General features: G+C 37.8%; 1 protein-coding gene across 1 annotated transcript; it reads left to right on the forward strand.

Annotated features, from left to right (window-relative positions):
- Positions 1-10451: 10451 nt before the first annotated feature.
- Positions 10452-104902, forward strand: KCTD8 (potassium channel tetramerization domain containing 8; the record flags this gene model as incomplete). Its single annotated transcript, XM_082315291.1, has 2 exons — positions 10452-11295; positions 104442-104902. 2 exons carry the CDS (start codon positions 10452-10454, stop codon positions 104900-104902), a joined length of 1305 nt encoding a protein of 434 aa, XP_082171417.1.
- Between the last annotated feature and the right edge of the window lie 39277 nt (positions 104903-144179).

Below are 144179 nucleotides of genomic sequence, written 5' to 3' on the forward strand. Positions count from 1 at the left end.
GCATAGAGTTGCCACAGCTGTTGCTGCAGTACCTTTTGTTACCCAAGTGATGCAAACATCCCAAAATAGAACTGAGGGCCTTACTTGATAATTTTACGTTAGGAAGGGCTCTGAGATGATAGAAGTAGGCCACTCACACCTGTTGCGAGGAAGATAGATCTTATATTCAGCTGAGGTGGTGGTTTCAACTTTTTTTGATTAGCATCCCCTGCAAGGGAGTATGACCTACTATGTAGTAAATTCTAACTTCATAGCATTAATTCTGCTTACCTTAGTTGCCTTTTGGTGACCTCAAGAGTTGACAGAGCACAGGCTGCCAACCACAAGTCTAATATGCATTTGCAACATACACAAAGAATAAAAAAATGAAGTATAAAAACAAAGTCAGTTTGAAGATTTGAATGTTATGTGGGTTTTAGGAATATAATCCTTCAATTCTCAATTTCCAGCAGATGGAAAAATGAGCAACACCTGTAATGTTTCCTTATTTAAAATGCAAAGTGCACTTCATAAAACTGAAACCAATGTTAAGACAAGGTTTATTAGTCAAATCCAAAATTAGTTGGCCATGTTCTTAATTCTGTGTTAATATGTTATTAGTACTTTATGTATAGGTATTTATATTACATTTATTACCTGCTTGAAGCACTAAGTACCTGAAGTATGTTCAATAATTGTACTGAAATCTCTTTGTATTCCCTAGTATCTCAGCCCATTGGATTTTAATTACTAGTTCCTGAAACATGTTGGTTTGATGTTTAATAGGACACACCTCTGTTTCACCTCTATTTTTTCTTTTAATCTCAGGTTTATGCTTGACATCCTCCATACTTACTTCTCCATATTTGTGGGTTTTGTCATTCTCAGCAGTATTTGTGCTAAAAGTATTTTGAAACTTATTATGTAGAAAATAGCAGCTGTGTTTTATCTCTACATATATACTACCAGCTTCATTTCTTCCACTTGATTCTCTCAAATCTATGACCAGGTTAAGGAAATCTCCCATTGCTCCTAGAGCTCTCTTGACCTTTCCATATGCCTTTTCATTTACTCAGTCATTTCACACTTGAGCTGCTGTTTCTGGAGAAGGCGGAGTAAAGCATATTCCTGTAACTAGTTTATTCTCTAAGACTGATTCAAATTCAACCCTGAATGACATTGCAGCCTTAGGAATGACCAGGTCACCACTGTTCTTCGCTCAAGGAAGGAGCAGATCGATGCCCGTACGAACACCTGCCATGGGAAAGCACGCAGATGGGAACCTTTTGACTCTCCTCTGCCTTTTCTCATAGTGAACCACCTGGAAGGAAAACCCAAACATCTCTCCATATTGGATTTGCTGTCTGATTTAAGCTGATATTACAACATTTTTTACCTTTCTCCAGGTTCTCTGCCCCAAAGTAAAAGGCGATGAAGTAATCTCATTCCTAACGGCTGTTGCTCATAAGGAAGGCACAGGCTTCCCATTTCATGGACTTCCCATTTCACATTTCTGCTGGTTTCATCTAATCTATATCTTTTATTGTTAATAGCCCAGTTAATGTAATCTTCGAGGCAGATTTAAGTTAGGCCCCTAATATCCTACTTCTCTTCATATGACTAGCTCTCTCATACTCCTACCTACTTTGTTAGACTTCTTTCCATTTTTATATAGGCACTGTAGCACGCTTTTATTATTGAGCTTACATTACTGTATATTAATGTCTATAAATTCCCCATTAATCTCTTATATAGCACATTTCCACCACAAAAAATACATTTTCCTGTTAGTATTTACTCTATCTTTTTGTTTTCAGCTTTTCTATGTACATATTAGTTAGAGAGGCCACATTCAGGAAAGATTTGGATCTACTTAAATAGGTTCAGCTGACTATAAGATACTACTTTATTGGTCATAAGATGTTCTTCTAACAGTCTGAATCTGAATTCTCTCAGTGCCAGGAGGCACACAAGGCACGAACATCATTCTTCCACTTCGATCGGTCTTCAGCTGCGTGCCGTGCCGCTCTCAACCTCCACCATCCGACGCCAGGTCGTTTTTGGACGACCCCGCTTTCTTCTTCCCTCTGGAGTCCACCCAAGGGCCACAGCGCAGTCTTCTGTTGGTTTTTTCAGGACATGACCGATCCAGTTCCATCTCCTCCTCACTTCGTTACTGATTTTCTCCATCCCCGCCATTTCTGATGCTCGTCGTTTCTGCAACTTTTTATTTTTTTTTTCTGGGAGGAGGTAGTTGGCCTCCTGCCCAACCCCCATGACTTGGAGGGCCAGTGGTTTTTCTGTCAGGGTGGCCTTCCCTTAGGCTGCGTTGGTTCGCGGCACCTTCTTCAATTTTATCCGGTGCACCCTCCAGAGAGGGATCCCCTATCCACCACCCAGGGGACGCGCCTTCTAGCCGTGCAGCCCCAGCCGAAGGTCTTCTAACAGTAGAATACAAAAAAACCCCTGAGTTACTGGTGCACTCCGATAATTTCTAGAAGTCTTTCCTCCCTCATTCAATATATTAAATCAGAAAGGGTCAGCAGGAATTGAAGGAGCAATTCACAGTAGACAGGGCAGCTGGGTGACTTTTAATCTCTTAAATATATATATATATAATATAATTGCCTATTTTGATATAAAAACCTTGGAACAGTGAAGTAGTTATTTACAGGTCATTAACAGTATTTTACATCACATACTTCAATATTAAAAAATATATATTTATATATGTGCTTGTTAATACCTTTGCTCCTTACAAAAAAAAAAAAAGTCTGTCAGTCACAACATAGAACAATCAACATGACAGCAAGGAAAAAAACATGGTACAGCGTTTCAAGTGAAATATGCTTTTTACAGTGTTATCGCCCCCTTATACGTGTGTGTTCATGTGTCTGTTTTTGTCTCTTTTCCCTAACAGCTGTGAAAATCCTGACTTTTTTTTTTTTATTGTCTTCTCAGGCGTGGGAGGCAGCCATTTCTAAATCCTTTTGGGCAGTCCACCACTACAAATTTTACTTTATTCTTTTTCCTTTATGGCTTTTATTAATACTGTTTTGATAGTGACAACAATTTGGTTGGCTGCAAAATCAAATGCACATTGTTATTAGTACTTAATACTGACTTTTGCATTCACACGTGTTAATTTACTGTGCTATTCTTTGGAGCCTTGTCACTTTCATAATTTTTCTTTTAAAGCTATCATTAATTTATCATTATAACACCTTCTGCAGCTTTCTTTTGTGAATGCAGCCCCCTGCATGACAAAGAAATTCTATCTTTACATTCTGATTTAGTTCTTCAGTGGAACATCAGGAAGAAAATATCAAGTACACAAAGAAAGAAGAAAAAATATGTGCAAGTTACAAACAAATATTCATATTTCACTATGCTATTTTGTCTCTTGCAGAATGAAATGGGTAGACAGTAAGCTCTAAAGCATTATGAATTATTATTTTATGCTCTGTATAAATATTGTTTCATACTAATGAAACATCTGTATAACTGACACAGAAGCAAAGACTTCGTATAATCTCTGATCCTGCATTGCATGTGACTACTTTTACATTGATCAGTACTCTCATCATAGCCAATGGGGCTCTTCAAAGATTGCAAAAGTGTTTATGTGTCCAGTGCCAAAATGGTATTGAAGCACTTACCTCCTGTTTAGGCACTTCACTCATATTAATTTCAGTGAATCAGGATAGGTTCTTGTATATCCTATTATAGATCTGGCCTTAAGTGTTTTTCAGAATCAGAGCCATGCCCGACATTTCCTCTTCCTTTTTCACTTAGCCAACAGAAATGTTGACGTACAATATAGCAAGTTAGGATATTACCAGAAACATGACATTGTGCATTTAAAGACTCAAGAATAATCTTGTACTGCAAAAATATTGTGTATTATATTTTCTTTGATATTTTCCCCTTTAATGAAGAAGGAAAAGATCATTATGACTGTCCATTCCATATTAGATAACCTACAGCAAACAGGAAAAATCTATACTGATTTTAGTGGAGCCATAATTTGTACTACTGTAGGGAGTTCCTGAAATAAACACTGCTGCATTAATTTCTATGTGCTAGACTGTAGATATATACCCACTCAGACATTAAGTGCCTACTTATCAGAACTCCTGAATACCACAAACACAAGCTGAAGCCAAAGGGAGCTGTGATTATGTAGACTCTCTCAAAATACAGGAAAATCAAAATCTCATATTGACAAAACTGTTAGAGTCAGTCTGTAGCTGCTCCAGCACAAGTGTGTACCACTACACGGATGTGCTAGCAGTACCTGATATTTCTGGATTTGATTCAGCTTAGGTTCATAAAGAATATGAGATTCTCTGTTCCGATGACAGCAAAAAGAAGCATAGCTGCATAAAATCTGTTGCTATAGCAAGTGACCATATTATATGCTTAACATTCAGGAGCCAGGTGTTAATGAAATATAATCTAACTTCACTATAATGAACAATATGGTACCAGATATATATGTTTGTTCTGTCAGGCTGCTGATTTTAGCAGGCTCTGGGAAATTGCTGCTTGAGAATAAGAAAGAAATGAGCAGCTGAGCAGAACATCAATACACAGTACTTCTATGGAGATCACTTCACATTGATCAAGATTTAAAAGATGTCTTTTAAAAAGATAAATGAATGAAGAAGGAAAAAATAGTACATTCAAATGCTAAATACAGCCTACACTGAGAAAAGTGAGAAAAATGTCATTGTCATACTCGGGATACACTTGCGTTAACTGTTCAGGCTATTCGGCCTAATTAACAGCAAGCTAACAGATTCTTGCTAAGGGGGTGTTTATATGTGGAATACGCTAAATGTAGAGTTTGCTACACCGAAGTTAGAATTTAGTTAGATTTAGATTAGTGTAAATTCACATAGAAGACACTTTTCTGCTCTGAAAAGGATCTATGAGCCTAACTACTTTGGGAGTGCTAATTGTTAATCTTAACGATGAAAAAGAAATTGTGCATTCTTCATGGAACAAATCCAATAACATAAAATATCAAATTGTTCTCATGTATGTTTGGATAAAATAATATAATTGCAATATTTTAATGAAGCTAGAATGGATTGTAATTCCTGGGGTTGTTCTTTCTTTTGGTTTTGCTTTGGTATTGTAGCATAGTGTAGGGAATACTCCAAACAGCTACAGGATGAAAGAACAGGCTTTATTTTAACTTTCATAAATGACTCTGGACCCAAAGAACTTATCAGGCAAAGCTAATGCAGCTGTTGCTGTGAATAATTCAAACAAATCACTTCAGCCGCAGTGTGACGGAGCTGACTTCACAGTGGTAACCTCTGTAAATACTGTCAGAAAACAGATACGTTAGCTCTTAGTGACTGAAACATCCAGTCCTTGGGAAGCAAAACTTGCTAAATTATTTCTTGATTAACCTGAGTGACAAAACTTCTCACTAAACCTTTTTTTCCCCAAAATGCATCATCTTTGAAACCTTCATAACTACTTGCTATGTTTCAAATGCAACTTAAATTAGAGCAATGGATAACTATGGACTGTAAAGAAGAAAGTTCCCACATTCTCAGAATCAAGGGTGCAGACTAATTTCTTCTGATTTCAGTCCCAGCAGTGCAACTAAATAATCTATAATGCTAATCTAAATGTATGCAATATTGTTTAGGTCCTGAATGTAGAAATTCCCACAGCACTAACTTTACACGTAGGAGTGCTTCCGTTTAACTCTGAGAATTAATTACATAAATAAAAACATTTCTAAATTCTTGTAGGACAGTGTCCCAATCATTTTGAAATAATGCAATGTTACACATAAATACCTTTAAGGTTGAAAAAAGATGAATCTTGGGACGAGGAGGAAAATGTGGTATGGAGAAAAGCTCATCATCAGGAACAAATGAAACATATACATTGAAATGACCACTGTTAGGTGGATGGAAAATGGACAAGCTCAGAGTCTTTAGAAAAGCCATTTCTTGAGAATGATGCTTTGTTGCCAACAGAGAATAAGATGTAAAGGAACAAGTAAGATCTAAGAATTCTTAACAGGAAAATATTAATAACTGGGAAAATGACAGAAATGACAACCAAAAGAAAGAGAGAATTATGAAAGTGGCCAAGACTTTTAGGGCTTACTGAGCCGGAGTACAGCAGTGTTAGAAATATGATTCTGCTGGCAGTTTGTCACACTCATGTCTACAATTTTAATGTCATTTTTTGGGCTGATGGCTTTTTGAAAGACAACATAATCATCTTAAATGCTTATTAGGTGATTTCTGTAATTATTGCAGACCCGCTCATAGTAATCATCTGGAACTTTTTCTGCATGATGAACTACTCTTCCTGCCTGATCCTGCAATTCAGGACAAAGGAACAATTCCCTTTGACTTCATTGGGAGTCTGCCAGAAGAATCTTCTCTGTACTAAAAAAGTTCACCTAATTTATTCCCTTGCCGGGTTTACAGAATTTTCATCATTCTCTCTCTAAGAACCTACAATTAAATGTCCAATTTCAGTGTTTGTTCTTCTCCTACACATTATTCTCTAATTTGTTGTTCATTTTCAGTAGGGAAATAAGATGTATTTTACAATTTAATTTGAAAAGTGGTTATGCATCCTTCATTTCATGTTATTCAATGACATTAAAAAATAAGACTGTAATGGCAGGAATCACCTTGGATTATATTAGTGAACACTTTTTTTTTTTTAAAGCAATGCTGAATTATGTCTTTAAAACAAGTCTCTTGTGAAGGAAACTCTGACTTCCATCTCTCTCCTTCTCAGAAACCCTAAATGTTTTATTTAACAGTTTTTACCAAGTACAGTTTCACAAGAGATTACTGAAACATTTTTAAAATGTAAAAAAGTTGTCTTTTGCCAGGTGTGTCAGTTCAAAACCTGACTGAGCAATAAGCCAAGTAAAGGTATTAATTCCTGGTATCCTAATTTCCATTTCAGAACTGGACAGTCTGAGCAGCAGTAAATGCGTACTTTTATCTACATGAATTTTTCATAAGGATGACCTACTTGATCTACATGATGTGGTCTGGATGATCTTCCTGACACTCCTTTCTGTTGTTTCCCCCTCTCTCAGCATGATCTTCTCAGATAAATCTAGATTTATCATGTAGCCTGGTCAGACCAGCATACTGAATGACTCCAGGGCAGGAAGGACTACAGTGAAAAGAAGTTTTTTTGCTGAGGAACATGTCCTGCCTGTGCCCCTCCAGGCTGCTTTCCAAGAGGGTGGTGGTGTTCACTGCTGCTTGTACCAGTATGCCTACCTAAGGGAATCTCCAAAAGAAATTCTCCCTTACATGAAGTCTTCAGCCCTATCTCAAAACACTCCCACAGGTAAGGAAACAGATCATGGCAGATTTTCACCTGCACTTTTTTCCTCTGCTTTAAGCATCAGAAACCCTCACATATCTGAAGCTTAAGGATATTTACTTATGTACTTGCAGATTTATTTGTTTCCATTGTACTGACCTTAGACTTCACTGAAATGGCAGTGCAGGATGCTGTTGCACTGCACATAATATAAGTGTGTAAGAAGATGCTGCTTACCCCACAGAGCACAAATATATTCTCTCTGCCTGTTCTCATGAAAAATTACCTTTGGAGTTTAAGAGTTTTTTTCATCAACTCAAACAAAGACATTGTTGGGCCTAGTATATACTTATTCACAGAGGAAACCATGAGCTGACCAAGTAATAGGCAGCATACAGGAGCTTAATACAGAAGTGACTGCAAGCATTTGGTATAAGGATTTTTCAAGTGCTTCAGGCAATGGCTGTTGAGCCTAGAAAGAATGAAGCACTGTTTCTCCCTTCTTTCCCTGATAATCCTTAGAAGAAATTTCTTCTTTCCCTGAGTAATATGTTAACATTTATTTTATGCATGACTTCAACGCAACCTGCCAAACTTGGGCAATCCTATGTGGTAAATGATCTCACTCTAACATTTGTCAAGCTACAAATTCTTAGATTACATATCCTTACAAACACAAGTCACTAGAGAGAAGGTTTAAGATAGAGTTCTGCTGTAGCCATGGGCTTCTGGAGAAGAGAAAGAAATGCAGTTGTCCCCTTGCTAATGGTGCTGCACTGGCTATGGCAGTAGCTCAGTGCTGTTCATCGGTGCGATGCTGCAGTGTCACAGCCATGCAGTGCTCTGGCACGAGTTGTCCTAGACACAGGAAAACTATTATTCCGTATTACACAGAAGAGGGTGGATGTGATATCTGTCCTCTTGGAAATCAGCAGAAATATTTCAGCTGAATCCTCCAGAGAAACAATATCCCCTGCAGGCAAGAACACAACAATGAATACTGTCTCCTCTCGCGCCTTAAGGATCTGAGCCTAAAGAAACATATGACAAAATGGTCAATAAACAACGATGGCCTGCTTTCTTGGTGCCCACCAGTTCGAATGATTTTTCTGACCTTTAAGAGCATTTCAAACGAAATAACCAAGGAAAGAGAGAGAATTTTACTTCATTTCTTACAGTCATCCCCATTTTCAAAACTATTAATTGGTTTCAGTAAGTGGTCAAGAAGGGGCACTGCAGAAATATTTCCTGCACATTTGTTCTCTGTTACAAGCCCTTTCACATAATTCTTATGTTTGAAGCACAGCATTATCTCGTTTTCTAGGAGTCTTTACTCAGTCTTTCCAACACTCCCAACCGATAGGTGGGTGGTAGATGTGCCTCCCCTAGCATTAGCCATGTAAGAGCTAGGAGTTCTCTCTAAACACAGATTTAGGGTTTGTCTGTAGCAAATGGAGGGAAGAAGGTAGCACCATAGACTGATTTATCCCACCTTGAAAGAGGTATCTAAGACAGGTGGGATGTAGTGCTGTAGAGACATCTATGTTACTGCTTTAAAAGTGAGAAGTCTACACAAGTAGTTTAAAGAACAGACTAAGCTTTGGATGACTGGTCATCTTGATCACCACGCACTAGTGAGGAGGTAACAGACTGCAACTGTATCCACCTGCAAACTTTTACCCCAGGCCTGAACTGACCCTTCTTTAAATGAAGAACAAGTTGGGCTCCTGCCTCTATGTGGACCAATTAAGGGCTGAAACCTTAACTTTTAAAGGATTATAAAAACTAAAACTGAAGTGTTCCCATGCATGAACCACTCAGTACCACAGAGTCACACTTAGATCCAGTACTGGTAGTCAGAGAAATGCAGTCAGGTTTAGGCCTCAGTTTTTACTGGCAAAAGCAATCGTACATCTCTCATCCAACACATGGGCACAGGTCTGTGCTCCAGTACATTCCAGCAGCACAGTGTGAAAGTACATGCATCAGAAATCTGGATGCAGGTGAGTTGTGGCTCTGGCTAAAAACTAATAAATAAAAATTTAAAAATCTACTGCTTAAATGGAGTACAAATTTAGTTGCTTCACAGCCAAGAATCCAGACGCTAATGTGTTCAAAATCAAAATCTGCATCTGGCACCTGGATACTAATGGCAGCTGACTTTCTTTTCTGCTCTGAATCACCCCAATTCCATTGTCAAGCTAGAAAGCACGTTAAGCTTCTCTGAAAATCAAGATCCCAGTGTGCTGTGCCCCAGCGAAGCAGCAGGATATCAAATACAGCATTTGTGTCCCACCAAGGCCTGTTAGATTTGTACCACTAGCACAGCTGAGCACTGGTTTCTTTTGCGCCCTCAATTAAATCCCCCCCTTCCCTCATGGTAAAGGCATGCTGATATAGGGAAGATGGTGAAAATGCTGTCACATGCATCCTGCTGGATGCTACTTTTGGAAGGACAACCATCATTCCGACATTCTGCAAGTGCTGACCGGAGTGACAGTATAAGGGAGGCAGAGGGATTTGGGGGTGGCTGGGAGGTTGGTTGTTTTGTTTTTTTTTTTTTTTTTTTTGGAGGGGGGGGGGATCAAAAATCCAAAGCGAACCAAAAAAGCCACCCAGCCGAGGGGAGGAGCCGGGGTAGGGGCTTGGCTCTTCCCTGGGCCGAGCCTGGCAGCGCGGCAGCGCTGTGCCAAGTGGCAGCCGGCTCTGGCGGCCGCTCGGCCTCGAGGCCAGCGCGGCCGCGGGCCCCCGCGCCCCACGCCGCCGCCGGCGGGCGGAGCGCACGGCCGGGCGAGGCGGGGCAGGGGCAGCGGTCGGGTCGGGTCGCTGCGGGCCGGGCCAGCCCAGCCCAGCCCAGCCCAGAGCCCGTCCCGTCCCGCCGCCGGGGCAGCGAGGGGGCGCCGCGGGGCAGGTGAGGGCCGGCGCCGCGCCCCGGGGCCGTGCCGCCCGCCGCCGTGCCGGAGGGCGGCGGGAGCAGCGGCTCCGTCCAGGCGCTTCCGGGCGCGCCGGGCGGCGGGGGAAGGAGGAGGAGGAGGAGGAGGAGAAGGAGAAGGAGGGGTGGGGTGGGTGGAGGGGAGGGAGGGAGGGAGGCCGCCTTTTTTAGGAGGGAGACCCTCCTTCGCGGCCGCCCGCTCGCAGCCATGGCTTTGAAGGAGGCGGGCGGCAGCATCCTGCCCATCAGCGACATGGTGTCGGGGCCGTCGGGCTCGCCGTTCCCCGAGGTGGTGGAGCTGAACGTGGGGGGCCAGGTGTACGTGACGAGGCACTCCACGCTGCTCAGCGTCCCGGACAGCACGCTGGCCACCATGTTCTCCCCCTGCCGGGGCGGCCCGGCGGCGGCCCGCCAGCTGCCCAGGGACAGCCGGGCGCGCTTCTTCATCGACCGCGACGGCTTCCTCTTCAGGTACGTGCTGGATTACCTGCGGGACAAGCAGCTGGCGCTGCCCGAGCACTTCCCCGAGAAGGAGCGGCTCCTGCGGGAGGCCGAGTACTTCCAGCTGGGCGACCTGGTGAAGCTGCTCTCGCCCAAGGTCACCAAGCAGAGCTCGCTCAACGACGAGGGCTGCCAGAGCGACCTGGAGGACAGCAACTCGCAGGGCAGCAGCGACCGGCTGCAGCGGGCGGCGCTGGACAAGCGCTCGGGCTTCCTCACCGTGGGCTACCGCGGCTCCTACACCACGGTGCGGGACAACCAGGCGGACGCCAAGTTCCGCCGCGTCGCCCGCATCATGGTGTGCGGCAGGATCGCCCTGGCCAAGGAGGTCTTCGGCGAGACCCTCAACGAGAGCCGCGACCCCGACCGCCCCCCCGAGAAGTACACCTCCCGCTTCTACCTCAAATTCACCTACCTGGAGCAAGCCTTCGACCGGCTCTCCGAGGCGGGCTTCCACATGGTGGCTTGCAACTCCACCGGCACCGCCGCCTTCATCAACCAGTACAGGGACGACAAGATCTGGAGCAGCTACACCGAGTACATCTTCTTCAGTAAGTGCTGCCCGCGCCCCTGCCGCCCCCCCGGCCCCGGGGGGTGCATGGCGGTGTGCACTTAAAAGTACATCTGCACCCCCGCACTCCAATCCTCGCTGTCCCAAAGCAACATGTAGCTCGAGAGAAATTGGGGCTGCCCCCTTCCCCCTTTCATTCGGCGCTGTCACCGCCACAGTTCACATTTTATTCTGTGCATTGGGGGGGCGGGACGGGGCTGCCTAGTGCCCCGTCCGGAGCGCGGCGAGGGAGCAGCTCCCCCCTCTCCTTGGAGCAATCGGGGCTGCTCCCACCTTTTCGTGCCGAGCGTGTCGCGGGGATAACCAGCCCACCCGCACCGTCTGCCCCGTGTCGGGGTCTCCCGGGGGGCGTCGCGCCGGTGCCGGAGCGGGGGGCTGCGGCGGCGGGGGGGTCCCAGCCCCGCTGGCCGGGCGGGGGGTGCGGGCGCGGTGCGGGCGCAGCGCTGGCTCCGGCGCGGAGGGTTGCGGCGCTCCCTCCCAGCGAGGCGGTGCAGGGATTGCAACGGCGGAGCCCCGAGCAAGGAAGGGTTTTAATATTTTATCGCTGCGTTTCCTTCCCAAGTGAGCGCACTGCGCCTGGGCACGGTCTCCCTGAGGGAAGGGGCAGCGAAGGCACAGCCAACTTCCCGAGGAGCAAGAAAGAGTCTGGCTTCAAGGGAAAAAAAAAATGGAAAAAAAGAAAATAAACCACTCTGTAGCCAGTACAGAGCTCCTAAGCAGCTCCACTAGCTGTCTGTGGGTAGCCTTAAAGGTTTCAGGTCACTTGCAAATAGGAAAATTGAGAGATGAAGGATGAGTTTCAGTCTGGCAAAGTATGTAGTGCTATGTAGGGCGCTGGCTGGGCAGTCGTTTTGGGTAATGAAACCGCAGCTGGATGGAGAAAACCAGCCCCTGGCAGAGATTTGTCTTTGAAAGGCAGAGGCAGCCTTAAACCTTACTGATGGGTTTCAGAGTTGAGTAAGGGTGTGGAAGAGAGGTGTTCTCCATTCACTTCTCTCTTCTCCTGCCTCTGCATGGTCTCACACTCCCTGAGTACAAGAGGGATGCTTTGGTAGAGCATCTGCCTGCCTTTGTGGTGAGGTGGGAGATGCAGCCTCCAACTAACTTCACCAGCAGGGCAGCTAAACAGAAGCAACCTGTTCTGTGTGCAAAACTGGACCTAGGCACAGTATTTAATAGAGGAGGGAAATGTGAATGGTTTTCTACTCAGAGGAGAAATTCATTAAATAGTTTACATTGCTGGATATTATATAGGTGGTGACCACCCTTTGCTGAGCAGACTTAAGTACTTCAAATCAATCTTCAAAACTATATTAAAACAGTTTTTGAAGATTCATTGCATAACCTATCGCTGGTCATATTTCATTTTAGGATATGTAAAAACTAAGCTGTAGAGGAGGTTTACATTCTTCTGTGTGGACTTTGTCAAGTATTTTACATGATTATTAAATCTCCTTTCAGAGAAAAATGGATGTACTGAATTTCAAAATAGTAGAAATTCCTTATTGTTATTACCAAGACTATGAAATAGCTTGTTCTGCTCAGAAACAGATTTTTAGGTGCATAATTATTTGTGTGCATTTGTGATGCTCGTAATGTTTTGGATATTTTTTGTGTGTGTGTTATGATGAGGTTGCTGTATAGAACAGTGCTCTAATTCAGATCAGTGTTCCAAATTAATCCCTGGTGTAATACCACTGATTTACGTGGAATGATGCCAGGGAAGAATTGGATGTTGTACATCATTTTTGTTTTGATTTTTGGTCTTCTAGCTTACAATGTTATGAAAAGTAAAACAGTTAGTTAATTACTTAAATTGATACAGTTAACTGAAAATTTATGGTTTTCCCTAATGTTTTTGTGTGTGTGTTTGGTTTTTTACTTCTGAGTGAAAAAAAATGGCTGAGAGAAAAGTACGCTGAAAAGATGAGCAGATTTTCATTTTGGTTGCTTGTTATGCATTTAGCAACCTTTTTGTTTAACGATTTTATACATTTTTGTATGATTAGACAGATTTTTCTGAAATATAGCAACATGGAGACAAAACTTTTAAAATCACCAAAATGGGAAGAGAAACAAGCAAAACACAATGCCTGAAGTAATTCTTTAGGTTTGTGCGTTTTGTTTTTTGTTTTTTTTGGGGGGTGTGTGTGTTTTTTTTTTTTTTAAACTGACTAAATGTCCGATTGGTGGAGACTGTTGATAAAACAATACTTTATTATTATTAAATGCCCTGGATGGATTGGATGCTTGCTGTTGCTTTGCTGGACTGCTGCACAAGAATCCATGAAAGGGAGAGGAAACCTTGGAAGCCTTAGAGCTCTGCACCAGGGGTGAGAAGAGCGGTCAGGGTTACTGGCTGTAGGATCTCCAACAGCATTTGCCAGGACCATATTCCTTCCTCACTCACAAACAGAGCTTAATACACGAAGAGAAGAGCAGTCATTCTTCAATTTATTCCTTGCCGCATGTCCCCATGGACCCCAGAAAGGAGGCACTTTTGGTTGTGAGGTTGCTGATTTCAAGAGCTCTCTTGGACAATGTCCAACCGTGGGCTGTGCCTTACAGACAAAAATATAAAGGCAAAAAAGTTTGGGGAGCCTATTCTGGTTTTAGCCAGTGTCTGAGACTTAATTTGGTTCTAGTAGAGAAGAAACCTATTTTTATGTTCCACTGGAAAAAGCCCTACCTGCATTTGTACTTGCTATTGACAGCATGAGCATCTGCAACCAGCAACTGTATTAGTTGTTGGTCTGTAACTCTATAGCAGCCACAAAAACTTCTCTTTCACCATTTCTCCTGAGGACTTGTGGACAAATCTGTTTTCTAGTAATGGTAGATAGCAAAGCAATTGGAAAAATATATAAGGATATATACATTCTGCCCTTTTCCTTAGGTCATGAGTAGCTGAATGAGTTTCTCACTGAGAGCTACTAAGGAATGTTTGAAAGCCAAAGGTGGCCTTTCATCTATGGTTTGTGGAACAGATTTCAGGTCTGTTTCTAGTATCTCAAACTTCAGTAGGTATTTTGAGTTGAAATGACCACCTGTCACCTTTTTAAAAAGTGAAAATTATATTTTCTTAAACATTACTGCAGATTAAATTCACCTTGGATACTACACATACATTTACTTAATTTATGGATTTCTTAATATTTAGGGATGGATTAGTTGTTGCAGACTAATTCTGATTGAAGAACCAGAGGTCGTTTGAAACTGCTTACCAGGAAATAATGCTTCAGCCTTTGGCAACATGTCCTGACAAGTACAGAGACTTAGTATGCATAATTTCTATTAAAAAAATGAGGTTCTTTGCTCCCAGTGGTGTGCAAGCTATCATGTATGTAATGACAGCTTCATTTGTCTACGCAATTATAACATGGCCAGAATTTAACTTGCACCTTGCATTGGCGGCTTAGTTCTGACAAGTGCTCACAGATCTGTTCCATGTGTCTATTACAAATCCTATCTCTTAATGGTCAGTAAAAAGAGTAACTTTTTATGTGGTATTGAAAAGGCTCTACCAGAGTGTACCACAAACTTTTCCCTTTTTATTCCTGGTAGCTTGTCTCCGTGCCTGAAGGCTAACAGGGATCTCTAAGCTATTGAAGCTCTCACCTTAGTACGTGTGAGGGTGACTTGGGTCAGTTACTGTGACATGAAATGCATATGCAGTTTAGGAAAGAGGCTAAAACTCTTTTGCTGCTTAGTTTCAAGATGCTATAGGGGACCACTGATTAATTACCTGTTGGTGTGCAATAGGTGATGGCCTTCTGAAGTTGCTTCTAGTTGGTGACAAGATACTAGAAGTAAGGAGGCCTTGCTTCATGCAGCTGTAGGTAACACAACAGACTTTCTGTTAGCTGGTCTCTTTGTGAGGAAAGGGTGTGATTTACATTTTTAAGCTTTTGTCTTTTTTTTTTGTGGTTCACTGTATCTCTCAGTACTGTTGTGTAATGCAGAATTGCCTGTTCATGCTATTACTGTTTTTTTCTTCTGTAGAATGTAATTGGTCTTAATGGATTTTACAGTTAACATCTGCTATGCAATCTGACTTACGAGTGTTGAGAGCATCCTGCTCAGCTGGAAACTTTCTGTGCTGAACTGACATGTTTATTGTAAGAAGAATGCAGTAATATTTCATGAAAAAAAACTTTGATGTGTATTCTGTTTTGACACTCCTGTTTCACATGTGACATTTTGTTTCCTTGTGTCCTGTTTTTGTTTGTAACAGGTGACATTTCCATGAATTTATGGTGCTTATTTTCCACTTGAATTCATAGCGCTCTGAGATTACATTGGTTGCTGTGGAAATTGCCATAAACAAGTAATAATAATTTCATAATCAGTGGGGAATAAGCAGTTGGAAGCAATGAACTTTTAGGAAACAATATGGTATTTTGAAAAAAAACCTACAAACAACAACAAAACCGAACCCAACCCCCCAACAGCAACAAAAAACCCCAACCAGCATTGCTTGTGTCTTTGCAATAAAAAGGAGAAAACAGAAGGTGACACTTGAAACATGGGGAACAAACATATACATAAAATACTTTGAGATGTTAATTGCTCTGTGAACACCAAATCCAGTTCAATGTGCCACCGGGATGGCAAGGGGATGGTGGGTTGGCAGATAACCCTGTACTGCTCTTCTGAGGGCAAAGTGGTATGAGAGCCATCCTGCAGGTGGTTTCTGTGGTCATGCCAAGCTGCTCTCCATCCATCGCTGCTTCTGTGGTGGAGTTTTTGCTACGTGGAGTGTGTCTGTGCTATTTTATATGGAACAAATACATCTGAAACTTGCTAGGCTGAGAAAAGAAAGGAGATCAAGACAAAAGTAAAATAAAGATTTTGCTGCTTTGTGGAATGTTAAGGTGAAGTTGGACAGTTTAGTTTGAGCCTGAACCAGAGCCTCAAAGATTAGAGTACAAATTTTTGGTGGTACAGGAAGACATGAAGGATTAAATCAGTATCACAAGCACAATGCAGAAAAGCTTCAGATTTCTGACAGTATCAAGATCTAGGAATGTTGTTTCTGGTAGGACTATTGAGCAAAGCCCTTTAAAGAGAGATTCTGTAGGTAGTCCTGTGACTTTGGAAAACTGACGTAAAACTTCAGGATATTCTGCCTTATGATTCAAGCTCAACTCTAATACAGTTTAAAAATAAATAAATAATAGACTACTCTTTATCTTGTCATTCTTCCAAAATATATATCCCTGAATGTAAAAGGATGAATCAAAGTGTGCAGTCATAAATTACTAATATGAGAATATCTTTCTTATGCCACCACTTGACATAATGTGTGATAATCTAGACTACTGAAACTGGTATTCTGATTTTAGTCATCATTTCAACCAAGAGACTCTATTTGAGAATGATTTGAAAACGTGAGATTAAAAAGAAGTTTGAACAAATAAATAATGAAAAGAACCCACGTTCCTCTACAGCTGGCGTAAAGACACGGCTGCAGTAAAAAACTATGCCAGGAACCTTTTGATTTTTCTTATCAGAGTTTAATCATTATATGCAGTTTCTGCTCTTATTACAATAAAATTATATTTTTAAGTACTGTAGAGCCAGTTTAATATTTGGAGCTGAGGATTGGAACTGCTGTGCAGTATTTTAAAGGTAAAATTAGAGATTAACTGAGAAAATCAACTCTCCTGGATATTATATACCAGGATCAATACTAGATAAGCAATAAGTACCTTGATGCAAGCAGCTCTTATTTCTGATGTTGGGAAATGGAAACACACTGGGTTTGATATTATCCCAGACTTGTACCTCTTGTGGACTACTTGGGAACAAAGTAACAGGGTTGGAGAAGCTGACTTTGCTGGATCTGTAATATTTTGCAGGAAAACTGCTTCTTTGTGTCAGATCACATCATACATTTTCAAGGTTTTATGACAGTAGTTGCAGGGAAATATTTACTTTTCTACAGTAGGATAAGCAAATAATATTTTATTTTTTCTTTATTGTCAATATGAACTTCCAGTTATCTACCCTTCAAACACAGAATTTATGTGTACAAAAGGTTTCCATATAATATTGTTCCAGGTACATGATTTAAAATTAAAACATTACTGCTAATAAAATATATTTTGCAATATATTTGCTTTCTCAGTATGATATGGCTGGTATTTCTCTGCTGGTTTTCTCCTTTGCAGCAAATACCAAATTTGTTACACTGTGATGAGAATTTGAGGTGCGAACAAAAATTCACTAAGCATTGCACCAAGAGGGAGTTCATCGATTCTCCCGTTATCCTCTTTCTGCCACAGTTCCACCTTTGAACGTAGATCTCCAGAAATGAAAAACTGCTCAGGCAGCTCTCATAAATGTCAAAAGTAATATGCTATGGGAATGAGGAGAGAAGTGGCAGAAAGAAAGGCCCTCTTCTTTGTCCAGCTGAACATCAGCATGGCCTGAACAAAGCGACTAGAAGTAATCGGTCATGTTTTGGTGTGTTATCAGTTTAAGGGCAAGATCTTTGGTGAGCCAGATACCTCGACGGGCAAAGAAGAAAAGTGTGTAAGGTGGTGTGCTCCCATCTTATGCCTCTGGGGTCCTGGCAGCTCACAGCCAGCTTAGCGTTGCCCTGTGTTGTCTCAGCGAGTAGGCAGATCCTGGGTGTCACTGCAGGAGAAGTGAATATCATGGCCATGCTTTGGACTTCCCTTCTGATTTTCTATCTCCGGTTTTGGATTACTTTACTGCCAGAGTCATCTAAGAAGTCTGTTACAGAGTTAAGTTGACCAAGGTCATGTCTGCAAAGCTTTTCTGCACCACAGACTGATTATTTGGTTGGTGGTTATTTGACTTGGTATAATTGTTGAAAAAAGCTGGAGTCATGGTACCAGCTAATGATGTCCTAACCTGGCAAGCAGATGTTATTTTTATATCCAAGGATGATTTTATCACAAGATCTTTATTTTTTAAAGCAGGTGGAGTTCTAATGGCACTCTCAAATCATGGTGCTCTTATAAACTGAGCCACTGGAAGTCCAGTGGAAAATCCTTAAAAAAAATTAACAGGCAAATTTCATTTTGCTTTAGGAAATCAAATGCTTCACGCTGGATTTCCTGGGGAGGTTGTTCACTCCAGCTTGATAAAACGGCATGTTCTTTTTGAGAAGAGGTAATTTATACTCTGCTTAAAATTCATATATTGACTAAATGTTAGGAGAAAAAAGTGCTATGTCTAAAATTAAATTATCATTCTCAATAGAGTTTAAGTACTTTTCTTTAAATGTTTCCTATGATTTTTATTTTTTATTTTTAAACCAGCAATGGGCATTGCACATTTAGCTTTTGCCTCATATAAATTCAGGATTATTCAGTGAATTTATTCTTTTTGTTTTTTTCTTTGACCTCAATGGGATTAATCATATAAATAGGGACTAACAGTGTGTGCAACTCACACTCAAGTCCCATTCACAGCTGCAAGACAGACCTTCACTGGGACTGAAGCAGCAAATAGTCTTGGGCTAGTCTTTCACATAAAAGTGGAATTCAAACTACATGGATGACTATTTGGTGTCAGAAGTGTTTCTAGTACACATAATCCTGGTGGGAGGTAAGCAGTGATGTTTTGTAGTTTTCATGGCACTTGTAGAAACTAATGGCATTCCATTTTGGTTGCATTTTATCAGATTGTGGTAACAAAACTTGTCATGTTTGTTACATTTTGACAGTTTAGCTTCAGAAGACATGTTTAAATTAAAGAGTGCATCTTGCTGCAAGGTGTCACTCCATTTATATCACCGCATCTCTAAATATTTTCAGGACTTCACCACACATATGCAAAAATCACGATGTTAATGAGAGTTTCATGTGTCTAGCAACAAGATGAATACAAGCTTTAAAAACATTCATGCAAATATTGTTTCTTCTTTATGGAATGATTTCTATCTTGATACCGTCTTTCCCAAAGTTGCTCAAAACAGGATTCAAAGATAGGGAGCAGTGTATTTACCCATTCTTTGCCCTGTGGGGCCTGTGTGGCCGTAAGCAGCATCAGGATTGCTCTCAGTTACAGCTGGTGCAATGATTCCTTCATCGACATTTTGCAGCTGAGAGTAGCTGGGCCAAAATTTAGTCATTGCTCCTCAGATGTCTGAACCCTATGGCAGGGGCTCTGAGCAAAGATGGTACAGAGATAGGGGCCTGACTCTGGGGGACTGCCACTGCCTCCGGGTGGCTGCCACCACCTCTGGGCTGTGTGCATGTCAGGTTTCCTTTGTACTGCTCGAGTCACGTACCCTGTGCCTGACCTGTTTTCTGTTCCAATGACATGCACTTAGTGAATAAAGAAAACTGGAGTGGCTTATAGAATAAAAAATAATAGTGCTTCCTTCTGAAGGGAATACTACAACACTTCTAAAAAAATACTGTGAATAACTCAATCCAGAGACAACAACTCAATCACAAGTGCAAGTACACACGGCAACAATAACTAATGCATTGAAGTAGATATGCTGCACATCTCTTTGGGGGGAGAAGGAATGGGCTGAGAAACTTGAGAGAAATCAACACCATCGTTAACTTTTATTAATGAAATTAAATATTTCAGGTCTTCACTTAGCATATGTTCAGTTGCATTATACTTAATACGCACAGAGATGTTCTCTTTGCATTAGCAGAAAGATATGATTCAGAAATGAAATCAGTCAGTATATATTTTTTTTTTATATGAGCAAACAACAATAACCTTCAGATGCATTTTTATCTTTTCTCTCTCATCCTTACTGGGTTTTTCCCTTTAGTAGTATTAACAAATATTCCCAGAGAGAGACGAGTTGGTGCTCAGGGACTCTAGTCACATTTTGTTGTAAACAGTCTCCTGCAACTTACGTTAATAATGAAATTGTTTTATATTTTATTGAATGTGGATGCTTGGAGGTTCATGTAAGGATTACAATTATGTCAGTGTATTCCAGGGATGTTATTAAAAGTGTACTATCATTCCAAAGGCTTTTTATCAGTGAATATTTTATATATGTCTGAGCTATCTGTGAAGCTCTTTATATTTGTTTAATAATAGGAGGGAAAAAGGCCCAGAATTGCATATGTACATGATTATATAAATAAATTGTGCGCAAAACAGTTACTTTGATAACCTCTTACTAACAGTTTAATTAAACCAGATTTTTTTTTTTTCTGTCTGTTACTCAAATCCCCATTAAAACCACCATACTTGCAAAACTTTGAGAGTTACAACAAATGTCTATTTTGTGGATACAGAAATATTCTCTAATGCTTCTGGTTCTTAATCCAAGGTTCTTTCATTCTCTTTGAAACTCATGAATGCAAAATAATATGAAAATCAACTACAAAAGGGTTAGAAGGCAGATAAAATAAGTCAGTAAAATAGAGTGCCAACAATTTAATCAGTGTAATGTGTAGATAATACAGTGGGGAAAGACTAAAACCAAACAAAACTTTTTGCTATTTTTCCTTAATGAACACATTTTCTTTCCCTTTCTTCTCACAGTCACCCATTTATAGCCAGTCACTTCTCAGTATTGTTCTCTTCAGACAGCTGTTACTATTTCTGTTGTTAATGCTTACTGTGGCTTTTGAGCTGATCTGAAACAAAGCGGAGGCATGGCTACTCTTGCCTTTCCACCTATTTTTGTCTGTTTCCAGTGTTTGGGAATAAAAATACCACTCATTCCATCATTCTAAAAGTACCAATATACAGCCTTATAAAAGTGAGATCAATATTGCTGAAGCTACATGGACTTTGGGGAAAAAAAGAACAAAATAATTCAGCTATTTATGATGCAAGATAGAATTGGACCATTGTTCAAGTAAGGTTGTGTCTGTCCTCCTTTACCTCCAGAATTTTGGCATCAAATCTCACACCTGCCTTTCTGAGTGATTTACCCATTCAAAGTACCCCTTCTTCAGAGCAAGAACTGTCAGCATTTGTATGTGTAGATAAGCCTTATCATATTAAAAAGAGTAAACCAAAATTACATAAGGAATATAACTAAGACCACTGTAATTTGCAATCCTGCTTGGAGTTTTTACTTTCCCAGCACTCATAGACTTTAATTTTCTCTGTTAACGATCCCTCAGAAAGCTGTGCATATTAACCTGTTTTAGCATTGTCATAGCTCGCAAACATAAATTTCTGATCTTCACACTCTTGGTTTGTCTCTGGGGATGTAATAAATGAATATAACATTTCTAAATGTTATAGACAGAGATAGACAAAGGTCTACGTGGTTTTGCTCCCCAAAAAGCATCTGGAGTAACAGATAGCAATGTCCTTTGGCTTCAAAATAACCCTGTTGTTCTTTAGGATAGAAGGAGCAAACTCTTCAGAAGTATTTCAGTTATTCAGTATGTGATATTTTGAGAACTACTGAAATTTTTGAAGTTTTACCTCGTAACCTGCTAAGTTTATATCTTCCTATGACTTTTATCTGCCTAGTAGTCCAGCCTCCAGTCATAACAACACTCACATTTTTATTCCTGTGTTTACTTTTTCCACCTGCAGCTGAAGTAGTTTGGTGTCTAAATTGGTGGAATTATGCCCCTAAATAATTGCATCTGTGATCACATTTAATTACAGGAAGAAGAATGCGCTCGTGGTAGAGGAGATTAGGTTAAACGCTGTCTGTCTAATCAGCTCCCTGGTGACTGACTTCTGGCAGTGCTTTCTTCCTAAATCCCGTTGCTGTGGATGTGATGAATAAAAGCTGTGCGGCCTGTGCAAGTCCGTATCTTCAGAAGACGGTTTTGCTTTTCTGATTTGAGGGGTATGACATGGACTTAGGAGCAAGGCTGAACATAGCTCATCCCTGCCAAAAACGCGTGCGCCTCATGGTGCCTTTGGGTCAGCCTGGCTTGGCGGGGCCCGTGGCCGGGCAGGGCTATGGGGAACTGGAGACTGGCCCTGCTGGCCCCAGGGGGCTGAAATGGCACCCTGGCAGGGTGTGGGGAGCCCTGGGGGGGTGGGATCAGGGCCAGTACAGCCTGGCGGTGCCCCCTCAGGGGCCTGGCACTGTGGTGGCCACATCTGCTTTCTGTGAACACCAGCAAATAAGCCAGGAGCTGCATCCTCCAGGGACTTCTGGCCACGCACCATAGTCACAGGTCTGTGTCAGGGCCTCAATACCAGGACAATGATTCCAGGTGAGGTCTTTCACAATTTCATGAACTTTTTATAACATAAAATACATGAGAAATAACTCCCTCAGTTATTTTTATATAGGAAAAGCAAGGCATTCTTGGTTAAAGACACCAGTAAGGCAAGAGTTGCATCTAACTAATATTTATTTAGTGGCATGGCATACTGTGTTTCTGTGACCATGCTGCTGAAGGGGAGTAAATTTAATAGTAATCTTCAATTTAGTAAAGTTAATCTAAATATTCTTTACATTTGGCTGCAAAATATGGAGGGAAAAGAGCGCCTGTTCTAAGCAACTAGTAACCTGGAAAAAAACACATAGGAAAAAAAATATTTGTTTTTTATACTACATAAAAATGTTTTATTTATAATTAATATTAATGATGTGACTGTATGCAAACCTTTCTATATTGTCACGCTTATGATGCATAAAAGGTGTGAAGGAGCTTGGAGGGTTGCTTAGCTGCACTTTCTGAAAACAGTAAAAATATTCTGAAGTTTGAGAAGATGTACTCACTGGTTTTGTTGGTTTTTTTTTTTTTTAATCTTTTTAATACATGTTTTTGGAATCAGGGTTGTCTTCTATCATCAAAAGTGAGGCTACTAGCAAAAATAGTTATCCTTTTTAATGAACTATATAACGAATCACATTTGAGAATAATATGAGTCTAAAATTGACCTCCAAATCAATGCTTGTGATCTTGAATGTATTTTCAGAAAATCCAGCCAAGTTCAGTAAGAATTTCCATCTGCACTTTGAGCACTGGGCAAGCAGTAGGGATAGTCGAATTTAAATTTAGGCTGCTGGTTTGGAAAATTTAGTTCTTATCGTCTCCGTGACTGGCAATAAACTGCACTTGTTTCGCTTCTTCCTTATCCTATGGTTATATTAGAAGTTTAGCAATACAGAAATGGACATTTTACCAAAGTTCATCTTGATTCCTAGCAGTGGTTAGGTCTCAGTCATTAATTTGCTCAATTAAATCAGTTTATAACAGTGAAAGCAATAGTGGTAAAAGCAATTTACTGTATTATCAAGCAATCATATAGCAAGACTATTGCAAGTTACTGGATAATTACTGCTGGTTCAGAGTGGGTTGCCATAATTTCTATTCAAGAAGGTATGTGGTGTTAGACTGTGGATCAGTAAATTAAGACTATTAAATGTTACATGTGGTAGCCGTATAACACACTCAGCTTTCAAGCTTCTTAATAGATTTACAAGTTCCTTGATAAAAGGAAAAACATTTCCCTCATTAAGGCAGTCAGGCATTGGAACAGGCTGTGCAGTGATGCTGTGCAAGTTGTGCATCCTTGGAGGTTTTCAAGACTCATCTGGATCAAGCCCTGATAACCTGTTCTGACCTCATAGCTGACCGTGCTTTTGAGCAAGAGGTTGGACTAGAGACCTCCTGAATTATCCTGTGATTCCCTTCTCTGATGTGATTTAACTTGTCATTGGCTGTTTGAAATCACTTCTCAGGAAAGGAGGAGTAAACTGCTGCAGGTAAATGAAGTAGATGCTAGAGAGCTATAAATTCTGATTGTTCTGAAAATCACAAGCTTCAAAGCCTTACCTTTATGTTACCTTTTTACTTACATTTGTTTGTCCTACTTGTAGTAAGAATTGAAAAAAAAATGCATCAGGAGGAAGTTTCTTACAGGACTTTCTGGAGCAAGTTCAAAACCATGGGATGTTAAATAGGCCACAAATAAGAAACTATCTGAAAAAATGTTCAAAATTAATTTTGGATAGCACTGTGGTTGTTGATCACATGTTGCCTAAAGAAAGAAATCTCAAAAATTTAGCAAATCACTATTATTTGAACCCCTAACCATTTTTATTCTGATTCTTTAGATAGATTCTGTAGGTGCTATCTGTCACAAAGGTGTCAGACTGCCTTGGATTTCTTTGGGGTTTTCCCCATTTTTATATTTTCCATCAGTGTTGAGTTTCTTTAATGTGACATATTTTTTTGCTTGAGCTTTTCAGGCTCTGTATTTTTCCCCGAGCATAGCTTGAATCAATTTACGTAGCAACTGCAAAAATGCTGAACTGGATTTTTTTTTTGTAGCCTGGAAAACTTAAAAAATAAAAGCAAACATGAGCAAGGCTGAATGAATGCATAACATAATAGCAGGATAGTTAATTATTAGGATATTTCAACAATTTGTGTTTTTTTTCTTCTTGAAATTTTAATGTAAGAATGGAATATAAGGCACTAGTAACTAGGATTATACAAAAAATGTTGAATGTTCCTCTTACTTCTCCCACATTACTGAAAATGTTGCCGAAGGGATGTGTCTGGGACTCTTTTTGCTCTTAAAAATTCTCTTATGACAACAAACAAAACTGGAAGTATTGCTTGCATTGATTGACACCTAATAGATAAACATACATATATAGTCATAGAGAAGCAGCATAATAAAAAGATCTTGAGACAGGTCTTATGTCAGCTGTAGGTTGTCAAAACACTTTTGATGTCAATGAAATTATGTCAGTTATGCCTGGTAATATGTTTTCTTCTCTAAAGTTGTTCTGGGCAGTGTATGTGTTGTTAAGGTACAGTGTATTTCCACTGCCATTCATGATGATGGAGGGATCAGGCAGGTTGGTACTGATATCCTTGTTATGAGCTCACCTACATCTACTTAGAGAAGATTTGGATGTCTTGATGGTGTTAACTAGTCTGTTCCTTTATGTCCACATTAAATACGATACAGAACTTCTGTGACACTGTATTCAAAACTCTGTGGCTTGGCTGTGTTTTGCTTCTGGGAGAGTGGTGGAGATGGGTTCCCTAGAGAGAGGAGGAAGGGATCCTGAGGAACAGCAGCCACAGGGTTTCAGCACATCCCTTCTCCTCTTAAGCTGGTGTGGTGACCTAGAAGCAGTGGATCGTGGAGCTTAGCCCCTCAGTGATTTGCATGGGCAGCCTCATCACTTCAGGACTTCTTTCAGGCTCTTCTCCAGACTTTAATTGGTCTCATAACTATGCTTATGTCTATGTCATGAGCCACAAGCTTTTCTTCATGACCTTGAGGGCCAGATAATTGCTTTATATTTTTAAAGTTAAAGCCTGAAATTCATCATTGTGAATTGGGAGACTAGTATCTACTGTGCTGTGTTTTCACTATCTTTTCAGTGCCCTCTTTCCACCCTTATTTGTAGACTACCATTGGAACTACATTAGTAATTTATCAACACAGTATTCCCAAATATTTCTTAAATTTAATGTATCATAATCTTAAATCTGTGCATCATATATAATGTATATATATTTATCTATCTATATTTAGCAATCTAAATATTTAAAGAAAAGGCATTAGCTAGATTGTGATATCCTGGCTCAGTAATGTAACTGAGTCATATTATGGTGGCTTGGGAGGCACATAAATAAAGTTCCTTATGAAAAGTATTTTTCCTCATAATGTTATTGATGGGCTTTGAATACATGGCAAGATACTTTATTTCTTTTTTATAACATAATAGATGTTTGTACCAAAATACATCATCTTTTGTACAACCAATAGATGGTTGTACCAAAATAATTCTGAAGGGTATTGGCATATTGTATATAATTGTCATTATTTTGTACATTTTAAAAAAGTTAAACAAATCCTTCAGTGATCCATGGCAATTATTCGAAAGTTCAGAATGTTGAAATTGTTTATTTTACAGCAAGACTTGCAATTCAAAAGAATTTATAAATTATTTTACACAAACTAAGAACTGTTTGTTTCATTTTGATTCAAAGCTTCTTGAAGTCTTTGCATTCAGTTCAGTGATTTAATACGTATATGTAAAGATCCAGGGTATATACAGCTACCAAAATATAAATATTGCTTTAGTAATCATTTTATGTAGCGCTAAATCCTACATCAAATACATAAGAATTATGTTATCAAGTATAGAAGATTATACTAAAGTAACTCTGCTTTTTGTATATTCTTCTTTCTGAATTCTACATTTTAAATAGGATTTTCCCTCCACATATTTCTCTCTTAAGATTGTGATGTTCCAATCCTTATTGGATAGGAAAGCAGTCTCACTGCCGCATAAAGCTATTTTCTCTTTACTGTATTGTTCTCCAGATTAGCAGTGTTTCTCCAGCATCATTGGAGACAAAAATGACCATATTTTTGTCAGGATACAGAATCTTGCTATATGGACTTTCAGAGTCATTGTTACAGCTTGTGTTCTAAACAGGGTTTTGTTGTGATGAGGATGATACAGAATATCTGTGCCAGCCATATAGTATGTAACACTGTCTTGCTACAGTTCTGGAAAGAAGTAGACTGCAGTGTTACTTGAGTACTACTAAAAAGCCTTGATTAGCACAGTGGTAATATAGAGATTACAACAAGTTGTAGAAATAATAAATAATATGAAGGTGTTTATAATTATTGATCTTTATGACAGCTCTGCAAGTTTTGTAAAGTTATCATATCTACGCTCCATTGGCTCATGTCATGTGTGCTTAACTTCATCTGTACAAAGCTGGTCCAAGCGAAACAGGTCAGATCCTTTGCATGGTCATTGAACAATTGTAGGTAATTGCACAGGACACAAAACAATGGGAACTTGGGGCTGTATGGCTGGGAATGTTCTTGGAAGACTAGAGAAAATCTTCAGCTAGTACAGATGCGGAGGCAAAACTCAAAAGTTCCTGACTTTCTGGTCCTGCAGACTGTCTGTTATGTTGCAATGCTTTCCATATAATGTGAATTAGAGAATAAAGTCTTGAAATTGTAAATTTGCAGTAAAATATGTGGTAATTAAAAATAGCTATTTTCTACCAAGAGATTCTTGCCATTGAATACCGTAGAATTTTTAGTTTCACAGAGTTACTCCAAATGAGGCTACCAGGACTAAGGGCTCTGCTGAGCCTGTCTGACATGACACAGTACAATTTAATGGAAGCCATGGCAGTCTATCAAGTCAGGGATTTTCCTATAAAAGGGAGGGCTTATGTGTGTTTTCATAAAGCAGAATGACTAATGTTATGAACATGATGTGTAGGTGTTCAAAACATTTGATGGAAGCCGACAGAATTTCATCTGCCATGTTGCAAATACTCTCCTTTTTTTTTTTTTTTCTTTTTTTCCTCTTTCTTTGTTATATTGATTTTCCACACTAGATGGCAGTGCCTTAGCACTAGTGCGTGATAGGGGAATTGATTTGATTTGTCCAGGGGGGAAGAAATCCTTCTGTTTCATGTTTCCTTTTACACACATAGCTCAAAGAATTGCAGATAGGAGACCGGATTATGATTAGCCACATATGGATGGGTAAAGGAAGATGTAAATTATTTCCCTTCTTCCTTAGTACAAATGAAAATCCATTCAAGCTGATTGAACCAGGCTTGCAATGGCCGTAGGGTGAGATGAACTGGCGCTATGTCTCTGTGCTGCCCGCAAAGAACTGCGTGCCTAGAAACTTCACATGAAACTCTGTATTGAGTTAGAGCTGAGAGTGCATCCAGACTCTGAGCAGATTGCCTCACAGTTTTGAGCCATATGTTGTCTATACTGAGAAGTCAGTGAGAGAAATACACAGCTTCCTTCTCTTTCCAAGAAAACCAGGTGCTGGAAAGGTGGAGATGGAGAGCTGAGAGATGATGGGGTGCACCTAGATATTGCTGTGTTAGCCCTAGAAGACAGCCAGGGCACGTATGCAAACCTTTGAGCTGGGATCCTCTCCTGGATTGAGTGTTAGGTGAAAGACTAGAAGTTTACTAACTTGAAGTATTTTAACTAACTGAAAAGTCTGTGAAACTCTGATGGTGAGGACTGAGGGGAGATCATGATTAGTCAAATGGGCTCTGGACGTGTAAATGTGTCAGTAACAGGTGAAAGCTAAAAGCTGGAAGCTTGGAGTTGAAATTCAAGTTGAAATTGTGATACAATGTTTGAAATTTATGGATGAGGTCCTTAAAAACACAGGGTTATTAAAAGAAAAAAACAAAAACCCCTTTGCCATTAGTTTTTTGAGTCTCTAATGTTCATTCTTTCAATCTGGTGTTCATAACCTTGAAAGAAAACCTCCACCTCATCCTGTGAAAGTAGGAGACAGGATAGCAAATAACTATAGACTCCACAGTTAAAATAAAAAAATAAAAAAGAGTCACATAACATTATCAGGAGAAATTAAATACCTTAAAAGACAAGTAGCAGTAGAAAAAAAATAAAGAAAAAAGAGGCCTGACGTAGGAATGACTGATTGCATGAGAAACAGCTGAAAGAAAGAAGGTATAAAAGAGCCTGGAAAAAGAATGTCAAGAAGTCAAGAGCTGCCAAAGAAATAACTTTCTCTTTGTAAAATTCCTGAAGAGTCTCTTCATGGTGGGGTTTGCTCAAAAATAAGATCATTGTTTCAAGTTTCAGTCCAATTTATGCTAAACAGGAGGTAAATTTGATGCAACACCTTTATCTTGCTCACTGGAGTTAAACATTTTAAAGTCAGGAAAGCTCTTGCCCGAGGCTGGGAAGAATACTGCCATGAATACATTTTCTTAAAGAAAATTTAACTAAACTTCCTGTCTCCTGGGACTTTGCTGCATGCAGCTTCTGCCTTATTTATTCAGTTTTATTTTATTTTTTGCTACATCCCTGCTGAATGAGCTGCATAAAAACAAATTGAAATACAGGAAAACAAATTTTCTCTCACTGGTTTTTACTGGATCTGCCATAGTAGCTGAAATTTCATTAATGCTGCTGGGAGGAAGGCAGGCCAAAGGAATATTCACCTATCTTCTACCACAACGTTCACAGAAACTGAATCTTTTTGCAAAATATGCTGCTGTTATTTGCTGTCATTTTTTTGCATGTCACAGAAAGTGATAGTCCTGCCTGTAACTTATTACATAATTCTACCAGAGCAGAAGATGCAGATGGCTTGCTATAAAAATGCAATGCAAATTATATTTGATAGTGCCACTGAGACGATACCTTATTAGTTAGGGGAAGAAACTAATGGTGCTAAGTTGGAATTTGTGAGGAATTTGGTGCTAGAGAGTGAGCCTGATGCTTGGGGCAGTTATGTGGGAGGTAGAAGTTGCCAGTTCTTTAAATCGGAGAGAACAAATGATTGGATATAGACCTCCCACCTCCCAGATGAATTTTCTCATCACCAGGTTAGGTTGTTAAGGGAAATACCTATTCACTTTGCAACAATGATTTCTTTCTGTCTGAATTTGAATATAAGTGTCTTGCCTTGAAGTTTTTCATAAAAAAGAAACTTGTTTTCCAATTAGGCTTCTTTACATCAGTAGGAAGCGTGACACAGACTTGTTTGAGGAAAAAGGTATGAGGTGTCTTGAGAAAAAATGAGTATTTACATGAATAATATTATGCAGAAATTTGAACTTGGGAAGGTTTGTTGTTGGGTTTGGAGCGGTTGCTTTTATGTTCTGTCTTGGTTTGGTTCTCTTTCATCTTGTAGTCAGATGATAAACTGGGATTTTCCCTTTTTACAGATCTTTGGGAAGTCTGAGAAAAGGAAGTCATATGGAGACTAAGTGAATTCCTTCCAGAGTTTCAGTCTTCCTGAGCATACAGTTTCACAGACTGAATGATATACAGTATTCAGAGATCTAGGGACCCATTGGGTACCCCAGTGCTAGAGTTTCTCTGTCATTGACATAATAGCATTTTCAGAGACTCCTACAACCAATCTGTGTAGTATGCAGATCAAATTCCAGTTAAAAAGAAGAAAGGTAATTTGTAAACTTTTAATGTAAGTACCAAAGGAACATGACATTTATATTTTAAAAATAATTGGAGAGTCTCATTAAAATCTGATTATCATCTCATCAGTCGTTCTGTAGCCATTTTCACTTTTTTTAACAGCTGTGCCCAGCACTTTGGGAAGCAACAGGAACCCTCTTCATGCAAGCCAAGAGCAACTCACTCTAATAGGAGATTTTTATCTTGCTCACATGACAGTTCTGATTAGATCTGAAGAACAAATGAATGACAGGATGCCTCAAACCACCCAAATGACTTGTCTTTACTTATACCCATGATTTAATTGTAAGCAGTAGGTTTGTCTTCAAGAATCGGTCTTTGTAAGCATAAGGACTACCCTTTTCTGTTAAATGTTAACACCCATAATTCAAACTTTATTTCCTCAAAAAGGCAATGTGCTCTTCCAGACTACATTCTTGGGTTTACTGTGGCTGTGTTTTTGAAAAACAAAACCAAACAAAATGTCAAGCCTGTCCAGTTTTGATAATCTGGCATTCATGATGAAAACATTCAAGATGTTCTCTTTAGACAAAATGTTGCTTATGGGTTTGTACTACCACTTCCCCTCCCCAATATTTTGCTAGCCTCCTGATTCTGAAATGTCATCTCCATGACAGGAGCAACAGAGTTGCTACTCTTGCTAAATTAATGTTAGCATTCCTCATTGCAGCTTTTATGCCGTCCAATCACTTATCAAGTTTTGCGGATTGCACTTAAATTACTCCAGCCATCATCTGGAAGATATCCTCCTGACTCATTGGACTTGGGAAAACCATCCTATCATAAATTCAGTTTTGAATGGATTTTCTTGTCATAGATACTCTTTCAAAATATTCATTAAGCACGCTTCTTGTCCTCCCGATTTCTGCCTTTTTCTTCCTTACTTGGACCTATACAGCTTTTTTCTCCTTTTGCCATCATCTTCCTCTTCAGAGGCTTATAAATGAATTCGTTATCCTTTCCACTGTGATACCATTTTTGGTTTGCCTTTCTTTTCTCAGTTTTGATTTTTCTTGCATTTTGAATTTTTTTTTCTGTTACTGTTCATGTCCACCCATGTTTTGTCCTTGCTCTTTTTTTTCCTGTTTCTTTAATTACCTTTAAGGTTTTTTTTTAATTTAAAAATCTTTGTTTCCTTATACAATTGCTTCTAAATGGAATACGTTGTTCTACCAACAATTGAAGACTGTGTGCTCATGGATTTTTAACATGTCGTCCACCCTATCGCATTTTATTTCATTTCTAGCAAAGTTAAAACCTTTAAAAGACAGCGGCTTTGGTTATTTCTTAATTGTCTTTGTTTTCTCATCTCCGTCCTGGCAGACATATGGAAAACAGCTGATTCCCTTGTTTCCATTCCTTAACTATTACTGCCTATGGTCACGTATGGTTCTGAATCAATGCAAATCTTTGGGTGGCATAATAGAGATGAGAGATTGGTATTTTCTTTATAAAATGCCATGCTTCCTTTTTTTTCTTTTTCTTCCAATTAACATGTTTTAAAATAGGGTCTGGAATACATAATTTCACTGTTTAACGCTTTCTTATTTTAGTGCATTCGTGAGTAAAACTCTGCAACATACTTGAAATCCTTCACTTCCATTTACTACGTTTGGTTGTTGCTGTAGATTCAAATCCTCAGTCCAGCTGAAATCAAGTTGGCTGCTAGACAGAAGGTTCAGATGCAAGTGGAGAAGTGAGAAACTTCTGCTATTAGTCTGCAGAGCTTCTTTGAATGTGTTCTGCAAGGGGATCTACAATAGCCAAATTAGCATTTTTCATGCTATCATTTTAACTGCCCTGGATTAATCACGGAGCCAGTATGCTTAGTCGGCGACATATGCAGATGCCTTGCTGTGTACATGAGGACAACGTCTCATGGGATACAGCCTCTTTTCTAAAAAATTGAAGAAAGGAGCTGATGGGCAGCAAGACCATTTTATGCATTTTTTATGCATTTTTATTTCTTAAGACACACACACACACACACACAAAGCAAAAAGATGAAATAACAGCTAATAAGATTTGAGAGTCTATATTTTTGTCCATTTTGTTGTTTGTTGCAGTTTTTAAACTCTCTGCCTCATTTCAGAGATTCACCACAATTTATGTAAATGTACTATATAATAATAGCAGCAAAGGTAGTGAGGTAGATTTATGTCCTTCCCACTGTTAGAGGCAATAACTTATAAAACTGAAATGCAATAATTTCCGTGCTAATTTTACTACATAATTATGTAATGAATTTTCTTCTCTTTAAAGAAGTCTCTAAGAAATCAAAGGGAAAATGGCCGATTTTACCCAACTTGAAAATTATTTTATTCAAAAAATTACAAAAAAGGCTATCCTAAAAATTAATTTCTATCAGCTATTTTTATTCCCCATCCTGTATTCTGTAAACTTGATTTTCCAGTTTTAGGTGTGTAATTTTAGCATTGCCTCACTGTCATTTTAACTTTGTGAAATTTAATATTAAAGTGAGTGTTTATGGAAAATACAGTTCTTTACAAAGATGGCAAGAGAATCATGAAGCATTAAAATTCAAGAGGAATTGTTTGAGGGAGAAGGGAACATCATATTCAATCGCGCTATGTCTTAAGAAGTCAGCAAAAAAAGACATAGTATATTTATCTGGAATGATCACAGCACTGCATACAGACAGGAGGCAAAACCAGAACTGACAATTTAAATATCCAAAATTGCTGGTCCTGAGGAACCCAGTTACCACTATTAAAATCATTCGTTTTCTTACTTTGGAAGCTCATTGCTGACAGTCTTCAGTTTGGGATGCTGAGTGTTGTCGTTGGCTGCGCAGCTCACACCTCACCCCCGCTCCTCCTTTTCTGACATTTGGATACAGTGGGCAGCTTGCGGCACTGCTGTTTCTCCTGGGGCTGGCATGGGCAAAGCATGCTGGTGTCCGCAGGAAGGGAGCTGAGATACTTTTTCGAGATAAAAAGTCAGAGCAGACATAGGAGGCTGAAAACAAGAGCAAGATGAGGTGAGAGAAAGCTTTTCCATTTTCTAAGTGGCTAAGGATGATTTAATTGATCAACTGGTGGTACAAACCCTAGAACACAATGTATTCACACGTACCTTCCTGTTGGACTTGCTGGACATGCCTAATATTGTATCATTTCTGTTCTCAGTGTACTCACTTTACTATTTGTCATTTAAAGTATCGGTTGAATTAAGTCTTGCAAAATGGAACATCCACTCTAAAACATTCTGTTCCATTAGCTTCAATCCATACCTTTTAGTACTAATTGCTATTTATTTACTATATCAGAGATACCGATTGAAAATCCCTCGAAACAGCTACAGATTTTTGTATGACACAATGAAGAGACAAAATCCTAATTTCCCCATATTCTTTCCAAATCTTATCACAGTTTTCCCTCCATTTGCAAATCATGTATCATATATTTTTTCTCCTTTCTGTTTACATTTTTTTTTAAATCATTTGGGTGGGGGGGATGTTAATTTTTATTTGAAGTATTTGCCAAAAATCTTTAGGCAGAGGTTGCCAAATCTCTGGTCTGGTCAGTGCTCCGAGTTTGTAATTCTCCTTTCCCTGCCTGAAGGGTGGAACTTGTTTCCGAGTATGATGGTTTTCGGAAAAGGAAGTCAGGAATTTTACCTCACTCCTCCTTCCAGTTTACAAAATATTTTGGATCTTCCTGAAGGGATTTAAAATATGATTTTCTAGCAAATTAAATGGACTGCCTGAAAAGAAAAAGAAAAAAAGAATTGCTTATTAGATTTCCATAGTAACATGTATAGAATATTTGCAAAAGGTAAGGTAAACCAAATATTATTCAAACATTTCATTAGAGGAAAAAATATAATTAGTAATCAAATATCACAAAGAACTGGATGAGGTGGATTATTTGCTCTCTCAATCTTCATTTAGGAATACATTCTGTATCTTAAGACCAAGGGTAAAGATAAAATAACAGATTTCCTCTAATAATGCATTGAGACATCTTTAGCTTTCTGTTTTATTGCTCTCCCTGTGCAACTTTCAGCTGTACTGGTTGGCTTGTAGGAAAGTAGGATGTAAGCGTGGGAGTGACATTCCAGATGCTAATGATCCAGTCCTTTGCCTTAATAAGTAAATGTATGTCATCCTGTTAATATATCTGTATCTATTTAAAACCTATCACTTTGTTCACTATCACTACTTTTGTAGGTTAGAAACCACTTTAAAATGTCCAGCCTTAGCTTTAGTCAGAGTCAATTTATTCTTTTTGTTATGTGCTGATACTGCTTCAGTTTAAATAGCTCTTCTTGTTCCATTATAAAGAACAATCATATTTTTCTGTGTGTTGGTTTGCTAGGATGAACAAGGTATGATTTTGTCATGTACTATTATTTGATAGTGTTGCCATTCCTCTGATCTTTCTGGTAGCTTTATTTTCTGCATCTGATCCTTTTTAACTCTACATTTTCTGAAGACAGATAGAATTGTGTAGAGTACCTTCGATGAGATTTTATCATTGCTGTGGCATTTACACATTTTAGGATAACATTCATTATTTTCACAAAGCCATATCATGCAGACATTAGTTTACCAGATTAAGATAGTAATATCTTTCTCTTCCTTTGTTGTCTCCAACTGAGAAATTTCTTGTCATTAGCCTAGCAATCAGTTCACTTGGTAGTATTACATTTCTCCCCATTACATTTCACACTACTTCTATTCTTCTTTTATGATATTCTAATCTTGGCTTATTGACTTGTCTAAACCCTCTATTTTCTGGAAGGTTTTTCTTGATCTCTTTTGTTTCTGGGGTTTTTCTTCTTTTTTGTCTGTAGGCTATTGTGTCTTTTAGCAACCATGTTGCAACCATGCTGCAGCCCTCACAACCTAGAGATCCAGGATAGTATGGCCAGAGTGAATGCAAAGCTGCTTTTTTAAAAAAATTTCCTTGCTATGAGCTATTTATTTGACATGTAGTTCTAGTGGTTACTTGAGTGGGGTAGTCCAGGTGCTTTTTCATATTGCTTTAGATCAAGTCTTATTTGTCATACTGTGCAGATGCTTCGACAGTCAGTCTTCATTGGTTTCTCGGCATTATTTTTACAAGAATATAGACCATATAAACCTATATCTTTTTTGAAAAATTTAGGGAATATATTGGGGAATAGAGACCTTTCACAATAACTTTTGGACATCTTTTTTATATCTGTCTATCTATCTATCTATTTATAGCTATCTATCTGTCTATCTGTATATATATATCTGATCTCAACACCTGCTAAGATTACAAAAGGAATTTTGGAAGGAAGGATTCTACAAAAGGCAACACAAAATCACTGCATGTGGGGTTTTTTTGTTGTGTTGGCAAAACATCAATATGTTACAATACACAATACAATATACTACTTTCTGTAGTGTGTTTATTCCATCAGCAGATAATACTGACAGGCGGGACAGCTGACATTCTGATTAATCTCACTTTATTTTGTGTAGAATTAAAAGCAACTCTAGATAAGAGCAGCTGACTGTGGGATTTCAGAAGTTTCTTTTTGACTGTTCTGGTGCATAAATTGCTGAGCACTCTGTAGCTGTAAAATCTCTGTGCTCTTTGAAATTGCCAAAGCTACTTTAGAAACAATGTAAAAGGCGCTTTTAAAAAAACCTGAATACTGTAAAACAAAATTCCTTACAATGTGATCATCATAAACATCAGAGACAAACCCAGCATTTTTCAAGTTTTGAGTGCAATTTTGTTTTTCCTCAGGGAACGTTGTTTTCCATTTTTGAGTTTTTTAGTACACTAAACCCTGATCTTGTTCCCCAGGTGTTAAGAGAAGGGGAAGAGGAGCCATGATGAATGCCAAAATGAGCTATGCGTGAAATGAGGCTGAGAATAAAAGAACAGCAGCACATTTAGTGGCATTTATCACAACTTGCTAATTGAAAATTATGTTAGATATGGAAATCTTAAGATAAATACAGTTTATTGTTTTTTCCAAGAGAATTCCTTGGTTATACAACTTGGAATAATCCAGAAATTGAGCAGGGTGACCTACTATGCATCTGTGTTACATGTGATTTTCAGTCTGTTACCAATAATGTGCTTTGTCAGAAAGAAAACCTCTTGTTGTGTACTAAAAGGTGTAGAGTGGCTATTTTAGGATCAGTGGTGTTCAAAAGTGGAAGAAATAGCTGTGTCAGACTTTCACCCTTTCTTATTCAAAAGAGTTTCTTGTATTTTAAAAATTAGAAAGTTCTTCGGATTGTCACTGATATATTTTTTATAGAAGACTTTTTTTAAAAAAAGTGGGTTATCTATGAGACTGTAAGATATCACGCAGTTTGACTTAGAATCTCAGCATAAACTGAACTCATACACAAGCGTTTCCCCAAGTCTTTGTCATTTTTTTTCAATTTTTATATGCTTATTTGTGTATTACTGATAACTAAGAATCTTGCATTATACCATTACACATGGCTTGAATAGTTTGTAACATTTATGCTTTTCATGATTTAATATTTGCTGCTCTGTGGATTGTTTTGTCCTTTAGCTTATATAAAATTACTTTAATTGTATCTTGAACTCTACTTGTTCCTCTTACTTGACGCTAAAGATACCCATTAGAAAGGAATGCTACATTTCCAACAAAAATTGAGCAACAAATTTGATACCTGCTGTGAGTGTTCAGAGAACGGCTCCCAACTGTGATATTAATATTGTATTGTTTATCAGGAAGGTAACTTGCTGAGTTATTTCAAGTTAAAGGCCAGGGTTATCTCCCACTGAGATAATAGCAGCATATTTCTTTGTACAAAAGTATTGGTCTAATTATGTTTTTAACAGTGCTACTAACTGCGGTAGCCATACAGCTACATACATTAGGGTTAAAATGACTTTACATTGTACATTTGGCCCTAAATTATCCTGCTTTTAAAACATATTTTAAATTTTTACACAGTAGCTGTTGCCTTGTTTTTGAGTTTTATTGTTACTGAACTTTAATGTAGTGATGCAAGAAAATTAGCTGCATAGAATTCTTAAACACTTGAATGTTTTAAAAGCAAATTACATTTTTTGTGTTAAAGAATGGTACTAATTATATGATTTATTAAATATTAATAATTTTAAGGTGAAGTTACAAATTTAGCATGTGTTAGAGTGAAAAGAGCATTCTAGGTTGCAGTCTACCAGAATTCTACCTTTTGCAGGAGGAAATAAAAAGTAACATTAAAAGAATATTTAGTCAACTAGGCAGTAAATTCAGCATCACTCTTCAGTCATATTGTATGTTTGATAGCTGTTACCAAAGTTTGTAGTAAAAATGTTTCTAGATCCTTTAACTAAAGCTAAACAGATAGGTTGCCAACATAGTTTCTTCACCAGAGATAATGGCAGTGTAATATCATGAGGAGGTATAACAGCAATGAGTCTTATTTCTCTTGGTAAGTGTTAGTAATAATATTTTAAACTTCTATAGTCCCTCACACCTGAAGATTTTAGTGCACTTTAAATATATGAGTTAGTGTTCACATCATCTCTAGGACATGTGGGATTACCATTTCCTTTAAATATAGTGTAATCCAATCAGAGAAAAAAGTACAAATCTGCAAGGCATTTATAAGGGCTACACTAAGCATGTGAGTAACTGGAAATTGTGGTGCTTTGCAGAATTAAAAATAAGGTGAGGAATTCCATGAATAAATTTAAGTGTTTGAAATAGGAAGAAAAGGAGAGTAGAAAGAAAATACTTTAGTGAATTCAGTACAAACTACTTCTCCATGCTGAGCTTATGTAAAAAATTGATAACAGTAGCAAACTGGCAGGCTAATACTGGGCGACAGTTCATTATCAGACATGGTAACTTAGTCTTTAAATTGAATAAGCAGCTAATGCACTGAAGATCTGAACATTTGAACCCCGTTCAGTAGACAGCGTATAGCAAGGGAAAAGTTCCCTTCGCTTGTTGTAGCCACAGTTACAGGTGACATGTTTAATAAATGGACTAAGTTCATCCAGATACAGTCAACTCTTGATTATCTGAGGATGAATTATTCAGTCTCAGGGTTAAGTGTGCCACTGATGCGGAGACACTGGAGCTGGCTCTGCATGAGGTGGTTTCATTTCAGGAGGAGTGCAGGCATGCCCAGGCTGAGCACACAATATGTTTTTGACTGCTTGCCGGGTGCCAGCTGGGGGATCTCCCTGCTCCACACTCCTCAGCAATGCTGCCCTTTTCCCGCTGCACCCTTGCTGTGTGTTCTTATGGCTAAATTTCACGTGTATCTTGTATTATATGTTGTTTCGGGTTACCGAGGTTGTCCAACCCCTTCAGAGTCTGAGAGTGTATAATCAAGAGTTGATTGTTGCCTGCTGTTTCCTCTTTATATTTTTTATGTACCAATTTGCTAGGAAACTATATTGAAAGTAGGAATAAAATTAAAAATGCTAATTTTAAAGTTATAACTTATACTTGTGTTCAAAATTAGGCTTACTGCTGCGTTTTAGTAATAGGATTCATTATCTCTTCTAGTGGCAAAAAGACATTCCTACTACTAACTTAGACATTTCGCTCGCCTTGGGCTTTTGGTGCAAAGTGAATTTAAACCATTCCTGCAATGTCATTCTTCTGCGCTAAATTGATAAGACTGTCCACTTCAGAATTTTATGTGAAGTAGATGCACTCTGAAATAAATAGGAAGTAGCATGAGATTTAAATTTCACGCGGTTTTATTTCAGATCCCTTTCACAACAAGTATTAATTAAGCTCCACTTTATGATAGTTTTACATCTATATTCAGAATTTTAAAATTTTCATCAGTTGTTTTCAATGCTTTACTGTAAAATGCCATGAGTTTTGGAGTGGCAATTATACACATATATTCACATATGTAATTTTTGGCTGTGAAACTGTATTTTGTTGTAACAGAAGGCATCATTGGCACTGTCAGGTCCATTGATTCTCAACCACAAAGCCCAATCTGTGTCTTGTGAGTTGGCTTTCTATTTATAGACTATATTAGATACAGTTATTTGGGAATAGTGTAATAGAAATCCACTTATGAGACGTACTCATTTTGCTTTTAAATTAAATTAACTTGCAAATTGTACTACTAATATGTAGGTTTTGAACTACTTTTAAAAAAAAAAAAAAAAGACAACATTTTAAATGCTTAGCATAGTTATTTATACTTGAGTTATATTCCAGGATGTAAGCTCTAATCAAGCTTCCACTTCATGTAAAAAGCTTTAAGTTTTTTGGTTAATTCCGTGACGGAAATAACAATGTGTCAAAACACTCTGCCCAGGATGACTTTACCTACCAGGTTAAAGCTTTGAAATCTTTCAGATTCTCTTGGTGAAACGTCTATAATTGAATTCTTGGTCAATCAATGGCATTACCTCTGCAATCATAAGATGCCATTTGTTTCATCAACATCATCAACTGCCTCACAGAGAAATATGACAGTGTAATGTTACACTCAGTGAAATCATGTGAAGTAGATATCTGAAAGGTTAAAATCTACATTTTCACCATTTCTGCCAGGGAGTATCTGAGCAAGGAAAAAAAAAAAAAGAAAAGCATTTTGAATAGTAATCTTTTCCTCTGGCCTTTAGTTCCACATAATATACTAAAGTGATAGTTGCTTTTAAAATACCAAGCAAATTTTTCTTTCAAAGATGTCCAACTTTTTCATCTAATATGTAATACCAGGATCCTGTTGAAATGGAAATAAGCTGGTATCAGTATTTTTGCCTATTAGTCCACCTGTAATTCAACCCACCTGCATATGTCCCTCCAGACTTGGCTATAATGTGCAAACTCGTCTTTTTGTTACAAGGCCAGGGCATTTTCTATTAATATATGTAACTGTGCTTGTGATATATTCTCAAAGGCTTTGAAGAGCCTTCCTCTGTGTCTTTGAGCCAAATGGAAAGTGTAAGACTTCCACAAAAATTTCAAAAGCTTTGATGTTGCTAGTAAGACCATAGGTAGCATTTGGTTTTGGAACATATGGCAAAAAAGATAAGAGGGTGTTTCGTATTTAAATCTTTAGTTTTCAGAATTCCTCATTACCAGCACACAACCACCAGTAAAGTCAGTAAAGTTTCTGCTCTTAAAATGATCTGTTTGTCTTCAATTTCCTAGACACTTTCATTGTAATCTTTAGCAAATGATTATATATAAAAGAAGAATGGAGGGAGGATATATATACTTATTTCTGCTATGAGGGCACTTCACTGGTAATTCACACTCATACATCTGCTCAGATTTTAGACTTCTGACTCTTTCTCTCACAGCAGAACGTGCTCTACTCATCTTTCCCATGCTACTTCAGGCTGTTGCAGTTGTGACCTATTTTCACACTTGTTTCAAGAAGCTTTTGTAGAAATAAGTTGTTCATTTGAGCTGTGTGTTCACAAAGACTGTCTTGCTGAGTAGCTCTCAGTCGTTGAATCATTGTCCTTCCCAACCACAACCAGCTGCCTTTCATCTATGCCTGTTTGTTTAATCTGTCTTTTCTCTTCCACCCCTACTTACAGCCTGTCAGCATTAGTGACTACCCTTCCAACCTCAGCCTTCCCATTCCCATGCATTGTTGGTAAAAATAATTGTTTTACTACATTTTATGCTTTCCTGTGCCCTTCCCTCCCATTAAGGTCAATCTACTATCAGGGTCCTCAACAGTAACAATGCAGCATGTGTTTTTCCAACTTCTTGTTGACTCTGTGTTGTAAGACTTTCTCTATGTCGATTTTAAGAAGGTTTAAGTTGCTTCAGTCGGAAGACAGAAAGATGGGAAGTTAGCTGTCTAAGATGCAATTAAACATCTCATGCAAGCTAAGCACCTACATTTGATCATTATGCAGCTGCTTCAGACCAGATGGTCTGCTTTCACTGTACACAAGATGCACTTGAGAGATCTAGGCGTCCACCTCAGGCAATACCACTTCCTTTAGGATCACCAAAATGCGTAAGCAGCTACAAGCCTGTAAAGTGTGCACAAAACACACAGAAAGCAGAGATGCAGCTCGCTATCTCGGCAGTTATGTGGTGAGGGTCAGACTGTGTTCTTACTGATCAGCTTTACCTTATGGACGCTGCCCCAGTGGATTGGTGAGCTCCATGCCATGAAGGTGTCACCAGAAGTGTACAAAGCATGGCCAAGCTGATAGGAATAGGAGAAGCAGGGCAGAGAAAGAGGAGGGAGAAGGCAGAGGTGGAATAAGAGCTCTGAAGGACCCTGTACCATGATCCTCACTTTTTTCCCCAGTCTTTAGAAGCAGCCCAAATAAAGTTCGTAGGGATATAAATCTTATCAAAGGTCTCCATCAATAACAATCCTTCCAAACAATGACTTCTATTCCTCCTTTCTTGCACTCACTCTTGTATCTTCACCTTGTATCTTCACTATACTTGTATCTTCACCTTTAGCTGCAACTCCTCAAGGCTACTACAGGGTTCTGCACAGGTATCTTGATTTGCTATCAAGTCTGTTGTTTCTGCATACTTAATTCCTGCAATGGTCTCCTGCATGCCAACAGCTGGTAAAGAGGCATGCATTAAACTCCACTCATCCCTTCTGGCTCTGAAGCTATATGGGGCTGAAATGTGCGTATCTCTCATCAGCGTACGTTTGACAGAGACCCGTTACTGAAAGAAAAAGTGTGTGGGAATTGAAAGGGATGGTGTTCTCCCCTCACCTGCCCCAAGTATTCCCACGGTCAACACGGTAAGCACAGAAGAAGAATATAAATCATCTTTGGTTCCTCTAAACCAGATCATATGAAAAAACCACAACTTCTGTTTTCTAAAATTTTAGTTCTGTGATCCCAGATTCTTTGAAACCTGTAGTGCACACGCTGACAGGTTTCCTGCAATAGTGTGAATAAAACATCCCCATCTCTAGTCTGTCATATCTTGGCCATTGATGACAGGAGTGGCTCAGCTGCAGATCCATAGAGGTGCTTTACTAGAGCAACTTGGTGATTAACCCGCATGCAATGAAGCTCAAACATCTGCACAGGGTAATTCCATGCATAGCCAACTCTACACCACCACTGAGATGGTCAGCAGTTGTACAATTGCTCACAGCATGCAAAACTATACATACAAGGTATGTATAACTTCCTATTTCCTGCCTCTACTGCCTGGTCTATCTAGGAGGTTTCTGGGACAATCTTTAAGTCCTGTTTTACCTCTTCCACCTGCATTTTTATTGTCTCCCTACATGCTGTGTAAACTGTCATTCTATCAACCAAAATTGTAGTCTCCCTTGTACATAAATATTCATTCTCCTTATATGAAATACCCATCATGGACATGCAGCATGTATCTGCAATACTTCTACCTCCCTCAACTGGGCACGTTTCTTGGGAGACTGCAACTCCCTATGTACCCTAAGCACAGCAGCAATGTGTCTCTCTTGAGTAACAAGAATAAGGAGAGTCAGGCTGTGAATTGAGACCGCTCAGTGGTGGAATAAAACCCTGTACATTCAACAGAGATGTAGGTGGAGTCCATGTTATAGCACTGCTGCTCAGAGATTGTCCTTGCCCAGCTGTGGACATGACCTGCTGTGCGTGAGGGATCTGACAAGCCTTGTTGGCCAGTCTCCCTCAGAAGTTCTTTATAAGGCACTTTCAACTCTCTGCATCATTTATTCAGCCTGATCGTTTGATGGTGATAACTTAAATGAGTCAGGTTTTTGGCGAAGTCCTCAAATTCATTAGAAATGCAGGTCTGTTGATGGATATGACAGGACCTGGTAACTTATTAGTCACGCCTGACAAAGAGCAGAAACTGCTACAGTAGGTGTTTGTGATCTTGACCCATTTCAAGTAAGAGTCTGCCACAGTCTGGGGGTTCTTTTTTGAAAAACACAAGGGCATCAACACAGATTCGAGACAACAGCTTCTTGGATGGCATCTCACGTGTCACACAGAATAATCTGTCTGGATATGCTTTCAAACTCAGAATTTTTTGGATACGCTGCAACATGGCTAAGATTACTCAACAATCTTCTTCAAGAATATTGATATGATTTTTCCCTTCTGAAGAATTTTTCAAATAGTTTTTTCTCTTAAAGTTCAGGGAGAACATGTTCTGATGGTGGATATGTGGCAGTTGTTTCTAGAACTTGGTTGGCCAAGGAGGGAAGTGAATGTCCAGACTTGCTACAGGTAGAATGGCATGATCTGGCAGTGTGTCACAGTGGTGCATCACTAGGATGGTGATAAAGTACTGCACAGGTGAAGCACAGACTTCACAACATGTAGTTGAAGGAACAGCCAACGTTGTAGCATTCAGTGATTCATCAGAGCTCAATGGTGGGGGCAGCAGTACCCTCATCAGTTTGCTGAATTTGTGAAACCGAAATATCCAGTCAATGGCAGATGATGTAGGCAGAAATGTAGCTGGCTATGAAATCACCTTATGCTTTGTTCTTTAGCACAGTAGGCACAATAAGCACCTGTAAGGGCAAACATGGGCAGTTGAAAGAACAGCATGTTTTGGTTTGGGAATAATCTCTCTTATTTCAAAATTGTTCTTGAATTCAGAGAATTCAGAAACCAAATCCCATGATGCAGAAGCACTTACATTGAGTTGCTCAATGCATCCCAGCTGTGCTGATCTAATTTCCAGGCAAACACGCTATTTCAGTCACTGCGGCAGCGCTTTACGCTGTGAGTGCTTGCTGCTTGTCCTCAGGAGCACGGCTCCCTTCTCTGAGGAGCAGTGCCGCGCTCCTGCTGGTTCTGCTCATTCTTCCGCAGGATTACACCCTTCCTGTCAGAGCCCCGGAGTTGCGTTTATGGAGTGGGACACGTGTTGCAGAAGTCAGCAGCAAACAAGTGTGACTTTTTGTGGTTAGCAATACGAACAAAACCATACCAGCTGTACCTTCACAGGGAGGAATTGCATGTGACGTTATTTCCTCATAGGCCAGAAACAATATTCTGCATATACATCAGTGCCATCTCATCTAGATATTCATACCTCAAATAATTTAAAGTGGCCTTTTATGCATACATCACATTTTCTGCCTCCTGCTTTCATTTCCCTGTCTGTGTAGGAGTCTGCTGTCTTTTTCAGGGAGAAAAATGAGCAAGTCCAACATTACCGCTATTGCCTCTTTCTCTGCATTTATCAGTACCAAGGTGTTTCTTCACCTTTCCTTCTTTAGTCCTTGCATCTCTTCAGGAACCAATCAACAGCCTCACATGGCAAATGCTGACTTTGATTGTTATAACATCCTCTTTATTGTTGACTTACCCAGTTGCCAGCTAGCAGCCTGTCTGGTTTTGTCCATATGTCATTTTTTGACTGGCACTGAAAAAGCAAACTGTTGGCAATAGATATATTTGCTGCTTACTTAATTGCCTTTTGTAATTCTTTGAAACTTGACTGGTTTTTTGTAAAGTCATGAAAAAAATTTATAGTAGTGCTGTTAATATTACTGATGCTGCTTTTTTTAAGTACATACTTTGCTAACACCACCAGTAGATCATTACTATAGCTGGGCACATGCTCTACATTAAAAGTAACACTATTAAATTAAACAATATACAAAATATAGCTAAGATAGTACACCATGCCACCATAAGTATATCACCAACTGTGATCCATAGTAAAGTATGCAGGTGTCAAGTCTTGCCATTGGTTTTTGAAAACTACACCCTCTTCCTAAATAACAATATTTCTGGAAGATATTACACGTGCTTTGTTGAATTGTTGCTACAGAAAGCTTGTTCTTCCACCTGGGTATCATGTAGTCATGGCTGTTTGGAAATGCTCTGAAATAAACTCAGTGGCTTTTTCCTTTTAGAAGACTAAAATTTAAGATACTTGGTTGATTTAACTTGTTTATATACAAAATGACAGTCCTAGTTGGGACTAGCTAATAGTTTCTGTTTCCAAGACTTCTATAATGAATAAAAGGCAAGGTTCTTGTATGAAAAGTATGAGATTCCTGGGGAAATTTGCAAAACATCAGGGCTTAGTAATTTAAGTCCACTCGAGAATTAATTTAACACATGGTTTAGAAAAGTGGAATGCCAAGGACATTCAGTTTAGTAGCTTTGGAGCTGAGATGTAAGCTTTAGTGACAACAGTGTCACTAAAGAGCAATTTATTAAATTGTTTCAACAACAGTCTCTGTTGCCTTCATGAACTATGTTTATAAAGATTTACTTTTCATTCTGTTTACTCCAATACTGTATTGTTTTTAGCACAGCTAGAGCTATCTTTTTTACTTGTGACCTTTTTGCTCTATCTTTCAATATGTAAGTGTGAACCAGCAGAATAGGGAGAGAAATGGAAAGTACAAAGTAAATCCAAAGTTCAAAGCTTTCACATAATGCCTTTAGGTTCTTGAAGTCTTTCAAGTAGAAAAGTATGATGAAAATTAATTACTTGCTGGTGCTAAAACATAATTAAGAAATAATAATGGATAGCGCAATATACAAACTTTAAACAACAGTCATAATATATTATTATCTAAAATATTTATCTAGAGGCAATTTTTCAATCACATGCCAATATTTTGTTTTTTAGGTACATGGATATAATTTTAATGATCTGAAATAAAGGCTTGCTACTGAGAATTGATGGCTTTGATGCTGTGATATTGTTGCATTTAGGTCAGAGTTCAAGTAAGGCCTTCTTGACTAGTAAATTCAAGCCATTTAAAGTTGGCTATCCTATTTTAATTTGGGCTTAAAAAACTTTTTGTTGCTTATGAGCTTGTCCATTCCTCAATTTTTGCTAAATACCAACAACTGTATCTGGAGTAATGTTCAAAGACATACATACTTATGGCTTGAATGTGTACATGGTGAAGCTTCATGCTGCAAACTTTAGGCTACCTTTAAGTATCTAATCTAGGTAAGGTTTAAAGCATCTGTGTTTAGTTTTGTATAGTCGATGGAAAGAGATACCTCCAGAGGAACCTGAAAGGATTGAAGTTGCATGCCTATTTTAAGATAACAAGATTACCTCCTTTAGTGTTAACTTGATTTCAACTGGGCGTAAGTTCATGCTCTCAAGTGTAAAACTTCATCTGAATAAAACTGTAATTTTTTAAATAGGTCTTAAATATTTTTAAGAGGTCATATGAAACTAATGATAATGTTGTAATACAAAATGAGCTGTTTAGCCATGTAGAAGAAATAGAATTTGGAAGTATCAAAAGGGAGATGATCTGCTGGTAGAAAGTGTCATGTAGGAAAATGAAGTACATCTTGCCTTAAAGCTTACACTACAAAAGAGCATAGTGGCTGTGCTGCATTAAACAAAATGTCTGTGTAGGCCAATATGTCTGTCCAGAATGGCAGTCAGTAGCCCCTTTTTTATGCACAGAGCGGGTATTTAGTCAGAGATGCATATGGATGTAACAGGTATTTAGTTAGAGAGAGGCATGAAGAACAGGTAAGATCAATGTCAAATAGCAAATGCCCAGAAAAGTGTATGAATACTGGTGATCCTATAGTGATACTTACCCTACTTATACATAAAGACAGAAAAATATTTTGCTGTTAATATTTGAAATGTAGATGCTGGTGCACCAAAGCATGAGGCCTGGACATAGATGTCTGGATACACCTTGGGAAATAATTTTGAAAACTATGTATTTTCCCTAGAATTTAATACATCTTGCCCAAATGAAAATGTCTCACCCATAAAAGGTAGACAATTCTGTTGGCAAATGACAAACTACTTATTTTAAAGCCAACATTAAACTTTACCTACATAAAATACCTCTGAAGTAACTATTATTCACAGATCCTTTGTAATATCTTTATGACTTGTTCATTAAATTTTAAAATATGATAATGTTTTATGTTTAAAGCAGAGGAAACTTTGAGACACCAAAGCACATCATTCGGTGTCCTGAAAAGAGCTGAGAAAATAATTCATAATTTATTTGCAGGATTTAATTTTTTTTTTCTCTCCTTCATGAATACTTCACATAGAACAGTTTTCCAGTATCAAATTTTTAGATGTTGAGAACTGGGTTAGTTTTAAGTTAAGTTAATAATTTTTAGTCAATAGGGTTTTTTGTCAACAGTCATTGAATTTACAAATGCTTGACATGTTTGGACCAATAGGATATTTTTGGCCCTTAGCTGTAATTCTGTACACCACTCTTCTAGTAGAAATGAGAATAAATAATAATTTTTTTTGTAGACGTTAGCATCTCAGGCTTCAGATGTCTCTGTGATTTCCTGTCTGGAGTTCTGAGGTCTATGACCAATGATATTGAAATTCTTTCATTGGATAATGTTCATTAAAAATAGAGTATAATATCTCTTCCCCTAAAAATGAGTAAATGCTTTAATGTTTGTGACAGTGAAAAAGAGTGTTAAGTGTAGATATTTATAAACTTAGAACAAGTTTGTTATGGGATCAATGACAACATGAAAAGTAGGAGAAGAGAAAAAATTATAATCAAATGATAGAGACCAGTAACAGGGAACTACAAGTGCTTTTATAGAATTCAGGAGAGATGGAATTTCCCACCCTCACGTTTTCTTCATAATATGAAAGAGAGTCCACAGTTTGAGATGTTTATTCTTACAGAGCAGTGGCACTGATTAAAGTCTAGTTGGTTCTAGATAAGCATCTGACCCTGAGAATGATAAATAGTCTCCTAGTTCTAAATAATATTGCTATGTGCTTGATAGTTTTAAATGGCAATAAGACGGTGAAGGATATTAACATAGGCTGCATAAGAAAAAAAATTACACTTCTGTTTGCATTTGATTGTAAAAATATTTATAAGCTCTCTAGCCTTACATATATAGTTATTTAAATTGAACGTATCTTATTTTCAGACACCTACTTTTACTTAGAAAACTACGCACATAGTGTTTGTTCCTGTGCAGTGTTTCCGCTAGCACTGAGTATTTCTTTCTTCACTTCGCCTCGCTTCGCTTCACTTCACTACCAATCAGAGATTTATTTCATTTATTTGTTTTGTTATAAATGCTCACAGGCAAAGTGGGAAATAATTGTTTCTTGCTTCAGCTAGTGGAAAACCTCTGACTTCAGGGGCAGCCCATCTGTGCTGGAAGGCTCACCCAGACCAACGGTTTGCACTTTATACCTTATTGATGATTACAACAGCACCTCTTGCAAGGACCATTTCTAACAAACTGATCCTAGTGTTCTTGAACATGTATGATCTTACAACAAAAAATAGCCTGTATTACTCGTGATCTGAAATATCAGTAACATGCATGGTACTTGTTCCTTTGTTGAAGTGCACTTACTTGAAAACTAAACCTATTTTGAAAAACCCAGCTTTTGAAAAGGAAGATGTGTAATGGACAAAGTGACTTGTAAAGAATTAGCTGTATGAAGCAAATTATGCATGGTTTCCCTTCTCACATTTTAGAAGACATTTGCCCAGGAAAAATGCATACCTTGCCAACTGGATTCAACTGACAAGGTATTAAATGCAGAGCAGTATAAACCTGAAGTAACATCTACTGTTGCAGTGTTTGAAAGAACCTATTTCTGAAAGCTGTATAAATTCTTTACCAGGTTAAAAACTGAGTACCATTAGAAAGGATAAAAAAGTCTGGGATTTAATCCTGGATGGCAACATTTTTTTTTAGCTAAAACTCCCTGGTAAAAGAGCATTTCTGAGACAAATTGGACAAGAAAAAAAGAATGAAGCAGTCTAAAATAGAAAAGTGCAATTATTTTCTTTGAAGACACAGGTAAAGATGTTAACAAGTTACTTTAGGGTAAATAGCTGAAAAAGCTGAAGCAGCTTTTTCTTCTATTAATTCTTGTCACAGTCATGCTTATGAGAGTTTGAAGATGGTACCGATGTGTTGCCCCAGCTCGCTGTTACAAGCAGTTCCTTTGGGACCTTGCCTTTCTGTAATGCACCACAGCTAGGTCTGAGCTGGTACCATGCAAACATCGCTATGGGGGGCTGTAATCAACTGTCAGAAACATATCTGTCCTCTCACTCTGTACTGAGGTCACTTAGTTTCACAGTTGATTTCAATGAATAAAGAAATAAAAAACTCGTGCAATTAAGGGTTATGGGTTTGGAAATGTGTCTACAATTACTAAAACAGAGTATTACCCAAGCTTCTGTGGGTGTATATTTGCCTAACTATTGAAAACTTGATGTCGCTGAGTATTTCTCTCATGAGATTGTATGCAGAAGTCCCACTTAAGACTTGAATTCTGCAGTGCTTTGCGCCATTGCAACTTTACACTTTGTTTGGTTTTTTGTTTGTTTGCATATGCTGCTTTAATATTGGTAGAACAATGCACTTTTTTACCCAAACCTTTTCTTTGCTGTAGGTGACAGAGATTATTCCATCATTAAAGAAATTTTCAGGGTGGAAAGAAACTCAATGCTTTATATACCTTGCTTCTGTTTTCATCTGCTTGTTTTTATTATGGCTTTGCCTGATGTAACTAAAAGCATAGTGTTGTCAGCATAATTATTCCGTATGCCTCTTTCCATTTTCTGTAATTTGCAAATTAAAGCACATGAAAACTTTCCTTTTGTAGGATTTCATGACACCTCACTTCTTGCCCCTAGAGCCAAATTCACCATTGTGAATAAGCTTATCTGCCAATGGTGAATTGTCTGCCAGAGTCTTTCTCTCTCGACTGTGTTTCCTAGCTTAATTGCTATGAGTCAGGAGTAGGAAATTAGAAACACACTCCATAATGAACGGAAGCTGTCTGTGAATACTGTCTTTTTAAAGTACAGTTGAGTCTTTACAAGTATAAGTTGATTTTTATGCTTTGGTTTTTCTAGGGTCATGCTTTCATTCAAATGTTTTTTCACTTTCGGAACTTAACCTCTTGTCATATGTGACAGGTCATAGCTAGGCAAGAATTGTAACCTGTAAATAATCAGCTGAATGATTTTATATTCCCAAATCACTGAGATTTGTAAACCTTGAGCTATAATTCTGAAAATTCTGATTATTCTCATGTCCAGCTTTTCCTGTGTGAAGTGTTCTTGTGTGATTTTGGAAATGTTGCCTTGTCAGCCCATGTGGTCAGAGTGAGCCTCCAAGACAAAGTTCCTATTCCAAAAATAATGACAGTGATTGATACATTACTTTATATAATGACACATTGTTTTACATCACAAGGATTAAATGGATGACTCAGACATGATCTCAAAGATTTATGCACACTATAACTTTAAGCATTGTGTAAATTTAAGCTTGTACATAAGTATTCCCAGGATTATATCATAAAATTTAGATGTTGATTGCCAAATATTTACACTAAATACCGACAAAGTGTTCTACTTCATAAACTCGCTTTAATCTTATGCCACCCCTTGATTTTTTCCATTGCTTAGGGCAAAGACAATGAAATATTACTGAAAGTGAAGTCTTGGTGTATTGCATTGCTAAACTAGCAACAAACATACTATGTCTGGGTCTTCTGATGGTTTAAAGTTTTACTCTTGGTGACAAATTTATTTGTCTTGGTGACAAATAAATAATGAATCTAATAATTACCTTGAAATTAGCCTTTCTGCTTTTCCCTTCTATTTTTATACTTTGCCCTTACTTAATTTGTTGGGTGTCAAAGACAGAGTCAAAGCAATTAGAATTGTTTGCTTTGTTTTCACTCTAATTTAAGTCTTGAAAGTTTTACATAATCAGAAAGACAATATGAACAGGTATTTATATTTAGATCAGATCTGAAGCTCACTAAAAATCGTTCTTATCAAGTGGTTATGCTACGCATTGAAACAAGATTTTTAGAAAAAATGTATGAGCAAATTGCAAGATGCTTCACATAATAACAAGCTGCCTTTTATTTGACTTGGACAGTATATGAGTAAAATCCGTAAGTGTAGAGATGCCTCTTTTGGAACAGTATTGGGTAAGGAATACTTCTGTGGGATTTCTGCAACATAAGGTCAATATGAGGGTGTTGCTGGATGTTCCCTTTGTCAAGCGATTTTAGTCCTTTGTGTCCCAGTTTTTCCATCTGTAAAGTAGTTGAACGGATTCTGATTGCTTTCATGAAGTGTTTTGATATCTATTTATAAGTCAATGTCATTAAGAGCCACATGCAACTAATACTCTATTAGTATAGCATTCATGAATAGACATCTTTTTTTAAAAAAAGAAATAATGTCACATTTTACCCACTAGAGATTTCATTACATGTCCCACGATTGATTTATCAAGACATGCTCCCCCCACCCCATCTTGGTCCTGTTCCTCCAAAAATCAAAAAAAAGCTCTTGGATTAATCTGATTACTCAGAATTTAAGCCTTGTTTATTATATTTTAAAACAAGTACTGGCTTTTGTAGGTTACAAAGAAAAGATTGACAAGTGCACTTCAGTTGGATGAAAAAAAGAAGTCAAATCCTATTCCTTTCTTCCTGTCAGGACTTTAAAGCCAATGTTATGACTGTAGACTTACCTTTTGAATTTGGATGCTTGGAATTCTAATTCTAATTCTTCACTGAGAAGGTAGCTGGTCATTGGAACAGGCTTCCCGGGGAAGTGGTCACAGCACCAAGCCTGTCAGAGTTCAAGGAGCATCTGGACAACACTTTCAGTCATATGGTTTAGTTTTAGGTAGTCCTGCAAGGAGCAGGGAGTTGGACTTGTTGATCCTTATGGGTCCTTTCCAACTTGAAATATTCTATGATTCTATGCTTCTATGAATTAGTATTATTTGTTTAAAAATCCTTTGTCTATCCAGACTAGTCATTAAGTACCTGATTCCCAAGTACAGTTTACTTTTGTGAACTTGTGTCCCCTTAATGTCTCGTAGACGAGACAGAACCTAAAAGTTCACCTATTGAGTAAGTCTGTCTGTTAAAATATACCAGAATATCTTCATTATGTATGGACATTGTATTGAGAACTGAAACATTCTGTAATATTTTCATATTCCAAAATGGTCACACCATTGTGGAAGAACAGTAATTATTAGGGACTAAATGCACCTGTAGGGAGAAAGACACTTTCAGACTACTAGAACTAATACGGAGTTATATGTTTCACATTACGTTATGTATGCAGTCACATGTCTCTTTCTGCAGAATTGACAAATTCTGCATTAAATTGTAAAAAAGGTCATAATAACTCAGAGCTGTGTTTTCATTCTTTCCAAAAAAAGTATCGGGTAATTAACCTTTATGAGTGCTACAGTTCTGTGGCCTTCAGCCTCACACCCTTTTTTTGTCAATGCAGTGAGCTGTGAGTGGTATCGGCTACCTGCTGCGCACTGAAAACCTTGATGAAATTGTGCTGAGTTGCTTCAGTGTGTTTGCTTGAATGCAACAAGAGGCAAAATTTAGCTGCAGGTGTCTGGTTTTCCTTTATTTCTCTTCCTTCTCTTTTTGCTTCTGGCTTTCACTCTCTGAGGGGGTGGGGGACCCTAATCGTGGTTTAGTATTTGTCCAGGAGGCCAATATCAGAAACTTCAAGCAGCCTGCCCCATGCTGAAACAGCAAACCCTGCTGTGAAATTTTGTAATTATTACTGAACTGAAACTCACTTGAAAAGCAACCATATTCATACAACTTCTGAAACTCTGGGGTTTCAGGAAGACCTGAGTGCGTGTGGAAACAGAAGTGGATACATATACTGAGAGAGAGAGAGAGAAAAATGGTATAAAAAAGAGTTCTTGAAAAGGAAATCTAAAACTGAAAAATGGCATTCCAGAAACCCTACTCAAAATTAAGGCCATTACACACAATCCTATGAAAGAGCACAGAGGAAACCAAGTCAACACAAACTCCCACGATGAGTGAAATTTGCAGTACAAATAGCAGGTTCTGAAGTCAAAGGAGGGCTTTTCCAAATTTAATAAAATTTATTTGAATATTCCATTAATGTCACAATATTGGCTCACTTCGTTCTAGAAACAGATGTGAAAATAAACCAAAATCTTGAACTAGCGCAATGCTGATGCTCACATTTTTACCAAGGTGGAACCCAGTCTCCTTTTCTTGGCAACTATTTCATGCTAGATTCAGCGCTTTGTAATGAGGTTTCATTATATGTGCCCTCTTACTCGGGCTGGGTTCAGATCAAAGCATTTACTCTCTCACAGTCTGTCCTTGCCTGTGTCGAAATGTGTCCATTTGGCTCTACTCGTCTTAATTGGCTCTCCTGAGCTTCAGTTGCCTGCAAGTACCACAGATAGAACTTTTTATGGTGAATATGTGGAAGTCTGAGGCATTAAAAAAAAGGCTGGTTTCATTTGCTGGCAATTAAGATAAGGTTATTCATGCATGTAATAGATTGCTTTTTTTTCCTTCTTCTAACTAATTATCAAAGGTCAGTTTTAGCATCAAAGTCCTGAGTATCTCCATAGTCACTGACTTTCTACAAAGTCAAAGAAGTTCACATCCTTACAGGCAGCGTTCAGCACTGCTGAATGAATGGTCCCAAGGCTTCCATTGAACCTCTCAGAATAATAAATCTTCCCTGAAAAGGGAAAATACATTCAGTTCCATTTCTGCGTAGGTTTGTTTCTAACTTGAGAACTACGCAGAGTACCTCAGAAATGAGAGATGAACACATGAACAAGACATATATTACTATGGGAAGTTTTCCAGCCACTGAAAAGGATGAAGGCAGCCATGCTTAGGTACGTATGCATTCATCAGTTCCATCTGCTGTCCACTGATAGCAGGCCTTTGGGATTTGTTTCAGAATAAAATGTTAGCCTAAAGGACAGCAAAAATACAGTGCATGTATCTATTTTAATGTATCATTAAGAAGCATCATTCACTTCTTTAGAAAAATTATAGCAAAAGAAAATGGCTGTATTAACAAAAAATGATGTTAAAAGTAACAGTAAGTGTAATAAGATTAAATGAGATATGAGATTTGTCATTTGTAACTATCAACAAAATGTTTGGCTTGCATTGAGGAATTCTGCAGTAAGGTTGCTGTCAGTGGGACATGGTTTGATAGTCATTACTGGTTGGTACTGTTACATATGTTTTTCCAATTTCTTCTTAATTATAAGTTCTCTGTCTTTGGAAGAGACCTGCTAGTTGTTGCTAAACTTTGCTCTCTGCCTTATGAAACTGCACAAAAATCTGTTTCAATGGAATGATCCATGTATGGGAAAATGTATATTCTTTCTTACAAACCTTTTCTAATGCATGCTTGTAATTTCGTGATCTATAGAAATACTGCAAAGAACTTGTAACAACCCTAATTAAAAAAGGTGAAGTTTGTGTCCATTTCAGATAGTCAAGGTATCCTAAGTGGGAAACTAAGGATTCTTCTTAACAGATATTCCCAGTCTGACAGAGAGATGACTGTGGTACAGCTAAGAATTAAATCTCAAATGTTGTAAAAAAGAATTAACTATACAATCATATGTACTTTATCTTTTTTTTCTTATTTTTTTTAGAAAGCATTGCAAATATTTGTATTCATTTACAGGAGACTGAAAACAATCCTGTGTGTTTGTACTTTCAGGTATATGCATTTCAGTAGGTGTCTCTGCATGCATGTGGAGACAATGAGGATGAACCAAGAAATAGACTTGAGTTTGCACTTTCTTGTCGCTATGACCCCAAATCATTTTATGTTTCATTTCAGATAGTGAGTTCATTTATCTTTTTCTAGTTCCAGTGAATGTGTAGTGTCTTGTATTCAGAAGACTTCTCTTAGTGTACAGTTTCACCATTTCAGTGGAACAGAGTTTTTGCAGAAAATCACCATGCCTGGGAAGAGAAGAAGGGGAAAGGTGGGAAAAGTCCTACAGGAGTGCTTAAACGCCAGGAGACAGCAGATGACTGAGAGAGTCTTCAGTGAAGACAACACACAGGGAGCAGATAATTATAATAGTAACTTCATAGTCTTGTGTTACAATGCAAGGTTTTTACATGAATTGGAAGAGCTAAGTCTGCAGGCCACAGCTGTGGTTGATCACTGTCTCCAGTAGGTCATGTGACAGGCAAAGCATCAGTTACCTGAGCAGTCATGTCTAGAAATCTGAATCTGAATTCTCTCAGTGCCAGGAGGCACACAAGGCACGAACATCGTTCTTCCACTTCGAGCGGTCTGCGGCTGCGTGCTCTGGAGTCACCCAAGGGCCACAGCGCAGTCTTCTGTTGGTTTTTTCCTCAGGACATGACCGATCCAGTTCCATCTCCTCCTCCTCACTTCATTACTGATTTTCTCCATCCCCGCCATTTCGTTTTTTTTGAAAGTTGATGCTCGTCGTTTCTGCAACTTTTTATTTTTTTTCCGGGAGGAGGTAGTTGGCCTCCTGCCCAACCCCCATGACTTGGAGGGCCAGTGGTTTTTCTGTCAGGGTGGTCTTCCCTTAGGCTGCGTTGGTTCGCGGCACCTTCTTCAATTTTATCCGGTGCACCCTCCAGAGAGGGATCCCCTATCCACCACCCAGGGGACGCGCCTTCTACCCGTGCAGCCCCAGCCGAAGGCATGTCTAGAAATGAGCACTTTTTTTCCTGTTGTAGATGTCTAGATGTCTTGTTAGCATGCTGGAATCCAGAAGACTGAACTGATTGATGTAAAACTGGACATGTCAGTTGTCAAAATATATGAATGATTATGTTGTGTTTAAACCAGTTTTGATAGGAAAGTAAATGGTTGTATTAGAAATTAATGGGAACAATGATATTTGCTTTTTATATAACACACTATAACGGATGTATTTTGTACCTACCCTGGAACCTTGTAGAAAAAAACTACTGATTAATGAATTACAGGGAAGTTACAGTAGATTGGTACCAGTATAACTGAGGTCATAAATTGGTCGTAAGATTTTTTAAAATATTGCATTGAATAATCTGTTAGTTTATTAGTGTATTAGATTGTTATCTCTGTAGCAGGAACTATATCCACTTCTCTGTTTACAGGATACCCAGAACAGTATGGTCTGAACTGTGGGGTTCAGACCCATTACTATTCAGTGCTGTAGTGGCATATTATCAATTTAAGGCTGTTTTAGTGGCCATACAGGCATCATGCCTCCACAGGTGACAGAATACCAGTCTAACACCACATCTGTCCTTCTAACCTCAGGAGTGCTGAGGGCTTTCCTATACCTCATTAATTGTGAATAATTTAAAGTTGCTGACAGCTATCATAATTTAGAAGGATGAACCCAGTTCACACCAAAGCAAACACTGGGAGAGTTCAAGGAAACCTTTGCAGGTGCTCTGTGAAAGCTTAACTGGATTTAATGTATAGGATAAGTGACGAAATTTTATATTTAATATTAGCTTCATGTCTTTCTGTTGTAATTATGCAAATGCTCTTTTGTATCAAAACATCATTAAACTTTTAATCATATATGTTATGTTATTCAACAAAATTAATCGTGCTAGGACTGCAAGATGTTTCATCCGTAAGGAAAAAAGATCTGGAGAGAAAGCTTGTTTGGGCAGGAGAAGAACATTGTACATAGTTACAAGTTGCTTGCGTGAGTAATTTTTAAGTAAGACTCTGTTTTGTCCTGAACCTCAGTGAATACCATATGAGAGCTTATGGGAGGCATTTTGATTATAGCTTTATCCTATGGCAGATGCAGCTAAGAAGCATTTTGTACTGAGCAGCCTTGGCCTGTTGGGCAAACACACTGATCATGTCTCCTGAGACACGGTAATTTGCTAGTATCTGCTTCCTAGCATCTGTGGGCCCAGGATGATTGATGAGTTTATAATGATTTTGTAAGATGGGAAAGAGGAAATATAGAAAGGAAGCAATAAGAAGAAATTTAAAGACATATGAGAACCTCCTCATCTTTTACTTCCTTGCTTTCCTTGCCTTCATAGCTTCAGTCACAGCACTTGATAACCTGCTTTGACTTATACTGTTGACTGGAGAAATGTTGAGCTGCTACAAGAAAGGAGACATATGCCAAGGGGCGTATAAACACCTAGGCAGAGAGGGAAGTATTCAACTGGATACTGTCCAATACAATGATTGCTTTTAATTGGAATGTAAAGCTAGCATTGCTTTATCCTGGAAAATAAAAAATAAACCTGACTTTTAGGGATAAAACACACACAAAATATTTAATTTAAATGTCATTAGATAAAGTATGTTAATAGCAGAACTGCACATTAGCATCACATTTTTAATTCCTCGGGCACAATTCGGGGATATTCATAAGCTTTGTAAGTATTTGAGGCCAAGACAATAAAAACAGCTTCAGTTTTAATAATTGATTTGATATTGTTAAGGAAACATTTTTCCCCGTGTTTTGATCTCCAATGTATAATTGTATTAGATGATAAAGCTACTGAATAGAAATATGAAAATAAAATAGCTGTTCTTAATGAGCAGAACGGAAGAGATGAGTGAACTCTGCAGTTCCAATTCACCACTATATTGCCGCAGGCTTAGTCCACAGAAGTAAGAATTTTCCTGGTTATAGCAGCAGCCACATAGCAGTTACTCAGATTTAGAGCTGCTTTAGTGCAACTCTTGTCTAAGAATGCATTGGAGCTTTTCAGTTTCTTGTCTTCTTCAATAAGCAGTGGTGCCATATATTTTTGGTGGTATAGAGTCAACCTGCAATATAACTGACAGTGGAAATCTGTCTGGCACTGTACTATGAATACACACATACCAAAGGAATATGGCTAGGGACTCAGCTGAAAGAAATTGCTATCTGGCTATTCTGGCAAAAGAAATGCACAGAATATGAAAGGGCAGTGTTAACCTTTCCTATCGTTCCATAACAAATGAGAAATGACTGAAGGGTGCTACATAGGGAGCTCTGGGACGCACAACGAATAGTTAGCTGGATAGAGATATAAGTAAAATTTAAAACACCTCCATGAATTAAAGTTAAACCTATACTGTTGTGATTTCTGTGTCAAAATATTCATTATCTATGATTACACAGAAGCTTTCCAGTTGCATGTGAAAATACTTGGGACTTAAGAATATTTTTTAGATTATTAGTTGCTTAAAATTCATATCAAAATCACATTACTTGTATCTGTTATTCACTATACAAGGTCTGTACAGGGAAGAATGAACATCTTGAACCTTAATTTCAGGATGTGTGCATTTTGCTAGGTACTGCTTGAAAAACAGTTACATAATCTCATTGTCTATTTTCTGCTCCTTGGTTTCATTATTGACAATTCCAAGAAATGTGCCAAAAATAAGAAACAAAAGCAGTCCAGGTAGGCTGTTAATGATTTTTTCCAGCAAAAATATATTCAGGTAAATTGTCTGAATCATGCAAAAATGAACATGTTTGGAAAATCTACACCTACAAATGTTTCATTGGCTCAGAAAGGGCTTACCTACATTTGTAATGCATATATCCTCTAATGAATATTTAGCTCTGTGGTTTCAGCCACCCGAAAGTGTCAATCTGCACTGCTCATGAGAATAAAAGCACAAGGTAGCTTTTTTCCCTTGACTCAGATAGATGTGGCTGTGTTCATTTCCAACACGGGGTGTATGAACACTTTTAGTTTGTTCCTCATATGATACAATCTACTATTCTGAGGGTCTACAGGAGATAATTTTGTACTCAGCTCATTATGAATTATTTTTTTCTCTACAGTACAATCTTTCATTCATTCTTCCTTAATGCTTTGCCATAGCTGACAGATGCTCTGTGATTGTGAGCTAAATTAATAAAAACATTGCCCTAAAATAGCATCCAGAAGTGACTTGCTCTCCTTTTGCTTGCTGTATTACATACTTTGCTATATTTTCTCATTGTCTTTAAAGTCTTTCTCTTCATCGTAAAAGTTCTTATCACAAAATTCTTTTTGACATAAGAAGATGATATAGATGCAAGGGTCTGGTTCAGAGAAAAATGAACATTCATTGTTGCTTTTCTCAGAAAGGTTTGAGCATTTGTGGGCTTTCATTGTAGTCTTATTTGAGGAAAAAAGCTGCCCTACCGCCAGCTTCAGTAAATTTTTGGTGGATCTTTTGGGTAGGCAGTCCCAGAACCTCTGTCCTAAAAATGCAGAACCTGTATTTACTGGTTGCCATGGGAGGTTTTCATTGTCAATCTATCTGAGCTGTCTCATTTGCCTTGAGGGTAAAGACTATGCTAATATTTGTAACTTATTTAGAAGTGATGAGTTGTCCTTTCTTTCTCTTAGTCATGGAACAAAAAATTGCCTCCTTCCTTATCTTCTCAATTTCCTTTCTCTTTTTTAGTGTAGCTGGAGATTTACTTTTCTCCCAGATTCCTTTACACAGGAACATCCAAAAGGGGGAAGGTCAGGTGTATTTACACTTGACTGTTACAAGAAACAGTATTTTAACAAACCCAGCCTGCCAGTTCCCTTTCTTCTTTTGAATCCTTCAGAAAAATCCATGTCCTTTCAATGACCTCCCAAAGGCACAGCATGCAGATAACGTGCATCTCAAGCAACATCTGTTAAAAGAGACCAGAGAATTCACTTCCTTCTGCCTTCCCAAGGATTGTCCAAGCAGTCCAGAGACTTCTCTTGCGGCAAAAATGCAGAAAGAACAGCTGCGTTATTCAGTATCGGAGCTACTGTTCTTCCCAGATGGGTGCACAAGAGAAGATACGGAGGGTTTATTCCTTTCTGCAGCTGTATGCAGCTTCACAGAAGCCAGGTACCATCTGATCCATAATTGCTCTTTGAAATATATATGTAATGTAAATTCCTAAGAAGCTGCCACATTTTTATTTGAAATGTTCATGTGCGTCTCCCGAAACATCTAAAAGCAATGGACAATACACGTCTGTGTTAAAAGAAAAGAAAAAACTATGAGCATTAAGATGGTTTCATTATTAATACATCTTTCCCCACAAATTTGCTGATTACTTGTAATGACTAGCAAGTCAGTCAGGCAGCCTTGGCCTCAGATTGATCACAGTTCTTAAAAAAAGGAGGAATCTTTCTTATCTATCTATGAAATTATTCACTTGATTATTTCATAGGACTTTCCATTTGATCTCACTGTAGGTAATAGTCATCTTTTCTGCTTCAGAGGTAGGGAAAAGGTCATAAAACTGAACAGAGAAGACCATGCCTGATTGAAAATGCAGAAGGCACCCAATGGATTTCTAAGTTTTTAAAAATTAATCAAGTTTCAAATATTTATTATTTAAATAAGTACTCTTAAGAGGGTAGCATGACAAAGCTGTTTCTTGAGTAGACATAGGTGTGGTAGAATGACTATAGCTGCAAATAATTTTATCCTGTCTTTGTAACATCTTGGCATTTTACATGCCCCCAAACCTCTCCAATACCTGTTGGTTTATCCATTCAAGAACAAGAGGCAAACTTTTACTGTGTTCCATTACAGCATTTCAGAAGGACTGGTAAAACACAAATTCATAAAAATGTAAAGACTGCTCTGAGATGAGCTAAGAATATGGTCTCTCCTAGGTGTTTCTGACAAGTCATGACAGGGACAAAACATGAGTATGAATAAATATGTAACGCATAGGTTCCAAAATATCTTTATATGAAGAATTAGTGTAGCTTAAAATGATTTGTTTATTGTCTCTGCTTTATATACTTCTAATAGGAATAGAGAATAATATTTTGCATAAACAGAGTAATCATAGTTACTTTAATGTATCATTGACAGATTAAAAGTCCATGGACATCCAATGAAGTCTCAGTAATTATTACACTGAAATCTAACTTTCTGAACTTTTGGATGTTACATAATTACACAGCAGTTTCTAGAAGGGATGAGATATTTATTGGCAGTTTTATTTATGGAAAGAGAATAATTTTGGAGATTCTTTTGAAAGTATTTCTTTTGTAAAGAATTTTCTAAGTAGATAAGAGAAAGGGAAATTCATAAATTGAAATCAGCTGAATTGCAAGCAATATCATCATTTGCAAAAGTCCACCATCCTGCCTGATAGTGTTCCTGAAGATTTCCTTCCAGGCTAAAGGAGCTCTGTCCATTTTGACTCTTCTCTTGAATGAAGATTTCTGTTAGAACTACAGAAGAGGTAATCCTTTATTATTTAAATTCAAGTAGTTGTTCCTTGAATGGATTCTGAATCTTCTATATGTTCAAGTCTCCAAAGTGGCATAAAATAGTCATTTTTGTAGCTCTGTCTGTTGGGTTGCTTCCTGTCCCATAAGACTAAGTTACTACTTGAATGTTTTTTGGTTTTTGTTTTTTGTTTTTTTTTAATCAATAGGACAATCAGAACTGTGGGTTGTAATTGATGCTTATGTCCTGAAGACTTTATTCAAATTCAGGACTGGTATTTTCATATTTTAAAAAAACAAACTGATGGATCAAAATCTTAGTACTAAGGTTTAGCTCTAACTACACAAAAAAATATCAGTACTGTATACAAATACCTTTAAATGCCTGTCATAGTAATTTCAAAACAGAGTTCAAACTTAAAATTTAATTGAAGTTATATCCTTTTGGGTATATATTAATTTTTTAACTTAACTTTATGTGACTTTTCCTGTTATTACAATGTTACTTTCTAAGCATTATTTTTATTAAAAACTCTTTAAACCTATACATTACTGTTTAAAACTTCTAATACTGGTCCCATAATATTACATGTATTTGAGATGAAAGAATGTTGCTATGTCTGCAATATAGTTCAGGCATGACATTTTAATTATCTGATAGCACATAAGACTTATTTTTCATTAAAGTGTTACTCGTCATCGCATTGACTAAAACCTTTATTGACCTTTCTTTTTAATTTTTTTTTGAGATTTCAGAAGCTTTAGAGTTGCATTTCATCATCCTGACCTTCCAAGATCAGATTCATCTGACCTTTACTCTGCATTTAACATTACATTAATTCTTTGATTCAAAGAATCCCATATTGTGAAACACTGCTTTAACTTCTTCTTCTCCTTTCAGTCAAAGGCAGAGGTCTTTCACAGAATTAATCTGTTCATGTTCATGCTCTTATTATGCTAAGATGCTCCAGTGCAATGGGTCTCTATTCTGCCTATGCAGAGTGAAGTGGGGTTGAAATAGCTGTATCCTGAAAAAACATGGGATCCAAGAGTTGCTCAGTTTGATAAGATAGTCTGACATTAGATTACTGATGTTAATTTTTCAAATTACTGCCAACAGTTAAATTCCTTGATTGCTTTACAGAGGATAATGAATTCTGCCAGACAGTGTTTTGATGAATCTTCAGTTGAAAACTATGGTCTACTGGCATAACAGTGAAGTCCATTCAAAGGTGTGCCATTCCCTCTGTAGCTTTTGACATGAGAATCAAGTCAGTCTAAATTTTGTATAAGTATTTGCTCTTCCACCTTCCTTTGTTATCATTACAAAAGTGGATAATACAGAGTGAACAAAAGGAACTGGGGTGAACAAATTCCGTTTGTGTTTGTTGTTCTCTGTCCTGGTTATCAGGCATTAAGTTCACTGCAGTCACCACTTCTACAGTTACCTGTTGCAATAACTTTGAGTGAATCTGCACATAGCAGTAGCTCTGATGAGCCTTTCTTTTTAGCCAGTAACCTCTTTGTAGTTGTTATTAGTAGTTGAGTTCTCATTCTGCATTTCAGTTTTGTTCAGCACACAGAACAAAACTTTGGTTCCAGGTCAGGAAAAAAGTATCTTTTCAAACTCCTCTCCTCTGACTGGGTATCTATAGCCACTCTTTCAAAGAGTTCTTGCAGGGCAATCACATTATTATTATCAGTCTTTTGATGAAATGAAAAAACAGTAGTCAGCCCTCCACGGCCACTTGGTCTTCCTCAGGCATCCTCAAGCTGTCACAGCCATGTGTTACTGAGCATGGGAAGTAGAAAGCTGGTCTGTTGCTGTGTTTTGAGCCTGAAATGAAGTCTTTTAGGGAGCTAAAATAAAAGAACATCCAATTCAGGCTAAACAGGTACTTTAGCTCAGCCTGGTTCAGTTTTGTGCATGATCTGAACTCAGAAGAGTGAGTTTAGGAATCTTCAGTCACCAAAGAGAATTTTTGGGATGAAGCTTTGGATGGAAATACCTCTACTGTGCTCAAGTCCCATTCTAGATGCCCATTTTCATGGGATAGGAAAACTCCAGAAGTCAGTCCAGCTCTATCATTATGCATGCACAAGCACACATTAGAATGTTCTACTTGCAAGTCAGAAACAAATATGACCAATCAACAACCCACTAGAACCAGGGAAAAGGCAAACAGCAGTACAGGCTTATTAGGGATTTCTGAGAATGATTATTGTGATTGGCCTCCAAGCCCTCCACATCTGAAGCTCTATGGAATATATAGCAGCAGTGTCGCCAGGTTTGTTCCCAAATGTCTTTAAGGTGTACCTTGGCATTGCTATTTCTGGAGGTGAGATTAGATCACTCCTAGCTTCCCTCCTCTTGCAGAAGCTAACTTTCTGTGGTAAAGAAAGTTTATTTAGATAGTGGTCAGGTGTGATGGTAGCCCAAATGAATCGGATTATGGGCTGCCTTCTCCACATTCCCTTACCATACCTATCTGCTTCTAGATGTTGTTGACTCTAGTATCCATTTAGCTACATGTTAAATTGGGAGGAAGAGTATTAACTGTAGAAGGCCATTTCAATTCACTTGTAACCTTAATGCAACAGCAGTGCTTTTAGAATGTAATGCTTGCAGACACGGGTTTAAAAATTCCTCAAGGGAAAGCCTGGGAATTGTTTAAAAAACAACTACAAATCATCTGCTTTGTTTTTAAAGCAGAGTTGCTGATTTTTTTAATTCTTTGAAATTCAACCTGATGGTTCCCGGAATTACTTGCAAATGAATTCCGCTGTGGTTTAGTATCATCAGTGGGAAGAGGAGTGTGAAGCTGAGCAAATCTCTTGCCATCTGGAATGTAACCCAAGCACCTGATAGTTCCATTCTGAGTCCCCTCAGGAAGCTTACAATTATATAAAATGTTTAATCAAAGCTGTTATGCCAAGTATAACTGCAAAGCTGACATCAATATAGGAAAAGAAAAGTTAAATGACTCCACATGAGCTGTTCTTTTCACTAGAATTTTTAAAAGACAGGAAGAAGAGATAATCCCAACTTTTCTTCCTTCATGTGTGAGTTATTAAAATCACTCTTTTAGTAAATAATGTCCTTCGGCTACACTACATTGTTATTGTCATTTATGTTAATTACAGAATTAATGCCCATAGATATATGGCTTTGTTGCATGAAGACTGAATGTTTATTCAGTTGCTTACAAGCGTGCTAGTTGCTCTATTCTAACAGTTAATCATGCAAAGTTGACTGAAGCCCAACTGGCTTAAAGTGCATATTTTTATTTTTTTCATTTCAGTTCTTAAACAGAAAAGACTGAAACATTAGAAGCAGTGATTAAAAAATGAACACATCTATTGAGCAATCTTCATATAATATGTATTTTTAATAGAAAATTGATAGTTGGGTATTACAAATATTTTATAAGATTGGGGCAGGTGAAAAAAAAATCCCACTTCTTGAAAGAGTTTACGTAAAACCTACTTTAATAGTATTTCTTAAAATATTTTGTTGGAATTTATGTTCACTTAGGGTGAATTTGCATTTATAAAACTGTTGAAACGTAGGCTTGTCATGTATGGGGATAGCATTTTTTTCCATAACAGCCTGGAAAAGTGTGCAAAAGCAAGTGATATTTTGAAGAGATTTAGTTGGAAAATTGCTTGCATAAACAATCTTTCACTAAAAATCAGTTTAAAATTTGTTTACTAGAAAGAATCAACTTCAAATTATTCTTTAAACATCACTTATTTTCAAAAATAATATAATTCTAGATTTCCAAACCAAAATATAAAGTAGTGAAGAAAAATATTAGCATGAGAGAAGTGATCTTCTGGATTATTGTTCTTTTTGGAATGGAATTCTATGAATCTTGTAACTTCACAACATATTAGACACACTTCAGGATATTTAAAAATAACTGAGAATGCTTCAAGAAAAGTCTGAATCTTTTAAATACTTGCTAAAATAATTGTAAAATATAATATATATGTCTTCTGCATTTTCCTTATTCTTATGTTTGCAGTGTGTGCCACAAAATCTTGTGGTGCTAAAGGCTTGATCCCCCAAAGCAACAGACTGAAAATGCTGAAAATCGTGTATGTTCAGTAGTATAGATAAATTTCAGCTAGGCTATTCAATGAACCTATTATTTATATAGCTGTATAAATAATTGTCTTTATGCAAATTTAAAATAGTGATAAATCCGAAGTGTTCCGTAAGATGGGGGTGTTATATCATCAGCTGAGACTTTGACTGCCATATTATATCTAGTAATTTTTAAAATATGGGTATGAGAAATTCCAATTCAGGAAAAAAATTTGTCTGCTACCTTTTCGCATTGTAACGCACTCTGGCATTGACAAAGGTTTTAAAAACATGAGAAAGGAATGCAGATCTCATGTTCTCAAACTCACTAAGGGAGCTACAGATCCCTTAAAGCTAAAGCTTTATTATGCTGACAAAAGTCCATTTTCACTGTTCAATGAATATCAGGTCATACTTAAAGGACCTAGTTAGAAATAAATCCATAATCCCAAAGGTCCCACTGGTAAGGAGCAGATTCAAATGCCTCTGAACCATCTGACCTCTTCACTATGAGGGTGGTGAGGCACTGGAACAGGTTGCCCAGTGAAGTTATGGATGCCCTATCCCTGGACACGTTCAAGGCCAGGTTGGATGGGGCTTTGAGCAACCTGGTCTCTGGAAGGTGTCCCTGACCATGGCAGGGGGGTTGGGACTAGGTGATCTTTAAGGTCCCTTCCAACTCAAACCATTCTATGATTCTGTGACAGTTCTACAAATATGGTTCCACTTGTTGCCTTAAGGTATCCACCTTGGCCTCTCTAAGCGTATAATGCTCAAAGACTGTTAGAAGTATTGGTTGGAAGGAACCTCCCAAGGTCATCTGGCTCAACCTGCTGCCTGAAGCAGGACTGTCGCCAACCTCATATAAGGCCAGCCTAGCTTTCTCTAGCTGAGTCTTGAAAACTGCAAAGGAAGGTGTTTCACAGCTTCTCTGAACAACGTGTGCCCATGTTGCACTGCCCTCCTGGTGCAAAAGTTTCTCCTAACGTGCAACCTGAACTGCAAGGCTACATCATCTTATTACATTATCTGTCTCTATCAGGAGGAGTTTTGTTCCATCACATGTGTATCTAACCATCAAATAGCTGTGGGGTCAATCAACCTCTTCTCCTTTACAGGTGTTGGAGGAGATGGCAGGTATTGCTAAAATCCTTTCTCTCCTCAAACTAGCAGTGAAGGCATAGCACCATGACTTACTTTCATAATTCCTTGTGGGAAGGCAGAGGAGGAATCCATACAGAATTAGGAGAAGATGCAGTAGTGACTCTGGTTTTGTGGGATGTCCTTTTTTTCCATCAGGAAAAATTCAGTTGTCCCAGACAGCAAGGAAATCTTCGCTTTCATCCAGAGACAGTTTGGTTCAGAGGGGAAGGAGCATGGTTAGATTCCACCATGTGGTGGATGGAGTGTACCATCTGTGCTTATTTTGAACAGGAGATTAACCTGAAATTTTCTAAGCCCTTACAGCTCCCTGGGAAATTACACTGGCCTAATTAGAGCTGTACCAGAACTTCACCTACACCATTTCTATCTACCTACCACCATTTCTTTTTTCAATAAGCAGGCTGAAATTTCCATTAAGCTAGTCTAATAGCAGGTTTATCCTGCTGCTTTAAGGATTGCTTGCATTTCAGTCAGCATGAACTCTGAAGACAAACTAACAACTTTCAGATCAGCTGGAGAAGGTACATTAGGTACATCTGTACTAAAAAGGAAGCGAGCTGCTTTAACGGGCTTTCAAAGAAACCTATACATACTGAAGGTATTCAGTTTAGCACTTACCTGTTGTGAAGCTATATTTGAGAGTTACTAATATTAATAGAAACTTTATATAGTTCTCCTGTTGTTACTGCCTAGAATTTGAAATATTAAACTAGTTAATTAGAAGAAACAGAACAAAAGAAAAAAACCCTCAATAGTGGCTTGTGAAAGTTGGGGCAAGAAAAGTGAAAAATCTCAAAGAACTTGAGTGGTTCTCTCTGTCATTTTTTAAAATGTAAAGCACCTGATCCCCATGCCAGTAAATATCCATTAAATGGTGCAGAAGGTAAATGCTATCATTTCTCTCTTTCATGTCTCTGTGCCCTTTCAGAAACTCTCCAAAGACTTGTGAAGTGGCCCATTCATCTTAATGAGATACTGCCAGGCAAATGAGAACATCTCAGGGACATGGGTACAGATAGAAACCATCCCTGGGATGTCTCACAGCTTCATTCATTTCAGTGGGTCTTCTCATTTTCCCTACTCTAGTTTCATCTTTTGTGAGCTTGCTGGTAATTAGAGCATAAAACTTTATATTTAGATAAACAATTTTGCAGCATTTTGATATTTCTTCTGCTGTTCCAATGTTTTATAAGACTGCTGTGTGCATGTGGATGCACTGGAGAGAGGAAAAAGAACTCAATTTATTTACCATTAACAAATCAAATAAAACACCTGAGACAATGTTCCATAGTATTGCACAAAAAACCTGAAGAAATTAGTGGAAAAATCAGAATTTAAGCTACCCCATTTTCACTTGCATGGTATCTTCATACAGCATCTCTTTGCTGACACTTATACAAGACCACGTGAGCTGTGTAAGACCCCCTACATATTTTCATCAGAAAGAGAACTTCAACCACTAAAAGAACCTCAACTTATAACTGAAATATTGTTTGCAGGCTGCCCCATCTTCTTTTCTAAGTCTTTTGGTTCTTTGAGTTTCTGTCTTTCAATTCTCTTTTTTATTATGCTGTTAATAACTATTTTCTCCTAATTGGCAATTATTTTTTATTTGTAAAATACTAGAAATGTGCTAGGCAATCACTAAAGTGATTTTACATCTCTCTCTAACTACTTTCGTTTCCATTGCCCTTTCTTTTACCTAGGGTTTTAATCCTTCTCATTTAGCTCTGCCAACTGCATTAGATTCCTTAAATTCTATTCAATTTACTTCATAGCCTCATCATATTCCTTGACAGTCCCTTGTATAAAACATGCTGTCATTTAAATTATGAATGCTTCTATTGCTTCTTTGTAGCACTTTCTCTTTTGAGTTTTACAGGGTACACCTTGAGGTAGAATAAATTCAACCTTGTTTAGTGTGATCAAAGAGCAAGCAAGGCTTTAACTGGAATTAAGATCAGCTTCATCTCTAATGCTGCCAACAGCAAGGTTAGACCATCTGGATTGTTTCCTACAAAATAAGGTCAAAGAAGTCAACTTCTGAACCCAATAATGAAACCTCCTATCTGCTAAAGAGATGAGGTTATTGTAGCAATTAGAAGGAATTGTTTATTTCATATATATATGTTTAAGGAAATAACATCAAACAAACTAAACATCTCTGCCAGGCATTTATTTCCACCTAATCCTACCAATTGATGGTGGTAGGAGTCGAATCTTTTCTAAACATGCTAGATTCAGTCCTGCAAAGACATATAACTAAGGTCATAGGATCAATTCAGTTTTTTACGCACTTAAACCCTCTGATCATCTGAAATGGTCATCTACCTCCTATTTGAATTGTAATTAGCACAACACGGCCATTTGTTTTAAGAGATTGTACAGACTTTATAAAGCAGTTCCTAGCTGAGGAAGCAGTTGTTAATTACTACTCTCTTTATTTGGCTAGTATAACAGGGCTTGAAAAATGGAGTTTATTTATGACGATTTTGTTATCATTAACTTGAGACCCTGACAAGAACTTGAATTCACCTAAAACTTTCTTGGAAGTTTATGGAAATCCAGAGCCAAATGGTAGGCTTTGGAAAGCTTGAAAACCTTTAGGCCATGATTTTCAAGCAGCGTATAGCTTTTTTAAAAAATTATTACACAGTTGTATTCCATTATGTTAAGGATTGGTGAAATATTTTGTGATTCATGAAATATTTTGTGATTTTAATATGACATCACCAAATGGAAGAGGTTGAAAAGAAATTATATAGGAAATCTTACCAAAAAGGGAATGCAATTCTAACAGAGAACACTTTTTTTTAATACAACGAAGTATTATTAATCGTCATCCTGCAGAAATGTTTTAAGTAAAATATTCTCCCACTTTAACATGGAAATACTTGAAAATGCATTACAGCCTGCAGTGAACACTGTGTAAAGAAAAACATCAGAAGTAGTTATTACATTAAAAATATGCCTTTTTAGGCCAAATACTTTTAGAAACTGTATGATTTTTTTTCCATCTTAAGGATTAAGAGATTTTGCACTGCATGAAAGAATTCTTATTTCAGGCCATCTGCCCCTATTGCTTTTTTGGTTTTGATCAAGTGTCTAGACTTGTATCTCTCCTCTTGTAATTAGGATTCTAAAATTGATTTGTGTTCTGGTTCCAGCAGATAAAGAGAGAATGTATCTGAAAATGATATTGTTCCTTCAAGGGTGCTCATAAATCTTATAAAATAAAACGAAACATATTAAGACTTCAGTGAAATAAAGCATATGAAGACTTTAGGGTTAGCCTCTTGGGCTCCTTCTGTAGCTTTTGCTGCTGTTCAGTTGGCCTTTTTCTTAATCTTCTGTGAAGAAATACTTGCATAACTGCTCTGGCAGAAGAATCTTTACCTGTATGTATTTTGGTACTGAAAATTGCACAGGTAGAGTTGCTGATACTCATAGTCATTTAAAGGCAGGTGCTGGTGACTCTGGGGTACTTTGAGATGAGGAAGCTTGAGGCTCCTGGGAGATGCATTAAAGAGCCCCTAGTCTGTGCATCCCTAGTGCAGGTGGACTCTGTACCAGGGTGATTTTCCCTCTTAGACTAGAGGTGGTAGATTTCAGGCTGATTCAGAGGAAATCTGCCTAAGTTCTGAGCAAGCTCCGATCCAAACATTGCTCAGCATTTGGCATTGTAACGTGTCCTGAGTCTGGTTTAACAGAAATGCACACTCTCTTAGCAAAGCTCATTATCTTGGACATGTGTTCCTCTCATGCCACAGTTTCCCATCTGGTTTTGGCTCAAAACACAGGTGACAAGTGCAGTGTGTGTGTGTGCCTGGGTGTATCGGCAGGAAATCTGCCTTAATGTTAATGGTTCTCGATCTTTTACAGGGAGGCTTCACATGAGAAAATTGGCAAAGTCATATAGTGCATTGGAAATCAATATCTAATATTATATTTCTATATCTAGCAATTTATAGTGCTTTGACTTTGCTGGAGGCCTGCTTACTATATGTCGTTGGAGTTTAGCCAACACTTGAATAACAAGATACCAATAGATTTTTTGCCTGCTTTACAGGCAATAACCTCCAGAATCATCCATTTAAGAGTTATTAATATAATCCTGTCCAAGTTCCACTTTGATGCCTGGTTTATGTTGTTGGTTTCATTTGGGGTTTTTTGTTTGAGTTTTTGCTCCTTCTCTCCAGCAAATTTTTTCCTTGTGTGTATATATTGTTCTTTTAAAATGTTTTTGCATCACATGCTACAGCAGAGGATGTGAAATATTTCTTGTTCCACTTGAAGTACAGATTATTTTCAGACAGAGTCCGTAGACTCACCAGTTTTAATAAAATCATACTATGTTAATCTTTCTCCTTACAATGAAGTGGCCAGAAAACTAACAAAATATTATTTAGTGACAGATCCAAAAGGGTTATTATTAAGCTTTATTATTACAGTACCTGTAACCATGGGGGTTTTTAACCTATATATAAATAAAAAAGTGGAAACCCTTTCCTGAAGTTTGCCACTTAATTTCTGTTTCTATACTTTCTTTAAAAAAACATAATAATAATAATAATAATAAAATGGCTTGTAGAAAGATGTAAGTTAAGATACATTTCTTGTGCTGGTAAAATGATGTAATTGCTTGGTTATGTCAATATTGGCTTGGAATTCAGAAATTTTTTAATAATTTGAATATGTATTGACTGTTTTCTTAAAGTGGAAGTGATAGCAGTAAACATTCATGAAGCCTCTGGTTTAGGAGAGAAATGTGTCAGTGAACTGTTGCTGAAAGACTGTCCTGTGTTTGGGGCTGAGGTTCAGTGGGGAACAGGAAAAAGTAGTTGAGAGAGAAATCCTGGAAGCACTGTTTCAGAGCTGTCTACTAAGTACTTGATCATTTTGTGTTATAAATTATACTTTGTAATTCCTTTATTTAGCATATTACATAGAAAAGAAAAGATCAATCCATCATCTGCTCTTCAAGACCTGCCAGTCTAAACTAAAACTACTCAAATATATTTCATTCATAAGGTGGTTGATTATACCACCTGATCTGAGAGGATGCTTCCTTATTACTTGAATAGCAAGAGCCAATTTCAGTAGTACTGGGATGGAATGGACAAATAACTATTCTTGGCGAAATCAATTCTCTGTCAAGAGAAGGACAGCCTGAAGCACTAATGAAAGTGAATTACTCCTCTTTTATGGTTTTTATTTACTTATGATAATTTAAACATTCTTGATCTGTCAGTTTTCATTCCTAAAATGCAAATCTGGTTTGAATTATTGTGTTTTGATAAGAATGTAAAACTTAACATATCCTCCTACCAAACACTGCTCCTTGAGAGTTAAATCTCTCTGACAGCTATTTTGCTTCTGACTGCAACACAAGTTGGAATTTACTTCAGAAAATTCCATTTCATAGATCTCAACTGAACTACTCGTTCATTTATCAATCAGCCCTATTGAGTCAATAGCTGTCTCCTATGCACCAGAAAGGAGAATAGGAGGAATTTCAGGGTGAATTAATATTTTTTCCTGCCTCTCCAACTGAAGATGTTGAGATGATGCTGCCACATTTATATACCTCTTTATTGCTCTTGTGAACTTAACGCCTTCAGTGCCTTCTTCCAGGAATAGGGTTTATTTCTTTTGCAGTCTTTGCTGTTCTTTGCCCTGACTGCGATACAGGGTTTGTAGCTGTGGGGTTCACAGCATCGCTTCAGGAACAGAATAAATTCTTTGGTGTGAGACTGGGTTGAGCTCTATGCTAATGCAATTAGAAGTCTAACAGAGTATGATCTCGGTAGCTTAAAGGTAACCGAAGCTAAACTATGTGCTTCTACACTACAGTGCAGTCACCATCGGCTTTCACATTGATCTCTAATGGCAGCTTTTCCATATCCTTGCAATGTTTAGCATCAGTTGCATATTACACAGAGTTGTTTGGGTCAGCCTGATAGCTCAGTCTGGGTCACAAGTTTGCTATCAGGTTACATCAAGTAGAAAGCTATTTATTTTTTTGATCTGATGGATGTATAGTTACAAATATAGTCAAGGAAGTGTGTTTTCTCCTGTTCTGGAGAGAATGTTCCATGACTGGAGTTCATAGGATTCACAAAACAGGGAACTGAAAATTTGAAGCTACGTGCAGAAAATTCAAACTCTCTCTCAGGGACTGCGTTTATAACCTGATTTTGAAGAAAGCAAAGTTCTTTTAGGTACTTGTAGCCACTGTTCAGGAAGAGATTCAGTACTCAAATAATCCATTTCAGCTGTTTTTTTCCATTTTTGTTCTTGTCTCCTGATGTCTTAGCTTACCTGCTGCAGGTAAGTGAACTGTGGCAACTGGTGGGACAGTAGGGAGAAATGGGGTACCTAGGATTAAGCATTTTGGTGACTGCAAAAAACCATAAGATTATTGTGCTTCAGTTCCCCATCACTGCTCTGGTCTAGCAGGTGACTGGTATTCTATGACTCTTCATTAATAAAGCCTTTTGTGTCCATGTGCTTTCAAGGACAAACAATGCTTCTTTTTCTTGAGAAGGTGGAAAAGCTTCACCCTATTTGGATGACATGGTTGTCAGGCGAGAAGAGGGTTGTGTTTCAAACAATCTCATCAAACAGGCTGAAAATACTTCTGCATCTAAACGTAAACAGAAAAATATGATTGCTGCTGATGATTACTGGCACAATATAGTGGCAAGCATGAAGTAGATAAGTGTCTATAAGTGAGATCACTTGAACAGGATTTTTAATTGCTCTTTTTTATATAAAAGTGAAATAATTCTTTCCAAAATATGTCTTTAGGATATGCTGGTGCTTCTCATGTTGTTGAGGTCAGGTGTTATAATAAAGGACTTAGCATTCTTGCCTTTCAGTCCAATTATATCATATTATTTTGCTATTTTCAGCATCCAAAATATAACCACAGTAACTGTAAAATTCCTGAGGAGGTTGCCAGGTTATTATTAGTAGGCACTAGATTTGTTCATAGTTAGTATTCACTGTAAAATTCAGTAAGTTAACTAGGATTCTTTCTATAGGTTTCTATTATCAGACAGTTTATCAACCTCTTAGAAGAGATTGTTATTGGTATTATTAAGTATTGTTTGAAATAAGAACCCAATAAGTTTAACACATCTTTTTGGAGTATCAATTTTTCTTGGTCTCCACTGTGGAGATGGAGATTTATTATTTCTTCAGTTCAGCAGTTTTTTAAGCAAACAGACTGCAGCAGAGATCTAAGGACTACCTGTGCAGTATGGCCATACCCATCACAATTGGGAAGGGTGGCATCTGGCTCAATAAGCAATTATAATTAAATTTCTGTAAATATCTATAAGCATTCTTTGTGAATTACATTTTCACTTTTCAAAGGTTAGGATGTTGAGGCAGAACATAGCCTGTACAATTTTGTTGATATAGCAAAGTGTGTAGCTGTTTGACTTTGAATAGTCAAAGGAGTTTATCCACAGCAGAGAAATTCCAGCTCACATTTTTCCACACAATTGAGTTAATAATGAGCCAGTCAGCCTGTCTATGGATAATTAGTAAGGAGGAAATAAACATTTCACCAAAACAGTTCTCATTTTCTGGTGTTTATTCTGCACTAGTTGGTGATAAAATTTGGATTGAGGTCCTCAAAGTCAGAGTGTTGATAACCTAGTCCTGTGACTCCTTCAGTCTATAGTCACTGGGGTAAGTTCTGTAAACTGGAAGGTGTTTAGCATTCGTCCTCCAAGAAGGGGCTTTCCAAATATTTCTAAATATTTAGAAATTTTAATATTTTGTGTGTCTAAAGAAGAGCAACAAAGCTGGTGAAGGGTCTAGAGCACAAGTCTTCTGAGGAGCGGCTGAGGGAGCTGGGGTTGTTTAGCTTGGAGAAGAGGAGGCTCAGGGGAGACCTTATTGCTCTCTACAACTACCTGAAAGGAGGTTGTAGTGAGGTGGGGGTCAGTCTCTTCTGCCAAATAACAAGCGATAGGATGAGAGGAAACAGCCTCAAGTTGTGCCAGGGGAGGTTTAGATTGGATATTAGGAAAAATTTCTTCACTGAAAGGGTTGTCAAGCATTGGAACAGGCTGTGCAGGGAAGTGTTTGAGTCCCCATCCCTGGAGGTATTTAAAAGACGTGTAGATGTGGTTCTTAGGGACATGGTTTAGTGGGACTTGGCAGCAACAGGTTAACGGTTAGACTCAATGATCTTAAGGGTCTTTTCCAACCTAAATGATTCTATGATTCTACAGAACTATTTTCTCATTAACCTTGTTGCCCTTTTTACTTGTAACTTTCTCTATAGAATTCAGTCTATTACGTCTAGGAAAAAATACCTATATCTATATATTGAGTTTGTGCACTTGATTACACGCTTATTCATAATGTTTTCTCATTTATTTAAAAGACATGAGAAATCGAGACTTCTATAAAGTCTGTATTTGATGAACAGATTAAATGAAAATATCCCCAAACTATAATGATTTATCATCAAAGGGTATAGCTATCAACCTTTTTTATGCATATATGGTTGTGTGACTCAAAATATTTAAAAGATTGAAAGTATAAAAAGCAAACCTCAAAGGTCTCAAAATATTACTCTGTACCTTGTACATATAACTTTGAAGTCATGGTCTGCAGCCTCCTTCATGTCATCCAGCCTAAAAAAAAACTCCTTCAGGATTCCTGTACCCTGCAATTTTTTATTAAAAATTTCTTTAAGCTTTAAAACCTTCAGAACTTCAGAAAGTACTAACCTTCAGAATTCTTCAGCTTCTTATAGAAGGATTGCTACTGGGAAATTGATGCCTCATATCTACAAAACCAGTATTCAGTCACAAATTACAAACTTTACACCACGCATGGATAATATCAATTTCTCATCATGGAATTTGTCTGGATGATGATACTAGTTAGGTAGAACAAATGAATGAATATGTGCCCCAAAGGAAACCATTTTCCTTCTGAATATTTATAGGTGTTAAATTTCATTTTATTAGAACATACTCATTCATTATTATTTGGATGAACAGTCGATGAATAAAAGAAACGAACTGTTATGTGTAACATTCAAAATACTTCCAACAGGCACTGAATTCAGAGTCACTTATTTTCCATTTTCTAAATAGATGTTTATTGCCCATGTTCCTCTATTAGTAAATAAAACACTTCTCTTTACAGTACAGTAGTGATGCCATATAAGCAGTGATACAGTGACACATGGGTACCATAGATAGCAAAAAAAGATACTTAAACTAGGGATACTTTAAAATCTTTTCTGAAGCTCGTATTTCTGATGAACACACGTAGGGTTAGAGAAATACATAATGTTTTGAAAGAAATAAGGCTAGGTATGAACACTGTCCGCATGCACCACTGTTCCTCATCTTTGTATTTATCAGGTATGGCTGTTAAAAATGGATTAATATTTTGACAGAAAAGACAATTTGACAGTTTTCCTTCCTTTTACACTATTAGTTGTTAGAAATATCAAAGCATTTTACTTCTTTATCTGAAAGGAAGGTTAAGGAAGGCATAGGTGATGGGGAGTACATTAACAGAAGAATAGAAAGCTTTGAAGCAAATGCAGTAACTATAACAATATATTAAGTTGTAAAGTTTCTTGAGATAAATAATGTAATAACCTATTAGGACACTCCTGTATCTCCTGCCCTTTCCCGTGTTCTGTACTAGAAATGGAAACTAGACAATCTGCTCCTCCCTGCTCTCCCCAAAGCTAACACACATGGTTTGTAAATTTTGATGAATTGCCAGCAACCCAGCCAATGATAAGAAGCAGCTGCTTTGGTGGCCACCTCAGTCGTGAATCTCCATGAGAAAATTGCCAAGAAAGCTCTTGCTTCTCTCCCCCGTATCAGCTCTTACTTACATTCATGCCAGCTTTGGGTGCAGCTTCTGTGCTGGAAATACAAAGGCACTGTATGTGTGCATGCTGTCTGCTAGGGGTGGCCCTGATGCTGACTGGAAACCAGTGTATGCCACTGATTTTCACTACAAGCCTGTAGAAACCACCAGAAGCCTGTAAACCTTGCCTGAGTTCATTGGCTCATTGACACACGTGCTTGCTCATCTTCTCCTGAGGCGGCCTCTGAACAGAAGGTGAGCAGGCTGTGGAGAACAGGATGTTTAGAGATGCTCCGGAGGATGGTCTCTGAGTGCAATAGGCATTCAACCTAGTGGTGTTGTTGATGTAGCCTATGCAAAAACAGCAGAGAAAAGCTGAGGCAATAATCCTCACTACCCAATTCAAAAGATCAGGCTAGATGCAGCAGGAGTGTGCACCCTCCTCTCACAGCAAAGCAGCTCTTTTTTTAAAAAAAAATCAGTAAGTCACATTCTGACCTTGGAGGTGATGGGGAAGCATTAACTGCGTTTGTGTATTCCAGGTGGTACCTGGGTGGCTTTGACAGCTCTTCCTTGACCCGCTTCTGGTTTTCCACATGGTTCTCTCTATAAGGATCCTGTGCAAAACTCTTGATAGAAAAAATGTAATTAGAAGTTATTTAGCAATTCTGAGAAGTTGTTTGCATGATACTTTTAGATTATTCCCATTCTGAGTAAGAAAAGTAATGCCCCCTTGTGTCTTTACTGCTTGGTTCAGAGAATCTCAATTCTGGTAACACAAGTAAAAGCCGTATCATATGCTTTTCAACTGTTTAGTTTGAAATTAATTAAATCAAACTGCATAAAACTAATGAAAGAGCAGGAATTAATAATAAAGTTATTAATGATTGCATCTTCCTGCTTCCATGTTAAGCATAGTTTCACAGTCTCCCATGAACCACCTATTGTCACCAATAATATCAAGAGATCCAAGAATATCCCCAAGTCACAAACTACTTTCATGCATAAATGCCTAGGATACACACTGAACACTGCTCAGCTGCTCAGCCCTGGTGAGACACATCTGGAATGCTGTCTCCTGTGGTGGGCTCCCCAGTACAAGAAAGACATGGACATACTGGAGAGAATCCAGCCACAAAGATGATGAAAGGCTTAGAGCATCTGTCACATAGGAAGAGAGAGCTGGGAGTGTTTAGCCTGGAAAAGAAAAGGCTCAGGGGGGATCTTATCAATGTATATAAATACTTGGTGGGAGAGATTAAAGAAGATGGAGCCAGACCCTTTCAGGTGGTACCCAGTGACGGGATAAGGGCAATGAGCACAGTTGGGAATACAGGGAATTCTGTTTAAACATATGAAAAAAAACTTTTTACTGTGGGAATGGATAAACACTGCTATAGTTGCCCAGAGAGGTTGTGGAGTCTCCATCCTGGGAGATATTAAAAACCTGACTGGACACAGCCCTGGACTGTAGTTGATTTCATAGAATCATAGAAGTTGACCTTACTTTGAGCAGGAGTTTGGGCTAGATGATCTCCAGAGGTCCCTTCCAACCTCAGCAATCCTGTAAATTTACTTCAGTCTTGCTGAGGATTATGAAGGTAACCTCTAAGGGTTAGCTAAACAGCTCTGGATCATACAGGCACACTTTACATTCATTCTCTCATTTTTGTAGCCTAAATAGCTTTTCTTCCATTACCAGCAAATGCTTCAGAGGTACCACCAGAGGTGATTTCGGTGGTATATGCTGTTCATTGTCTGAATGCAGACTCAGTTTCAGAAAACACCAAACAAGCTTTCTTTTGGGGTAGTTTCTATGGTTATTAAAAGACTCAATATATGCATCAACAGAAATGTATGAGCAATTTCCAGTAACCATCACCAAAGTGCTTCCTCAGCTGGGTTACTCTATCATGTATTGATCAGGTCTAATGGTGCTCTTTGTTTTCATTTTTTTCTTTTACGTAGAGAGCTTGAAACAGAATTTAAATGCCAAATTCTCCCTTAAATAGTCAATTCCCACTGGGCAAATAATTTGTAATGATGAATTTATTTAACTAATGTACAGGATGGTTTGCAAGCATCAAATTATACTTAACTCTTGTTCTGTAACTTCATCAAGAAAAGTTCAGTGCAAGGTTTTTGCGAGAAACAAAGACTGATTTAGATGAAAGTTTAATGTCCTTTTATCCTTAAAAGTTATAAACCAAATTATTTATTTCACAAAATGTGGCAGTTTCAGTAGGATTTAATAAAACACTTATGAAAACACATCACCAAACATAGGCTACTGTACATAATTTTAAACTGAGCAAATATAAAGCACTATCACAGCAAGGTCAAATCAGCAAATTATTCTCTACTCAACTGGAATTAGATAACCAAACTAATTAAATCCTCAGGTTAATACCAAAAATATCCTATCTTCATATGTATTCTAAGCGAGTTTAGGGAAGTGGCTGCATGTGTGGATTGCAGATCCTAACTCAAGAATTTTCCCAGAGTTGTCTCACTGAATGATTTGAATAGATATGTGCTTTAATATTGCCAGAAGGCTGTGCTCTAACATCTAAATTACGTTCTTAAAGGTAATAATAAAAAAATCCGGCAAATAAACTTACATGGAGATTTAAACCTTTCCCATATATTTATCCAACAGGAAAAACCACCAACTTTACCAGGAAACTTATTGAAAAATAGAAGTTTAGCAGAGCTTATTTACAAGAACGTGCCAGATGACAAGCTCCAGTCTTCCAAAAATTGCACAATACCAAAGTAATCATTGAGCAAATTTTTCCCATCTGTGTGGACTCATTGGCTGCTGACATAATAGTAATGCATATAAGACATAGTAACCATGCAGAGGTTGCGTGGACACACTTCCATTTCTATAAATTGAAAATATAAAGGACCTCTCCAAATTAATAGAAACAAAATGAAGAAGAATGAGCTGTTTAAGGCATAGTGGAGCTTGGACACTCTTTCCCTCCCACAGGACAGGTCTACACAGTGCAGTGGAGCACATCTCCAGGCAAGTGCTGATGAAGCTTGTCCAATGCCAGAAGCAATACACTTGATGCATGTTAGCACTGCCCTGGTGCTCGGGTGTAGCACTGAGAATATGCCATAGATAATTCTCAGTGTAATGTGTTAGCTGTCAGTAACTTGGATAGTCTCAGACTGAAGCGTAGCACAGAGTCAGTCGTTATAATGGTGAGAGAGTTTTGTACATAAGCTAAGAAAATAAATCCCTACTCCTGGCTGGAGCACATTACATTAACCACTACTTTTGTTCTTAAAGTAGTGTTGTAGACTTAGTGATTCATGTGGTTTTGCCTCCTGGGTTTGAGGCATGGCACTCACTATGTGAAGGAATGAAGCATATCTGGAAAACTGGCATCCACGGGAACCTGTTCTTCTAAGTGGAAAGAGAATATACTTTGTAAAGCATGGAGTTAACAGTCCAGACCTCTGCTCAATGTATGGGATACCCAATCCACGTCTATACTACTAACTCTCCAGGACCACTTTTTCCTCAGTAAATACAGCTTCTCTTGAGAGGTCAGAGTTTCGCAGAGGTAATCACACTGGTGTCCAACAGAGAGAGACGTATGTTTGCAGGAAACAGATGAAGATCAGGCAATTATTTTAGAAACAGAGTACAAAATTTCTCTTCCTTAATCAATTTTATGCAGACCTCAAGCACAACTATTAAAAAGGCAAATATTCAACTTATTTTTACAGCAGCTAAAGAAGGTCAATAGAGACAGGTTATTAACCTTCAGTTTTAAATATTTTTGATATGACATTCAGGCAGTCTCACACAGAGAGACACAAATACGGAGTTTACAAGATTAAAAATGAAAAGCTTGTTTGCTGCTGCTATTCTCCATGATGCACTGCTAATCACTGTTCCAGTTAGCGTTTTTACCACTGAGCTCATTTCATAGAATATTAATATACAGTTAAAAAAAGGCAAACACAAAGTAATAGTTAAATCCACAAACACTTGTAGAACTTTGCATCTCACTTCCTCTCCTCCCTGTAATTTCACAGAGGGCAGATTAGGACCAGAAATTTAAAAGAATATAGAATTCTTCCTGAGAGCCAAAAAACTCAGAAACTTCTCTTCAACCTCCCCCTCTCAGCAGTCCCATTCTATTTGTAAAATGCAGACTAAATGCCTGTCTCAGTGCTTAACGCAAACTGTAACAGCATCACTTTTGAATAAGTGAAGACTATTTATTGTGCTTTGCACATGACTAGAACAGGTCTAGCTTGTGGGAAATGGCACTCTGTGTCAGTTCTCTCCTATACAAGTTTCATCAGATCCATTTTAAATAGAGTAGGTATGGTCACTATTGTGATTAGTTTGAAAAAAAAAAAAAATCAGTTGTTACATTCAGATTTGATCAGAAAGTGTGTTTTCTTGTATCCTTTTATTCTTATCATGCCTTAGCGTTCACCAAACAGTAACACAAAACCTCCCTTTCTTTTGCTTCCATGTGCTCTGTGTTTCATTTTCTTTTAAAGCTTTTTAAAATGTCACGTGCTCTTTTTCAGACATCTTTTTAAGAAGAGCTGAGAAGAGCCATGGAAATATAAAATCCCATCATTGATCTCAACCTAAAAACATGATTTTAATTCAGACAGATGTATTAAATTCTATTGGCTTTTCACTCTTCAGTGTTGCGGTAATCCAAGAAATATTGCTTTTATTTTCTCATAGTCATATCCCCTCTGTCTGCTTGGTTTTGTGTGTTCAGCCAGTGCGTGTTGCACTTGCTACTCTTCTGCTCTGATTCTGCAAATGTGACCACTGACTCATTTGCATTTCATTTTCCATTCATGCCCTGTGAACTATAGGTTTTAATCCAGTTGATAGTGTGTACAGTGGCAACTACATGGAGCCCTGCTGAACACAGGGTGAAGCCTCAGTGTCTGTGTGCGGCACACTAATTATTATCAGTTTCCAGAATGGGGTTGTGCATAAGCAGCCCAGTTTTCCAATCTAGTCCTTCCTTCATTCAAATTTTTCTTAATGCTTTTTTATGATATCAATAAATGAGATCATAATTAAAACCTGAGCAGATCAACAGTGCCTTTAGATTTTCATGGGTAATCGCTCAATCCTGTGCTAATATTAGAAATTGGTCTTTTTTTCAAATCCTCTGTTTAACATGTCTGTGCTAGTTCTTAACTTACCCAAAGGTTAGGTTTGGTAAACCAACGCATGAGTGCTTCACAGCAGTCAGCTGATTTCCTTTTCAATTCATCTTTTATATGATTTATTGCTTGCTGAGAGAGCCTAATTAAACCTAATGGACTGCTGGTATACATCTATTGGAATATTGACATTTTATCACCAATTAGACTGTATTCCTTACCTTATTATGCTGTTAGCTGGCTTTATATGACTTTACCTTATAAGATTAGGAAATGCTTCTTCCTCTGTTTTTCAATGTATTTGTTTTCAGTTAAGGTGTTGAGGTTTTCTATTTGGAAAATAGAAGCTTTACATGTCAGAAGATAAGTGTACAGGGCGTGAAGATATATGTAACTTGAAGGCATAACTTCTTAAATATCCTTCTCTTTTTCTCCACCGGTATTCTCTGTCTTTCCAAAATACATCCTACAGTTTGATAAATTAAGCTGCTGTATGCAAATCTGCTTTCAAGCTAGAATTGCTTTCTTTTTTCCAAACCATTTTGCAACAAGAAACTTCTAATGATTTCAACTGTAATATCTTGCTAAACCATAATGCACACTTATTTCATTTGGAGACAGCGCTGCAGAAAAGACTGTCCCCTCACTTCTTGTCCTGCGTGTCTTGTACCAGTAGGTATCTTTAGACTTCAGAAGAATGACTATATGTGGCACGCTGTGGCATTAAAGGCATGGGAGGCTGTTGTGGGAAACTTAACCCAAAGCAACGGTTGTCAGTGTCAGAACTGCTGTCAGGTTATTTAATGCCTGTTAACTGTCTCTGCAGCTGGTCATTAGAGAAAAACAGCAGCAAAGCAGATATAGGCAGATGTGCTTGTACAACACTATTTAGATTGTATGTTTTTGATCCCTCATGAAGTATTTCTTAGGCTACTCAGCAAAGGAATGGAAGAAAGCTAAGCAAAAGTGAGTGCCAAGTCAATTTTGGCCATCTGGACTGTGTTCATCATACCAACTAAAAAAAATAAGAACTGTGCCTGAGACCAAAAGTCTCCATTTATACACCAAAAGTCTCTTCACCCAAAACCACTGTGGCCATGTGCAGCTGACCTAGCGGGAACAGACCCTGACCCACGCTCTTGCCAAAGCCATGTCCAAACATTATCTGGAAAAGAGCTTGTTGGCATTGGTTATAACTGTTCAGAGAAGACTGCTAGCAGTTATACACTCTGGCCAATCCTTGACCAGTAGCTGGGTTTTCTTATATTTACTGGTATGTATTTATCTGTAGAGGTTTTCTTTGCACAATTCAGCCTTATGCTACAATCCGAAGATTTCATTGTATTTCATTAATTTAGGTTGTAGGGTGAAGAAAATCAACAAACACTGAAATGTCTGTGCAGAGTAGTAAAAGTGGGACTGGGCTACACAAAAATTTGGAAAAGAAAAATAAGGCCAAATGGATTTCTGCAACAAGCAGTTATAACAGCACTGATATCAGTAAAATTGAACTATTTTACATAGACACAATCCAATATTTAGCGTCTGGATACAAGTCATAATAGATAATTTTCACAATATCTTTCCATAATATACAATATCTTGCATTTATGTGGGTTTTTTTACACACACTGTGATGCTAATTAATGAGGTGCTACATTCTCTTAATTTTCAGTAAGTGTTAATGATGCAATTATAGAGAATATGAAGCCATTATATTAAATATATTCTGTTATGGGTAAAGTATTTGCTACATATCAGGAGACTTGCTCACCAAGAATATTATCTATGGACTACAGGATTATTGAGAAAAACAGCCTTTAAAAAATAGAGGATATAAATTAACAGGCTGCATTGTTGTTTACATTACAAATACATGGTATCTCAGTGATAGAAGGAATATCTCTAATGTACGATGATGGAACCAAATAAGAATGATATTTATTCATGGTTATTACTTTAAACCAACACTGAAATTGTTTTTTATTAATAGATTTGGTTATTGGGCAGTGATCTGAGGCAGCTGAGTTGCCAGCACATTATTTTCTTTACTCTTTCAGGGGGCAATAACCTCTTCCAGAGGTGCACAGAGAGTTTAAGCTTTAGACCTTCTGTCCACCTTCAGCAAGATCTATCAGAGGATGCCTGTCCTTGATACTTTTGTATATGTCCCTTGAATACTGCCCCTGTTGATGACTGCTTGTGTTGATGTATGCTGGTATCTGCCCTACAAATATACTCCAAAGAAAAGATAAATTGCTTAGGCTTCCAGAGGGATTGGTAAGTCTAAGTTTCCCCCCTGGAATCATAGCACTGGTGGGTAAATTTAGGGTTTTCAGGATGAATATGGAAAAAAACTTAAAGGTTCCTCTCCCATGAACAGATATTTAGAGTCCAGTGGCAGTGAATATTGTATTCTACTCAGTCGCTGCTGAGACCTTCAAAGGAGCAAAGTATGTTACATTTTGCCCCAGAGGTGGACATAGTATAGTATTTTTCCTAAACGGATAAACTGATACCTAATGCAGATAAACTAGGGAAGTGTACAGTTTATTAACATAATCCCCAAAAAGTTACCTTACTGAATTACAAGAAAGGTTTTTTTATGTGTTTATGAATTTACTTCATAACCTGTAGCACTAATGACACTGGAATACAACTATTTGATTTAGTTCTAGACTTATAGGCAGCTCTATACAGATTGTAGTGATGATGGGAAATTAACTGTACATTAAAAATACTGTTACTGAATAGTTCTTATATAATAAGATAGCCTGCTTCATAATGTATTATCATTCTCATGATGATTTAACAACTTGTATCACAGATGCATTAGATGAAGTAGCAACAGCAGCAGAGATAGCAGCATAAACATCATGCTCCACTGCCTGCCCTGTGCTAAAGAAATTGGAGTTTGGGAGGAACAGACATTAACATGGCAAGTGCTGAGACTGACAGCCATGGAAGTGATGAAATCTTATGAATTCAACAGCATGTAGGATACATACTCACCAATTATGATGGCAGGGTTTCACTAAAAGCTGGACCCGCTATCATTACACCCAAACAGAACTGTTAAGACAGTTTCCGAAAGATCAAGAACAGCAGATATCATTTTAAATAGATAATAAAAGTTGGTTGAATTCAGCAGCTCTTCTAACACAGTCTCATCCTGTCTCCTATCAGTATGAAATTTGAACCGTGAAATATTTTTTCCATTCTGGGTTTGGATTATTATTCTCATCTGGCTTCAAAATATTTTGTAGCCCCTTCTTGTCAGCGATGGCACACTGTCTTCGTCCCATATGCTGTACCGAGAGCTTGGCTGATATCACCATATTCGTAGCACCACGTGTGCAATACATGTGCTACTGCCAACTGCAGAGCAAATTCTCAGGAAGACCTGTTGGGTAGAATATTTTTTGTTTGGTTGGTTTTCTGAGCAGAATGCAGGATTTATAAAAATTATTTTGTCTATAACTGACCGTCTTCTTTGTCAGGTGTGACAGAATGCATGTTGCATTTATTTGGCCTTAAGCTGGTATGCTGCTCTCTTTTACGTAGGCTGAGGGAAGGGAGGAAAGATTCCTTCTGCCTGGTGCCCTCACTGGGTGTACGAGGGTGGAAAAGGTCTGCAAAGCTGCTAGGTGTGTGATTCCCAGAAAAAAAAATTGGTAGCCCACAGCACAAGCAATTCAAGGAAAACCTTTTTTTGATTTTGTTCTTTTTTTTTCTCCTCTCATTTATCAAAAGCCTTTGAGAAGTACCTGTAAGGAAATTATCTAGGCAGATCCACCCCAAAGCTGTAGCTGATTTGGGGGTCTCATCATAGATGTGGCTGGAAGACAATTCCTAGTTTACAGAATTTGTACTATAACGAGCGCAACCACGCATAAACCTGTTTATAAACTTATCAAACTGCAAAACCTTGTTGTTTTGCTTGTTAAAAAGCTTCTGAATTCATAATGGGTTAAAATCAACTTGGTTTTGTATCAAAACTGTCATTTCTGTTTGTATTGCTTTTTCTTCTTTGGAGCTTTCAAATTAAAAAAAAAAAAAAAAAGCTAGAAGCACTTTCTTTAGTTTAAAATTGTCTTTCATAAGTGTGGGAAGCCATAATTAAACACAGTATTCCAGTATTCTGGGTCAGGTCTTACCTTTATCTTGCAGAGGAGTACAGTATTTCCTTCTGGGCATGCCTCACTTATGTTCTGGAGGCACATACAACTTTTTCTTTAATGACTGTATTACTTTGTTCAGAGGAACTGTGATCAGCTAGCACAACCAATTCTTTCCTCTTCTTTTGTTTCCACTTAGATGCTTAAAGAAGAAATTCTTGTTAATAATGTCCAAGATACATTTTGTATCATTACACATCATCCTGTTTCTATCATTTGGGTCTGCAGCATCACTTCATTTCTCTGGTATGATATCCTGATCTTCCCTCTTAACAGTAATATCTTACAGCTTTGTGTCAACACCACACTTTAGCAGCATGCTTCTGTGCAGAGGTCATTACTACAAATATTAAATGAGATTCATCTCAAGAATGAATCCTAAGAAAAAACACTTGTCACTTTTCTCTAGCTCAACAATTCAATTTTCAACGCATCTTCACCTCCCATTTACTCAAGTCTGTAGCCACCTTTGTATTCCTGTAGCAGTCCTCTTCTTGTCTGGCTTTTTGCAGATCGTTGCTGCACAAGTTTCACAATACTCCTCAAATGAGTGAGAAGTTGTACTGATGTCTTAGCAAAATATTTATTGCTCAGAAATCATCTTTTCATGCAGCTGCAGATTCTATTCCTATCAAAGTATTTATAGCACACCCATCACCAAAGTCCAAGAAACCCATGGCAAGCAGAAAAAAATATATATTTACACAAAGCCCACTCAGAGGACTGCTGCATTTAAACAGTGAAAGTTTTTCCTTCATGTATATAATTTTGCAAAGCACTTAAGAATTCTTCATACTTAAATGCCCAAGGAATGTAAGGGGTTATTTATATTAATTCTTGTGTAAACCAGTGAGAAAATTCAATTAAATCCTGGAATATCTTGAGTGGCTTTGTTTAATGCTTGTTTATACCAAGCCACACACATGAGGTCATATTCATTTTACAATCACAGTTAAAATAAGTTCATTTGAAGAATACTTTAATAATAACATGAAGGGAAAATGAAGAGAGTTTAAATTTTTAGGTCTGTCTTGTATTTTTAAGCTCCATGACAAAACTGGTTAGTACTGTTTTACAGCACAGAGAATAATGCTGCCACTGTTTTATGTACAGTCCCAACTGAGGAGCAGCTTTTTTCCCCTTTACTTGGTGACATTTTCTTTTTGGTTATTAAAAATAGAAAAGGACAGCTGCATACTTAGATGTGCATTAACTTCATAAATTGTTAATCCTGAAAAGACATGCTGCTCACAGAGGGGGTTAGTTTAATGCTGCGAACTGCCATTCAGTGACTATCACTGTTTCTTACGTCTAAAATTGTGCACGTCAGGCAATATTTTCTTCTCTATAAATTGAGCCTATTCTCAGGGTGTCCCTTGATGCAAGCAAGAGTTGCATTTATTTCTGAAAAAAAGCTCAAGTAAAACCAATAAACTTAACTGAAATTGTTGTCTAGCTTGTGTCCCTGAGCAGAAATGAGTGGGAAGCAGGTTTGCAGCACGTCTTGAAGGTCAGCACCGATGCTCCTGCTTAGAGAGGGTTAGCTCCCAGCTCTTCCCTGAGAGGGCTCTCGCCTTGGGTGACCCTGTCCTGACGCCCAGGCTGGGCAAGCATTAGGGCACCCAGCCACGTGTCAAACACGCCAAGCAGGATGCCTGGCCCTGCCGCCCTCACGGTCAGCGCTGCAGTGGACCTCTATGCGGAAGGCAGGCGCCTGTTTTCCTACGTGGATGCTTCAAAGCAGGGATGGACAGGCACAACCAAGTGACGTTAGGAACCTGCAGTGGGAGGCAAGGCGGGAAAGGAGCACGGCACATTCTTGTGGATACTTATGTCCCAGTTAAAGCAGGCTTTTGCGATGGATTTCATCCCATGTTACTTTTGTTAGCTTTGTCTCTAATCAGCTGCTGCATATACTACCATTTCCAAACCTTTCTCACTCATTCACTTCCCAGCCATAAGCTTTTGCTTGTATTTTCATTAAACTGAAATGCTCAATGTGCTTAGCAAAGTCTTTATCGAAGAAACATGAGGGAGGGAAAACCTTGAAATTTTTCATTGCTTACATGACAGGAGAGTATCAGATATCTCTAAGCTGTGTTCCAGTTAGGGGAAAACTGAAAGCCATATCAAAAAAAGGAGATTTGGGCAGATATAGCGGAACTTAGACAGCTAAGTCCAAAATGTCATCCTAAGAAACCTGCCTCAGCTATCGCTTCACTCTGGAAACACTTGTGATCTCTAGCAGAGTTTCCCACTTTCCAGGCTTTTAGCTTTTCATATGCGTGTGCCTGGACCGCCTACTGAGGTTGTTCCACAAGGCAGAAAATAATTCATCATCTAAAAATGATGAATCCTTTCCTAGCAGCTTTGTTTAAAAAAACATACCTAAATACAGAAACTGAAAAATGAACTGCAAGAGCAACACAATGGTTCCAATACAGAATATAATCCTAGCGGTGCTGTGTGATGATGACCATGAAAACATTTCCGAGTTTTTGGAAACCAAGAGGTTTTAGAAGGTGCTAAAAAGAAGAGGAGCTGAGAACCTGAAGGTCCAGCTGTAACATTGCTGAATATAGGAGCGTGTCTCTCTTGCACATATTCAGGTTAATGTATAAGAATAAAAGAGACGAGCTCACTGAACCTACCTCATGTTCTGTTGTGAGCGTGGTGAAAAAACAGAGCACCTTCATCAGCACTGCTAACGTGAAGCCAGATGCACAGCAATGTAACTCCATTCAGACTCTGAGCCGCGCTATCAGAAATGTATCCATATGAATGTGCTAGAATTGAAATTCTCATTATTGAGCGCAACAATAGCAGTAGGAAGCAAAGGAGATGATGATTGTAAAATAATTGCTTGCCTCCACCTGCTGAGGAGAAAAATGGCATTTTTTGTATTATATGGATATGTTATATAATGTCTTGCCATTAGTAGAAATGTATTTCTGTATCTATATTTTTAGTACTGTATCTGCATTATCCATAGATACTGCATAATCCAGAGATACTCTTACTCTAATTACTTTACCATACATGTTAAAATTATTCCTGTTCTTTGTTCCTTTCTCCCTTTTATTCTTTCATATAAAGACATTAAATAGCTTCAGAAAAATATCAGAAAAGTGATCTGTGGAAGTATTGGTTCAGTTGTGTGACAGACATAGGGTGATGTAAGATGTGGAGGATATATTTATAGCACTGGTTGTGTTTAGAAAAATCTGCTGAAATATTTTTTCAGTGAAAAATGTGGGTTTCATCAAAAGCTAAAATATTCTAAGCACATGGATTTAAATTATTTTTTTCGCTACAAAAACTGATTAAGAAGAAAAACAGCTGATTTCCAAAAGCGTTGGAAGTTAATTTAATAACTTTGAATTCTTTTTTTTATTTATGTGGATTTCCCCACTTTCTTTACATTGTTGTATAAAAATACAACAAGCATCCTAATTGAAGAAATAGAAAAACTTATGTCTTAAAACAAGAGACAAAAGTCAAAAACCACGCTGAGCAAGAGAAGAAGCAATTCTGTCTAGACCCTTATATATTTTAAAAAATGCAATACCTCTACTATGATTAGATATTACAAATAGCTGTGTTTTCTGTTTTCTTATTATGAACATCTGCTGAGGAGGATAAATTATAAACAAACAATATCAGTGACCTAAGGTTGAAAAGTAAAGTCAAAGACCCTATTAAGCTTACTGTGAAGAATGGCCCTTTATTTTATTTTGGTTTTTTATACAAGGAACAGTTGGTGCTATTTGTGTTGGAAAGCATTTCATGACTGGTTTAAAGAATCCCGTTTAAAGTCTTTCTCTAAAGAAATAGAATACATATAGCCAAAACTGGGCTTCTTGCTTCATGTTAGTATAATTATGAAGAACACACACAGCTAGAATAATGAAATTGTACCATATTGCAGTCACCATTCCCAGTTTGTGAAGCCCCTAAGCTTGGTTATGGGGAAATTGAGGGATTTTTCAGGAAAGGGAGTTCTCTCTACACATTTCCTTTTTCGTGTTGTTTTAAATGCAGACAGTCTCATTCAAAGGAAATCTCAAAGTTTTTGTTCTGTCAATAAAAGCCCCTGCCAGTGTGCATCTCCAACCTGTGACCTTGCCTGGAATACAGGCAGTGCTAAAGCTCTGCCATTCGTGCATACTGAGGGTAACATGAGAGCTAGATCTTAAGTGTGTAAGTTACAATATCTTGTGTGAAGAATGTAGGACTCTATATCAGCATATTTTTCTTCCTCTTTTCCACATTTGTTTACACTCTTTAAGGCTAATAAAAAACAAATAGGAAGGGATAATTTCCTAAACTTTTGACTGCAGAGTGAAAATCAGACAAAGGCAACCAGAAACAGCCAGAAGAACCAACATCGCAATCACTGGATTTTCATTCATCTTTTCCACTAAGGACTTCGACTTCCTTTGCTTTCCTAAATTTGTCAAGCCACAGTAGTACTGTGGCATACCATGCATTAGCAGACCAGAAGTACTAGTAAGGGGAAGTACATAGAAGTACACAGAAGTACAAGAGGGACCTCTTCTACAGTCTCATGAGATAAACCTGTTACCTAGTTTATGATCTTGATTTTACTTTCTCTTGCCCCAGCTGTACTTTATTTTGTAACCCCAAAAATAAATTTGGAATTTATTTTGTAAGAAATCAGTGGGATTTATTCTAGTATATTATTAGTATCCAGTTGTCATATAATATTTTCAGCAGTAGATCTTGAACTGTTTTACAGAAGGGACAGCTCACATTTTACAGATGGAGAAACTCAGGCACTGAGACAGAAGCACCCTGACTTTCATATTGACATTGAAAAGCAAAAGAAAATTACATTTTCAAACACAAAAACAATTTGTTCAGGGTAACTGCCTTGTTGTATTTGAAAGCTCAATGTACAGCTGAATAGGGAAGATATACTGTCATTGGTAAAGCTTGCTTAAATTAAGCTAGCATATAAGGGAATCAAAACAGTAATAGTAGGAGAAACAAGTATGTAGGAAGCAAAAAAATTCACTATAAGAAGCCTGAGACCAATGAATGTAACAACAGAGGAGTATTTTGATCCTGGGTTCTTTGGGGAATACAAAAAGTGAGAAGAAAGGGCACACATAGCCCTTTCCCTGATTAATAACTACAGTTAGCACTTGGAAATCTGAGTCACTAAAGTTACATCGTTGGCCCCTGACAGTCCTTATGCATATAGACTGGTCTTTTTTGTCAGCTCTGGCTGGTGACAGAAAAGAAGCACCATCTCAGCTGTCATCAGAAGCAGGTTTCAGTTTGGGCTGCTGTTGGAAACTTCCAAATGCAGAACTGCAACTGTTATTGCAGACTCATGTCGACACCTGTAAGGCAACAAAGGAGTCTTGTATTCTGAAAGAGTAAATATTCCCAAGCCTCATGGCTATTAGAAGAAAGGTGTGTTTTCATATCATATATATATTTTTATACAACTATGATACAATAGCTCTTACATGAATGCAATGAAAATGCCAATTAATACAAAATAAGATTATATTCATTATAAATAATCACTTACTAAAATGCATCGAATGCTGCTTTTCTAACTCAGTGACTTTTTTTTTTTGTGATAATATTCCAAAGTAATTATTCCATCTGCTGGTCAATCCTCTGTTGAGCCAGTCAAAGATGGGAAAAGAAAATAAGACAAAATAAATTAGTTTAACTGTAATGAAATTCTGGTAAAACAATCATTGACTGTGCCTTTGGTCAAACTGAGGTGGAACTATTAGTGATAATCAGAATGCGGTTATTATTTTCTGTGTAATGTTTTTACTATAAGGTAGGTTACTATGACAAAATGAAAATTGCTCAGGTTTGGCAAATGAAATTTGATGTAAAAGTTTTCAATAGTATCATCTGTTCACTCTCCCAAGGTGATTTTTAATGTATTTTTCCTGCCTGCTCTCATTCTTTTTGTTGCTATGCAAAGCTACAAAAGCCACTCAACTCCTAATTGAAACATTCTTCAGATAATTTACTGGAATGTAGGATTGTGGTGAAATGTGTAAATAAATATGCATTTCTCCTCTGAAATTCTCATACTTTTTCTTGTAGGGCTTTTTTTGTTGTTTTCTTTGCCTCCATTAGGACTAAATTAGATATCGACTAATAGTATCTATACTGCAGTACTGCTAAGACATGTTTTGTGAATCTCTCAAGAGTTGGTATATTTTATTAAAAAAAATCTAAGAATAATGTAAGAAATGAATTTTTCACTAAAGAACACTGTCACCCTCTTTAGATAGCCTTCTGTACTCATTTGGTATTCAGTTTGCAGGATCATAGAAAATCAGTCCATGTTTTATTATTTAACATTTTTATTATTTAAAAACTTTGCAAATGTAGTTAATATTTCAAGAAAGAGTAAGTTAAAACAAACACATTTTAGTCTGAGCTGGGCATAATTTATTCACTGGAAACTGTAGTAAGTGATTAAATATAGCAGTTATGTATATTGATTGTGTTTCTTGACAAATATCTGAAATATTTGGAATAAGAGGAAGGTGAAGTCTTCCTAGTCTTTCTAATGCTGGTTTCACCTAGGCTAGTAATCAGAGTCTTTGTTACTTGGTCAGGGATGGCAATGTCACAAGTAAATGCAACTATTGGATGCAACTAGGAGTCACCTTACAGAAAATATTTCTGTAAGGGACGAGTGATTTAATAAATAAATATTGCAGGCAAGATCTCTCCACTAACAAATTACACAGGAGTTCATTGGGAAGAGCTAGGGTGAGGCAAGAAAGTGTTGTAGAAAGTCTTGAGGAAAGCATGGAAAAGTCAACCAGGACCTGGCTGCTCCATACACCTATGTAGCTGCTTAACCAAGGACAGAGGAAAGTCTTCTGGCAAATTATATTTTAAATTATATCCAAATTAAATTCAGATACACTAAGAAGCACGGTCTTATGTTTGGATGGAAATTGCTTATGGGTGCTTTTGTTTATATTAAAAGCAATGTGGATTTTAATCCTTAAATGGGCTTGCTTAGAAATATGAAGAATTAAATTACATTTCTAAGAAAGGGTCTTCATTTTCCACCTCTTCCATCCAAACTTTAAGTACCTAGCTGTGGAAAATACTACTTTATCTGCTTCCAGAGCATCCACTTTGTGTTGTTAAAAAAAATAATTTTGTAGTTTATTCCTTTGGCCCTTGTTTCTCAGTCCCTACATTAAATCTCTCATTTTTATGTCAGACATGGGTTGCTTGTCCTCACACTTAAGGCCTTTGATTGCCTGTCCTCACCTAGCCCCAACCAGACTATGCTGACTTTCTCTATTGCTCCCATTCATGTCACCTTTGATGCTACTTCTTACTTAAGGGAGCAGATACCACTAACATCTGCAAAGATATTGTCTTATTATCCTTCAAAATCCTCCTTAAAACTCTGGTTTTGTGCTGCTCATATAAATTTTGACAAAAGATTAGACAGCTGGAGGTCTGAGACAACCAGCCTATTGTGCTGACCAATACTGCATTTTTCGGTACTTTCCCATCTGTCTGCCTCTTCCCATCTGTTGTTTCTTGTCTTGTTCTTAGATTTTAACCTGTTCAGGGCAAAGGTCATCTATTAATTAATGATGATGCAGCCCAACTACACTATGCACAATGTAGCCTATTACTAGAACATATAGTCTGGAACGGAAATAAAATGAATATTAATAACAACCACCACCTCAGTAATAGCAGTAAATCCTTTTTAGAGTTTCCTTTTTGTTACTTTATAGGATTAAGTGACTGACAGTCCCCAGAGAGGAGAGTTCTTACCAATGAGTTGTGAATGAACTTTTCTTAAAAGAAAATATAAAACCAAAGATTTCTGAAATTGCTGTGTTAATCACTCTCCCTCTGCTTTAACTCATGTTGGAGCTTCTAAGAGAGAAGCAGTGATTTTAGAAGTGACTGAATTCCTGAAGTCCCACTGAAATACGTTTCTGACTGGTAGGCCTTATTTGAGGTGGCATTTCTTACATTCCATGTGTATTTTTATTAAAAGTAAACTATATTTTGATGAGGATATTATCAAGTCAGTATATTTAATGTATGTCTGCATCACAAGAAGGCGAGTAATTGCTTCACATATGTTTCAAATTGCCATAAGCCATCAGTGAAAAGTGTAATTCCTCCCTTTGAATACTCTTTCCCATACCTCTGGTGCCTTTTGTTCTGACACAAACATTTATATGGCCACACAGAGAGCCACATCTAACAGCTGAGGAGTTAAAACTAATTTAGGAAAAACCAAATGTGAGTGGTTCAAAGAAGAGCATTGCTTATCTGGGTGGAAAGAGATTCAGCTTCATGTTGCCTAAAACTCTGACTGGGGCTTTGCCAAACACAGACCCGGTGGCTAAAAGACTATTTCATAGTTGAGCAGATGCCCAACCAATATTAATATTTACAAAGCAGAAGGCAGCTGCCAGCAACTTGGTTGACAACAGACTGAAATTCCTGATTGACTTACAAATAAATGTGTCCTTAGAAGAAAGGGGAAGGGAGCAAGGAAGGGGAATGATAATATCTGGCAACCTCAGAGGGACCCCCAAGAATCGGGGGGGCTATATCAGGGAAAACCAGGGTGATAAAAGTCAGTGTCCTTCCCCAGCCCAACAGCTGTTTTCTCTGAATGCAGTCTGAGGACACCGAATAGGAAATAGAACTGTGTCTCTAAGCCTACAGGTTTAGTAGTCATTTATCGTTTGTCCTATGAATCCTGAGAGGGAGCTGCATCTGGGGTGTGTTTCTGCAATGTGAAGATGGAGTGATTGTCTTTCTTTTTTGTCACTTCTGCCCTTATAAAGCGATTACAAATGTGCTGTAGGCTTTTGTTGTTGTTGTTGTTCTTGTAACTTTAAGCTTGTCTTAGAGGTGATTTCAAGGAAATGGTTAAGAAAGAACAACTTACGGCCATTTGCATCCTTGACACTGAGATTCTGTAGTAGTGCTCAGTATCCTGGTGTTGAAAGAATAAGAATGTACTTGTCCTTTTAGCTGCAAGGGCTAGAGTGGGAACTGGAAGGCTGGGGTCTGGGTCACTCTTCCGGTGATCAGCATTAACAAAGTAAACTTTCTGCCAGCAGCAGTTAGTGGAAAGAAGCACTGAAGTCTTAAGGGAGTTTACAAGAGCACCATGATAAAATGTCCTGCTTTTGATGCCATTCTCCTGACTCCTTTTTGTGGTAAATTGAGAATGTCACTCTAGATAAGTCTTGTTAACTTTCAGATGCCAAATTAATAATTTGAAGATAATTTGGTGGATTTTAATATCAATTAACTCTTTCTACAAGGGAAAATATTGCATCTAATAAGCAACTAATAAGCGTTTTTCATCGACAGAACAAAAGATTTTAGCTCTTAACTGATAGCCCCTGAAAAATAACCAGTCAAAAAAAGGCAAATAATATTAGCATACAGAGCTAAGCATGAACCTACTTTACAGTCTGGAAATGAATGACAAGCACATCTATCAGATGTTGCTGAGATGTTACTGAAATACAAGCAATTGGGCCTATTCACTGTAGGAAGTGAAGTTATGGAAGAGGCATGCTTTTTATGAAAGTTGTTCTCATTTGTCGTGTATACCAATGCATTCATTTCTGAGATTTTCTTCAAGCATCAAAATTATTTTAAGTACCTACATTTTTATATTTGGGGCAAAAGAAAAATGTTTCTACAGGTGAAGAGACAACAATTCAACCATTTTACATGTAAAATGCATTTGTGTTAAATTGCTTTCATTGTAAAATAACCAAAACTCTCCAATCTCAAGATCAAGCTCAGTCTGGCTGCTACCAGTATAATGTTTGTATTTTATTCCTATTACTCTGCTGTTAGTGGAGATTAATTTAGCTTATGGCCACCACTGACAAATGCAATGACTTATCCGGAGTTTGCTTCAGGAAGAAAATTCTGTACTGCTTCAGTAAGCCCTATTTCTCCAAATAACTTACATACAAAATGTGAAGCATCTGGTTGACTCTGGAAGCTTTTGTTGTTTGCTAGGAACTTTTTAGATAATTTTACAATATTCCCTCAGCTGAGATAGGCTTTTTAAATTTTGCTTCTGGGATTCTGCAGAAGATCTTTCAATCTGTTTGCTAAACAGTGGTCTCTTCAAGGATAATCAGGAGGGCTGACAGCTTTGGCTGCAAAGTATTGACCTAGTGATATAGTCCTGAAATGGATAAAATCTGTCATGCATCACATCCAGTGGGTAGATATTGGCAGTATTGGTGGTTTCATGACTTTCAGTCCTTTGGTGTTGATTCAGCTTGTATCTTATCTATTCCAAACATTTCATTTTCTTCTTGTATCTCCAGCATAGCATTAATGCAGTAGCCATCTCTAACTCCACAAAATAAGAATATCATCTTCAATATTTGACTCTGGCTGTAGTTGGATATGAACATTACTGGTCTTTCCTATTATCTTTAGCTTATCTGCCAAGAAAAGACACTTCTCAGAATGACTTCAAAATTTTCAGATTCATTTATTTAATAAAAAGCTGTGGACTCTGCATTAGTTTTACTGGAATGCAACAAATTGTCCATGTCAGAATTTCACTGGCTGTCTCCTATTTAAGTACTGGTTTGCTTAACATGAAACTGAGTTGGAAAAGTAACAAACAGAAGGCGTATGGCTTTGTTATTTGTTCAAAATAAGATTACAGTGAAGTATCTAATGAATTCAAGTTGGGCACAGCATTATTTATTGTACATCTTCTGTCATTCCAAATGGCAAAAATAGTTCCCTCTCTATATATTAATTAGTCTTTTTATATTGTGAATAATATTAATATTTAAAGTACAGCCTGACTGGAAATAAGCAAAGAAATTTTCCTCATTGATTTATTTAACTCATTCTACTGTACCCTTTCTAGAAGTTAGTTTAACATCAGGTGGTAGTAAATGTGACAGAAAAATATTTTTATGTTGTTGTGCTCTTTTTTTTTTTCTTTTGAGACAAAGCACTTATCACTTATGGGCATGTGGTCCTAATCTGAAAGATGAATTGGTTCATTCACTTCAAGTACCACATAACCATTCACACACCATCGAGCTTAACACTATTAAAGGGTAATTTCCCCTGTGGGAGCTATGCCCAATACAGCTGCAATCTCTACACAATGTCTTTTTATCTTTCCATGGCAGGTAAGGAGATTTAAATAAAAGGCTTCATCAAGAGTGCAATCACAGACATATTCTTCCTATTGAAATATCCATGAAACAGCAAATAAACACTCCTAAAAATCTTAATGCTCCTAAACATTACCAAGAAGACTTCAGTGTACAGTTCCCACTTTGAAATTTTGTGTTGGAATCAAAGCATGTGAGATGCCTCGTGCGCTTGGCAGTAGAGGACAGGAAATATTATGGGAAAATTTGCATTTCCTATTAAATTCTGAATGTAGTAAAACATTTCAGAACAATCAAGGAGTATATTTTGCTTTTATCTCTCATAATCGCCATGATTTTTTTTAATTTCTCATCATTTCTTTAATTTGTCTACAATGACTCATTGAACACCCTATTATTATAGGTTCTATATTCTAGCAATGATGATAATTAAGTCTATGGTGGGGTTTTCTTTAGAACATAGTATTTTCACATGTTCTTGCTCAAATATTTGAGGGCTAATGTATTATCTGCAATAATTTTGCTTGGTTTCACCTAAAGATGAATTTTCCAGAGATGCCAATGAAAATATGCTTTCTGAGTAAAGTACTGAAAAGTTACAGAAATCATTCGAACTTCCTTTTTTTTTTTTTGTAAGAAGAGGCAGTATTTTTTCACCCTTTCTGCTTTCACCATTAAATTGCTTTCCTTCCAAGATGTTTTTTGCATTCACACTAGAATGAACAGGCTTTATTTTCGAACTAATTTTTTGTAACTTAAGGTCACAGAGTGTGTTGTCTTTGACTTCAATGGGGTCAACATTTAAGTCTAAAACTTTTTTTAAAATGAATGCAGCTTTGGACCCAGACTCGCAGCTCAGAATCAGCTTGTAGTGAAGCCAAACCAATTTACATGCCCTGTAGTTACAAATTTGAAGCTTTGCCAGAGCATAGGGCATATTTACAAAACTGTTTGGATAAAATGTGAGTAACCTAAGTGCTATTCTTCATGTCAGGGAAGCCCTGCTGAGATTCGCAAGACCTCTCTGTGGCAGTCTCATCTGCAAGCTGACTTGCTTGGCTTTCTTAAATCACATAGAATTCAGGTTCTGCTCAACGTACTGAAGTTGATATGTCAACAGTGCTGGCCTTTTACTCAAGAGTTCAGGGCTTAGCACATCATTAATAAATCAAAGGCTCCCAGATACTAATTCTCTCTTGTGCCTGAGGGAAGTTAGCTCACTTCTTCCAAATGAATATGTTACCCTGAAGTAATCAAAGGTGAACGGAACATTCTCTTCATTTTATTGAAGCTATTCTACTTTGCATTGACTAAAGCCAAGCCTCAGTTGGGTCAAAGAACATGAAAGTGTGAGCATTTGGCTATCCATAGCAATTCATCACTCATGTGAAAGGAGGAAGAAAAGTAGGAAATGCTGAGTTTCAATCCTCCTTTCTGAAAAATACTTCACTATTATATACTAAGCATTCTTTGGATCAAGCCTTTAATCCAAAAAGTGGTCTGAAATTTTTTACCAGATGAGACCCAAATTGGAAACTGCATATATATATATGTATTTTTTTTTTACTTGAAGTGATTTGAAACCACATAGCATAAAGACTCCCACACAAAGTTTTGTTCCACTGAAACCTCTGTACTGAACTCTTCAATTTTTCCCATAAGTAAGCTGTCAAGAACGGAGCTTGCCAAGAGCACTTAGATATTTCTCACATTATATACTTAGTTACTAGTATTGTTTGGTTGGGATGTTCATAATGGATAAAATTCATCCATAAGCAGAGAGACAGCTAAGGACTGCATGCCACTTAATTCCTGTGTGGGCCTGCTTATTAGCCTTAAAATAGAAATTAAGAGGGGCGTGGCCTTCCCTCTCTCCCCTCTCCCAACAGGACTAAGTTAGAAGTAAATTGCAATACCTAAAATAAGTAGAAAAGTTTCCTTGAGAAACTGTATAGAGTTAATAAAACTACATAACTCTCACTGCAAATCCAAGCAGTGGATTTAGGTTGATTTTGTAGTGCATTAAAGAGGAGAGAGTGCAGTGGTCAGGAAGTCCCTTGTAAATTTGCCTGCCATAAAGCTAGTTTTAACCTAAGGCTCTAGTGGTAAGAGGCAAGCTGAATCCTTTGCTGGTCTCAAGGAGTGAATTCATGTGTTGAACTGGGCTCTAAGAACAGGATTTTCTTCTAAAACTGGAAATATCATTAATATGCCACAGAAAATGTCAGGGGTTTAAAGCTATCCTTTTATAGCTCTTAAAAATAATCTTTTTTAAAAATAAAATCAAAGTGAAATTAGACATAAAAGATAGTCATTTACCACTGAAGTGTGATATTAAGTACTCAAAAGTCTGGTAATGAAAATGTTCCCACAGTAGCCATAACCTGTCATCAGATTTCACAGGTGACTTCTCTGTAAGCATTCAGTGTAATACTTTGAATGTTCGTGAAAGGTAATAAAAAAAAAAAAAGCTATGTAAGATGGATAAGTTCATCATAATGTGAGATCTGATGAGGTTTTTTCCTGTGATTGTATATTAATTACAGTTAATTTTACTTAGATTCTGTGAGATTAAATCATAAAACACAATAGGATTCATCTTATATTCACTCTGAATATAATGGAATTTTGAGATAGTAGGTAGAGGAAAAGTTCATTCAGGTGTTTAACATAGCTGTGTACCAGACTGAAGGTCCTGTGTAGCCTATAAAAAATAAGGACTATTCCCCTATGCAAAACAATGTGAAAAAAAATTGCATTTCATGGAAAATCATGAGCAAATCACATACTGCCAATATTCTCAAACAGGCAAAAATTATGAATCAGAATGCAAACAGTATTGTTGGATCAGATATAATTTCTTTTACAGATACAAATGAAAATAACATTTGTTCTCTTTGCTATTATGTTTCTGAGCCTTCCAATATAATCAGTCAGTTTAAAACCCTGTTGCCCTCCTGTTTTCATTTTTGATGAAATCAGTTAAAAACATGGAATTTTTTTACATCATAATTTTATTAATTTTGTTGCAATGTTTTTAAGATGTGTTCTCAATAAAGTATTTGCTAAAAATTTTTGTCTTATGCAACCGTTAGTTCCATTCATAGCTATATCAGTTCAAAGCAACCCTTAATTGGATTATTTGATTAATTCAATAGACTATAGCTAGTAGAACTGTTTTTTTTTTTAAAAGTACATTTGAAGAAACAGAAAATTATGAAGATAAAATACCCCCAAGAACTTTCTTGTCACTAAAATTACACCATAGAAAAACTCAAGATTTTTTGGTTAGTTTGGTTGGGTTTTTTTAATTGGTTTGAGTTTTTTATTTAAATCAACAAACAAGCTTAATTTTATAATGCTGGCAAGGAGATTGATAAAACTCAAATCATTTCACTTTTTTCATGTATATTTTCTGGACCAACAGTAAAAGGTAGCATCTCCTTAACAGCTTCCATTCTTCCTGATTGAGGTACTGCATATTGAACATGTTTAAAATGATGGTTATATTTTGTTTCCAGATGACTATTTTTGTATCAGCTTCAACTCTTATCTACATGTCTTATATCCAGCTATAACTGTTATACTACAGAGGAAGATTTTTCTGTTCTTTATGTCAATATAGTTGTTATTAAAATAGCTAACCTCAGCAATCTATGCATATGTTCACAACTTCTTTTACATTCTGCAGTAAAAATAAACTGATTTATAAACAAACAAATGATCTTTGAGACGCTGTAGGAATAAGGTAGCTGAGTGAGGAAGATGTTTTTTCGTGAATCTGCCACTGCACAGGTAGTAAACTGAACATTGGACTTAAAGAGAGAGAGAAGAATGGAGCAGTGATGTTAATTGGATTAGAATAGGATTTCCTTTATTTTAAGCCTGTTGTATTAATATTTAAGACAATAAGTGTACATAAAAACTGAAATATAGATAAGCAGAATATCATTATTTTATGCTTTTCATGTTTCCAGTGTGGTATTTTTCTCTATTGCAGGAGATAGATAGAGCTAAAGAAATCTTCAAATAATTGTTCAGATTGCACTTTATGAATATCCACAAGCAATTTAGACCTATCTAAGCTTTATTTGATTTCCAGAAGTACTTGGTTACAACTTTCAACCAATAGTTATTGGCCAGGGGATGGTTTGCTGTTGTATTTGTCATGTCCTGTTCCTGACTGGAGCTCTGTTGCTCAGTTATTGTTCGACAGGGAAGCCAGAGAGAACTTCTGGTTCCCGTTTTGATTCACGTAACCGACAGAAGCAAATTTTCATTGCAGACAATTAGGTTTATAAGTTTCTAGTTCATTTTCCATCAATATTTTCTAGTAATTGCTTGCAAGTGATTATTTCGTCAGTCAGTTCCGCCAGTAAATGTTGGCTAAAATGTGTGCAGAGAGCAACATAAATGAGGAATAAATACAGTCAAAGTAAATGTAATATCCCTTCCTAATCAGACAAATGTGTTTGAGAGATTCTGTCAAGTCTACTAGACTTGGGAGTCTAGTAGCCACCATGGTAGAGGTGGTGTGTAAGCCCAGGTAAAGGGCGAGGTCACTTTCTAACTTTCTGGGAGAAAGGAAGCCATTTAAAAGCAATAAAGGAAAAAGAAGTGGAAAATTCGGTGTCTATAGGAACTGCCTGGAGGAGAATTTGAAGAACCAGCCGCAGGTGGGAGATCCTAGAAAGGGCAGGAGCAGGAGGAACACATTGTCAATCAGTGAAGTTTGTTAGTGCTATGTGCCTGTTGGAGCAAGTATACTTTCTCTGAGTTTTTAAGAACTATTCTGCACTCCTGGTAAATAAGTAGTTTCAGGTAGACTGAGCTGTTTGAAGGTCTTTGGTGTTATTCTGGAAGGACTGAGAAGGTGCAGTGGAGACAGCATCCCATCACACAATCCCAGCCACAAATGAGTGCGCCAGCATAGAGGGCAATAAGGAGATATTTTCTGAATTAGAGATGTAGCTAAATGTATCTCATGATGTTGCAAATTAAACAAATATATTTTGAGAATCCTTTCTTATGTATTTATAAATTCTTTTGCGTTTCAGCAGGTGGAAAATATTGTGTGAAAAACCTCCCCTCTAGCAGAACTGTTGCTTCTGCTAATAACACACTATTGAGAAAGAAGTGCAGGAGCATATAAAGAATTCTTTGTGAGGGAGGATTTGTTAATTTTTAAAAGGAGAGGTGTGGGAGAAACCTATGTTTGGATTAAAGTTACTGTGAATTTGGGCGATTCAGTGAAGCATACAGAGCTCAGTGTTGTAAGGTACTGAACCTCAGGGCTCTGATCCAAAAAAGCATTTAAATACCCGCCTATTGTCAGGCTCTTGAATAATCTTGTAGCAGGAAATGGAATTTTTTATATTCTTGAAGATGTATTTCAGCGCTTTTTTGAAATAGATTCTTAGTACATTGCAGGTTTGAGCCCTTGAGAAGCAAGGAGTACCAATAAAGAAGTAAGTATAAATAGACCATCTGGAAATAATATCTTGATTTATGAAGTTACAGCAAAAAATTAGGCAGGAAAGAGAGAGTTGAAGACTACAGGGTGTTGCTAACAGAAAATTTTCGTTTCTTAGTCATAGAGTGTGTTGTTACATTTGAAGAAGCTAAGATTGTAAACTAGATTAGATATTGATGTTAATCATGTTATTGAAAATCAGAGTAACAATACTGAAATCACTATCTGATTAACTACTCAGTTTTATAGTTGCATGCTGCAAAGCCGGAATAATTCCATAATGCCAGCTGACTCTTGATTTAGCATATTCATATAGTGGTTTGAGGTATGAAATGAAATGCCAAGTACAACAATAGAAGGAAGGCATGTAAATCTAAGAAAGTTAACATATTTCTGGAGGAGAAAGAGGAAGGAAATCACTGCAGCCATGTGCTAAATATTTGGGATTAGTATAATGAAGCAGAAAATCACTTGTGTTTTTCACTCTGAATAATGCAAGTACAAGCCCTGATGGATTGTAGTCTCTCTTCTTTGGATCTTGATTATTCATGGGTTTCTCTAGGTGGACCACAGAAATGTGACACTTCATCCTGGGATGCTGGCTAAAACAAAAGAAAAGCAGATTGTTGAATGCTGCTGTTGTTGTTAGATTATTATTTATTTGCTTTTGTGTTTTGTTTTGTTTTCCCCTGTGTCTCATATAAAATATTGCAGTTGTCTTAGATTCCTTTGAATCATAGAACTGCACTGTCAAAAAGACACCAGAGTGTTCATATTGCTCCTGCATTCTTTATAATTGTAATTATATTTCTAATTTGTAATTCTGAAAAACAGAATACTAAGTGACTCAAAAATCTCCTTGCAAGTCTGTCCCAGTAACTGAAGGTTGAGTTGTCATACCCTGAGTTTTGGTACTGGCAAAGGTGGTTAACTGATGCTGGTGGTGTTTTTGGTGAACTGTAAAGATAATCTAGTTTTTCTAAGATATTTAGATATCTAAACTCTTTGGACTCTTTCAGGATTTATAGCAAACACACAACTGCCACTGAAGTCCCAATCTTCATTTTCATTTGCATGTTCAAACATCTTTGAAATGTTTCCCTTTGGTCTGATCCAATGACTCTTGAACTCTGTAGATATTTCTGTGAGCTTTCAATAGTGTCCTAAATTAAGATTGTGACGTTTATATGATGCCAGCATAGCATCATTTCACTTCACAGCTGGAGTTTTGAAATAAGGCTTCAGAAATGAAAACACTTGAATAGATTTAGTGAATACTACCTAATTTTCACATTTGTATTCTGCTTAAGACTTCAAAGCAAAAGTGATATCTGGAGAAAATAACAGCCTAGATCTGATTTTCAGGCACGTGAAGTGCTGAGCAGTGCCTGCTGATAGGCCATCAGATGGCTCTCCCAGCCGTTGCAAGTGCCTCTTTACCGATAACTTCATAACCTCATTTTCCCTGCCAGCTTGTGCAGTAAGAGGTGTACAACTGAATTCTGAGCTTGCACGGAGGCAAGTCTGGGATAATAACTGACACTAAGAAGTGCAGTGAAATCACTACAGGATATAAAAAAAAAAAAAAAAAAAGCCTAAAGACTCTGTCAGTAGTGAGCAATCTCTCTGTTATTCTAGGATTAATGCTCCTTTTCCTGTCTGGGGCTTCTGCAGAGTTGACATCTGCATAGCAGTAGACTGCAGATCAGTAGACTGTTCTGGGAAGATGAGTTAAGAGCTTCCAAAAAAAAAAAATCTAAGCCCTTGGAATGTTTTTTATTTAAGCAAAGAGTTTGCAAATTGTCTGGTAGTATTTTCATAATACCACAAAATCTAATTTCTCATAATAAACTTCTTGGGGTGTAACAGCAAACTCGCTCATTTAAACTTGCCTGCAGGGATTTCCGGTGCAGATAATCTGTGAACATTATGCACGTTTCATTACCTGGATTCTTAGGCGGGCAGTGAAGTTATTCTTGCTGTAAACATTTTCAGGAGTGAGAATTTTGACAACTGAACACACCTGTAGGACCAGACCTTCGAACTGTGTGCCTGTCTGGTATAATTCTTTTGAGTGAAAGGAAATGCCACAAATTTATCCCAGCCAAGACTCTGAGTCACGTTTTTCTAAATGGTAGCTGATCAGTTTTCTGTGTAAACCAGTGCTTGCTTAATACTTTTTCCTTTCCTGCCTTGTATTAGGACCCCCCCAGCGAACCGTTTCCCCCAAACAAGACCATGAAGAAAGGAAGCACGACAAAGTCTTGGACAAGGGCAGTGAGAGTGGGACTTCCTGTAACGAGTTGTCCACCTCAAGCTGTGACAGCCACTCAGAAGCAAGCACCCCTCAAGAAAATGCCACCAGCACTCAGCCATCCACAGCCCACCAGCCAAATACTCTGACTTTGGATCGCCCATCTAAGAAGGCCCTGGTGCAGTGGATGCCACCACCAGACAAACGCAGAAACAGTGAACTCTTTCAAACTCTCATTAGCAAGTCCAGAGAAACAAATCTTTCCAAAAAGAAGGTATGTGAGAAGCTGAGTGTTGAGGAAGAAATGAGAAAATGTATCCAAGATTTTAAAAAAATCCACATTCCGGATTACTTTCCAGAGCGCAAACGTCCCTGGCAGTCTGAACTCTTACAGAAATATGGGTTATAGTAATCAACTCTTTCATGACGTATCTCTGGGGCATTTGATGTTTATTAAGTTGCCACTAACTTACTGATGTCCTCCTTCTGGCCAGCTCTGCCACCAGAGCTATTCTGCTGCTTATTTCTTTCTGTGAACAGTGGATGTTGGATAGTACATGGTTTCTTTAAAAATATATATAAAAAGATAGAAACTTTAAAAATACAAAAGGTGTCTCATCTAAACCACATCATAATAGCAAAGAAAAATATGCATGGTCAAGAAAGATGGTTTTTGAACTGTAGTCAGTTGAGCTTCATTATCGTTTTGGAACTTACCAAATAAAAATCTCAATCATCAATAACACCTTGTTTTATGTCACCAATAAAAATGACTCAGACTTGCTATGGATGAAGAGAAACAGGGTTTAAAATTCGATTGAACTGGTTTCAGAACTAACTCCCAACGTTCTTTCAATGTTAATGCAATAAAGCAAATACCTATTTTGCATGAGCACAATGTTACAAACAAATCACACAAGAACAAGAGGTTGTCTGTTGCTTGGAGAATTATTTGTTTGATACCAAGCCTATAAACGTAAAATGTCTAAGGGATTGAATTTACTTTGTTCTGGATCTGTGATTTTTTTGTGTGTACAGTGTTCTGTATGTAAGGATGGTGTAAATATGCCTTATACTGTTTTATTATTGCACCAACAACGTTCATCTATTAGTGCTTGTCAGGGTTACTTCTGTGAAATGCAAACTTATGGCAGATTGTGAAAACTGGTTTGATGGTCTGAAAGTTTCTGTTATGTTAGTCGCTAAAATTGGAGAAAAATAAAAGAGACTTTAATGTATTTACTAAAAGACCCATCTGGTAGATTTTCTTGGCTATCGTTATCTCCTCTTTTCTAAAAATAGAATCAAGCAAATTGTTACTTTTTGTTTAATGTTTTCATAACTACTCTGCCGAAAAAAAAAACACAAAACAAAAAACATATTTCAAGAGTGGGTGAAAAATATTTAGGGTATTGCCATTTAATTGGAACCACCATACAGATTGTCCAAGAGGAAGAGAGTTACGCTAAGAAGCAGTGGAGAATAAAGTAAAAAACTGAGTGGTTTTCCTAACAGAGCTGAAAGCAGTTCCAATTTGACAAGTTCACAAAAATCAGCTTAGAAATAGAAGATTTAAAATGTCACAGCAGAGTGCACTACATTTACAAATGAGAAGTTTTCTATGAATAGTCAACTCTATATGACAAACCTATTTTCTCAGCCCAGATACAGGAAAATCAATACCTTTCTCATTACCACAACACCAGGAAGATGACTGTGGTTCAGACAGCCATAGCTGGAATGGGTAAGGACTGCTGGAGTTTGCAACAGAGCTGCTGAGTTCTTACAGACTTGAAATTATTCCTGTGCACGCACACACAAACATACACATACACATTTAGAAGGGTTCATCTCGATACGTATTCTATAGCAGGAAATGTACAATTGTGTCAGAAGAGATGTTTTACATCTGATGGTAATTTCAACTGTTTAGCTAAAGTAAAGAGGACTTCTTGTGTTGTAATTTCCAGTGTTATTCCTAATGCCTGTATTACTTTTCAGTCTTCTAACAGGCCACTTTAAAAAAAGACTGCATACTTTTGATAGCAGCTCAGCATCTTCATTCACTTTTTTTTTTAACCTATCTAAAGCTAGTTACTCTCCTACTCAGTTAATCAGTTGACTCCAACATTTCATCTTTTGACAACATTTTTATAACTGGAAAGACTATATCTGGGATAAGTCTAGTCTGAACTGGTGCAGTCCAGTGTGAAATCATTTGGCTTCTCAGCTCTGCCCTTATGTTCCTTGCTTGCTTCTTTCTCTGAGGTCCAAAAGACCCATTCCTTATTTTGAAAGTTTCTTGTTTCTTAGACATGTTTAGCATTTGCTTTCTCTCTCTTTTTTAATCTTCTGCTTCCTAGACTTTACCTGATGAAATTTTCAACTATTTGACCATGACTTACTAACCTCCAGTGGATACAATTCTATTTTTATTTAGTCTAAAGTTAGACTATTATTGAGAGCTTTTAAAAATCTCACACTGAGTTTTCTTCTGGCCTTTTGAATCCACCTTCATTGCACTTCTCACACCTTATGCTGTTTTTTGTTACCTTTGTTTAGGCTGTTTCCATCTGGGGTGATACCTTTTATGTTCAGACAGCATCTTGAACCTTCCCATTAAACCTTGCCATTGAGTTTGGAGATTTGTTTTGCCTTCTTAGTTATACTCAGTACTCCAGGCAGTACCTGCTTGTGGTATGCTTAGGTGTTTCTTTGACTTGTCCATCCATTTTAATTTGTCTGTATGTAGAGGTTTTTATTAGCTTTTAAATTTTTTTTCTTTTAACATCCTACCTAAAATTTCTCAGAGCGTTTTTAATTCATTCTTGAGGAGAACAGAATATTATCTTAATACATATCTTAATACATGGGCAGCATAAGATTTATGATAACCTTAACCACTTTCCATGTGTTCATGAGGCATGTGACTGATGTGGCAGATAAACTACATTGCTGTTACTTAGCAACCACACTGGCATCTTAAGATGAAGTGTTTTGGTTTTGGAACTGCACAGTGTACATTGTCCTCCTTCTTTCAGAGTGAAAAATTGGGCTGTGTTATAGTCGCAGAGAGAGTGGGAGAAAACAACGGCTCCTGTGAAGCCTTTGGTCATATTATCTAATTCCCATCACATTTTTCACCCAGTTCACCCAGTTAAAGCTCCAACCCTATCTATATGGTTATTAATATACAGTTTTCAGGTTCCAGCCTGTAATTAGGAAGAAAGCAAGCTGAGACATTTGGTGGAACAGCGGAGCTTGTGGGCGGTTAGATGGCTAAGGTTGGTAGGAAATTTCCAGGTGTTACAAGAGAATTGTGTATTAGAAGCACATGGGGGCTTTGATTGCTTCCCTTTGTCTTCCAATTTTCTTACTTTTCTATGATAGCTGCTTTTTCTTTTTCCATTTCAGTCTTCTTTTTCTCTTCTATCCAGCCATTCACTTTGCTACACACAGGAATAGTCTACCAAGGGAATCTGTGGCTTTTGCTGGACCGCAGAGGAGGTGGTCAGTACATTAAAATTCCACTCCATATGAGGTTTATGATTTTAAAACATAACGTTTTTCTGGAAAGGAAAGAAAAATCAAGATACTGACATTTGTCAATCTTAAATTAAAAAAGGAATGTAAATAATAAAGTTTGTATTTTTCTTTCAATATTTCAATTATTATTTTTATATTAATTTCAAGTTTTATAGGGTTATATTTTACAGTTATAATTATGACATATTTAGTTTAGTGTCATTAAAGACAAAGTAGTTTTAGTCAGCAGTTGCTATCAGAAATTGTAATTGATAATTGCTTTGATAAAATATATTAAAAAAATTAAAAAATCAGATAAAATACAAAGAAGTAACGTAACATTAAAATGAAACATATTTCTGGAAGGAAAGTAAGTCATAAAAAATTGAATTATTTCTTTTTCAGAATTTTTTCTAAATGAACACAATCCCTTAAATCATGGTCATATTGGAAATTCAACATGGAATACATATACCTTTGTGTTTTTCAGCTGAGTTTAATTCTTTATTTTTAACATGGTCAGCAATATAGAATGCTATGTTCTAGATTATGTTTAAAGACTTGGAGCCAATAAAAAGAAAACAAATCTTCCTTCACAAGTAGTCTCCCAGTTAAGCTAATATTTCACAACAGTAACATATTAGAATCTGCTACAAAAATACTGTTATCATTGCCCATGTTTATTCACTATAAAATTAATTTTAAGAACCTCATAATGGATGTTATGTGCACCAATTTTTATATACTTTATTGTACTAACTGAACAGATGGGGAATAGAGATACAGTTTTGCCATACAATGATGTTTACACCTTTAAAATGTGTGAACAAAGATCAGAATTACATGGTGGACTAATTAGTCTATTGCTGAAGGAATATTTCTGAGCGTTTCTTCCACTACCAAAAATTTACAAGTCTTAAAATAATTGAAATTAATTCTGAAACAGAATTTTAGAATTCACTTTGACTGAATTACAAAAAATGCTATATTGTATAAAAAGCATCATTCTGTGGCCTTCTTTAAAAAAAAAGTGCTTATACAAAATCATTTGACTTGCTAATGCTGTCTTTGTTCAAGTAATGATATTCAAAAATATACTTCCTACTGGAGGTGGAAAACCCAATTTAGTATACTTGGTAACAAGAGGGCAACGTTGGGTTCTCTCTACGAGTGAGTCATGGCCTGAACCAAGCTCTTAGGGATGCTCAGAAATTCTCAAGAAACCTTTAGCTTTTTGCAGGATCGCACCACTGGTATGGCTCACTATAAAAATAGCATTCGCACATTACTTCAGCTTATATATTGCAGGCCATCAAGTAGTTTCTTCTTTTTCAGGATCTGTTACCTAGAAGTAATTTTCAACCTGTTTCATATTTTCCTCTCTACCCCTCTCTTTTCCATTGTTACTATGGACATTCATACAATCACTTTTATTTAAGAGCTTATCTGTTCCTTGCTTGAAGACACGTATCCAAATTCAGAAGGGACTGCCATAGTCTCCACATTGGAAAATGATGGGAAAGCTGGCCACACTGGGAATGTTCAGCACTGCTGGCAAGAAGACACCATAAAGCACAAGCTGGAAGGCAAAGTCACGTCACCCTACAGCTCGTGCTCGCTTTCAGGCTGTCAGGCATCCAACACCTTTAGCGCTGTCCAGTCATCCAATGAAGCAAGCCACAAAGACATTATTCACCGATAAATGAGCCGCTGATGCTGTCAGCATCCAGTCTGCCATCCACACCTGCTGTGTGCATCCACACCTGCTGGTGCTGCAGCTAAATTGGTCATCCCAGTTCAGATATGGTGATGCTGGGCTGCACGAGGCTGCTGCAGGTAAGAGCTGTAAGAGCTACTACTCATGCAGTATGTCCCTTCATGGAGATACACTACTTACTCATTGCAGGCTGCTGTAGTGGATACCTGGCTTCACAGAGGTACACCCTGCATCGCTGTATCTGAACTGGGACCATGGTTTTATTCTGCTGGATCATCACTGTTTACACAGAAAACAGCTGTCCCATGGGACTAAATCCTGGTGTCCTTGCAAGTAGATCCACAGCAGAAGGTGGTGATCTCTGCTGCTTCAGCACACTGTTCCTTCTCTGAAACTGGGCTCGTGACAGTGTGAAATGGGGTGCTGAGAAAACAGAGTACAAGTGGTGCCCAGAAAAGAAACTCAGCACCAACTGTGCTCCCATCTGTTTGGAGCCTGGCACCCTGGCACTCCTCAGCTGCAGGCATTAGATTGTGTAAGACACATTGGGGGAAAGCACAAACGAAGTCAGTGAAGTTTGTGATGAATGTAAGAGAATAAATATTTGGGAATTTTCTCCTCCCCTAAGGACTCCTCCTCTTCTTGGTGGGCCATCTCTTCTCCTCAGATAATAAGAAAAGAAAAGGGATTGTGAAAAACAATAATAGTCTAGATGGAGGTAGTGGGAATTTCTGTGTCTCTGTGTTGCATTGCCTTTTAAAATTCTTATATTTCTTCACAATGTTACATTGTGTTCCTTTACATACAGAAAAAGGGAATGTAGAAATAGCTTGATGGGATTAGTTCTGAAATCCTAGATCGTATAATTTTTCATACATATATTAGAGAAGTCCTAACATTGAGTATGTTAAGTGTTTCAATTACAATGCAGTGTAATTTTAGCAAGAAGTCACCCCAGAACAGATGAGTACCAGTAACAAGAAGTAAATTAAATTAACATAAAAGCAAGGGAGATCACAAATAGGCAATAAATAATCTTTCCAGATTCCAAAGCAACATGTAATGCTGAAATACTATCACTTTATCTACTATCTGCTTAACATGCATGCAATTAATTAATTTAATATTGATCAATTCATAATGTGCCCAAAACGTAGATTCCTCGTGATAAATTTCTGAAAGATTGTTTTCTTCATAAATGTATACTGTACACAGTAAATGTAAATTTTGATAGCGGGCAACACCTGATGGAATATTTCTCATCGCTACTAGATTGCTAGTTTGGCCTAGGATGAAGTGTGGAAACCATCAATCACTGACCCTAAAAAGCTTTTTTTCTGTTTCCCTTCCTATTTAGGTGAATTGTGTTTTTCATGTGGTGTCATTTTTCTGTCGAAGGTAGCATTAGATTCAATGCAGCACAAAACAGTCACTGACACTTAGGCCCTGAATTGTTCTGATTTATACCTACCCTTGATTTAAATTACATTAGTAAGCTTCTGACATCAGCAATTGAGATGACTGCTGAGTGACTGAACACCTGCCATACAGTCGAGAAATGAGTTTAAAGAAGATAGGGTTAAAAACAGTCCTCCATGCCACTGTGGATTTGGAGGCATCCCAAAGGGTTAGAAGCCCCAGCCCCTCCAGGACACGGCATGTGGTGCTTCCATCTCCGAACGGGGAGGGACAGGAAGCCCTTGTGTACCCTTTCCCAAGGGACAGCTTGGTTTCACTAAGCCTAGTCTTTGGGAGAAAACGGTTGCTCTTCCACAGGTTTCATGATGCTGGTCCAGAATGACCTCGTGGAAAAATAAGCAGCACCCTTTTGGTCCCTGAAGAGAAAGTAGGCTTGGCTTCTATTTTTGTAACTACAGTCACGAAATTTATGTGAATAATTATGTGGAATTTCCCTGACAATTATATCCTCTGATACGGAGTGCAGGTCTCTCTTTTCAAACATGTCTTGTTACTGTCCTTGAACTTCTTCCAACTCTTCAGTACCCTTTTGAGAAAGAGGTACCCACAAATGCACATATTCTAGTTTTGGTCAGTAATGGAAGGACAGAGGTAGAAAAAAAGTTATTCCCTTCCTGCACTGTGACGGGATGTTTCCATATACAGAATTCATTATTGTATGGTCTTTTTTTTTTACTGCCTCCTTATATTGCAAAGTTATGTCTGGTCTGAATCACTTTTCTTGACTTTCTTGACTTTCTTTTTTTTTTTTTAACATCTCTTTTTCCTGGTTACTTCAGCCCTCTGGAAATACACAGCATGGATTTTCAATTATTTCTAACCAGACCACTTTCTTCAAAAGCTCAATCACATTTTACATTTCTCTATGTTTCTAATTACTCATAAGTCTTTATTTTCTTTTTTAAACCAAATTTCATGAACATCTCACTTTATCTTAGACAGAAAAGATGGCAAATAAGACCTATGAGAGAGATTTTCAAAGGCACACAGGTGAGAGGTCCCCAATTCCCTGTGGCATTTACTGAGACTTGGTGTATTGGGTTTGCATGGCAAGGTTTTGGTAGTGGAGGGGCTACAGGGGTGGCTTCTGTGAGAAGCTGCTAGAAGCTTCCCGTGTGTCCGATAGAGCCAATGCCAGCTGGCTCCAAGATGGACCCGCCTCTGGCCAAGGCCAAGTCCATCAGCAACAGTGTTAGCGCCTCTGTGATAACAGATTTAAGAAGGGGAAGAAAAAAAAAACCTGCTCAATTGCAGGAGAGGAGTGAGAATATGTGAGAGAATATGTGAGAGGAACAACTCTGCAGACACCAAGGTCAGTGAAGAAGGAGAGGGAGGAGGTGCTCTGGGCACCAGAGCAGAGATTCCCCTACAGCCCATGGTGAAGACCATGGTGAGGCAGGCTGTCCCCCTACCCCAGAGCCCATGGAGGTCCACGGTGGAGCAGATATCCACCTGCAGCCCATGGAGGACCCCATGCCGGAGCAGGGGCATGCCCAAAGGAGGCTGTGACCCTGTGGGAAGCCAGTGCTGGAGCAGGCTCCTGGCAGGACCTGTGGACCTGTGGAGATAGGAGCCCATGTTGGAGCAGGTTTGCTAGCAGGACTTGAGACTCCGTGGGGCACATAACTGGTTTTTTTTTGTCTCTGAAAAACTCATGTTATCTCTACAGTGATCCCTATGCCTTTCCTCTCTTCTCAATAGGACCTGTCAACCATCTTTAACTGCAGCTTCCCACTTCCACTCCACTCAATTTGAATTAATTTTACAAGGAAAGTTTCTTTATATTGAAATCAGGAATTATTATACCATCCCTTCCCTTCATCCACTAATTCTGTAGTGCTTACTGAAAGGAATAATCAAGTTTGTCTGATAAGAGCTATGTTTTAATAATCCTTGTGAGTCTGTCTCATTCTCACACTGTGGTAAACAGCAATTGTCTGAGCCAGCCTGTGATAGGCATCTCAGTAGGAGGCAAGCAATGGTGCTTCTCTGTGGGGTACAGAAATGAGAAGAACTCTTACGCATACAAGTTTCCAATAAATTAGTTGTTCATCAGTGTTTCTGAAAATCTACAGGAGACTTCTGTGTCCCTCTGTAAGTCTACACACAGTGAAGCTGTCATGGAGGGGAAGAGAGTGGGAAAAAAGCCAAGAACAGGATAAAAAGCTTCTCCATGGCTTTGAAAGTGATTTGAGTGGTTTTCTCCAGTCTCCAAGTAACTGGGAAGCAGCAAGACCTGTAGGTGTTTTAAATCCATCCTCCCCAGATGATGATCTTGATTGTCTGCTGATGGACATCCTGTGGGCTGGGGCTCCCAGCTTACTGAATAGTTCCTAGCCCAGGATCTAGGATCCTGCTTGACTTTGTAGCAGCCATCATGGGCCTCACCTCCTGAACACCATCAATACCCCACCTCAGAAAACACGGATGTAATTTCATCAATTGTGCCTTAACAATGATGCAAGTGCCATATAGTAGTCCCAGGAATTATGTTTTCAGATGTGTGCCACATCCCATCATGATCTTGACTACAGAAGATCTCAGCAAAACTACAATACTATGCAAGACCCCGTGTCCAGAATTATCATATCTTGTTTTTACTCCAACTATTAAAGGATTCTTTTCAGCTGGTAAGATACCAGGTTTTTAAGCTGTACATGTGCTTATGCGATTATCTGGTTGATGCTTCCCCAGTTCTGAAGATGTGTTACTTCCTTTTCCCCTTCCCTGCTGGTGCCTCAGTCACCCAACAATATTCAGTAAGAATGATTATTGATGCAGTAGGCATGTGCTGATTTACTTAATATCCCAGAATGCCTATCATGGTTCGTTTTTTATTTATTTTGCATGAGATGCGTGATTAGTGCTTTACAGTTAAGCATAAAGACTTATCTTCTGCCCCAAGACAATTGAAAATGACAAAACAGGAACTGGGACTGCTGAAATGAATGTAACATAAATGCAAAGAGATTGGCTGTGCTCTGTAATTTCTATTAGTATTCCTTAGAATGGTTCTGTTTAAACTTTATTACAGTGTGGGGTAAGATCACAATCTCTTCATACTCTTGTTGTTAAATCAATGAAACTCCTTGTGAGTTAAATCAAGTCGTGACTAGACCATGCTTTTCTGCATCAAATCTTCCTAATTACCTATCTTCTTTGACCCTTTGATATTTTTAAGATTTATCAAATTATTTGCTCTATTGTTTGCTCATCAACTGTGTGATGAACTAACTTACAAATCATATCATGCAACTGCAAAATAGAGGAAAAAGCACTTACATAAAACTTTCTATACCGAACAGTCTGGTTGGTGTGTGACAGCTGAGAAATTTTGTCATGTGTCACTAGGCAGGAAAGCTCCTGAGTGGATGAGGATGGTTTTTCATAGGCCCTAGTCCTGCAGCCTAATGTTTAAGCAAGACACTATGGTTGGGCAAAGGTCTGTGAATGAATGGGGTTCTTGCCCATGGGTATCCAATTGCAGGATTAATGCCTTAAAATTGCTCAGCCTCTGTGGAAAGCACTTGTCTGAAACAATTTGCTGGCCCATTTTTGCCTTTGTTGCAACACTTAACGTTTGCAAGTCCACTTATATTACCCAAGTGCAACGCTGAACGGTAGAAAAGGTGCATTGTCCTCTTTGCAGAATCACCCTTTCTGTACCTTCTGTGCTCTGCTGTTTTGTATACAATCCAGGCAGGAAAACAAGCTGCTTTTTTTGACTTTTTTTTTGAAAGAGTATGCTCTTTATTTCAGGCAGTGGGGATATTTTTTGGCAGTGGCATAGTGTACTCTCTGTAAGCCATCACCAGCAAATTCCTCTTTTCTTCCTCCTTCTTTTTCAGGCTGTAACTCCTGGACTGCAGAGCAGAGCCATGTAACTGAAATCATTGCTTCCACCTGGGATTCTCAGTTTATTGGACACCAGTAGAGGAGAGAGAGTGACTACTGCTACTTTCCCCACCACAGGAGAAAGTAGTTACAGCCTTAACCTCCCTCTCTGTCTCCAATGTCTTACATGGCTGAATGATGCCAACTGCACAGTCTGCGGATTCAGCATGGAATTTGGGTTATTTTGTTTATTGGTTTGTGTTTTTTTCCCCTCTGTAAGCTTTCTTCTAGAGACACCAGCTGCAAATCTGGGCCCGCAGCCAATTTTGTCTCTCCTTGAATAAAAATAAGATGGAGCTAGTGGGAAGTGCAGAGAGGGCAGCGGAAGATCACACAGCCACTTGTATCAACCATGCGACACTTGCCCAAGCTGCAGTGAGCTGCTGAGGTGCTGCCCCAGAGAAGGAGTCTTAAACAATGCCCGTACAGACAGATAGGCACCTGCAGATGCATGGCCCCTTGCTGAGCAGAGCCCAGGCGGTGAAGCTGATGAGCTGATCTCAGCTTCTCCTGAACTTGCAGGGCACAGAGCTGCAGGAGGAGAGGGCTTACAGCCCCACCACACCAGCTGCACCTGGGCTCTCCCTGCGCCGCCATGACACCTGGGTGAGAAAGCGGCCCTGGGGGGTCCTGGAGGGAGCAGAATCAGGTGCAGTGTGCTCAGCGAGCATGATTTTCCTAGGCTGAGGTGGGAATCGTCAGCACATTTGCTGGGGGGAAGCCAGCAGCACCTCTGTGCCATTTGGGAGAGGTCATGAGAGGGGGCTTGAGGCTGGAATCAAAAGCATGAAAATAAGCAGTGACTGCTCAGTAGGTGGATGATGACGGTGGAATGGGAAACAAACTGTAATTTATTCCCTTTGCTGCAGAGGGTAGAAACATGCCTCCAGAAGGAAATTAAGTTGAATAGTAGGGAAATGAAGAGAGGCATTTCCGAGTTCTGCCAACCTTGTCTGGCCCAGAAAACTTTCTCTCTGATTAATCCACCCTTTCTCTGAACTGATAATTGCCCCCCAGCACAGACCTTCCCTTCCCCCTCCTTACCCATCCCCTCATGGTGCTTTCTTCACCAGCTGCATTTTGACGCAGTGCTGCGTATCGGACACAGATCTGTGATGGGGAACAACTGCTCAGCTCCAGCATCCCTAACTGAGCCAACCCCAGCAGCATGACAGTGTGTCACTCACCTCATTAAAAAAAAAATCAGGCTTTCAGGGAAATCTGGAGCAGCAAAGGGGTTCCAGGAGGTGGCAGATGTGGCTGTGCAGATGTTCTACTGGATGAGCTGGAGACTGTTCCTGGGTACAGGCCCTGGGGTGTAACCATTTGGTGTGTACTCAGGTTGCAGGCATTTGGGTAGTTAGTTGATGATGGATGGGCAGATACCTGGAGGTTTAGGCAGCAGATGAGGGTTTAAAAAATGCCTGGGATGCCTGGATTGTAAGCAAAGCTGCCAGTCTGCCTCTTTATGAAACCCCACCCATAGGGTGATGTCCTGGCCTCTGTCCGTCCCCATCCCCAGGGAGGTGGACACTGCCCGGGGCTGGGGCTGCCCCTGGTGCCCTGGCTGCCCTGCTCCCTGGCTGGGGTGGTGGGATGGCCTTGGCTGCAAGGCCCTGCCCTTCTGCTCCCCAGGGAGCCCTCACTGACCCTGACAAGGTATATGCATACTGGAGCTGTTCAACCAGGTAGATATATTCTTAAGAAGAAAAATAAGACTGGAATACTAAAGTAAGAATACAAAAAAAAAAGAATGGTAGTCACAAACATGCAGTAACAGCAACAATGCCTCTGTCATATTACAATTGTGGCTGGTTAAAAGTAATCACTTTCCTGTAATTTTTCTGTATTTTTCAGGTCAAGGAATAGAAGCTGTGCAAATATCTGCCTTGGACAGTTCTGCTCACTGCTCATCTCCCCTTCCTTGCATTCTAAACAGCTCGTAATAATTTCATTCAGGACAAAAAGGTTATGTGCTTAAACTAATACAGGACAGGAATGAAGCTGTAACTCTGTGGACTGGAAGCAATCACCCACGAAATATAGACCAAAAGAGTCCAGAGGATGATGAAATGTCAGCATGCTTCCAGAAATACTTGTTTGTCAGAGAAACAAAAAAAATAACCCCATTCTCTGTTCCCCCCCTTCAATTTACATAACTACTAAGACTGGCTTTTAAAAACAATGGAGCTGGTAGAAGAGAAAATACGAACCTTAAAAGGTCTTATCAACAGGGAGAGAGTTAAGGAATGTCCCTAGCAATACTGAGAAAAAAATCTCTTCCTATTGTAATATATGACCAGTGTATCAAACAAAAAAAAGGTGTATATAGATATAATGGGTTCTAAATCCTAGAGCTAGCATTTGTCATTCATTGCCTATTTGCCTCTCTGCTCACAGAATCTTAGATCTTTGCTTATTTAGACACTGTCAAAATAACTGTCCATTATATCAGTAGAGAGGGGTCTTTAAAACTGGAGACAAAGCATCTTACACCCCTATTAGGCCTCTTTTACTTCTTTTCTTGTGAAGAGGCTTAGTGCAAATGAGAATCTGGCACATTCTTCTTCATAAACACTTCCATTTATTAGCAGGTTAAGACAGGAGAAGAGTCGTCCTTTTGATGCATAGCGTAGAAGATAATTAATTAGAGTTGTAATTCAGCAGAAAAGTGTTAAATTTAAACTTCAGAAGAATTATAAAACTTAATGAATTGACCTGAATTGTGCTGAAATTTCTAGCAACTGACTTAATTGCCCTAAATTAAATGACTTAAAATCATGATTGGACATTAAAAAATTGAATTGGTTGACCTGACCTGTGAGCAGGCAGTAAATAACAAACTGAGGAGGGATTGATAATAAGTGCATATGCTGAGAGGAAGAGAATGCATCTATATAGGAAAATACAAATCATTTATATAATTCCTGGCCCGTGAAGATTACCATTTTAAATCTGTTTCCATGGATTTCTAGGAAGACTGAAGGGCTTCAGCAGGGGGACTTCAAACTTTTGAATGAAGGAGTTGCCAATATAAGCATTTAGAGCAGGAGATGCCGAATGGGCAGTTTTCTTTCTGCTACTCTGTTTTCCTACCTCACTTAACTCCCATCTCCTTTGTGCCATGAGTGCCTGGCAAGCAGTCTGTCAGCTTTCGCAGATGTTTGAAGACATGGACTGATGAACGTGCTCTATATACAGTATCTCTACTCTTCAGATTTTAATGTATTTCCTAGATATTTAGCAGAGGTCCCTAGCTCTTACACCACATCTATAAAATTAGCGAAAATGGCAGGGACGTTTAGCTTAATGGACTATGAAGCCGGTACAGCTGAACCTGAGGGCACACGCAGAAGTCTTACACATTGCTCTTAAAAAAAAAAAGTTCCTAAATAAAGACAAGTTTATTAAAACAGAACCACAAATATAGAAATAAAAAAAAAGGTTCTGCAGTTCAGCTTTGAGAAGCCCAACTTCACTCTCCATTTACATGACTATAAACTCCGACTGATGCCATTGTGCATCAGAAGAGAATTTCGGCCAGCGTGTAAGTACCGTGGCAGACTTAATCATGCCATATGTTTGTTTATTTTATCAATTCCTCCCCCACATATGACTAACACATGATATTCAGGCCTTCCAGGAGATGAAAAGAGCTGCATCCACGACATTCCCTGTGGGTGCCATTCCCACTGGATCTAACACAACAGATTGATCTAATCGCTACCCTCCTGATGCAAGGTGTCCTGTAGCAAGCCATGAGCCATGCTGGGAAGGTTCACAGCCTTTGCCACCGGAGACATTAGAGGATATTTACTGAAATCATTTTCATCAGCTAAGTGTCTGTTTCCTCACACTGATCGAATGTAAGCCGACTGCTGCCAAAATGCCAGCATTTTCCATTTTTGTTGCCTTTCTCATTCTGCTGAAATCATGATGTGTTCACCGCAGCAGTGGGTGCTGCCAAATGGCATAAGATCACTTGCACTACAGGAATAAAACTGTATGCAAATCTAAGGGATTTGAAAAGCTACTCAGAGGCTCAGGTGGCCTTATTCAATAAAAGCTAAAGCAAACAGGCCCAGAAATACGGCTTGATAGGGACTTGTTCATCCTTCGGCAGAAACACTGCAAACACTGTGAGTTAGTGCTGAAGTTCTGGGCAAGTTTCAGTGTTTGTCAGAACCAGAAAGTCATCCACCTAATTAAGGATTGATTTTAAACTTATACTTCCCCTTCATTATTATGCACTGCAAGAGCGTACTACAAACATTAGTATCCCATTATTGGTTCATAATGTGGTGCCATTACCCTGTCCCAGCTCAAATTACCACTGTAATGGCTACTGGCTTCCAATAACCTACCCCAATGAGAGATTCCACAAGGGAGACACAGTTTATGTGAGGCACACAGTTTATATGTCTCATAATATGCATAAAAGACCAAATTGCGCATAAAAGATTGAACATCTTCTGAATGCAAAGCCTCTGCGCTCTCTGCAGCAGATGTTTTCTTTCATGCTGCCTAGAAAAGATATATCTTGGGGATTGTTTTAATGCAAATATATATCATTGTCTCTATAAACATTTGTCAGTGCCACTTGTGGCATCTACTTCCCTTCTACTTTCCCGTTGACTTCTCCCTCTTTTTAGTTTAGACTGGGATGCAAATATGTGAAATAATGTAGGACTCACCCTTTAGAGTGCAAAGACATGCAGGTGCCATCCTCTACGGAGCTGCTTCCCGTTCTCCTGTCACATGCTGTTGATCAGTGTGATTTCAGTTACCTGCACCGCAATTAAATTCGGTTCCCGTTGCCCACAATTTCTTGTCTGTCTCACTGCCACATATTGGAGTTCCCTCCTGTTCAACGCTTACATCGCTCCTTACAACAGACGTGGTCTGCTAAATAAACACCACATACACTCTGTTCCCTATCCAGCCCCTTCAAGGTTATAATTATTTATTTCTTTCGAACTTTTCATTTTTTCAGAAGACTTTAATTATAATACTCTCTTCCTATTTTTCTCTATTTACAGTTGTCATCATGCATTAACTAAACTTTGGTTGAATAATCTTCGAACTATATCCTTAGGAGTAAGCCATATTTCAAAACAAAAGATAACATATCACTCTAACAGGGACATGCAATTCAGACTACCACTTCTTTTCACACACAATTTATTTATGCATATATAAAATGTAGACAACTACCCAATCTATCAGGGAAAATTCTCCATTTAATTTTTCTTTCATCTCTCTCCCTCTGTGATCTGCATCTCACAGTCAATAACTCTTTTCTTCCCACATCATATGTCCTGTCAGCTTTCTTTTCTACAATTTTAAATTAAAAAGGCAGACTTTTTTTTTAAATCCATGCATGATTTTTTGTATTTGTTGATGCAAGAGTCTACAGCATTTTTTTATTTTGCTTTTCAGAAAACTAGTTCTCTCTCATTAAACATCCACTTTTTTGTCATTCATATTAAAAAAACTTGCAAACTTCTTAGCATTAAGTAATACCTTTCCATTCATAGCAGTAACCTGCAGTCAAAAGTTCTCTACTTTTTCTTGCTTATTCCTGAGTGAGGGAAGATTGAAAAGTGTGCTATTAAAAATCTCTGATAAGGATTGGGGACCATTCCCACTCAATTCACTGATAATAAAGTTCTAGTCTTTGACTTGAAGTTAGACTGTGGACATGTGAATGAAGATGTGTAAAGAGCCTACTAATGCAAATTGTGTTACCTGTTTCTTAAAAGAAGGACTGAGGATTCCGTTTCCTCTGAGCCCATCCTGACACACCGACGTTAGCAAGTATTTTGACAGTGAGTCTTCTTGAGTTTTCATTACCCTGGGGACTCTAATAGATAGACAGATATGTAAGATATTTGTTTGGAAGTTATTTTTTTCCCCCTTCTTTAGCAATAATATCTGAATTTGGTAATGCTCTCACTTGCCAGTTTTACCATTATCAAAATTACATGCCTTTATTTCTTTGACATATTTCTAATAATGTGATATGAAACACTGCTATGAAGTAAAGATTTTACGTTATTTCATTCAGGAAGTGCTGGGGAAAGGAAGCCGCCTATTTCCATCAAGTAATTAAAAGGTTTCAATGTTTTGATGTGTAGGGTGAGTATACTTTCTAACTGGAATAACAATTTGTGTTTCAGTGAACAATCATCTAGTTTGCACCATATTAAAATCAGAAGAAAAACAATGGAATACGAATATAGCAGAAACACAAGCCATTTAGCTTAGTAAAATCATGTTATTGTTTTATAGGAACTTTGGTCTTGAATCATATTATATTATATTAGAATTAAATTATATTCCTGATGACATGGAACGTATTTATGTTAGATATGATCTAACTTTCAAAAGGCTGTAAAGAGGACACTGGAAGGAAACAAAATGGTTGAGGGGGTACATTTGTTTATTCCTGCTTTGTAATTAATGGTCATTAATGACTTACTTAGAATCAATCTGATTAATGGGGCATTGTCTTTGCAAATTTGTTTTCTGTACTATAAGGAAAAGACCGAGGAAGAACTGTTAGAAAGGTTATTAAGACAGCACGAACTTCAATAATGAGACTAAGCAAACTCTATATCACTTCTGACGGAACAAATTAACAATGAACAAAACAAGAAAAAAATGTCTTTTTAAAGCAATTTACCAAAAGCAAGCAGTAGACTACAATTTCCACTTAGGACCTTTAGGAAGGAAATCTGAGCCCTAGCCTAGAAATTAGTGGGGACATGCACACTAACTTTAGTAAGTTTTAGATCAGATCTTTGTCTTCTAATGAGACTTGGCTGATTTAGGTAACAAGTACTAGGGAAACAAGGACAGCTTTAGATTGGAGAGCCCCAGCTTCTACTTTGACAATAACTTGCAACACAAAGCTAGCTGAGTTTCTCTCTTTATTAATTCTGCTCATATTAAGGCTGATAAAAACTGGTGTCCTGATTCGATATGACAGTATTTGAGCTGTTATTTTCTCTGCAGGACTCACACCTGCAAGTATGCTCTGAAACCAAAATAATGGAATCATTAGTACAGTGGATCTGCTCTTGTACTGTTGCCTTCAATCAGCTAGGAAATTAGCTAGGTCTTCACAGCTAAGACTGCAACCAGGTCTCCGTTAGCTCTGTTGATTTCCATCTACTCACACTTTGAAAAGTCATTTACTGAAACTGGACATCTTCAAGAATTGAGGTCTCTTTGATTGTTTTAGCTTTTTGAAATTCTTTATCTTCTGTCCAAGCCTTCTCTTCTTTCTGTCCCAGGGCAGAGCTTATTTCATAAGAAGCATTTGATTATAATCTATTATTTCTCAGAGATGCACAAGCAAATATTTCTTTCACCTCAGCTGGCTGTACCGAATATTGTCTAAAATTTTCCATTTGCCGTGATATAAGAAAAACTTAACTTTAAGTGTCCTACTGCACATGATGAGCATCTGCTCTATTGTTAGCTATTTCCAACATCAGATACTTAAATACATTTAGATTTGAGAAATTGTGATTTTCTTGATTGTAAACATTTGCAAAAGCTATGAAGTGATGTCTTCTTTAAGTAATGGAAAAGACATACTTAAACTGAAAATAAAAAATTGTGATATACGGATCTAAAATCACCATAAAATAAATGATTTTGATGAAAAAATGCAGCAAGAAATGAGCAGGAATTCTGTAGACACGAACAGTTACAGACCTGGGTGTTCTGTGTTTTGCCATAAGAGTTTCTTCCCCCGCCTTCCATAAATCATTTGCTTAGAATGTCAGAAAGGTGCTTAGATTGCATCACTGAACACTTAAAACCCAAACATTTCTGGAAACCTTGAGAATCCTTTGTGTTCTTTTTATTTATTTTTTTTCTTTTTCCTAGGGAGCCACCTTATATAAGATTAAAATAAGATCCTTACTTATCCTGAGCCTAGAATGCATTATGAAAATTCAGCTTAAGAAAGTACTGCAGGTAAAAGCTTTGCTTTAGTTAGCCTGAATTAAATTATCACAGATGAGCATTACAGTAAAAAGAGAGGGAGGGAGAGGGGGGGAAACACAACAGATATGTAATGCTTAATGCTTCAAACTATGTAGTGCTTAATGCTTCAAACCTTTTCTGACTTAAAACTTCCATGCTTGGGAGTCAAAACCAGAAAATGATTATCTTCCCGTCTTTATTGGATCAAGATATAATGGTTTCATCATGGATATGTTAGCAAAATGAGCTGATTGTGAGACAACAGCAAAAAAGTTTCTGTTTCATGATCTGTCAGTGAAAGTAACAAACTCCATCTGTTCAAGCTTAAAGCCACAGAAAATAATTCAAAATAGCGTATTTTAAGTAATGCTGTTAAGGTAAAGAAAAATAGCATGAAGACACTAAAATTAAAGCAGGTAAAACAAGATGCAACTTCTTTGCACCTAGGTAAAAGGCTGATTGTATTCTAGATTATTTTGTCTATAACATTCTATTATATTGTATTATATATTATATTAACTTTATTAAATTATCATAATTTTTCTAACATTGACCATTTTTCTAATATGAACATTGTATTTAAGCATAAAAGGATTTCTTCATGAAAGACCTCCTGTGAAGCCTTTCATTGTGTATTTGATGGTATAACAACTCTGGTCTATATAATACTATACCTAACTGTTGCCTGAAGAAGAGGAAAGTAAGTGAGAAATGCAACAATAGTACTGGAAGAAGATTGAGATGGTGGTTTGTGTTAAAAATAGTCTTTCTTATGCAATCAATTCACTTGGGACCTCTGGGTGTAGTCTTTAGTAAAAGCAAGTATATTGTAAATAAATAATAACAAATAAAAGTATAAGTTAAAATTCTGTTCCAGAAGACTATTAAAGACACACCACAAAGCTCACCTATTACGTTATCCATCAAAGTGGTTATATTGGAAGAATGTTGTTAAAAGTTTCAAGGTCAGTCCTTGCAAAGTTAGGAATCCTCAGTTACACCTAATATTTAAAAAATTTGCAAACACCTTTGATAGTCTTACCTGAATGCATACTGTTTTTTCTTAGGATTGGTGTCACATTCAGGGCACTAAATAAAAAAATCCTCATTTTTTGAGCAAATGTTCATTATGACTGAATTTTGGAAATTTTGAAATGAAAATCTGTTTTTGAGGGGAGCTTTCTTGCTCCTGAGCTGGAACTGTGGCTCCCAAAAATACCTGTCTTTTTCCCATCTTCTCCACTCCCTCCATCATACCCTCACTTGCTCTCTCACAGGATAGCAGCAGAGAACCCTCTGACACTATTTTTTTTTATACCTTCTGTAAAACGCGTGAAATGTATATGAATCTCTGAATGCTTTTCATTATCTCTTGAATTTATCCTGGTTGCTGTGTCTTTATTTTTTTATTTTCATGTTTTCAGAAGGAATAACAGAAGCTAAATCACTTCCAAGAGCGTGAGTTCCCTGAGTGCAGAATTTAATGCACTGATAAAAAATTGTTTTAAGGCAAATGCTTTGACCACATAACATTTAGGGAAATGGACTGTAACCATCCAAAAATAAGACCCATGATGAACCTAATAGGCTGAACTGGAGGACATGAAAAGGTGGTCTAAAGAAAGAAAAACATTTCCAAGGCCTAAAGGTATTCAGAAACCACTACGGGCCAAGTCAGCCAGATCTGTGCTAACACACGAGAGGCTGCTCTCAGTTTTCAAGAGGTGAGTGATTTTTCACGGGAGATGCTATAGCAGCCTGTAGGCAGGACTGGGCACCATTAATTTGCAGGTACCCAGTGGAGCGCAGCTCTATGCTACTCTGATTGGAGATGCTGAACTGTTTGAATCAGAAGTGCTTCCAACTGGTAGGACTGCTCTAGGCACAGGATGCAGTGAACAAATAATATTGTGGTAGGGATGAGGGATACAGTCCTTTGTGCTCTGCCGAGATGAACAACAAAGAACAAGCCTTGCTCTCTCAAAAGTGTCCAAACAGAGGAAGGGACAAGGGGATGCATTCTCACCTGTGGCATTTTCTGAATGCTCACCAGCTCTGAACTGAGAGAAAAACTTTTCTTGTTATATTTGTAAAAGCTGGCATGCAGAGATGATATACTCTGTTATTCTTCTGAATAACTGAGAAATCAGTATGAACACAGAGGCTGGCAGAGATGTACAATGGACAGCAGGATTTCAGCAGAAGAATGTTCTGTTGCAAAATGAACCAGCTTTATTACTTCAGGTTTTTCCTAGAAATACAGGGGCAGGAAAGAACAAGAAACACGTCCAGGTATGGTGATCTGCTTGAGTCAAGTGCTCTTGGAGGCAACAACATGACATTTTGAACTTAGTGGACCCAAGGAGGGCACGAGATATTCTGAGGAATAAATTATCACATTATAATTGGCCACCCCCTACCACAAGTGGGAAAGTGGTCTTCCAGAAAGAATTCTGTTGAGGCCTTCTTTGAAGGACAGTTTTGGGCTTCGACTGCTCAGCAGACTGATGTGCTATCATTGGACCTCTCAGGACACTGCCTTGTCATCTGGGGAGACCTTTGCACACTCCCTGCAGAGAGTATAATGACGCTCTTTTGAATTTTCTTGTAAATCCTGTTTTAGAGCTAGTCCAAGGAAGATATGGGAGAATGAACTTGAATTAGAAATATATATATATATAAAAATATATTTCCTTCTGTTTTGGTCAGTCATATGCCTCAGTCATTCACAGTGCTACTGCTTGATATCAAGACTCCCAAATTCTCTCCCTTTTTGTGCCATTCTCCCCTAGGATGACCACCATGTGCCTACCTATGTGCTTGGACCTCCTCCCTCCCATGCCCTCACCTGCTTGCTGAAAAGGCAAAGGGAAAGATCTGTTTGGGAGCTGGAAGAGAGGTGCTCTCAGCCAGGTGGTGAAAGCTTACTTAGCCATGTATAACCTTTCCTTGTAGGCAGGTAAAGGGTTACTACAGCCCTGTTACTTTCTGTGGGTCTGTGTCTTCCCTGCCAAAGGTGATTTAGAAATCTTCCTAGGGAGGACTCTCCACTACATAGGTTTTTGAAAAGCGAAGCACACATTTTGTGAAGCTAGGGAATTTTTTTCCATTTATTTTACTAGCTTGAACAAATCTAGCAGTCTGGGACTCAAGAGGTGAACCATCAAAAGAACACTCCTCCATCACTATTCCTACAACATATTTATTTAAAAACCAGTGGCCTAGCATTTGCGAGCAATGAGATACATGGCTACTGGGAATACCCTCATTTTTGGAATGGCTCTGACATTACAACAACAGTAATCTGGTGTGAATTGGGGCCATTAAAATGTCAAGAAACTAACTGCCTTTGGAGGGTTGTGAGGGTAGATTTACTTTATCAGTTTTCCACACAATGGATCAGAGGAAACAAAAATCCACCAGCGCTAGGAAGATTCATGGGACAAAGGTGGCTCAGTATATTTGCAGAATTCCTAATATTGCAAAAAAAAAATTAAAGCCCCTGGTAAAAGAGTATTTTCTTCTCTTTTGGTTTTTTTTGGTCCTTACTAGTAAATCCTTAACATCAACACTTCATGTCTTAATATTTTCACAGTTAAAATCTGCAGAAATCCACACACACATATGTATATGCATACGTTTAACTTCAGTTGTCATTATTGTAGATTTCTGATACAACTAATTTAAGCTTTTAAATGTACAGTTCACTGAGATAGAAAAGATTATATTAAGTCCTGAAGAAACTTTGTTATCTAAAAAAATCATTGCTATTAATTGTGCCCTTCACTCCAGGATAGTAGTTATGACAAAAATTAATATCCTCAGTGCTGACTATTCTCCTTTTATATATCTATGATTATTACTTTATTTCAATTTATCCTGGCATGCCCTATATTGGAAAGTGATTAGTAACAGGTGCCTCAGGAAGCAGTGTAGGAAACAGCATCCTTATCCTCACACTCCCTCCCACAACTGAGAGTCAGCAGCTGGGGGATTTCCTGACCTAAGTGAAAGATCATTATGTTTAATAGGCACTCATGCATCTGTTCTCTAAGACTGCCCATTAACTCATTTATATGTTTAGTTCTACAACATGCTATAGCAACACGTTTCCAAACTTAGATAAGTTAAGTTTGCACCTAGAAGCAGGATCCATGGCCCTGATTTAGGAACCTTGGCTTCCTTTTGCAAAATACAAAGGAAGTTTAAGGGATGAGCCTTTTTTTGGATCTAGGCTTTCTATGCCCCTCTTCGCCTTCTGTCAAATGGGGAGGTCACAATTCCTCTCTTGAGCACTGAGGAGCCAGGCTAACAAGAAGGGAGAGGCACCTAAACACCTTAGACTAGGAGGTGGTTGAGATCTCTTCAGGCTTATGAGATTATAAGGAGTTTCTTGACAGTTTTTCTACAATATCCAAGGGTCTCTGAGGCCCTAAAACCAAACCACTGGCATCTGGAGCAAGCAGAGGGAGAAAGGAGATGCCTGTGAATAAAGGGGGCATGCTGTCACCATAAAAAAAAAGGACCACACAGGGGAAGGGCCAAGCTATGTGAAAGAGAGATTCAAGTTTTGGGGGCAGCATGCCAGTTGGGGGACAGTATCAACACTAAGTGGATGTAGGCATTTATCTAGGCTAATGAGCAGGGCAGAAAAGAGGTGTATCATGTCAGAGGCAACATTCACATGCACTAGAGGGGCTGGAAATTCTGGTGTCTGATCCTTTGATGGCAGATTTAGAGTCTATGCACAGATCTTTCCCTGCCTGAAAGCAGAGAAAAATTGACTTACTGTCTTTTATTTCTTAAAAATTCAAAGAATTGGGTTCATGAGGAATCTGATCATATATTCTGGTGGACCAGATGCACAGCTGAGATGATATTGTATTCAAAATGGTTGCAGGCAAGCTGGTTTATGTAATCTGAATAGGAGATTGGTAAAGGCAGAATTAGGTAAGGTATGCATGAAAGTGGACTAAAGTCAGTGTGGTAGTTAGATGTGTAGCACTGAGTTAGTGAAAAAAGTGAACAAATCTATGCAAAGCCTGAAAAGCTAAATTAATTTAGTAAATGCATTAGAATACACCAGGGGAAGGGGTTGCTAGGGGTTTTTTTGTTTTTTGTTTTGTGTTGGTTTTTTTTTTCAAAAGTTGAGAGGTATGTTTTAGTCCATTACTTGCTTTGAAATTTGTATTTAAAGGAAGCCCTTTCCGTTCCATTTGTTTCACTGTATTGAACCTATAATTGTAACTGGGCATGTGGTAAGATAAACTATGACATAAATTAATGTAAAAGATGTGAAGGAATAAACTAAAAAGAGCTAGCCATCTAAAACACAGGGTAGCTTCAATACTTTCATAAAAGCACTGGGGAGTATTCTCTGTGATGCATCTTCCAGTATCAGTGAGAACTGTGCATGTCAACTGGGGAGTAAAAATAGATCACTTAGTATTCATCTTTCTCTTATCAAGTTTCACGTAAACAAACAACAAAACAACAGTTGAATCCATTGTAAATCTTACATAGAATCTGCACCTTTGTTATGCAAGCTGCAAAGGAAAGTAATTGAATTCAAGTGAAGACGTGGTAGAGGAAAGTAATTAAATTGAAGTGAAGATGTGGCTTCTAATTAAGATGTATAGTATATTAGTGACTTAATTTCTCAGGTTATTAATTGCTATAAAATAAATGTCTATATGACTCAACCTTTCAAGCTTCTGACTTTAATGGTAATTCAAAGCCCTTGACATTTCTGCAATGTGCTCAGTGTTACAGAGGAAGCATTTTTCCCTTTTTACTTAGGGTCAAAGTAATAAACATCCAACTCCTCAGAGACATGTCAAATGTACATATGGATGCATAAAACCATAATGTGATCTTCCATGATGATTAAACCAATGATGCAGAAAAAACTGTAGACTCCTACTCCTTTGGACTGAGTTTTGTATCTGTTAGCCTATGTAGGTAATCCTGCAGAAATTAGACTGTTTATTTTGATAAGCGAGAATTACTGAATCAGGTAATGCTCCATGTGACTGTTTTAAATCTTAGTCTTAATCTAATCTTGGTGGGCCCAATCTGTTTTAATATACCAATGTAATTGGGAGCAGCTCCAGTGATGTTGACAGAGTTATACCTGTGACAAGTTGGTGTAAAGGATACTGGAATCTAGCCACTTTAACTTCATGCTGTATAACTTTCTATCCTGAATTTCTTGTGGCCTAAACTTGCCTCTCTGAAAATTAATGGATGTTTTTCAATGACTTCAGCTGGAGCAGGATTGGACCATTGAAAATCTGTGTTAGTACCCTCCCCGATGATGTTCATACTCCAGTAAACTCCATTAGAAAAAATAATTTTATTCTAAACACTTACAACACAGTATTTAGGTAGGAAAAAAGTACCATCCATCACTTGGTGTTATCCCACAGCCAACACTACACACATCAGTGATGTGCTCAGAAGGCAAGAAGACCCAGACGAATTGGTACAGTTTGTCTGGTTTTTTCACTTTATAAAGTGTTGCAGAGATATAAAACACTATGTAGCTATCATTTCTACTGTTAAACTCAAGCATATAAAAAGGCCTTTTAGGAAAACGGCAGGACTAAACAACAAAGGATAAATTTACATAATTTTACAGGGAAATGTATGAGACCAGTACTAAAAGAATTAAAGTTTAATATGATAGACTTATGATTAGCAACCACGCATTAAACTTTCATTTATATGTTCTGTTTATAGGATGTTGTTGGCAATGAAATTTTGCTCATATATGATAGAAAAAACTCTATATACCTCAATGCAGAATGTGTACTTCTGGTACACAACAAGAGGGACTCAAGGTTCTGAAAGGATCATGTTAAAGGGAATATAATTTATATTGGCCGTTAATATATTGACTTTCCTGAGAAGGGTGACTAACCTTACCTGTGTAATTTTCTGAGTTCATAAGACAGATCTGATGATCAAACGTACTTTAAAATATCTTAAAATCATCGGAAAACAATTATTTCCTGAATTATTCTTAAACACCAGAATGGCCATTGGCCATTCAGTTACCACCTCTTGAGTAAAACAGATAATATGAAGTTCTGATGAAATGGATGAAAATTTATGAAGACAATGGAAGTCATGCTAGATAGTGCATAATAATAAAGAAAATTGACTGAATGAAAAAACACTTTAGAAATTAAAAATGAAAGCAAAAGGTTCAGTTTAGTATGCTAATTGTTTTTTGCCTAGCTTCTGAAAGAATTAAACATATCTTTCCTATTTTAACATCATTTATCTTGACAAAGTATGTTGACTGCGCTTCTTATGTATGTAATGCCATGAAAGGTAATGCTATTAGCTTTTAAAGTTAAAAAAGACGGTTACATCTTTCTGTGTAACCAAAGCAGTAGAATTTTAACAAGCAGTTCTTGCGTCCAGCTCAGGAAGTCATGGATTAATATTTACAGAAAGACTTTTAATACTGATTTAAGCCCTCAAAGTGATGACAAAGCCAGGTTATTCCTTGGAACTATGTTACAAGTTTGGGTAGGAAAAATAATTTTGAATTTTTATTTATGAAAGAGAAAACATTCTTATTAATATGTATGTATCTTAGGGTTATTTAAGCCGTTCTTATAAGCTGAGGCATTTATTGACTACAGTTGGTCATTATTACTTGTTGAATAAAATGCAGTAATTTTAATTTTGTATTATAATAACATCAAATCTAAATAGGCCTGCTGTTTATATTATTGTGTATTACGCTGGAAATTATTCTCATTTGTACCCACTGAACTTGATGAAGTAATATGGACAGAATCTGATTCTGTTCAGCCAGCATTCGTGTCATAAAAGAGAGAATCAATCCACCAGAATCAGTTCACTTATACTTTTCCTTCAGTGCAGTAAGTGTTGATGAAGCAGGTGTAAGTAAAAGGTAATTAAGGTCTTCTTTCACTTCAAACTTTTAAAATTCTTTTTTCTACATGTTTTTGTTATATTCAGCCAAAGCCAATGAGAATGCAGCTCTGAAATAACAACAGAAGTGTCCTTATGACTCCAGTAAAATTATTCTTTTCATGCAATAAAAATAGCATCCCACTTCCTTTCCCCTGTTCAGGCCTTGCTTATTTACCACTTAAATGTCAGTAACTGCAATAACTTAACCTTTGGTGTTGTTCTAATGGACCTGCAATTAAACAGCAAGATTTTCATTGGCCTCTATTCGAGTGGAATAGTGCTAGGCACTGCAAAGTGAGCTACCGCAGAGTGTGTGCAGTAGGAAGGCATACCATTTGTATGTTCATAATAACGTACTATGGGCTGTGCATCTGCAATACATTATTGATCAAACAGTTGTTATAAATAGGAGCATCTAGTTTTGCTACCAGCACCAACCCTCAGATCTCTGAAAGCTAAGATGTAATTAATATATTCATATAGAATACATAAACTAAGACTAGAAAACTGCCTACAAACAACTGTGTAAGAAAAAAAAATCACAAGACAAAACTCATTAAGAATTACAATATTCGTTAGATTAGATAGCTTTTATGACCTGCGCTTCTCCCCAATGTGTCCTTCTTCTGTCAACATTCAAAACCTCGTTACAGATTTGCCAAGACAAGTTGGTTCTCAGTTTGATCTGAGAAAGAAAATCATATAATTCCACTAAATCTTCTGACAGTTCTGCTGTCAGGGCTGTCAGGCTGGGATACATACTTTACATTAAATGAAGCAGAATATAGTAGTATAGAAGGGGCTGTAAGAGTCTCTTCATAACAATGATTTATTTATTTTTGCATTAAATATGCCTTTGAGCCGTCAGTTGATGCAAGGTTATTGCTATTGTTTATTATTTATTGTTGGTATTATTATCATGCCTCAGAGTAGCCATAGACTATGATCCAATTGTTCTTGCTGCCATACACAGTTCTGCCAAGGAACTTATAACTGAGAGTATGTTTAGAGAGCAATCAGAGGCGGGACTGTGGCATAGCAGGTCAGCTTTACTCTCTCTAGCATGGGTAACAACAGCAGTGAAATCGCCGTAGCATGCACTGTGGCTGCCTCAGTCCATTCCTGATGTGGTCTTATGATCTTATTCCTGTATGGCCTTACACTGCTCCCACTGCAGTCTGCAGTACAATAGTGACAGTGGCGGTGGCCAAGCCAGGCAGCTTGACACTTGTGCAGTGGCATCACAAACAAGATATAGGACAAGGTGAAAGTGAGATAGGCAGGCAGGCAGTGGAGGAAGCAGTGAGGTCTGGTATTACCTGCACAGTGGTCACAGGACACCAGCTGCCTATCTAGTAATGACTTTATTCAAGGGTTCATGGGAAAAGGCGGAGATTTTGAGAAGAAGGAAATAACACTGGTTATTCTTGCAGAGTCCTTTCAAGCTTCAGAGGCAATGGTGGAGAAAACCAAGTTGTACTTGCTAAACAGAGATATCAAATAGCTTTGGTAAGAGGGAAAAGCTTTTGAGAAGAAGAGAAGAACAAGCCAGAGAGAGGAGAAGCTGGGGATGACCCATTCAAAGAAATGGGCTAGAAACACGAGTTTTGCAAAAACTGCAAAAGTCCTTAGCATTGCATAAGAGAGAGCAATGGCAAAGATTACCATCAGTACCCAGCTTATATCCAACATGTTTTTTCTGCTGAATAGCTCTGACAGACAATGTGTTCATTTTGTAGAAAGTTAAACCACAGCTTCTTTTTTTATGGGCATGCAGGATTACAAAGAGAATAGCCTAATTTATATCCATGGAGGAATTGGGCTTCTTTGACTCTATTATTCAGCAAGGTCTTTCAGACTCCTGCTACAGAGCTCAGACTGAACAGTATCACAGAAAATAAGACTCACAGGAATATTGAGTATAGGTGTGAGAAAAGGAGAGATTAGATTTCCAATATTTTTTATTTTTATTTTTTATTTTTATTGGAAAAATTCTTTCTGCCCTAGGCAGTATTTATACTTAGTATATAAATGTCTATGTAATCGTATCATAATTACTTGTGATTTTCCCTTCCAAATAGTCATTATAGTGTCAAAAGTAAAGCTACATTTTTTGAGCTGGTCTGCATTAATGAGGGCTACAGTGTTATTAATATTCTAGAAGTATATTCAAAATCATGGAAGACAGAGTTCAAAAGAAAAAGAAACAGAAGTTCTAGTTCCAAAAACGCTATTTGGAAGAACCTGAGCATTTTGTCCATGTATGATGAAACAACAGCCACTTTGGGAAAAATTTGAATGACATCTGGCAAATATAGAAGAAAAACAACTGGAAAAGGGAAAACGAACTTGAGCTATAGTAGTAAGTTGTGCTGTATTACTATATTATACTATATTAATATATTACTATGCTATATATTATAGTAGTAAATTGTTTGTGAATTGTTTGTGAAGCCTTTTGCTTCAATAGGGAAACCACAGGACCAGCTGAAAAGAGATGCAAGATGGAGCAACTGGACAACCTGTTGTGTTCTGCATATTGTAAGGATATATGGAATGCGAAGGAGATGTGGATACCTGGGTGTAAGGACATCTGTCCTGTGAGGATATCTGTGTAACATAAAAGAAAAAACCTCAATAAATAAAACACCCAGATACACTAATGAGCCGGCGATAACAGAGATGATAGCAAATACTGGATCCCACAAGTCAATGACTGAGAGGGCCTTGAAGGAACCACTCAAGCACAGTCTGGAAGAGATTCGACCAGACTTTGTAAGTGACAAGAAAGGGGAAAACGAGGTTGTCATGGGTCTCATAGGAAAGAGATACAAAGATTTTTCTAAGCAGATCTCTCCCTTATTTATTTATTTATTTTTAGACAAGCTCTAAAATTTACCTCACTAAGAGACACTATGACTTCTAGCCAATATCAATTCATTTCTTTGGTAAGGCACAGGCTTAGCGTAACACAGCTTTTGTAACTACAGAACATGTAAAACTCAATAAGTAGAAACTAGAAACCATTTCATTGATCCACCAGTGGCTGTCTTTGCCTAGGACACTATTATTTCATTATAAACCATATTACATAAGGCTCTTTACAATTAAAGCACATTTTTATTTGCCTAGATTGGAGACTTGATAGAAAAGTTGTACTCTCTCTTAACAAAATTATCTGCTTTAGGGAATGCCTTTAAATATATCAAAGTGGAGGGATCATTACCTTGTCTGCGGCTCATTTGCAATATAATCTCATTTTGGCTCCAACCATCACTGAATGGTAATGGATATTGATCAGTTGTTTTAGCAGTGGAATAACAGCTTCAATTTAATGACTGTGTAATAACATTATAATGGCTGAGGCTGTGAGCAGAACATGGTCATTATTTCACAAGCCATACAAGGCAGCATTAGAGATTTTAATGTATTTTCTGTATGATTTAATTGTGCACCAAGTTGTACTTTTATACATGAAACAACAATAGTACACAGAGGATTACAGTCTTTTAAAATGTAAAGTATGTACAACTTACGCAAATAGAGCTGATCACACTTCCATTTTTATGTCTAGAAACCTGCTTGCTTTTAAATAAAGTTACATTTCATTTCCTTTCAAAGGTAAAAGGCACAATAAACGTAGTCCTAGCAGAAGGAAAGGTAAATGGCTGTGTCCTTTCAGTTCATACATGCCTGCTTCCAGCCAAAAGAGAGCTAACCATTGGATTAAAAAAAAAAAAAAAGAGAACTATCAGATACGTTAAAAATCAGTGTCCAAATTTACCAGACCAGATAATATGACATAAAGTAGAAGTCTTCTGTTTTCAGTGCACCAGTGTACCAAGCTTCATTAAACACGCTGAAAGCTGTGATACAAAATACCTTCTCATGCCTTTTTTCTTTTTTTTTCATATTTTTCATAAGATTTCATTAACTTCATCCCTTCCTAGTTGCACTTCTTGACACCATATTCCCTAATTTTTTTAATTCTGAAAAATGCCAGCCTTTTTGAAAAGGCTTCAGCCCAGCTATTATCTTGACACCCAGTAAATTACTACTTTGTTGAGATAGGAATATCTTTTTTTTGCATATAATTTCACACTTTTAAAAAAGTTTCCATTCAACATTGGAACAGAAAAAAGTATTAAATTGTTGTCTGATCAATTAAAATAGTGACAAATAAACAACTGCAAATTTATATCCAATATTTTAATTTCCATTTTGTATATATTTCTAAATGAAACAAAAGGTTTGTTTTCAAAGTGCAAAAGCAAATCTGATCTTCCCAAAATATCAAAATATTACTGTGTGGTATTATTTGAAAGAAATCCATTGAAATGGAGCTGTAGAAACTTTCTAAGTCAGTCTAATTTCATTTTTAAAACATCACCCAGAAAAAATGTTAAAAAGCTAAGAAATTTTTATAGTTGAATAAGCAAGTGTAGTTTAATCTTGGACTTATCAAAGGTTTGAGAAAGTCTGCAGTTTTTTGAGAACGAAAGATTCTTCTTATGTGTCTTGTAGGATGTTTGAATCTCGTGATGATATTTTTATCAAATTTATTTTTTTAACATTTACTCTTTCAGCACAGCCAAAAACTTTTTTTTAAACTTCCCACTGAAACATGGTGCTTTATGCTTGTGCTCACTCATTTTAGTACATTTTCCTTTTTTCCCTTTTATTTTTATATGAAAATAATATTATTAGCCAGGAGTAAACAGATCTGCTGCACTTGAAGGGAAAAAAAAAAACAAACAAACTAGTCTCCATAGCATGTCAACTCTTAGCTCAATTTTAATTTTAAATATTAAAAGACAGGGCCAGTCACTGGTGTCATTAACATGGAGACTGGAATCTATAAAGGCATAAGAAAATTGCTGCAAATGACATGAAGAAGAGCAAAGAATCAAGATCAGTAAGATGGGTGGAAAAGAAAAAATGCATGAGAGTAAGACAAAGCTCAGAGAAGAGCTCAGAAGAATCTGAGAATCGGCATCTTCCAGTTCTCAAAATGAGGAGACTCCCAGTACTCTCCAGACTCATGCATGATTAGCCTTGCACTTAACACATGCTTGAATGAATAATTCTCAAAAGTCTCCCAAGATATGGTCTCCCATCCCTCCCACACCTGCTATTGACAAACCTGAAGTGAGTGATGCATCCCTTACTCTGACTTCAGAGATAACTGTTTTCACTTTTCTGTTAGCTAATTTAATCACAAATCTGCATTGTTTTAGTGGAGTAACACAACTGATATGGCCTACAAAACTGAAGGGTAGTATTTCCATTTAGTAGCTGTAAACCTCCAAAATGGTTTTCATTAGTTTGAGAAGGTGCTGGGCTTGAGTGTATCTCCCAGCTTATCAGCAGCTTTTCTGTAGGCACATATCTCCATCTTCATACAGCTAATTGTGGACTTATGACCAGAGTTTTAAAATTATGTGACTATTTTAAAATTATTACTATTTTAAATTTATAATAATTTTAAAGCATAATTTTATGGGAAAATATCTACGTCTAATTTTCCACTTTTTCCACAACTTTATTACCTAATATGTTCCGATTGTCAAGTACTCATGGAATAGCTCAGGAGAGAAAGCAAGATTACATTTTAGAAGCATTTTGAAGATGAGGAGACCAACCTTATCTTTTTTTTCCATCATTGTGTCCACATAATACTTTTTACCCAGTGCTGTAAAATATCCATCTATTATGCTATCAAAGCCCACCACGCCGTTTGAAAGTAGAGAGTAGATAAAATACCAGTCATGTCAGACATTACTGTGCTATGTATCCCATCTCCAGCAAAATTGGTTTGACATGCATAATTATCTGTCTAGATGCATTAAGTGTACTGGAACCTTCTATTATCAGAAATTAGGCTACTCTCTGATTCTTTTCCTACCAGTACCCTGTGTATGGCTTAAATCTTTCCCAGATGCTTTGAGTTTTGTGGTGAGTTGACCCTGGCTGGATGCCAGGTGACTACCAAAGCCACTCTCTCACTCCCCTCAGCTGGACAGGGAAGAGGAAATATAATGAAAGGCTTGTGGGTCGAGATAACGACAGGGAGATCACTCAGCAGTTACCATCACAGGCAAAACAGACTCTGCTTGGGGAAATTAGTTTAATTTGTTACCAAATCCGAGTAGGATAATGAGAAATAAACCCAAACCTTAAAAACACCTTCTCCCCACCCCTCCCTTCTTCCTAGGCTTAACTTTACTCCCGAGTTCTCTACCTCCTCCCCATCAGCAGCACAGGGAGACAGGGAATCGGGGTTGAGGTCAGTTCATCACACGCTGTCTCTGACACTCCTTCCTCCTCAGGGGGAGGACTCCTCACACTCTTCCTCTGCTCCAGCATGGGGTCCCTCCCATGGGAGACAGTCCTCTGTGAACTTCTCCAGCGTGAGTCCTTCCCATGGGCTACAGTTCTTCATGAACTTCTCCAGTGTGGGTCCCTTCCACAGGGTGCAGTCCTTCAGGAGCAGACTGCTCCAGCGTGGGTCCCCCATGGGCATCACAAGTCCTGCCAGCAAACCTGCTCCAGCGTGGGCTCCTCTCTCCATAGGTCCACAGGTCCTTCCAAGAGCCTACTTCAGCGCGGGCTTCCCACAGGGTCACAGCCTCCTTCGGGCATCCCTCTGCTCTGGTGTGGGGTCCTCCGTGAGCTGCAGGTGGATATCTGCTCCACCATTAACTTCTATGGGCTGCAGGGGCACAGCCTGCGTCACCATGGTTTTTACTAAGGGCCGCAGGGGAATCTCTGCTGTGGTGCCTGGAGCACCTCCTCCCCCTCCTTCTTCACTGACCTTGGTGTCTGCAGAGTTGTTCCTCTTACATATTCTCACTTCTCTCTCCTGCTGCAATCGCTGTTGTGCAGTAACTTTTTTCCTTTCTTAAATCTGTTATCCCAGAAGCACTACCATCATCACTGATGGGCTCAGCCTTGGCCAGCGGCGGGTCCGTCTTGGAGCTGGCTGACATTGGCTCTATTGGACATAGGGGAAGCTTCTAGCAGCTTCTCACAGAAGCCACTGCTGTACCTCCGCCGCTACCAAAACCTTGCCACTCAAATCCAATACAAGTTTCCAGAGGATTTCAGGTCTAAAGGAGCATTTAGCTGCAGTGTTCTTCCATGCTATTGTTTTTTCCCATTTCATTTTACTCCTGACACCATGTGTTGTTCACAGTCTCTTTGAGCCCAAGTTGTATGAATGTGATCCAGTTTCTTTAGGAGCACAAGACTAACTTAACAGGGTATATCCACTTCTTACTTACTCCAGAATGCCTTTTTTGAGGAGCTAAAGCACTTATATTCCTAACACAGAGACATTACAACTATACATGGAGCTGTTGATTTCAATAAGCAGAAAAATACAGTTTATTTGTAAAACATTTTTTATAGCTTAGAACTTTGTCTTTAAATTGTACATCTTTAACAGTAAAAACTGAGTTTCTACAATCCTGCCTTTCATGTTTAAAGATATGATTTTATACTAGCCATCCCAGAAAAATGCAATTAACTGTCTGTGTTTAGTAACTTGCCAATATTTGCCTGACCTTAGTAAATTCCAGCCAGTCTTCATTTTCAGCTATTCTGGTTTCATCCCTCAATGCAGTAGTAGTAACTCATTTAAGCAGGTTGCATAGCTTTCCTTAAATGTATTCAGCATCCCTGTTATAATTTATTCATAAATTAACTCTGTGAACCTCACTTTCACATACTGATCAGTTCATGCTTTAATTTCACACATTAATGAGCACTGCATAAATAAGTGTGAGAGGCTTCTAAAAATAGATAGGGAGGATTTAACAGGACAGGAAAGCCTCTTGTTAACTGCAAGTAAGCACCAAACTCACCACAGCTGGGAATGTGGTGTCTGCCTGGTAAAAGCAGCATTTTACATGCAACTAATAGCACTTCAGTACTTTTACTATAACTTCTGTTTGTTAATGAGTTCTGAAGTACTAAGAACAATCACAACGTTGTGATAATGAATCAATGAAGTTGTCTTTGGACAGAGATGGAGTATACTTTCTGACCTCGAATGCTACTATTTAATATGACATGCTCTCATTGTTTGATGGTGATTGACTTGCTCTCTACTATGCTTTTATTGCTTAGTAACCTTATGCTATATAACTGTGTAGTAATTGGTTGTGTTATTAAGATAGCTAGAAGCTAATGATCAGCACTATGACTAGCCCATAGCATTTAATATATTTATTATATTAAAATATAATAAACACAGGCTATTACTGTAAGTTAAAAACAGGGCTACAGCCTTTGCCTTCCTGATCAGCTGAGCAGTTCGCTTGTGCCATGGACAGCTGCATCATCTAAACTCAGAATAATCAGTCAGTGCTGAGGCGTGTGAGCAGCCAAGACCTAACCCTCATGGCACAGCAGTAATTTGTCTTCCAAACAAAACAAAAAACGCCCAATGACTGAAAACAATGGCTAGAAGAATTATTTCAGGTAGAAAATAAACTAGTGGTCCCAGTAACTTGACTTGCTTTTGGGAAGAATAGTTAAATCTAGCCTTTGCAGCTGTAGCTTTCATTATGATGCTATTATTTTATGTTAATTTATATAGAGAATAACATTTAGATTTATATAAAAATAATAACGAAGACAGGGGGTGAAACCTGTCACTAGGAAAGTGACAACCTTATATTTACCACTGTGAACCTTCTCCTCTTCCTAGTGTTTAGAATTTTCTATTTTGACTTCTCATGGGAGTAAATAGATAAGATGTATTCAGAATTGTGCTTTTTTTTTAGACTTTAGTCTAACCTGTGTTCTCTGTGCATTTCAATTCCTGTTTTTACTTTCTGGAAAATAAGTAGTCACCATCATGTCAGGTTCTCATTTAGCTCAAAAAGCATGGTTTCAGCATGATGGTTCTGAAAAGCTGTCTTAAAAACAAAGTTCAGCATTTAAGTTGAGCAGATACATTTGAATCTAGAAATAAATAAATTTCAGTCTCTGTATGTATTTATAACACAGTATAATGGGACCAGTGTTGCATAAAAAAGCAACTTTACATGGAGCTTTCCATCGAAGCGTGTTGATTCCAAGCCTGGGATGCACGAGGAGCCCCAGAGGAAGAAGTTATCTTTAATTGTTTTTGCTTCATATACTTCAACTTGATTTCCACTAAAGCTTATGGAAAATCTTTTACATTGTAAGGGGGACTTAAGATTCTTTACCACTTTGGCAGTTTTGAAAATGTTATAAATGATCTCTTTCATTATTTTTTTTCCCCACCCTGGCTAAAAGATAGACTTACTGGTTATCTAATGCTTTGTGTCTGGTCTTGAGATTTTGAGCAGGGGTTTTGCTTGCAAACGCATATGTGAAAAGCTTAGTCACACTTTCTCACAAAATAGTCCTTAATGTTCAGTCATATTTTCTTCACAGTTTTCCACATAAAATCATAATTATCTTCTTAATTCTTCTTTACTCGGTTTGGGACACACTTATGTTTTCTCCCTTGACTTGGTTCAGGACACACTTATGTCTTCTCCTTTCTCCAAGCTTCTGTAATCCATTTTCCCTCTCCCTTTAAAAAAAAAAAAAAAAAAGTCTTAAAAATCAGTAGTTGACAACCAAATTTGTGATTTTTTTTATCTGTTACTATAATTACCGTATTTTCAGTACACTATCCAACTTAACCTCGGTAGTAAATCCTTTGTTCTTCTGGGAGTAGTAAAGTTCTGAGCTTATTGTTCCTATTGTAGCAAATCAAACTATAATTTCCAAGTTGGATGGCAAATTATATAACAGGGTCTTGTGTACCCCTTGCTCATGCTGGGGAACATTTTCTCACCTGAATGATCTTATTTAGATGAGTCATGTATCCTCTCCTCTCCTCTCCTCTCTTCTTGTGCTGCCCTCAAAGCACATACAAATCTCTCGGACTTGCTGAAGGATTTGACCAGGTATTTCACACCATAAGTGTAAATGCAGAAAAGAAACATGGCACTTCCATTTCCAGTGGGAGCAGAATCATTGATTTATGTAAGCTGTTTCCTGGTGGTAGTCCTTAGAAGCAAGAGAGCAAGCGAAAAATACATTAGGCTTTCTTAACATATCCCTCTATAATTGCACTTATTGCCCTTGGAATAAGGTTACCTGAGAATCAGCTGTGAGTATTAGGACTTAGTATCTGTCTAAAATTCTTCATTGTTGTGAAATCAGTTGTTACAGTTGTAAAGTTGTTTGGGAGTCAGCATTTCTTGTACTTCCCATTGCTTATAATCCTAATGAAAACAAAAGAAAACTGTCACAGATAACAATCGAATTCCTAATAAAAGCAAACCAGCTCAGCTGTGAACTCCAGAGCTGCTGGAACAATGCACCACTGCAAGAGCTGTAACAGGCAATGAAGAACCGTGTTCTAAATATGCCTCTATATCCAGTGACATTACACCCTGAGAACCACAATGCACCAGCTATTTGTTGAAAACAAAAGATTGAAAACACAAGATTTGTGTGTCCAAGCCCTTGGTGTTTCCTTGTTATCATGTCACCCACTAATTGGCTAGGTTACTGAGAATAAATTAAGTAAACTCTCATTTCTGACATGTTGAGGGCATAAGATATTATAAAAGGCCTTGAAAACTTGAAAGCTCTTGTAATCACGTTGCTGAGTTGAGTCCTTTTTTCTGCTTGTGGGTAAAAGAACAACTTAGATTTCAAGACTGCACATACAATCTCAACTCTTTGAAAGATAGTTTATAACAATATTACTGAAGGCAACCCAGGGTCACAACAGAATAAAACACTGTGAAAATTCATGAGGTTTTTTTTAAATATTTACAAACTTTATGAAATATTTCCAACTGTGTTTGGCATTTAAGAACAATTAAGAATGATCACAGTCAGTGAGACTGAATTCTGCTCTCAAGCATCCAAAGACATTATTATTGAAAGCTGATAAGTAGTCACCAAAATTGCCTGATTTTTTTTTCTGCCTCTGACAGAAGATTGAAGTTTGTAGCAGGAGAAGAGAAAATGATGAAGAGCAAAGATATATTTCACTTCTGAATTTGTGAAGCTTTGAAATAGTCATCTGGATGAATGGGAATATTGCAATAGATTTAAGTGTGTACTGACTGGGCCCAGTAGGATTGTATGAATTAGAGGTTATTTGGGATTTGCAACCTGAGATTTGATTATGTCTAATATTATTTTTAAAGCTGTTTTGAGGGAGAACTGGACATTATGGAGAGTGCTTAAAACCGTAAAGTCAGATAGCAGACAAAAATCAGAATATCTTTTTAGGAAACCTCCAAAAGACCTATTTTTTTGGCAAGGAATAGCAGTGATGTGTAAGCAATGAGATTGCATTAAAGTGATGACACTCTCACAGCCTCCAATTTTTTTTTAACAACATATTACAGATCTATGTTACTTATTGGTACTGGCTCTGAAAGTGCCTCTGCTTGTTTGGCAGCTGTGATGTGGATCTAATCTGAGACTTAGAACATCAGCAAATTTAACCTAGGAGGGTCCCTTAGCATCTCTAATGAAAGCAAAGCAAGGCTCCAAAGACGTTGGAGTTGATAGTTCAACTGGTAATAGGGAATATTAGTCTGAATAAAACAGATTACCTCCTGTGCGGGGTGATGCACTGTGAACATGTATATTACATAAACAGAGATTCAAAGGCAAGGATGTGGTAAATATTAAAAAGGATTTCAATATGCTTTGAAACATCACAGTTTTAAAGAGTTAAAAAGTTCCATTTTTCAGTAACTAGTGCAGAATTGAAAAATGTCAAAGTATTCTCTTCAAAATGGTGCCACATGCCAAATGAAGGTATTGTTATAATTGTTGCTCAGGATTTACAATCCCATTCTGCCATTTTGATGGGCTCTCCAGCCTGACTCCTCACATAATTCATCTCTTTATCTCCTCTTAATGAAGATGGGGTGCACATTGCATGATTTATGAGCTACAAGTCAATTGAAAAGCATAACTCACAGCAAAAAATAGCATTATTTGAGTTGAATTTTTTTTTGTCTTTCAGAGAAAATATTCTGTATTCTCATACAATACTTCAAAGGTTTCATTTCTCAGATACTTGGTTTTCTAACAGAATATAAACATATCTGTTGAAAGCAGATATTTTTGCCAGAAAATACAGTTCTGTGTTGGAAAAGAAATTTAACAGGAGTCTATTTACCAGACCTGATTATTAACTACTGTACTTGCATAGCTTATGTGACTGAAGGGAAATACTTTCCTTTTCTTCTGCTTCAGAAAGTCTATCTTTTTTTCTTTAAGTGAATCAATATTCCCAGAGAAATCTGTGAAATTTTATATGTAAAACCTGAGTAAAAAGCAGCTCCAAATATCTACTGAAATAGTTCTCCATTTCATACTGCAGACTGAAGTTCAATTTATTAATATTTATCTACTGTTGCCTGTTTAAAGTACTGGTTTTATACATTCTTATTCATGGATTCCAAAATGTATTTTAAAACGGCTCAGATTTTTTTGGTGATGGACCTCATCTCCCAGTACTTGGGTATCTTTATTGCCTTCCTGTCCACTGTCGTGCTTATACTGCTCAGCAGCCCTCTATCTCTGACCTGGTGCTATAAAGCCACAATCACTTATCTTCTGCTTTCTCAGGTGAACAAAGAGAAGAGAAAGTTGAATGGTGCCCGTAATTGCAGCACTTAGTCAATTCCTTTGGTAGCAGTAAAGAAAAGCAATGCAGTGAAGCCTCCCTTGATACAAAAGAAAATATTGCACTGTGCCTACTTGGTACTATCCTAATCCCAGGTGAAGCCAACATGGATCAACATTTTGTTTAGGAACCAGGGGGGCTCTAATAGGTACTTGTTCCAGACACCAGGTGATCATCTTGGAAAAGAACTGAAAACCAAAATGCTAAAACTACTCACTTTGTTCCCATGATGTACATGTGTATATATTGAAAACAAGTACTCATATAAAACAAATAGGATGTATTTTAATTCAGCAATGTTTATTTTTCTCTAATGCAAATTTTGAGTCAGTGGTCTAATTATCGTGCTTCTCAGTCTTTTAGAAACTTTTTAGACACTGAATAATTTGCTTGCTTTACAAAAAGACAAGT

This window comes from Platalea leucorodia (genome assembly GCF_965183815.1).
Source record: "Platalea leucorodia genome assembly, chromosome: 6".
In the NCBI taxonomy this organism is placed as follows: domain Eukaryota; kingdom Metazoa; phylum Chordata; class Aves; order Pelecaniformes; family Threskiornithidae; genus Platalea; species Platalea leucorodia.